General features: G+C 38.8%; 5 protein-coding genes across 8 annotated transcripts; 4 read left to right on the plus strand and 1 right to left on the minus strand.

Moving 5' to 3' along the window:
• The first annotated feature begins 13,502 nt into the window (after positions 1–13,502).
• On the plus strand, positions 13,503–40,252 carry LOC124261160 (testis-expressed protein 36-like). Of its 3 annotated transcripts, none has more exons than XM_046695489.1 (4): positions 13,503–13,688; positions 28,331–28,477; positions 36,404–36,484; positions 38,721–40,252. In XM_046695489.1, the coding sequence occupies exons 1-4, from the start codon at positions 13,638–13,640 to the stop codon at positions 39,186–39,188; spliced, it is 747 nt and encodes a 248-aa protein (XP_046551445.1). In that variant the 5' UTR covers positions 13,503–13,637; the 3' UTR covers positions 39,189–40,252. The 3 variants fall into 3 exon arrangements, with proteins under 3 accessions (XP_046551445.1, XP_046551446.1, XP_046551447.1); XM_046695490.1 differs by lacking the exon at positions 13,503–13,688 and adding an exon at positions 17,517–17,784; XM_046695491.1 differs by lacking the exon at positions 13,503–13,688 and adding an exon at positions 25,530–25,599.
• A 7,130-nt stretch (positions 40,253–47,382) lies between these two features.
• LOC124261153 (mediator of RNA polymerase II transcription subunit 9-like) lies at positions 47,383–48,881 on the plus strand. The gene is given in 3 exon segments (XM_046695477.1): positions 47,383–47,504; positions 48,648–48,694; positions 48,697–48,881. Coding segments are annotated over 3 exon segments (276 nt in total). The 5' UTR covers positions 47,383–47,439; the 3' UTR covers positions 48,861–48,881.
• A 105-nt stretch (positions 48,882–48,986) lies between these two features.
• On the plus strand, positions 48,987–49,995 carry LOC124261151 (gem-associated protein 6-like). Its single transcript, XM_046695476.1, has one exon. It carries the CDS (start codon positions 48,987–48,989, stop codon positions 49,506–49,508), a length of 522 nt encoding a protein of 173 aa, XP_046551432.1. The 3' UTR covers positions 49,509–49,995.
• Positions 49,996–55,101: 5,106 nt separating this feature from the next.
• On the minus strand, positions 55,102–66,581 carry LOC124261157 (E3 ubiquitin-protein transferase MAEA-like). The gene is made up of 9 exons (XM_046695486.1): positions 66,490–66,581; positions 65,309–65,494; positions 61,793–61,996; positions 61,238–61,360; positions 60,749–60,825; positions 59,407–59,515; positions 58,467–58,600; positions 57,114–57,309; positions 55,102–56,740 (listed from the first exon to the last, which is right to left on the minus strand). Exons 1-9 carry the CDS (start codon positions 66,526–66,528, stop codon positions 56,639–56,641), a joined length of 1,170 nt encoding a protein of 389 aa, XP_046551442.1. The 5' UTR covers positions 66,529–66,581; the 3' UTR covers positions 55,102–56,638.
• Positions 66,582–66,725: 144 nt separating this feature from the next.
• Positions 66,726–112,215, plus strand: LOC124261156 (C-terminal-binding protein-like). 2 transcript variants are annotated; one of them, XM_046695484.1, is made up of 11 exons: positions 66,726–66,996; positions 86,273–86,380; positions 92,283–92,445; positions 93,661–93,818; positions 97,033–97,177; positions 98,512–98,718; positions 99,943–100,041; positions 100,347–100,484; positions 102,682–102,810; positions 108,325–108,504; positions 109,701–112,215. In XM_046695484.1, exons 3-11 carry the CDS (start codon positions 92,388–92,390, stop codon positions 109,934–109,936), a joined length of 1,350 nt encoding a protein of 449 aa, XP_046551440.1. In that variant the 5' UTR covers positions 66,726–66,996; positions 86,273–86,380; positions 92,283–92,387; the 3' UTR covers positions 109,937–112,215. The 2 variants fall into 2 exon arrangements, with proteins under 2 accessions (XP_046551440.1, XP_046551441.1); XM_046695485.1 differs by having other exon boundaries at positions 66,727–66,996; positions 100,347–100,472.
• The last annotated feature ends 1,904 nt before the right edge of the window (positions 112,216–114,119 follow it).

Raw genomic sequence — 114,119 nt, forward strand, 5'->3', positions numbered from 1 at the left:
TACCTCACTTCCCTTGTCATAAAGACACCCACCCATCCATACTCACTCACTCACAGATACTCACTCACTCACCCTCCACCACTCACAGATACTCACTCACCCTCTCACTACGTCTTCCGATCTACGCCTTTAAAATTGTCGCGTTGATTCAGAATGTGTTCATGGTTTAAGAATATATATTTATGTCTTAAAATCATATAATAAATCAAATCAGAGCCTTTAGATTATAAATATATTTTGTTTATTTATGTAATAAAATTTTGAAGTCACGTTGTCTTTGGTTGTTATGTTGCACTGTCGTTATGTCACTGGATTGTCTGGCCCGGACACGATATTTTTTAAAGACCATTAGGGTTAGCCTAGTGGTTAAAGCGTTCGCGCGTCACGCCGATGACCTGGGTTCGATTCCCCACATTGGTGCAATGTGTGAAACCCATTTCTGGTGCCCCTCGCAGTGATATTGCTGGAATATTCCAAAAGCGGCGTAAAACTTCACTCACTCACTTGATGTTGACACGCCCTGGCACCTGAAATACTCTTGGCAACTGTGTCAACCTGCCCTCGCTTTAAATGCACTGAAAATCCGTTATGCCGGCTACCGTTTCAAGTACATATAACGTCATTCAACGGTAACCAAAAATCACTTCACATCTGTAAGAAATCTCTGCCAAAACTAGAGTTGATTGTACAATTCATTCAGAAGTATTGCAACTGTACGATGCGGGCTTTAAAAAGAAATCTAGTCTGGACCAGACAATCCAGTGACTGACAACACGAGATACGATGACAGAGCACATGTTTTGTGACACCAGGTGTTCGCGAAAAGGTGAGCGTATCCTGCTCCACCGGTGGGACCCGTCACAAACACATGCAAAGACTAGTCAACTGTTCGCCTGAATAATATCAGGAACATATAGTACAAGTCAAATGAGGGAATTGCATCGCATATTATTTGTGTTACTAATGCAAAAATATAAATGTCATCTACATGATTACTATAATTGTTGTAACCTTGATCGAACAACAAATCGTGATAAAAAGAGCATGCTCGGTTGTACCTCAAGTGAGTGAGTGAGTTTAGTTTTACGCCGAACCCAGCAATATTCCAGCTATATGGCGGCGGTCTGTAAATAATCGAGTCTAGACCAGGCAATCCAGTGATCAGAAACATGAGTATCGATCTGCGCAATTGGGAACCGGTGACATGTGTCAACTAAGTCAGTGAGCCTGACCACCCGATCCCGTTAGTCGCCTCTTACGATACGCATGGGTTAGTGAAGGTTCATTCTAACCCGGCCTTCACGGGTCAAGATCGCTTTGTACAACAGCATCCTGTACGATAAACATTGCACAATAAAACAAATCATGTTCACATTTGTTCGTCTACAGGCAACTCCGTTTATAACGAACTGACGTATATCTCGAACTGAGGTTTGTGTTCGTTATTATAACCGTGGTTTACTTTATTTCGACCATAAATGTTCAACAACTTTAAGGTCTAAACTGCCGGGTACATCAAACATCTTTCCCTAGTTTAATGACGTAGTTCACAGTCATGTCATTTTTATCAGTACCTTGTAAGTTTTTAAAATATTTCTAAGAATTAAAGAAATCCTTGGGTCGTTGCACAAAGCGACTATCATAAGCCAATGTTAAAGTATGGGAGCGATTGAGTGAGTATGGTTTTACGCCGCCTTTAGCAATATTCCAGCAATATCACGACGGGGACACCAGAAATGGGCTTCACACGTTGTACCCATGTGGGGAATCGAACCCGGGTCATCGGCATGCCGAGCGAACGCTTTAACCACTAGGCTACCGCACCGCATCTTCAATATGGGAGTTATGACCACCTAATAATAGGTAGCGCTAATGTGTCTCAATGCAATTTGGCCTGGATCATTAAAGATGCCATTATATACTACTCACACTTTGATAAGGATCACAAAAATTCACAGCTTTACTTAGACGTAGATTTATAAAATGAAATGGTATCCATTTAAAACTAGATAAATATTAATATGGTAACCCCTCTTTAGGTAGACAGTCACTTTAATCTAACTTTATGCGCTTGATACATGAGAAACCATAAAAATGGTTTTCATGTCACCAATCAACCATTTTGCAAATCACGGAACGAGTCATTGACAAGTACACAACAGCAGGTATGGGATCCACAAGAAGCAATGCCATTCTGAAACCTAGGAACCATGATTAAAATAAGCTTAGATATTTCAACCAAATTTGTCCCCACATCATAAACTGACGGGCGAAAGAAACGTCACTCGCTTTTTTTACAAACTAAATTTTGGAAATTTAACAATCATATTTTGAAAATTAATGGATCTGCAACATTCTGAATGATGAAAGTGTGAACTACAGATATGAATAATCACTTAGTGCACGATAAAAGATTAAAAAATCATTTTGGTGACGTTTTCTTTCTTGAGTTTAGTTTTTAACTGAATCCATGAATTGATCCTTAGCAAAGTGTGAATAGTACAGTTAACGTGTCATAGTGTTCTTCCGTTGTGTTCCATCATGTAGTAATATGCTAGAATATCTCTGGTCACTGCTTCGCGGGAACAATTGTCTCTGAAGGGAACACTGGTGGTAGTACACGAGAGACAGGCTTACCGGATATTAGCCTTGACTGTGAGGTAAACCGATTGGATGAATGTTTTTTTATCTCCTGAAAGTGAACTAGTTGAAATGAGGTTCAAAGTGGGGTTGAAACGTACTTCATCACTTCTCTGGGAACAGACATGTATACACGCACGCACGCATGCACGCACGCACACACATACACACACACACATATATATGAAAGATATATGTGTGTTTGCATGTTTCTAAATTCTGTCTACATATTCCATATCTCATCACTCGTGTCTCTTGTAATGTTTGTTGTTCTGCATCTGTCGTTACTGTGTGCCACGATGGTCCCGTAACAAACCAAAACATGAACCTCATGAACCAATTCAGACAATGACCTACTTTTCAGCCGATCCGAATTTTCTCGTGTGATAGTGAAAAGAGACACTACAAACACCTATGGTCACGCTAAATTTCATTCCTTGTTTCATAATAAAATGGTATTTACAAATGAATTTTAATTTTAAAGTTTTAAAAATTCGTATTTCTATATTTTATGGCGAGGTGTAGGCAGCATGACGTTAACTAAGACGTCACAGACTGCCTCTCTTTGATGAGGTTGTAAAATGATTCACAATTCATCTGGTTACTGGTTCTCACTAGTTACACCTGTTGTGTGTTATTTGCGCTTATTAAGTGTACTTTTTTAACGTACAATGTGGTTGATATAATATCAAGGTCGTACAAGACAGCCTAACCTTTCTCGTTTTGAGATTTCCACGATTTCCAGATTTCCGTTTGTCAGAGCAAGCTGTACGACAGAGCACGCTGCACGGCGTGTTTTAGACTAAGGCTTAGTCTCTGAATATATATAATTTTGATAGTAACAAACAAGCCCATTTATATTGAAAAGGAGCCCTAGGGAGACCAGAGATTCAGAACCTGAGGAAATCTAGACTTGCTTTATTTAGGGCTTGAGCACTGCAGAGAGGGCTTGGCAGTAGGGAAATTAATGTGGTTCAGGGACTGTGAGACAGACTAGGCGTGTTTGCAAGTACAGTGTATTAGAAGGAGCGTAGTGTTGCAATATACAAGTGATTAAAAGTGTAACATGTATTAATATTTATATATCCAATTGAATGAGAAGGTCTCAAAATTCTGGACTGGTTATTGTACTAAGTTGCGCAATAGGAAGGAACCCAGTAACTGGAAACGAGACTGTTGCGTAATCAAATGTTTTGCAATGCCAATTTACCCTGTGGGATTCAGAGAGCATCTCGAAGTCTCCACACAGTCCCATATTTATTTGAAAAACATGAAAACTTATTATCAAATCACAACTTTCCTTCTTTTTCCTTCCATTTTTTATATACTGTATATATATCATGCCGACATTTCGACAGTGATCCAATGAATATCAGAATGACAAATGCTTTATTCAGGGGTATCAATTACAATCGGTACCAAACGAACTTTCTCCACGTCTGTTGACATGACCCTACCATGACACCAGTTGCATGCTTTGTCTGTCACCTACAGCCGACATGGTATTTATCTCGACACCCCCTTTGCATAACAGACGCACGCCCCTTCCCCTCCCTTCGAGGGGTTACTTTCTCAGTAGGGTGGACTGTTAACACAGCGTGCAATCACATCCGGCACGCCGGTTTCACCTAAAAGCATGACCGGGTCACAACTGCGGACGGCTTTGATGCAAGCAGGCGCACCTGTTTCGACCACCCGCCATCCACCTCCACCGCATCTCGCGTGACCCGACGTTGCTCAAGACCGTCGCGACGACCTCACGATGAACTAGGGAATTGACTAACACTATTGTTTTGCTCAACATTGGCAGATGGCGCGTACCCATCCTCAATGGAATTATAGGAAGCCCATTTGCTCTGTGCGAGCACTGACTTCTGGAATTTATTGAGGAGATAGCATCAGCAGATTATCTGTCACCGTACACCCCTTCCCCCGCAATTCACCCCCGTGACCCTCTCCCACACCTCCCTACCTCTCACTCCACTACCCAACCATGCATGCTTCTGTAGGGACTCGCAATGTATTTACCAAATGGGTTATGGATAGTAATAGTATTGTAGCGTAGCGTAGTGTAGTATAGTATAGTGTGGAATAGTATAGTATAGTATAGCACAGTATCGTATCGTATAGTATAGTATAGTATAGCACAGTATCGTATTATATAGTATAGTATAGTATAGCACAGTATCGTATAGTATAGTATAGCACAGTATAGTATAGCATATAGTATGGTACAGTACAGTATATTATAGCACAGTATAGCACACTATTGTATGGTATAGTACAGTACAGCACAGCACAGCACAGCACAGCACAGCACAGCACAGCACAGCACAGCACAGCACAGCACATTACAGTATAGTATAGTATGTAGTATAGTATAGCACAGTATGTCAATATTCAAGGATGTCATAGTATAGTATAGTATAGAATAGTATCGTACAGTATAGCACAGTATGTAGTATAGTATAGCACAGTATGTCAATATTCAAGGATGTCATAGTATAGTATAGCATAGTATCGTACAGTATAGCACAGTATGTAGTATAGTATAGCACAGTATGTCAATATTCAAGGATGTCTTAGCATAGTATAGTATAGTATAGTATAGCATAGTATCGTACAGTAACGCACAGTATGTAGTATAGTATATCACAGTATGTCAATATTCAAGGATGTCATAGTATAGTATAGTATAGAATAGTATAGTATCGTACAGTATAGCACAGTATGTAGTATAGTATAGTACAGTATGTTAATATTCAAGGATGTCATTGTATAGTATAGTAAAGTATAGTGTAGTATAGCATAGTATCGTACAGTATAGCACAGTATGTAGTACAGTATAGCACAGTATGTCAATATTCAAGGATGTCATAGTATAGTATAGTATAGTATCGTACAGTATAGCACAGTATGTAGTATAGTATAGCACAGTATGTCAATATTCAAGGATGTCATAGTATAGTATAGTATAGTATAGTATAGTATAGTATAGTATAGTATAGTACAGTATAGCACAGTATGTAGTATAGTATAGCACAGTATGTCAATATTCAAGGATGTCATAGTATAGTATAGTATAGTATCGTACAGTATAGCACAGTATGTAGTATAGTATAGTACAGTATGTTAATATTCAAGGATGTCATTGTATTGTATAGTAAAGTATAGTATAGTATAGTATAGTGTCAATATTCAAAGATGTCATAGCATAGTATAGTATAGTATCGTACAGTATAGCACAGTATGTAGTATAGTAGGATGTCATAGCATAGTATAGTATAGTATAGTATAGTATCATATGTACAGTATAAAGGTATAGCACAGTATGTAGTATAGTATAGCACAGTATGTCAATATTCAAGGATGTCATAGTATAGTATAGTATAGTATAGTATCGTACAGTATAGCACAGTATGTAGTATAGTATAGCACAGTATGTCAATATTCAAGGATGTCATAGTATAGTATAGTATAGTATAGTATAGTATAGTATAGTATGATATCGTACAGTATAGCACAGTATGTAGTATAGTATAGCACAGTATGTAGTAAGGATAGTATAGTCACAGTATAGTATAGTATTCAAGTGTCATAGTATAGTATAGTATAGTATAGTATATAGCATAGTATCGTATAGCACAGTATGTCAATATTCACATTGTATGTAGTATAGTATAGCATATGTCAATATTCAAGGATGTCATATAGTATAGTATAGTATCAGTATATGTAGTATAGTATAGCACAGTATGTCAATATAAGGATGTCATAGTATAGTATATAGTATATAGTACAGTATAGTATAGCACAGTATGTCAATATAAGGATGTCAGTATGTCAATATTCAAGTATGTAATATGTCATAGTATAGTATAGTATAGTATAGTATCGTACAGTATAGCACAGTATGTAGTATAGTATAGCACAGTATGTCAATATTCAAGGATGTCGTTGTATAGTATAGTAAAGTATAGTATAGTATAGTATAGTATAGTATCGTACAGTATAGCACAGTATGTAGTATAGTATAGCACAGTATGTCAATATTCAAGGATGTCATAGTATAGTATAGTATAGTATCGTACAGTATAGCACAGTATGTAGTATAGTATAGCACAGTATGTCAATATTCAAGAATGTCATAGTATAGTATAGTATCGTATCGTACAGTATAGCACAGTATGTAGTATAGTATAGCACAGTATGTCAATATTCAAGGATGTCATAGTATAGTATAGTATAGTATAGTATAGTATAGTATAGTATAGTATAGTATAGTATATAGTATAGTATAGTATAGTATAGTATAGTCTCTGAGTACATAAACAAGTGGCCGTCGACCCCCGAGCTAAACTGCATCGGAACGATTTTAGACTAACGCTCTGAATATGTATTAAATTGTGATACTAACAAACAATTCCTTTTAAATTATGAAGGGACTCAGATCCCTGAGAAAATCTAGACTTGGTTTATGTAGGCGTTTACCATTACAGAAAGGGTTGGGCAGAAGGGAGTTCAGGAACTGTGAGGCAGACAAGGTTCTTTAGAGTGCGTGTTAGTCTTTCTCACAGGCCCTGAACCATATTATTCTAGTAACTGGTTCAGCTTCGACACAACAATGTTTGCATAATATGGTGTTTAAGCGTAATATTCTTTCAAACGCAGGGTTATATTGTTGTTAAACATTCTTAAACGTTACCAATCTTCAACACGAAGCGCCAGGACTGCAGTGATACCATTGCTGTGCAATACTTCTTGTGAAAATTAGTAAAGAATAAATTCTAAGTTTTGAGTGGAGTCATCCGTATTTCGGAACCCGCACTCTCAGAATAAGGCACCTAATCGCCTACGCACACAGTCAGCGACTGAACCCCAAAAGCCTCTTTCGTGTCCCTACATTTTTATTACCAAAGGCCAGTGAAGGCCTCTCTCATTGTACGTGATATGTCTCTCCACATCGCGATGTCGCTCTCATTTTCTCCTCCCCTCTCTCTCTAGCCCCTCCCCATACACCTATTTCTTTATAATCCTAATTCTACCATTATAATATGTAAAAGCCCATCTGAATGAATACTTTACAACTATCCAACAGTGTAATAGGCTTGTTTGATGTGGAGATATTAATTATTTTGTTTTAATTGCTTAGAGAAGTACTGGAAGATGTTCAAGTTTGGCACTCAAACCCAGCTCCAGCCATCTGCTGAAATTTCTACCCCGAGCCTTAAAAACTAAAATAGTTCATTTGCCAAATATTACATTATGAGTGACAGGTTTATCAAATGTCGGACGTATGTTTTATGAAAAATAAGTAAACATTTTACGAGTCAGGCTCCGAAAAAATTATTCTCACTTTCGATCCAAGGATAATAATCGAAATCAAGCCAATACATATTTACTTAAAGGAAAAGAGCATCAGTAATAATAATAGGCCATTTATATAGCGCCTTTCCCGTCACAGGGATATGCTCAAAGTGCTCCGGAATGATAAAAGCCTTTAAAGGAGTATTGTTCCACTGGACGAAGGCGATTTGTTGTTTGTCAGGAATATTTCAGCTATATGGCGGCGATCTGTAACTAATTGAGTCTGGAATGCCAGCCCAGTGATCAACAGCATGAGCATCGATCTACGCAATTGGGATATGATGACATGTGTCAGCCAGGCCTGACCACCCGACTCCGTTAGTGATATGTTGAAGATCTATTCCTATAGCCCCAATCACACTTTTGCGTGTATCAAATGAATATGAGTTCCTTAATTTAAAAAATCAATACGCATCCGTACGCTCAAAATTGCCATATTTTCTTTTACTATTGTTTATGTGTGATCCACATCTAGCGTATGAATAACGAATTCATCCATCTCTACAATCAAGAGAGTGACTCAGTGACAGCTGGTGTGTGAGGGGACGAGCTGAAGTGCAGAGTATGTCAGGCCGTGCATGAGTGTGTGCGTGCGTGTGTGTGCGTGCGTGTGTGTGTGTGTGTGTAAGTGTGAGCGTGCATGAGGGAGTTGGTGAGTGGGTGGGTGTGGTGAGGGGCGTGGGGTGGTTAAGTTTATCAGTTGGGATGTGTGTATGTGATTGTACTCTAGGGAAGAGTGTGGGGGAAGGGGGGGTTATTGATGATGTGAGGGTATGGAAGCGTGGTTGGGTTGGGTGTAAGAGCTTGTGTTTGGATGCTGTGTGGGGTGTGTAAGGAGCTGTTTGTATAATCAGGGGCGTAGGAACAGTGATGGGGGGGCTTAGCCCCCCAACTTTTTTCAAAACGAAACCATATCCACCTTACCATAACTACAATTTCATTTTGATTTTCAATACTTTCCATAAATTACCCCCACCCCACCCCACACCCCCTCTGAAAACCGTTTCTACGCCCCTGATAAGTATAAGTTGTATAAGTTTTATGGTGGTGCTCTTTTAAAAAAATGTTTGTAAATGTTTGTAATCTTACGCCTAGGTGTCTTTTCGGCCAGTCATGGCCTGCTGTGTTAAAAATGAATGTATATGTATTTTATCTTACTGTATACATGACACCATTATAAACTATTTTTTATGTATCCATTACCGGTGCAGATTCCATTCGTGAACATCAACCATTTGTCATCACGGGTCGCCCGAAACGTGGATCGATCAACGCTAAACCAAAATTATACCAAATCTCGTGTGTACCCTGGATTTTCGACAAGTACGCTATATGCGCGTTTGTCACAAGTTACAAATAAATACTAAGTACAAGGCGCTGCCTGATCGCAGACCAAATGGTACTGATTCGTGCAATACGTCGGCATTCGCTATGAGATCGTTCAGTGTACGTTGTATCTGCGCTGCAAGTACGCTATGTATGCCGGCGTACATAAAACTTGCACAAAACGAGTGAGATACATATGAGGTGCGTGCGTATTGTGCGTACGACAGCGTATGAAAGAAATGGCAATGCGCAACTCATAGGGAATAAGGAAAGGCAGAAGTGTGACAGCAACTGGCAAAATGTTTCTGATGTGCAGTTTGTCGGAATCACAACAAATATGATTGGTATTTGTAGAATGCAAACAGATTCTGCTTTTCGTCTTAAAAAAATGACTAGTCATTCATTGCAAGAAATCAAATGATACACGACAGTCCCACATCATGGAATGACCAGCAGGAAGGCCCGAGATATGTAGATTTTATGAGCGCTGCCTTGTGCTTTTGTGAGTTACTTTCAAGGTTCGTTTTGAGCAGAAACCAGATCCAAGATCGGCGGACGTCGGCTGCATTCGGGCATGCATTACATAACATACAGTTTTTACCGTGGTGTTTGATGTCAGGTGACACTGCGTCCGTACTCGGATAATCCGGACACGTGTGGTTTCAAACTGACGTTCCTTAAAGCAAGGCCCAGGTCGCGCGCGCGCGTGCGTGCGTGCGTGCGTGCGTGCGTGCGTGCGTGCGTGTGTGTGCGTGTGTGTGTGTGTGTGTGGGGGGGGGGGCGGGGGTAATGTTACATTCTATCAGCTATGTCATATAAATACAATAAGCATCTGAATATATAAGTATTTACACACAGAATGAATAACGCACACACACACACACATGCATACACACACGCACGCGCACACACACACACACATATACATACATACATACATACATACATACATACATACATACATACCCATATACATACCACATACATACATACATACATACATACATACATACATACATACATACATACATACATACATACATACATACATACATACATACATACATACATACATACATACATACATACATACATTACAATTTGTATATTGCTGAATTACGCCTGCATATTTCTCCGTGTCGTGGGGCGGCAGGTATTTTCTCTCTTGTTGAAAAGACAAGAGATACAGGAACCGAATCTCATGATTTTAAATAACGCGTTGATACCCGAGAAACTCTTGGCGTTATATGTGACATGTGATAAAAAATAGATTTGGTTCCAGTGAATGTTTTTGTTTGTTTGTTGTTTACCTGTAAATAATCGAGCCTGGACCAGACAATCCAATGATAAACTGCATGAACGTCGATCTACGCAATTGGGAACCGATGACATGTGTCAACCAAGTCAGCGAGCCTGAACATCCGATCCCGTTAGTCGCCTCTTACGACAAGCATTGGTTGCTGAAGATCAGTTCTAACCCGAATCTTCACGGGTAAATACAATAGATACTTCAGCAAATGGTCCATGCGGCATCTCAGTATGTACAACATCAGCCATTCAGTATCTGGGGCGCTGGGGTAGTGGTTAGAGCGTTCGCTCGTCACGCAGAAGACCCGGATTCGATTCTCCACATGGGTACAATGTGTGCAGTCCAATTCTGGTGTCCCCGGTCGTGATATTGCTGGAATATTGCTAAGAGCAATTCAGTATCTCATACAGACCAACGCGGTAGCCTTGAGGTTACATCGTTCGTTTGTCAGCGGGAAGCACGGGTTCGACTCCTCATAGGTACAATGTGTGGAGATGTAATGCCCAACCCACTCAGTATACACACCGTGAGACAATGTCAAGATAGCTTACACAAGAGTGTTCAGTCTCACGCTCCTTATATTTCTGATGCATGCTAAATCAAATGAATTAAATATCCGACCTGTTGTCAAGTTTTGTCTGAAACATATACACTAAAGATATGTTAGAAGATATTATTTTACAAGAAAGCTTAACAACACAGCTTTATGCAAATCACGAAACAAAATTCTCAAATGCATTCATCTTTAGGTGAAATGCATCTTTTTTCAGAAAAGTTAAATTGTCCTATAGTCGTCCATGCCGATATAAACCAATAACAGTGATTTTGATGTCCAAAAGAAAGGTTAAAATAAAATTCTGCTTTGGGACCATGATAAACCATTTAAGGTGCCTATTTTTCAACTAGAAACAACTGTTGTAGAGTGTGTAAAATTATATAATAATCATTCCTATGATTTCAGTCTTTCGAAACATTTTCTGCTGATGTACATTAGTGAAAACAAGTAAAGCGTATCTTTGATAGAGTGTTTAGGAACATCTAAACTTATCTTTGTTAACATTTTTGCTTGCAAAGTAACATTTTTCAACTTTCTGTTTACACATAGCAATATCAATCGCCAAAACGCAGCAATATTCAAGCAGCATTTGCATCCATTCCACATGTAGAATGCTTCTATAGGGTATGAAGAGAGCCTAGAATGCATGATCTGATACACAAGTACGAGAAATATGCCACGATTAATAGCAGAAGAGAGAGAGAGAGAGAGAGAGAGAGAGAGAGAGAGAGAGAGAGAGAGAGAGAGAGAGAGAGATTGAAATGGTGAAGATTGGGTCGACATACAATGCTGTTGCCAACGCCCTCGGATGCCACCGTATCACGGTTATAAGACTTATTCAGGGCTTCAGACAGACTGGGGTCACCGTAGACAGACCAAGAAGTGGACGTCCACGCATCACAACGCCAGCTGAAGATGGGTACCTCCGTCATTAAGGAAGGAGGATAACGTTTCTTTTGGCGTTTAGTGTATATCTACAAACGTAGAACGAGGGAAATAGTGTCTGTAATATATTCCCGTTATTAACACATTCCCGTGTGCTATGGTGCCGTACATTGGTTACATACTATAATTTATATGCATGATTATTTCAAGTATACATCCTGAACTTTGCTGAGGCCATCCATATTTCCATCCAATTTCAACCAGCAAACTTATTTAAACAAAAAGTCTTTTTCACTAATTGTCATTTATTTGTATGAAATTCAGGCCGGGCTGGAGATAGGAAACTCGAAAATAATGGGACAGTCTTAAGGGCAGCATTTTTACTTTCTGTGTTTCTCATCGACCGACAGACCCTTCTAATTAACATAATGCCTCGTCATATATTATATTCAGTTGCTGCCACAAGTCCAAAGAACGCGAGAAATTGTAAACAATAAATGAGAATCAAAAACATTATTCAGATAATTTTGTCTTTATTACTTTTTTATTTACTTTTTATTTATTTTTCCCCCGACCGACCCATGTTCATAATTTGGTGGCTACGTGAAACACATAAAGAATTGATGCCCTAAGTCTGACGTAATGCTTAATCGCCCAATGGGTTGGTTTGGTTGTTTTATAGTTTTAGGGCGACGTGGGCCAGTAAGAGGCCTATTTGCGCCCAACACATTGACTTGATTTAATAAACAATCATACGTAATTTCATTGCCAAAAGGAATCGTTTAGCTAAGATAAAAGAAACGACAACACTATTAATTTGGATAGATGTATACATATATGGAATAACCTCTGCTTCGTGTTACGGATTAAAAACCTTAAGTAATCACTTCCATTTCTGAAACATGAAATACTCATTCAATAAAAAGCAGTAGGTTCAGATGACAGAGTGTTAAAATGATTTAAAACCACAGAACTATATCTGTCTAAGCCATTCGAGAGCCTGTCTAGATTACATCATATTTGCCAGATGACGAGACAAAATCTAAAACTGCCCGTTGCACAGACCCATACATGATATTGGGGCCCAAACCTGTTTCTAATGAGAATACATCATCAACCTCAAGTACAGCACTTCTGAGATTTTGTCTTATGTTGTTATGCCCAGGGCATGTAATTAGATAATGTTCGATGTTTTCAGGCGTCTCCAAATTGTTAATCGCCCAATGGTTGGCGTATGAGTTGTCCCCTTTAATAACAACTGGGTTGGAACGCAACTTAAATTGCTAGCAACTATACAACTTCCTTCTCTTGAATTTAATCTTTCATGTCGAAAAAATATAACTCCCAACACTTAATCAGTGCAGTTGCTATGGAACTATTTATATTGTATCAGTGCGCAGAGTCCAACTCATTTGTCTGTGACGTCACAGGTCTGTTTGTTATCGCATTGCCAGCAGGCGATTAGTACGTGGTGTCGTTACGACCGACTGTATGCCAATGGAGTTCAACAACTTGACTCAGTTCACGGAATAATTTTTAATTCATTGGATAACGATGGCAAAAGGTAGAAAATATGCAAGGTGTACGAAAACAGACGGAATCTGGGTGAGTCAAACTATGCATTAATTAAAACAATGTTTGCAGTTAATTTCGTAATTATAAGACGTCAATATTGAAGAAATTAATTAACCTATTAAAACGACATAGCTTTAAGGTATATATGCTGTTAAGTATAAGGTACAAGTGAAAAAAACTATTGAGGTATTGAGTTGCAAATTTAGCATAACTATTAGAAATTGTATTAAAACATTATGAAAATGTCCCTTTATACAGTGTACGTGTTGTGTTCTATAGAGCACTGTGTAACATGGATCGTGGATTTAGCTACTGATTTCTGTCGATGAGATATAAATAACGGCTTGACATCAAAGTTATGAAGCTAAGCAAACATAATGAATCATGCAAGGAGATCGCAAACATTGCTGCATTGTCAGCCGTACATGCAAATAACAGCAGTATCATTGAACCGATATCGAACACTAACGATACACGGTAGCCTTTAGTTAGCTTCATTAGTTCTCTCTCCAGCGCGTTGCTATGATGGGTGCTTTCCGGTATTTGGGGAAAAAAGTTGGAATTCAAGCAAGATTAATGCATTTAATGTCGAACATCAAGGATCAGTATTCTGGTAATATCATCTAATGCCGATTATCCCCAACAAGCGTGAATGCTAAGATCATTTCGTTGTGAGTTGATTTCTAAAGCTTGTGCTGGCGTTTGAATTAATTGTAATTGATTCTCGAAGCTCTGGAAGCTTAGATGTGAGCTTCTGAATACTTTTGAGCTATACTTGAAAGCCTGTGAGAAATGTTTTTGAGGAAAACGTGAATACGCCGTCTAAGAGATTTTGAATTGTACCGAGTGAATTAATCTCGCTCAAAAGATTGCACGAAAGAGAGTGTGTGTGCGTGCGTTGGTTATAGAGAGGGAGTGGTGGTGGTGGTGTTTGTGCGTACGTGCGTGCGTGTGTCGAATCTGGACTAGGCAAACCAATGGCAATTTTTCGAGCTTCCACGGCGCAGACTGACCAACCGATCCACATGTGTTCCCTCCCTCTAACCACAGTGTCTAACGTTGCTGTACGTTTGAAAGCGATGATGAATACTAATGTCTACAGCGTGTTTTACACCGTTTCGCCATTCTTCGCTGTAATTTAAAACTAAGGGACAGTTATTAATTTATGGCCGGATGTGGGTGGGGGTGATGATGATTTCGGGGATGGGTCTTCACCAATTTTGTTCTGGGGAGGTAGGGGGTCAGCATTTGTGTACATAAAAATGTTAAAAATAAAATATTATGCTTAAAAAATATGGGAAGGGAGATACAACATATTTATTTTTTTCACCTTAGTCCAACAGCATGACGTAACCACGTGCTTAAACACTTCTTAGTTATCATCAATGGCGTTGATAAGCTTATCGCCTGATTACGATTCCCTGCTACTTAAAACACGCCAAAGCTTGAGATAAATTTTATGTTTTGCCCTTCACCGACTTAGCTATGCCCACCGGATTAACATAACCGGATCTTATACGGTCCAAGTTTCCTCTTAGCCGCTCTCTTCGGTGTAAGCATTTAAACAACCGACCTATCACGAAATGAACGGCCCATGTTTAGTTTTAATAGCGTATTTGTACATGAAACTGCTGTTTAAGAGTTCAGTCCGATATTTGACAAAACTCCTTAAACTGTTATCAAAGTTTGAGAATAGATATAAATATATATTTGATATTAACGTTTAGAGTTATCTTTATTGTTTCAGATAAGCTGTTTTTAGTCTTTAATCTGGCTTCATAGTTTATACTTTTAAACTTTCTTTTATATGTATAACATCTTTCACGTCAACGTTCCTATGTTAGTGGAACGTTCCTATGTTAGGTGGTATTAGAACGCGCCATTTATGGAATAGTCGATCAAACGATGTCTACATCCCACGCATAAAACCGTTTATGATTCAACGTACATGGACGCATTTGCTCAAATGTGAGAAAATTATTAAGTCGAAACTCAGACTTAAGTTTGTTTCAAGAAATCGGGGCCAGGTGGCTTTCGGATGACGAAAAGAGACATAGACAGACAGACAGATTGTTTATTATAGTCTCACCTCGTTACAGTCATTTTGATAAAAACGGACATACTTAATATATACATGATGAAAACTATACATAACCTAAGACAATATAAGCGTAAAAGTAACGAGCCACCCTGTACAGTTATGAGAGACTTATAACATATATGAAGACTGCGTTCTCTCATCGGACGAGTCCTGAGGGCAGGGACCATTGTTTACTGGAATATCTTACAATGCCGACTTCTCCTCAATGTAATACCAGCACTGTCTTAACTCTGGTATATATACTGAGGGGGAAAAAAAAGGGATCAAATGAAAGCACAACTGTTCCTTTAATTTTTTCCAGGTTTCTTCACAAGCTATAACATACAAAGCTTGTGAAGAAACCTTGGAAAAAAATAAAGGAACGCTTGTCCTTCATGTTATCCGTTATTTTTTCCCTCAGTATATGTTCTGTAAAACCGGATTAGCCCAAAGGCTATCCTTGCAAGAGACCAAGTGGTTGAGGCGATCGCCCGTAGCGCCAAAGGTCCGGGTTCGATTCCTCGTACGATACAATATGTTAAACCTGTTTCTGGTGTCACATGGCATGATGCTTCGGATAAAAAAAATAAAACAAAACTCACACCAACCAATGCACACATATAAGTGATAGCTCAGTTGCACCAAATGATGTGAAGACAGGTTGACGATATTGTTTTTTGAAGATGTTTACGAAAACATTTTAAAGTCTGTATTGAAATATATACACCACCATATCAAGATAGTTTCAATGATATAATACGCGTATCTGCATCCGTGTATCACTACATACTGGGTACCAGGGTGACCAGTTGCCTATGAAACAGAAAGTTTGTGCAGAGTTACTTCCCTTGGGTGTGTCATGATCCTAAGATTATGTGTTAGATTCTCCCTGATTATCATCCATGGTTTGCCGCTCTATACCAACGTAGAAGACTGGAACCACTTTAGGTATACCGCATACATATCACTATTAAACTGACAAGCCTTGATTTAAAAAATAAAATATAAAGCTAAAACACACATGCACATTCACACTAAACCCTTGACCTGGAGATCACAAAGCCCAAACTAAACACATGTCTTGTTTAATTAGTGTAAGAAGCGCTCGTACAATAAGCCATACATCCGCGGTGAATCATGTAGGCACTCAAACGTCTTGATTCTAAACCTGTACCACTGGTGGTGGGTGGTTGTAGATGAAGAAAAGAGGTAGTTGCAGCTGTCGCGATAGTCGTGTTGAAGTCACAATCATCCATAGGAATGAAAGGAATACATTTTGTAAAAACAACATTTATTAGGTAGCGTCTCCATGTTCTATTATTTAAACGAATCTAATTTTCCACTCCTTACAGAATTCAATCAATATTAAACTCGGGGGATATTGATTCGGGAGCTGATAACAAGAATTCCTTTATTATACAGTCCATTTTTTTTAAGCACTGCATATGTTTTATTCTGCTAACACAAGACGAGGCGAAATGCACCCAACGTTAACAGATTTACAAGATTACATTCTCCCGTGTTCCTGTAAGTCAAAGCTATCTTATTCACAAATCAGCTATTGAAAATCTTACGATCTAGCACCCTTATTTTTAAGAGACCGTGCGTTTAATTCACCACATTGTCACAAGTCCTATTGACGGTGACAACAACGGCTAGATATCAGAATACATATCTTTCGCGTCCCCAAATCCCGTCGATCACGTGACTGCATCGATCTATTGATATCCACCGAGGCCTGACGTCCCATTGATTTTTATCAAAGGAAATTTCGAGCATTGAGAAACACTACTGACACTTCGTTGGCGTGGGTATCGTGTAATGCTCCGAGGGTATTCGTCGTAAATGAAGTATTTAACTATCACAATGCTTGTATTTACCTCGACACTCTGACATACCTGTAATCAACCGACACATCTATACCGACGTTGTTTACCTGGGAGACGGGCAACGGGTGCCCGTGTTTCTGTTACTGATCTCTACTGAAGTCTTACAAATGTTGCACAAATCGACGCGGATTTCATAGATATCGGAAAACAAAAAATGGTGAGTTTATAAAACATTTTCCTATTGAATATTCTGATGTATCGATACATAATTAACTTGGAATATGACCTTCACTATTTCAAACAATAAATAGCAATTGCTAACAGACGTGTCAGCGGATTATATACAACAGAAAATGTTATTGGTAACGGAATAATACTTTCTTTCAAACACAAATATATTTAGGAAATATTTTGCTCATGTATATTTATTTTAAAATATGATAATTTACAGTTTGGTAAAACTTATCCAAACTGACAAACAGCTATTTCAAAGAGTTTTACAATATAATATTTAAAACTATTGTTAATAATGAAATTTATCTACATTTATTAATATTAAGTGTGATGTCATGTATATATCATTTTTTGCAAAACACCTATTGCGTGTATGTATACAAAGAAACATCTTAGGGCAGCGGAATCAGAAGACAGATAAGGAAGTAGACCGATAGTGAGGAAGTGGAATAAAGATTTGAAATGCTAGACGTAGGTACGGGTCTTCGTTGTGTTAACTTCATTATACGTTACGGCACCTCTGGATCCGTTATCAGATACTTTCCCTACCCAAATTTTACAAAAGTTAAATAACTAATATTATAAAATGGCAACAGATTACGTTATGCTGCCATGTATCCATTCAGCGAATTCAGGGACGGTGGGGTAGCCTAGTGGTTAAAGCGTACGCTCGTCACGCCGAAGACCCGGGTTCGATTCCCTACATGGGTACAACGCGTGAAGCCCATTTCTGGTGTCCCCAGGCGTGATATTGCTGAAATATTGCTAAAAGCGTCGTAAAACTAAACTCACTCACTCAGCGAATTCAAGTGAACCAACAGGTGATGTCAGACTCGTTCCACAAATGTCAAATTTGCAATAAACATCACCATTATTTATCGTTTAAATTGCATTTCCGGTTCTGCTGGAATTGTTATATCTGTAGAGATTATGATAATCAGTTCCAAGATACATAAACATATTCTCGAATATAACATAAAGTTAATGCTGGTTTCCATAGAAACAGAATGTCGTGACAAGAACAGCGTGCATTCCTGCATGTGTCAGTCAACAGTGACGTGACAAGGTGCATTTATAAACTACATATGCCTCAAGTTGCTATTGACACGACAGGAAGAAGAAGAAAGGTGTGGGTGTGTTACTGCAGGGTGAGAACACGTGCAGGTAACAAAGCGATATGTGTAAATGGGACGTTTGCGAAGCCCATAATCGTGATCGAATAGTTGAAAGCGTCATAAATGTGTCAACATCATTAAAACGAGATGTGCGTAAGTCTGTTTGTGTTTTAATGTTCAAATATCCATGTACCTGAAATTTGTCCCCGTGGCCAAGAAAAATCCTCGATACTTTTGTTCGACTCGCTCTCACATTTGAAGGAACGTGGGAGTGTGGTCACGAGAGTCACTATCTTTAGGATAATGCTTTTCTGATATATCCTTTACATGTTTCGGATAATTCATTTCTGATATATCCTTTATATCCGTAGGATAATACATTTCTGATATATCCTTTACATGTTTGGGATAATGCATTTTTGATATATCCCTTTTATCCGTAGGATACTGCGTTTCTGATATATCCTTTACATGTTTGGGATAATGCATTTCTGATATATCCCTTATATCCGTAGGATACTGCGTTTCTGATATATCCTTTACATGTTTCGGATAATGCATTTCTGATATATCCTTTATATCCGTAAGATAATACTATTTCTGATATATCCTTTACATGTTTGGGATAGTGCATTTCTGATATATCCTTTACATGTTTGGGATAGTGCATTTCTGATATATCCCTTATATCCATAGTATACTGCGTTTCTGATATATCCTTTACATGTTTGGGATACTGCGTTTCTGATATATCCCTTTTATCCGTAGGATACTGCGTTTCTGATATATCCTTTACATGTTTGGGATAATGCATTTCTGATATATCCCTTATATCCGTAGGATACTGCGTTTCTGATATATCCTTTACATGTTTGGGATAATGCATTTCTGATATATCCCTTACTCCGTATATACTGCGTTTCTGATATATCCTTTACATGTTTCATGATATATCCCTTATATCCGTTGGATACTGCGTTTCTGATATATCCTTTACATGTTTGGGATAGTGCATATATGCCCTTATTTTGATATATCCTTTATATCATTTCGTTGTAGGATACTGCGTTTCTGATATATCCTTTACATGTTTGGGATAATGCATTTCTGATATATCCCTTATATCCGTTGGATACTGCGTTTCTGATATATCCTTTACATGTTTGGGATAGTGCATTTTGATATATCCCTTATATCCGTAGGATACTGCGTTTCTGATATATCCCTTTACATGTTTGGATAGTGCATTTTGATATATCCCTTATATCCGTATGATACTGCATTTCTGATATATCCCTTATATCCGTTGGATACTGCGTTTCTGATATATCCTTTACATGTTTGGGATAATGCATTTTTGATATATCCCTTATATCCGTTGGATACTGCGTTTCTGATATATCCTTTACATGTTTGGGATAATGCATTTTTGATATATCCCTTATATCCGTTGGATACTGCGTTTCTGATATATCCTTTACATGTTTGGGATAGTGCATTTCTGACAGATCCTTTAAATGTTGGGATAGTGCATTTCTGATATATCCTTTATATGCTTGGGATAATTCTTTTCTGATATATCCTTTATATCCGTTGGATACTGCGTTTCTGATATATCCTTTACATGTTTGAGATAGTGCATTTCTGACAGATCCTTTACATGTTCGGATAGTGCATTTCTGATATATCCTTTATATGCTTGGGATAATTCTTTTCTGATATATCCTTTATATCCGTAGGATAATGCATTTCTGATATATCCTTTGCATGTTTGGGATAGTGAATTTCTTATATATCCTTTATATCCGTAGGATAATGCATTTCTGACATAACCTTTATATCCGTTGGATAATGCATTTCTGATAGATCCTTTGCATGTTTGGGATAGTGCATTTCTTATATATCCTTTATATCCGTAGGATAATGCATTTCTGACATAACCTTTATATCCGTTGGATAATGCATTTCTGATAGATCCTTTGCATGTTTGGATATAGTGCATTTCTGATATATCCTCTATATGTTTGGGATGCTCTCTCTGATATATCCTCTATATGTTTGGGATGCTCTCTCTCTCTCTCACACACACACACACACACACACACACGCCTACCTCTGGGTCCACCTTTAGGCATCCATTTTGTAATTTGTTGAGACAGAACCATATCATCGTGTGTTCGGATGCCAAATTACCGGATCACACTATTTTATGTTTCCATGTTTATCGGCGCAGTACCTAACCACCACTAAACATCATTTAAATATATAATACACCTCTCCCTCACTGAAATCCCTAATTTTTGCGTTCTCTGGCTAACACACACACACACACACACACACACACACACACACACAGTCCGTCACTGTACCCTTGCGTGTTTTCGCTGTACTACAACGCTGTACACGTCCCTGTGAAGAGTTGCCTCCCTTAGTCCTGCCAGTATCAGATGAACATAGGTTCGAATCCAAGAATCGCCCTCAGAAATACACCTATCCCGTCTCTGATGAAGGAAATGGGACTGTGGGGTAGCCCAATGGTTCAAGCGTTCGCTCACATGGTTACAATGTGTGAAGCAAATTTTCTGGTGTCCCCCGCCGTGATATTTCTGGAATATTGCTAAAAGCGGTGTAAAACTAAACTCACTCACTCACTGATGAATGAAATGATTTACGACATCTAAGGTCGTAACTGTGGCAGTCAACACAAAGCCTCAAGTATTCCGCTTGACCTACAGGTATAAACTTTACAGTGCTGGAAGACTAATTGTGTTTGTTGACGGTTTATGTGTTGTGTACAATAAACACTACAACGTGCATGTAATCGATCTGTGGCGGCCGATCTTTCCACAGCACTGCCAAAGGGGATTCAGGAAAAAGATATTTTTCATTGCACAGATTGCGACCTTTTCATTGTAAATAGGTTTCGGAGCTACACTGTGGCCCGTCATCACGTTGCAGCAAACCCACGAAGATCCGGGTTAGAATTGATCTTCAGCAACCATGCTTGTCGTAAGAGGCGACTAACGGGATCGGGTGGTCAGGCTCGCTGACTTGGTTGACACATGTCATCGGTTCCCATTTGCGTAGATCGATGCTCATGCTGTTGATCACTGGATTGTCTGGTCTAGACTCGATTATTTACAGACCGCCGCCATATAACTGGAATATTGCTAAGTGCGGCGTAAAACTAAAGTCACTCACTCACGTTGCAGCACCTTATGATTGGACAAGACGTGGCACTGTAACATAACGTTGTTTTCGAAATTGTTCACACTTAAAAAATATGAACAACGAAATGTAATACAACACAAAATGGCGGTCGATCAAACCTGACCTTTTCTTACAGCCAATGTCATATTCATTATTTTCTGATGGATTTTAAGCAGGTCTCGATCACGATCCATTTTAATTGTCTTTCTGTTTGGGTTTTAAGAAACACTACTTGAAACCGCTTTGAATATACATCACATTTGGGTTCTAAGTTCTAAGTTTGATGGGCGGTGGGGTAGTCTAGTGGTTAAAGCGTTCGCTCGTCACGCCGAAGACCCGGTTCGATTCCCCACATGGGTACAATGTGTGAAGCCCATTTCTGGTGTCCCCGCAGTGATATTGCTGTGGAATATTGCTAAAAGCGTCGTAAAACTAAACTCACTCACTCACTCGATATCAGTTTGATTCAACGACAGTTCTTCTCGGAAGGTCCGGGTTAGAATTGGTATTTAGCAATCCAATTGGGTTTGCTCAGGTTCGTTGAATTAGCTGATACATGTCATTCGATCCCATCCTTCCACCCTCGTATCTTCACAGACCCCGAAAATATTACTGACTTAAGACCACATTGAAGATTTTATTTTGCGTTGGCGGATCCAATGGGGGGGTGGGGGGTAGGGATGTGTGTGTGTGTGTGTGTGTGTGTGTGTGTTATTAGGTTTCGAAAATCCCTGGACCCCCCCACCCGAAAATGACTTAAGACCAAAAGATTTTATTTTGCTGGATCCGCCCCACCCCCTCAAAATTCCTGGATCCGTCCATGCATCGTATGGCATCGCAAAATCCAATACACAATCCTTATACGAAAATGGTTACATTTAATGTTGACAATCACTGACAGCATTCGGCCCAATATTTATTGGAAATGTCGAGTACAAATAGTACCTTATCGTTACGGCTGTCTAAAGAGTGATTTATGATCCTAACAGACAAACAGATTTTAGGATTGAGTTCGTTCAACAACCGCAGGTGTATTCCCTCAGGCGATTCAATTCCGACTCGAATAAATCACATAACGTATATTGATATGCGCGGTTTTATGACAACCAAAGGGGAGTAATTGCTTTGAGTTGAAATTTATACATTGAAGTTTGAAGGACTAACAGGTAAGAAAGTCTATCGCCTTCGTTTTAGTTTATGGCCGACCTTTGTTACAAATGGATTTATGTATCGGGTTACGTGTGAATAGAGAAGAAAGAGCATTTACGGCGATAACCTTTGTCAGCTTTGAGCAGTTTCAGAAGGACGGGAGAAAAGGGATATACATGTGTATGTGGCTCGGGAAATTTGCAATACAAAACGAGCACAGATTTGTTTAGAATTGTATGGCAAATAGCCGTTGTAAATATATGTACAATGCTACGGATTTGTTTACACGTGGACATGGTAAGCATCTGTTGTGACGATGGTGTGTATAGACAGGCTGTTTATAGATATTTTGAAATAAAACACTTATCAAAAGAACGGCTCTGTTGGAGCATTCCGGATCGCTCGGATATTTCCGTTACCGACATAATACCTGACAACGATAGAGTATCGGTGTCGTCTGAATTGTCTATAAACCCACACAAGCCGACAGTTCACATATATACTACTCAAATTAGTTAAGGAACACTCATTCCTTCATACCATGAGTGTAGCGATATGGAAGTGATCCTTAACTTCTTTTTGGTAGTGTGGCTCGTACGGCATGACGGCCACTTTGAGACTTTTCAAGCCTAAATTATGGATAAATATTATGGATATATATTTTTATATAAAATTAACATAACACAACGACTACTCAGGCACCGTGTTGTATTGCGTTCACCACGTGACCTAGTGAAACTAGTTAATGGTGATCATGCTGTTGATCACTGGATAGCTGGAATATTGCTGAGTGCGGCGTTAAACAACAAACAAATATAATGGTGAGTGACATAGTTTGGTTTTACGCTGCTTTGAGCAATATTCCAGCAATATCATCGGGAAACTAGCTAATAAAGCACCAATGAGACCTATAGGGTTCAGGTGAGACGAGTGTCTCCATTGGAGACGATCTCAAAGTCAAGTCGGTAAGAGTAAAGCATCTGATTGATTGATACTACGTTTATTAAACCGACTTATTGATCATGGGCGTAATATTGCCACGGTGAGTCTATTTTACCTTGACGTACTGATTATGATTACAGCAGCCATTAATCATTAGAACCGATAAGATGGTTCACTGTTATCAAAAGTAATTCTATGTGCAGAGTTGCTTCCCCTGGACGTGCCGGAAACCTGTGATAGTGGATTCGAATTCCTGTTTCGCTCTGATTATGTTTGTGTTTACTTTATCTATGAGTGTGCATATATATCGTGCTAAACGCTTACGATCTGCTTCAAGATTTCCTCAACAACATGCCACGTGTATGGTACTGACACGTTCAGGTGTATGCTACTGAGATGTGCAGGTGTATGGTACTGACATGTTCAGGTGTATGGTACTGACATGTTCAGGTGTATGGTACTGACATGTTCAGGTGTATGGTACTGACATGTTCAGGTGTATGGTACTGACATGTTCAGGTGTATGGTACTGACATGTTCAGGTGTATGGTACTGACATGTTCAGGTGTATGGTACTGACATGTTCAGGTGTATGGTACTGACATGTTCAGGTGTATGGTACTGACATGTTCAGGTGTATGGTCCTGACATTTCAGATGTATGGTCCTGACATGTTCAGGTGTATAGTACGGACACGTGCAAGTGTATGGTCTCATTCCTTAAAATCATATTGCTTGAACTTATTCTTTAGATTTTACTATGTGGCTTCCTATGAGGCCATTACATCCAGATGCATGTCCTCTATACTTATATGTCCCGTTGGGATTCAGAGGCAGAATGGTACTACATGTTTCCAGGTTGACTGCTGTCATCATTTCATGAAGGTCGTACCTGATGCCTCCAGTACTGACATGTGCGGATGCAGAATAATTTGTCTGAGCCCATCATTTCAAAGGTCGTACCTGATGCTCCATACCCCTGGCCCAGATTCAATTACTCACACCCCGCTGTGATAAACTTAGCGGCATTAAACAATATTCATTCAGTCCACTTCATGTCCTCGTTGCCACTTATCAATATATCTGTAATGCCACAACCTAATATGCAGCGATGTTTATTGATTAAATATCTAACTGCGCGGACCGGAGTTAAGCTATCTGACACGAATATCATCCCAATAAAACGGTGTATTTATCGAACAGTCTAAGCATACGATACCAGGATTACCGGACCGTGAGTCAAGTAACTGCTGAAATATTTATCGACCTACAAAAAAGGTGTAACCTGTACTTGCCTAGTTACAGAGTACGCAGTCATTGTCAGGATATTGATTAAACCCATTAGAGACTGACTGCGAGGGAGAAGCTGACGTTTGATGTTAGGTATGTATGTTTTCCTCAATGTTCTTTTCAATACACTTTTACATACGTTTAGACAACGAAGATATCGGACCGTTTTGAAATATCACGCATTTGTGAAATCGATGCCGCGTATCAATCGACGCTTTGTGATCAGGTATACATGTAAGTTATGCAAACAAGTTATTGATAATAAGAAATCCTCAGATCATGGTTTAGCAGTAACTAAGATCTGATTTCAGGAAGATTAGACAAACAAAGATCCATGTTAGTTTATACCATAATCTGCTATCTGAAATTTACTTATAGAAGTGTTTAATTTACGAGCAAAGTTCGTCTACAAACACCCTTTGCTCATTTCAGAGATTAAACATTAATTATATATTGAAGGTCGTTAAGTTTTAGGGTCGCTTTATTATTTGTAATAACAACCTTTCTTACAAAAATCAACAAAACAGATGTACTGACAGATGAACTGCAAACCATATTTGTAAACATCTCTGAAGTTAAACTGAGATTGGTTTTAAGCCGCTTTTAGCAATATTCCAGCAACATGAACTGGGCTTCACACATTGTACCATATGGGGATTCGAAAACATCTTCTGCCAAGCTTTAAACTACCCCACCGCCCCCTGAAGTTAAACAGTGAAAAATATGATGCACCTTCACTTTATGGAACGTGATCCGTTGGTTCGATAATGTTCGTGATCGACTGAATTGGAAAACGTGACAGCACATGGCTGCATTGGGGTACAGACAAATGTAGTTGAAAATACTACACTGACGTACAAAAGAAAGTTTACCTGTTTTCGGAGATCTTTTCCACAGACAACAAAAATAAAAAAGACAACGGAAATGTTAAACCGAAATGTTTTGTTTGTGAATTTACATTAAAAACCACTGTGTACGTGTTTCCCAAACACCCCAGATATCGTGAAAATAATCCCAAAGAACCAAGTGCGTACTTTCTTTTGTTTGTCGGTATATTTACATATTCCTGTAGCGATGGGGTCCGTGTACAGTTCCGCTAGGTTACAGCATGGAGTCGATAGCATGTGATATATGTTTGCTTTATGTAGCTAGACATACAAAAGAAGCACCGTGTACCAGGTTAGCACATTCTGTTAGTACTTGTGTACTGGTCTAACCCAAGCGAGGCTAAGGGTAGCTCATGCTGGTCTGGACAATGAGGCTTGCTGCAGTATCTGAAAATGAAAGAAAACTCTGGGCTCATTTTAAATCAATTTTTCTTAAAATTAATTTAGGAACTGTTTTGTTTCTCTCTTTCAAATGACCCGTGAAGATCCGGGTTAGAATAATGATCTTCAGTAACCAATGCTTGTCGTAGAAGGCGACTAACGGGATCGGGTGGTCAGGCTCTCTGACTTGGTTGACACATGTCATCGGTTCCCAAATACGCAGATCGATGCTCACTGGATTGTCTGGTCCAGGCTCGATTATTTACAGACCGCCGCCATATAGCTGGAATATTGCTGAGTGCGGCGTAAAACTAAACTCACTCTTTCAAATGCGTCAGTTTCTGAGAATAGATATTAGCCTAGGCGAAGGGTAACAACTTCCTGTTTTCGTTCCCGGACTAACTTTTGTATGTCCAATGTCACCCAATGCGAATGAATTTGGATAAAGCCATACATGAACAATACTAATTAACGAGGGGTATGATTACACAGCTGGTTCAGGATGGCTGACAGTCGGTGTACAATACAACGGGGATTATTGGGATAAGCGTATTATAAATAATGGCAATTACGTCATTCCTGACATGGCATTCCTACATGTTAAGTAGCCTTTGGACTTCAATGTCTATTCACACAACGATTGTCCCAAATCGGTCGCCATGACGAAAGTAGCCCTCTTACGCTGAGATAAGTACACGTGTGTTACACTCAGGAACATCGACAGGACAGATGTGTTGAGTTAGGACATGAGAAACAAATCCATTAACCAGCCTGGTTCCATGGGTTTGCTGCGCAGACGCATAGTGGCGTCAGCAGTGAAGCGCCAGCACAGCATACCCAGAGAACCAGTCTGACAAACAAACCGTAAAAAGCATTAGCTCGAAGCGCTCGTAAAATATTAAGAAACTAAGTATTGAAGAGAGCAGCAAATGGAATCAGCTTGTGGTTGGTATACGGGGTATCAACGAACCTTCAAATGCTCTTTCACTTTTATTTCTTGATACGGATGTAGAAATGATATTAGAGTGTACCCTCTTGGTATTCCGTGCATGATAAATACGTGTATGGTGTGAGAAATGGAAAATACATGTATGGTGTGAGAAATATGAAATACATGCTAGTTGTTTGAGAGGTCATGCACTTTGACTTAGTTGATACATATGTCATCGTATTCAAACTGTTTAGACCGATGATCATGTTGTTATTTACTGAATTATCTGGTCCAGATCCGATTATTTACAGATAGAAGCCCGTAAAATTGGTCCGCCCTAACCCATGATCGTCGACTAAAGGCATCGTTTGTCAGGCCCGCCGACTTGGTTCACATCTGTCATTGTATCCCAATTCCTCAATCAATGCTCATGCTGTCAATCACTGGATTGTCTGGTTACAGACCACCGTGATATACATGTAGTTGCTGAATGCAGCGTTAAACAAAAAAACAAATAGATCGCCTTCACACAGACACAAATAGATCATCTTAGATGGATCTGCCATACAAATAGGGGTGCACCTGACGTTAATGCCTCCCATCAAAGTTTCTTTGTCTGTTACAGTATCGCCATCGAGGCTTGGAGCCAGGTGTGGCGGATATGCAGAGAGCGGCGGCAACAAGTACAGGGGCCATGCTTGTCGGGCCGTTCATGGACGACAACGAATTCATACCACAACCCCCGCCTCCTCCATTCAACGTGAAGAAAGACGTGAGTTGTAAACTGGTTCTCTGTCTATGTGCGCTGACTTTTTCAACGCATTATTAGCGGTAAACGCAATATTTTAGTAAGAATCGGTGGGACCAGACGACTTCCGGTTATCCGGGGCAAATGTTATGCATTCAGTCCGGGATGACAAGAATTTTGAAAAAAATACCCACAAAGCAAATATGACAGTCCGCATTCCCGGGAACGAGAGTTAGCTAGCGATCAATCCAGGTCTAACCGGAAGTCATGCTCAAATTGATTTTACGCAACTGAATAATAAAAACTTTGTCAATATACAGTCAGTACCGCAGATGAAGATTTTTGGGTAAGGTACGAAATTATCAATGTTCTATTGACTCGATGCCTTGGAATTCCTGTCGTCTGTCTGCCAGTCAATAACCTCAGATTGTGAGACTGAAACAGAAAGTCTGGAAATAGAGACGAAGCATTAAGTGGAATATTCAGCAAAGATAATAACTTCCGGTCCTTACCGAGAACATATGATTCGGCTGGGGTCATCGGAAGAAAACATCGATAAACTGACACGGATAAGGAAGTTGTTAATACACGATCTGTGTTTGTCAACCCAGTTGTATACAGGTGAAGTGTGGTTATACACTGAGTCACTGAGTGAATGTTGTTAAATGCCGCAATCAGCAATATTCCAGCTACATCCTGTTAGTCAGTAATAGTCACCCCGTCTAGACCAAATATATAGCATGTCTTATTATGTTAACACGCATTTGGCCAATAATACCTCCACTCCAGCCCCTTAAGCCCATCAAGCATAACATTTTATGTTTAAACGTTCAATTGTTATGATGATTATTAATCAAAACTGGGGCGGTTGGGTAGCCTAGTGGTTAAGGCGTTCGCTCGTCATGCTGAAGACCCGGGTTCGATTTCCCACATGGGTACACACATTTCTGGTGTCCTTTTTGATACCTTTCCAACTGATGCCTTTTTGTTGGAAGATCTCCAAATGTCCCCATCACAGGTCATATCACACTAACCGAGAGAGATTGATGACGGCTTCATTTCCGTGAAATAAGCATGGGTTCTTGAGCCAAAGGGGCGGTGGAGTAACCTAATGGTTAAGGCGTTCGCTCGTCATGCTGAAGACCCGGGTTCGATTCCCCACGTGGGCTGGGCACAATGTGTGAATTTCATGTCTGGTGTCCCCCGCCGTGATATTGCTGGAATTTTGCTAAAAGCGTCGTAAAACTAAACTCACTCACTCACTAATCAAAATTGTCCGACAAAGGAAAGCATACGCATGAAAATTGGATTTGACTTTAAAAATTACAAAAGCTGTAAAAAAAATATATAAATACTGCAAACTCCAAGTCCCAGATTCAGTTATGATGAGGTCCAAATTACAGCTTCGATACCCGCATGAATAGCAGTAGTTATTTGCTTTATTTAAAGTCGCACGCACAACTAAGGTATTTCGGCGACGGGGTAGTACACGTATTAAGAAATGAGGGGGAACAAAAAATAGAAATTTTGAAAGAGTGGTGTTACTACCCAAAACAAACAAACAAACAAACCAACAACTGAATATTAAGGGTAATTTGAATGGGAGGCCGAATTAAAAAGGTAAAACATCTGAAATAGGTAAAGAGAATTACAGTTTGGAATTTAATATAGATGTACAGGCAACGTTATATACTTCTTTTGCCGGCAGTTTATTTTGTGGCTACCCTCACAAGACAAAGACAACATCTCATTGTTACACGGGGCCAGAGTTACAATATCTGGACCAAAGTTTACCAGACCGTGACGGCAATACGCCTCTAAGGGAGTTATTTAACCAGAACGCGTCTGTTCGCTGGAATTCTCCCTCCTTTCTCCCACACACAATGGCGCATCCAGCACCAGGAGTCGGGGCCGTTGTTACACGTGTCGAAGAGGTAGCTCGCGAACCCGGCGACTGCCTCAACTAATCCCCCGACAGAAGGACGGATTACTCGCAACATGGTCTTTTTTATCAATGTCATCTCAAACACGTTCATACAAATGTTAAGTTGAGAATCGTGACGCTTTGATCCAGTTTAAGCCCCACTTGTTATACACGTTAGGGGCCTCACTTCGGTGTATTATGGCCATGGTCAAGCACTGTATTATTGGCCTACATACGTATGAACAAAGCAAATAATTGGTGTTATGTAATACGATACAAGTACGATATTTTGTCTATACACTGAAACATACTGTCTTAGTTTGTGTGTGTGTGTTTGAGTGTGTGTTTGAGAGAGGGAGAGTATGTGTGTGTTTGAGAGAGCGTGTGTGTATTTGAGAGATAGAGTAGGCCTATTTGTGTGTTTGAGAGATAGAGTAGGCCTATTTGTGTGTTTGAGAGCATGTGTGTTTATTTGAGTGTGCGTGTTTTTAGAGAGGGAGAGTATGTGTGTTGAGAGTGTGTGTGCGTCTATGTATATGTCTGTGAAAGTTTGAGAGAGTATGTGTGCGAGAGAGATAGAGTGTTTGTGTGTTTGAAAGAGAGTGTGTGTGTTTGAGAGGGAGAGAGAAAGAGAGCGTGTGTTTGGAGAGGGAAGGAGAGAGAGTGTGTGTGTGGATGTTTTAGTGTGTGTGTGTGTGAGAGAGAGAGAGAGAGGGTGTGTGTTTGAGATAGATAGAGTATTTGTGTGTTTGAAAGAGAGAGTGTGTGTTTGAGAGGAGAGAGAAAGAGAGAGCGTTGAGAGGAGAGAGAGAGCGTGTGTTTGGAGAGTGTGTTTGAGAGGAGAGAGAGAGAGAGTGTGTGTGTGGATGTTTTAGTGTGTGTGTGTGTGAGAGAGAGAGAGGGTGTGTTTGAGAGAGAGTATGTTTGAGAAAGTGTGTTGTTGAATACTTTTAGACGAGCTAATGTGTGTTGTTATTATATTTATGTATTTTGTGACCCTCGTGGTCAAAAATCAACCAACACCAGCATAAAAATTATTTGGAACTTAGTTTAAAAAATGAATGCGAAAGAGTACCAGATATTGAGTCTTTCGAAGAAAAGGCAGTGGCGGGAGTAAATATTTTCGAATGAGAAAACATGGAAAATGGATGCCAGCCTACAAATTTGTTTTGTTAGCTATATACTTTCCATCAAAAGTTTAGACTCACTGGTGTAAATGTAGCCACTTACTTCAAGTCAACTTTTCTAAACTAGATTTTGCAAAATATTCCATGCTGTGTAAAGGTACTGTTTACACATGAACTGATGTCTTGTAAAACAAATTTGTTACATTGAAACCATTATTGTCATTAGTTCAATAAATAATGAAACTGTGAAAATTGGTGAATTCTTAAAGAACCACTAAACTTTGTTTTTTTGTTACTCTTTTAACCATTACATATGAAAGATTTGTGATTAGTCTTATGCGGAACACCAAATTTATTCTTTAAAAACTTGTGGTTAATTAATACCGAGCGATTAAAAGTGGCCAAAAAGTCGCCTGCCTCCCTCTCGCCCGCCAACAAAACCGCAGACAGGTTACGTAACTCTGTCGCCAGAGCACTGCAGTGACGTCATATGAGGAACGATTTTCAGTTAGTTGTATAGAAAATGTGTAGCACGCTCATCATTTTGATGATTTCTCGACATCAACGACGACATGCCGAATCGTTGCTTTGTCGTCAATTGCTCCTAGGGGTCGGGCGATGGTGTCCCCATGCACAGATTTCCACAGGACCCCGCAGTTCGTGCTAAATGGGTTATGTTTGTGAGTGCGAAGCGAGCGTTGTGGAAGCCTGAAACGATATCTTACTTGTGTTCAGATCGCTTCACGGAAGTTAAAGAATCAAAACTACTTACTAATTCTAGTAAAATATGCATATGATTGATGACCATACAAATTTTCTATGACACAACTTGTAACATAACGATTTCTTCCTCGGAAGTGAGTTTGTGGTCGAAGTAACAATAATATTGTAAGTAGTATTATATTCACACCCACCTCGCTGCCACGAGAGAAATTGTTATGTTATACGCTATGTCATGCAAAATCCTATTGGCCATCAATAAAATACATATTTTACTACGAGTAGAAAGTAGTTTTCATTTTGTAACTCGGTGAAAACAAACCTAAATACCATTTATCCTCAGTCTGGCGGATGTTCCCGACAGAATCGCCGCCATTTTAAAAATAAAAATCTGTTAGAATTAATGAGATTATAGTTTGTTTTCATCAAGTTAGAAAATCAAGACTACTTTCTACTCGTAGTTAAATATGTATTGGAATCATAACCAAACCGATTTTGCATGACACAACTTATAACATAACGATTTCTTCCACGGAAGCGAGGTGGGGGTCGAAGTCACAATACTGCGCGACAAATTCCTTCTACATTCCCATGGTTAATGTCCATCACCAGTATGTAGATACTAGTCAATGTGCGTCTGTATATTTGGTCTTATAATCCTAATTAGTTTATTATCATACTTGTATGCATTTTGAAACTAAATAAAAAGCAGACGATCTGCTGATACTTATAGTGAATTTATAACAGAACTGTAATATCTAGACATTTTATAGTTTGCCAATGTGAATCATAATTCGCACACACACCCTAGTGCATGTTGTCTGTCTCATTACACTTCAAGGCGAAAACAATGATTATGCTAAATGCTACGACAAATGAATAAAAACAAAATGCAAATATTAAAATTAAAACAGATTAAAGTTATAGGAACAATATCAGGCCATCACCTTGTTCGAGGAATGTATCCATCAATATCCACAAAACTGTTCCAAATGATGTGTCTTTGAACAGTTTAATATACAAAAAAGTGATAAATCTTTTCAGGTATTGGTGTATAGTCTCATTGGTCACCCAAGATAGCACACCTGGCAACTGATTGCATAATGTCCGCCATTCTTTGAAAACGGTAATTTAGTTAGCCAATAATGAGCAATCAGTCACTGTATTGGCGGTTAATCCTTTGAAAGAAGGACGTTGTTTTTACGCAGACACCGACACGACAGAGTGTATTCAGTATAGATTAGTAAATCTACATACATAAACACTACCTTTTGACAATTCCGCTGTGTAAGATAAAAGTAATTAATCAATCAGCGTGTTATCGGTTAATCCTTTGATCGATGTTTATAATGTTGAATATTTACTCCAGACACAAGAAATGCCAAATGGGAACCTTTGTCGGGTAATCTAAGTGTCTTACCACTAATTATACCTGTTATAAATTCATTAACTGACCATCAAGTGAATGATGACAAATAACATGTGTGAGGTTTATACCACCTAACACGGGTTACAACAAGGGAGTATTAATTGCTGTATTGCATGTGAAAACTTATGGGCCGACACTGTTTGAGAATACAAACAGATTTTTACATGACATGATTAATTATCGAGGTAAAAAAACACAGAAATGGGATCAATTTGGATCAGTCATTATACAAATAGGGCCTAACGACACCAATCGATTTTGACAGAATCGTCTATGAAAACAAGTTGTAACTCGGAAACTAGGCAAAGCAGGAGACAAAATTAAATGACAGTAGATTGTGAGAACATATAGCTTTAATTTTCCACAACAATTGTCACGATTTCAGGTTTATACAAGCCTGTAAACAAGATAATTTAACCCCTAAAATGTAGATGAATTCTGCATCGGCCCTCAAAGCTATTCCTCATATGACGTCACAGAGGCGCGCCGCTCTGATTGGTTGAAATTTCGTTCGCGGGTTAGAACTGTGCACTGTTGTCAAAAAGGTCGATTTAAGTCAATTAAAGGTCGAAATGAGTAGTTTTAATGACGGGGTTTCATTTATAACGATGCCAGTCAGTGATTTATGTATTTGTACCCCCTAGGGTTTATGTGACCTTTAACAAAATTTTACACCAAAACGCAGCTGTTGACATGTGAGATATTTGCACATGCTTTTCAGCAACTTGATGCATGATCCTCGTGCAATTCATCTGCATAAGGTTTGCAGTTAGTTCCCCCAAGTTAGTGGAGAAATTCATCTTCAATGTAACCATATGTATATATGTAACATATAGTGAGTGCTTTAAGTGAGTCTAAACTTTTGATGGGTAGTATATTTGATTTGATATCTGTACTATTTATTTTATCAAACACTGACGCTCTTTTGTAAATCCACTTTTTAGAATTTAGTTTTTTAATAAAACACACCGCTCCCTGTTGTTTTCACATAATGTACCATGATTCCGTGACAGGCTGTTAATACTAAACCCACTGTTGGCGACTCTGACGTTGTAAGCTGAAACGCTTTGTTTGTTCGACTCATTTGTTAGTTCGGGATATTAAAACCACCGTGACACCAATACTCTACATTTACCATGACATTTAAGATTAAAATATGTCCATTGTCCTTCAAGATAAACACGATTATAAACCGAGATTGGCACGAATTTCACTCTGTCGCTTAAATGTGTTTTTAAGAAAACATATTCAAAGCAAATGTAAAACACCATATTAACATTTTAAGATCTATATTTTAGTTAAAAACACAAAAATTGAGTCGGTTTCTATGGATACTGTTTTGCGTGAGAAATATGCATTATTTGAGGTACATTGTACAACAGGCAGCGAAGATTAAAATTCCTTTTAAACATGTTGATTGGCTTAAAGCTTTAGTAATAGAAGTCTTTAAGCTGGGTATCGGTTTTGAGGAAGTTGTTAGGGCAAGTGTTCTGCTAATGGCTTCTGCTGAAGCCTTTTGTTATTTAGGAAAGTGTGTTAAATAACACTGGGTCTCCGGGTGGAGTAATTATAGGAATTCAGGAAGTTCAAACCCATTTAGTTTCTTCGCTTGAATACATAGCTGGAGTGAATGCCCTTACATTATCATCACCATTAAATCATCATCATCGTCATCATCATCATCACCATTATGAGAACCCAGCTATGCGAGTTAAGGAAACAGAGTTGTAGTTGAAATAGACAATGAAGTAACGAGCACCTATAATCTAAATTCTGTGAAAAATTTAAAAACACGTTTTCCTTTCCTTTTCATTCACTATGGAAACTAAATAATGAACGAATTTAAACTGCATGAATAAATATCAAATCCGTGATGTATTGTTATTATACAATATTTTATCACCATGATATCTAAAACAATTATTTGCAGTGTTTGCGGTTACGTTTGATTTCGAACATATCGACTTCGTTTCGTTTTAGTCAATTCAGCTTTTCACTTCTACATCAGATCAATTTCACTGCCACGTTGTCAGTGAAACCTGGGTATTTTAAAACAAAAGTGGATCCCGTTTTACTGAAATAATGGTTCATTTGCTATGCATAATAGAAAAAACCCATCATGGCCCATCTTCTTCTAAAGAATATAATTGGTTTATTTGACTGAAAACTAAATTGAGCACCTCTTTGTCGGAACAAATAATTGAGCTCAAGCTTTGGAAAAGTAACCTTTAACGGTTTGTAAAATGTACATCATTAAGCACAAACAGTGATACTTAAGTTGAAAACCTTTAATTAAAAAATGAAACACAAATACACATGCAATACATCCGGCCATAATCTCTCGCTACAGATCAACACAAAGTATCGTTATATGAACTTGTATAGCCATAAACCTTATAATAAAATGTATGAACCTCAAGTGACAGAAGTATCAGACAAAGCAGGAGTGATTATTTTTACTTTCCTATTTTTACTCGTATCACTGGGCTGTGCTTATAACCACTGTTTGCTACCCCATATGGCAGTTAAGTGACTGAAACTCGTGGTTTACTATTTAAGGGGTCCAGAATAAGGAGGTTTTACTAGGAAGGGCGTCTGAAGTTACGCCAATTCTCTTTGTATGGTGCACGCATCAATTTAAAGTCATTCAGCTCGCGGCGTTGGCATCTGAGGTTCAATTGTCGATTGCTAACCGGTTCAGATACGGTTCGTTTGTTAAACTGACTCCATTGTGTTTTTTGTTTTGGCAGGTGAATTACAAGAAGTCTAACCGGTTCAGTAACCATGACAACAGAAACGCCTTTCAGGATCACGGAGTGTACCTCGGGAATGTAAGTTCGAATTTGTTCTGATATCAGTTCATTGTTCTACTGGATATTCTGGTATTCAGATAAGCATACTGCTTGTTTACAAATCCGGTTCCACTTTTGGAAATAAATGTTTAAAGCATACGACGTGGAGATGCTGGTTACACTTCCGTGTGAGCCACAGTATGCGAGATCAATGAAATTGTCACAAATTCAGTTATAAATGAAACGTTGAGTTCAATTTGTAATGAAGTTCATACAATCACATTTTTTAAATCGTTATTTTATAAAGTTGTTAATGTAATCGGTACTGAAACAAAACAAGCTTAGATTGTCAAAGACTAAATGGGATTTTCTTTGTTGAACAGCAGATATAGAAAATCTTTAACTTAGTCATTGTTTCTCATAGGGGGCAGAACAGATGACAGATGTTTGGCTATATATTTCCAATCTTGCCCTTCACTGTCAAAAGTCCTGGTCGTATATCACTAACAAATTACCTTTTATCACGTGACTCAACTAAACGGCCAATACTATTGTTTGGTTAGAAAGCGGACAAAGACGCTGATATGACGTCACAGGGATGAGTTCAAGGATCACAAACCTGTTTCCTGGTCGAGATAAAAAGCCGGATCAAATTGTTTGACCAAAACTGATTGTTATTTTAACGAGGTGAATTTGACCAAAACTCTAAACAAATATATCGAACCAAATGAAAACTAAGTAAATCACTGTGAAAATATTTGTTTACGTGAAACATCGACAATCATTAGTATAGTTAGGGACCGTTCATAATTTATGGCTGGGGTGTGTGTGTGTGTGTGTGTGTGTGTGTGTGTGTGTTTATGATTATGATTTTTATGGAGAAGCATGTACAATGTGAATGACCCCCCCTAAAATTTATGTACAAAATAAGTGACCCCTGCATGCCATGTACAAAATCAATGACCCCCCCCTTCCCATAATTTCTAAGCATAATTTTAAACATACTTTTATGTACAAAATTGCTGACCCCACCTAGTACGTGTGTACAAAATTGATGACCCCCCACCCCAGCTCCCCAGAACAAAATGAGTGACCCCCTCTTAAAATCATCACACCCCTTATTATTATGAATTATGAACGGTCCCTTATGCTACACATTTAGCTGTAGCTTGACCCCAGAACATAAATTAGAAATTGAACCTAAGTCCAATTTAGAACGAATTGGCATGTCTGAATTACATCAATTCCTAAATTATGCATTGTTGTGGCCTATTTGAATTTTATTTCTCAGATACTTATTTTCAAGTAAGATTATCATATTTACGTGACCACATCTCAGTCTGAATATGCTTAGTCTGTCTCACAGTCACTGCGCATTATGTTCCCTTCTGCCGAGCCCTTTCAGCAATGCTTAAGCCCTAAATGAAGCAAGTCTAGATTTCCTCAGAATCTCCCATCTCATTAGGGCTCCTTTTCGATTTAAAAGGGATTTTTGTTTCTATTAAAATTATATATATCCCGAGACTAAGTTTTAGTCTAGATTAAGCTGCTCATGTTCGGATATTCATTAAAATTTTGGTATCTCCGTTGACCAGCAGTTATACTTGTAACATAAATGGCAGTCACAATCCATATCCCTTTGTTTAATGAGTCTGTTAACGTCTAACTAGAAACCATTCACAGCAACGTGTTGTATACTCGTCCAGTGTCGAGCGGCACTATTCCTAGCGTCACACTATTTCAGCGTTGAAAAATTATAGCGTTGAAATGTTTTCGTTTTTCCATATCAGCATTGCGCATTATTTGCTTTGAAAATAAAATGACAAGAAAACTGAAAGTCACCTACGCAGCTTGTCGGATATCTTCGGACAATAAGGGTAATTAGTTGTGTCCCTAATTAAATTGGATCATGGACCTACAATTCCCAAGTCACCTCCCCGAGGTCAAGGCCATTGCACAACGTTCCTTCTCAATCGATAGTACTGCATAACTTAACTGAAAATTGCAGGTGTAACGTTTATACTGTGACGCCTCTGCCTTACTGCCCACTGATTACATCTTAAGCGTGATCTTTATAAACATATATCAATGTACCTTGTGTTCTTTTAGAAGTGGCGGTGGGATAGCCTTATGGTTAAAGCGTTTGCTCGTCACTCTGAAGACCCGGGTTCGATTCCCTACATGGGTACAACGTGTGAACCCCCGTGATATTGTTAAAAGCGGCGTAAAACCATACTCACTCTTATGTATTATTATTATATTTTTGGTTTTTAAGGGTCGCGAAACACGGCTTCTTGGACGACGTCTTCTCAACGTTGATCGTCGTCTCCATGAAACCAACAATAGCTTTCTCTCCCACCAAACGATGCACCCAATACAAGTGGATCAGAACAGCTTATACACAGCTTCGTTTCTCGGCAAACCGACCAACGAGCCACCAGTTCACCGGAGATTCCCGAAGGCCTACAAAGAACCCCAGGAAGGAAGTATTAAGCTCGAAACATCCACACCCTGCTGGTTCAAGGCACCGGAAGTTCCCTATAGAACAGCTCTTCATGATTTAGCTGTGACACAGGAACCCTTCCTAGAACACAACCCATGGAGATACTCAAATAATGCTCTGAAGCGAGTTTACCCACCTTATGATAGAAAGAGCGAACCTGTAGTGAACAATACCTTTAATCGGTTTGGAGCCGCCTTCACTGACCCCAGGCCTCCTAGCCATAGACGGTCTCAGATATAGTCCTTGTTTATTTGTGCGTGTAAATTTAATGGTTTTTTTAACGCGGATTTCGATGTCAATTTATTAATTATGCTTTCGTAATGAAACAATAAAACAACTCAGATGTCACAGAATCAAGTTACGTTTCGGAATAATTTCCTGTTCTGGGTTTTTCATGGAAATGCACATGCGCATGGGACTGATGAAAACAAGGATCGTTCTCAAAGTAAGACACGAACCCGTTAATCTCAGTCCTGCCTTAGTGTTTGAGATGTGCGGATTAATAATATGTTATGGTTAACTGAAACACAGTCTAAATGTACAGTTTCGAGTTTCGTTGTACAAACAGGAACTATTCTGATACTCCCTTGAAATGGTCATGTATTACTGTGCAGTTGATATAATGTGTTCGTGATATTTCGGTTTTCATAAGATCAGATTTCGTTTTATTTCCTTGAAATTCTAGTGGAATACACATGGCTGTGTTGGTCACGTGAGATATTTCAAGCTGATCTGTTTTCGACAAGGAACAGTTTTTGGAACAAACAAGTCTCCATCCTCTTTGGTATAATTTCTGTCCACTAATGTCTGTCACTTTGGAAAATGACATTTATAATTTTCTGGAAAGAACTCAGAATTTCTTTCATTTCGTGTAATTTCGATGAAGTTTATTTTTATTGTCAATGTCGTATTTTTTATCACACGGACTGAAGATACCACGGGGCACTCCAACTTAAACATTCAAGGTAGAACTTGAACATCATGAACTATTGATTGTTTGAGATCGTTTTTTTAGGGTGTGGGGGAGGGATCGGTTCGCATGTCAGTGAAGGTTCAATGTCTAATGATTCATATTTTGGACAGATTCTAGCAGATTGTGATGATTCATGTAATGTGTCTATGTCCGTGAAGGTCCAGTTTGTATTGGTTCACTTTATCGAATGCATATTCAAAGACAAATGGGGAAACGAAGTATTATAAAGCCAGTATTACTACGTTTATATTATTCACATTTTCTGTGATATATTGAAATGCACACATATGCATAAGATGTTGTTTATCTAATTAAATAATTTTCACAATTATTATTTGTTATCTTTTAGTATGTTTTAGTAACACACCAAAACGACCTACTGAAGATACGCAACACATGTTAAAAAGAAAATAGAATAATGATATTATACCGTTTACTAGTATGCTGTTTTTTGACGGACTGTGTTCATCATAGAATTTATTCTTTTGTGTGAAGCCGCCATCAACCGACAGTTTCAGCAGTATTGCTGTTGAATAAGAAAATGATTCTCAAGGCCAATCTCGTTTTTAACATTTATTTTTCGGATGTCTTACATGAAAAAATCCGTCAAGTGAACAAAATCAATTCAAAATATGTTTATAAAGTTCTTATCAACTAATGGTTTGCTGGTATGAAAAAGAGCTTTCTAGCGTATTTATACCAAAATCGTGTTTATATATGAATGGCATTGGTGAAGACGTTTTTGTCTTTGTGGCTCTGAATAATTATGAACTTATGCAAACGCCCGTCGTTTTACAATGACCAAAGCCCGACCACCCGATCCATTCCAACAAGCATAAGATTCTGGGGACCTATACTCTGGCCTGGGTTCATAACGGTTGTGTTTGTATGTATAACAGCCATGCATCTCGATGTGAGAGTGTTTAACATGCCTACCTTGGGGGGTTAGTTCAACAACATTGACGGATGGAAATGAAATAAGCTGCTCAAAGCGTTGGTATATCAAGCCTCTCACAGACCTTTGTCAATCTTCTTTAAATTCTTCAAGGATTCCAAGGACATATGGCTCACAATCACTCCACCACTAAAACGACACTGACGCCTGCGGGTATTAGGGAACAATAGGGACCTGATGGTTTCAGTATGGTGCTTTTGACATTTACATAACCACTTCTGAAGCTGCCTGGTTCCCTGCGTCTGTTGCGCCTGCGCTACGCTCCGACACTCAGTGTTGCAGGCGCAACAGACCCAGGGAACCAGGCTGCTTCAGAAGTTTCAGTCAGCTACTCGGGACGGTGGGGTAGCCTAGTGGTTAAAGCATTCGCTCATCACGCTGAAGACCAGGATTCGATTCCCCACATGGGTACAATGTGTGAAGCCCATTTCTGGTGTCCCCCGCCGTGATATTGCTGGAATATTGCTAAAAGCGGCGTAAAACTAACTCACTCGCTCGCTCAATCAGCTACAGCTACAGTAATGACTGATGCGTCCATTCGCAAGGTCCAAACTAAATTCATGGGCGGGGTAGCTTAAGGGAACAAAATTGTACTTTACGTGTTTTCTTACAACATAGTTGATGGCCAGTTGTCGGAATTTGCACGGATTCCATCAGTGTGGTCACTGCCACTCACTGGTGTCGCCAGAGTATATTCAGCGTTACCGGGAGTAGGTTCTGCGTTGACCCTTACACTGGACACCGTCGTGTCGTAACAGTGAGTGAGTTTAGTTTCACGCCGCTTTTTGGCAGTATTCCAGCAATATCACGGCGGGGGACACCGGAAATGGGCTCCACACATTGTTCCCATGTGGGAAATAGAACCAGGGTCTTCGGTATGACGAGCGAACGCTTTAACCACTAGGCTACCCCGCCGTAGTTAATGGTCAGTAGACAACTTTAGAGACAACACGTTTTACTTTAAAGACAAATAATAGTATTTACAGAAATAGATCAGCTCATCTTTTAATAATGTGTATGAAGAAGTATGTGACCTAACTCCGTGATTTGAAAATGCGATTATATGATAATTTCCTGAAACTTATTGCATTCAAACAGTTATCTTTCTTGCTTCGAGCTTTCATTTTAGAATTTGGTTAGTTTTTTATCATTTTTCAGTATGCACATAATGCATGGTCCCATTTACTGTTGAATCTCTGTGATGCCCTCAACGGTTCCACAGTCCGCAGTAGGCAGATTGGTCTATTTCTCTTGTTACCCGTGGAGGTGTAGTAGAGGGGTTTTCCACAAATTTACCAGCACAATGATCGATATGGATTACACACCATTTTGACTACAGTTAAAGGCACAATGTCATCCCAAATTTCTCTAAAAATGAATAATGCATTTCTCTCAATAATACTATCAGCCATCAGGGACGTTGCATTAAATCGACTCTCGCGCCCTCTACCGGCCGAACATTAGTTCAAGTAAACCGCACGAACCTCCAATAACCCAACTTGTGATTGAAACCAGTTCGGCAAACACCGACGACACCGCGGGCGACAGTTTTCGATGTACGAAGCAATTGTTTACATCCATATATGGCAAGTGTTCTGTTTGGAAGCTGTTCGCCTCGAAGTTTCAATTATCGATTTCAGGCAAGTCGAAAGGCATAGTCAGTATTTAGTACAACAATAGGAAGCTAAAGTGATTGCATATGCCCCCAATATATAAAATATAGGCCAAAATATTGTCGAAAATGGGTGGCATTGTGCCTTTAAGGAAAATACTGGTTTGCAAGTGTACATAATGTAGAGGGCATTCCATCAACAATAATTATGGGCGAAGCAGTCAACTAGAATCGAATATTTGTAAGAGAGTTTGGGTGCTGTTTGTACTTGGAACAAGTTTGTTGTTGATCTATATGTGAGATGAAATGGAAAATTGCAAATTTGAACATTACAAAGCCATGCAGTTATCTCGTCTGTTTTCTTTAAGCAAAGACCGCCTACGGCACTATCATTGGGCCTTACGCGGCATTGTTCGTGATGTATTGCTTTTTGCTTGACAGAAAATATGATTGAAATGTTTCAACGTAAGCAGTTACATGACAAGTTTGTCAGTTTAATTCCTTGCTATTAAACATTGTTGTCTTCCATTATTACTAGCGTGTCAATGCCCATACTTCGTGGTTCAGTGACTGCTAATTACAACAAACCAAACCCTGTCGCTGTGTGAATTTGGATCGAGTCCAAAAAAGAAAGAGAGGAAGTAGATTCCTTGTAGTGTTCATTATTCATTTATTCATGAATTCATCCCTTTCAAGTTATGAGTGTCATTCAATGTTTTATAACTCGTAAACCGACTTGTGGTGCTATATGAGCATACACAAACACATTCCATAAGACAAGCAAGAGGTTTGGCAGGACTGATGATTATGGTGCCATGGCAACATGGTACATCGAGCCTTTTAGAAGATTCTTTGAATTTTTCGCTTTCTGGGATAAAACATATTTTGTAATTTGTTCATTTTTCGTTGTTTTTCGGAAATTTCCTCATTTATGCAATTACCAAAATATGATAAAGCGTTTATTCATTTTGGAATACAGTGGTTCTTTTAAAAATTCACCCTAAAACATAAAATAAGGAGGAGTAACGAAGAGCAGCAGAGATTTTCATAAATTTTAATTTACTCTTATAATTGGGTTTCAGTAAGGTGTATAATTTCAAATCCCGTATGTTTATCGGGGCAAAACACCCATTACATATAAGAGACAGGTTTCGTGCGTTTTAAAACAAATATAATAAAGAAAATAAAACAAATAATACGTGCATATCCTGAGTACTAGTCGCGACTGAAGTACTTCTATCATCCTGGATAATCTCCAGGGTATACGTTCCGGATTACGTTCCGATAAATCTCCAGTGGAGTGGGATTTATCGGAACGTATACCCTGGAGATTACCGAGGATGTTCTGTCGGTAGGGTCATTTTACCTCCTTGTTAAGTATAGTGGGAATAGTCATAACGTGAGGGCACTGAGTAGCCTCTGAGGAGGTAACGATTATACTGTAAAGAAATGCATTCTGAGAGGATTTGAGGGCATGGTCAATGTGAAAAGTATGGTAAAAGAACAAAGGTTAAAACAAGGTCGAAGTTTAAAATTCGTAAGAAGAAAAAACTGGAAAATGTACGTTGAATCCTACTAGAAACTGCAAGTGTAATAGACTCCATGACATTTTGAAATATTCTTTTTCATTTTTGCTGCAATATTAGATTTGGTATTCGAACTATTTGAACAAATTGGGATATCAGCGTTAGTGAGTATTATGTAAAGTTCCAGCTTCACCGGTTTTCTGAGAAGATGCATACGACTGATGCCGGGCGCCGGACGCGGGATGCCGGACGCCGGACGACGAACAAACAGGTCCTGGCATATGTTCGCTAGACTGTTAGTCAGGTGGGTTTAAACAGGTTAAATTTTACATCAGGTAGCAACTGGTCTTCAGCAACCTTCATCATCATCATCATCATCATCATCATCATCATCATTATCATCATCATTTATCATCATCATTTATGGCCATGAGGCCAACAGTGCTGCATGTGTAAAACAAGTAGACAAAACATGTATATGCGCCACACTGAGAATATAGATCTTATTAATTCAATTAATATGCTTATGTGTTCATAGAGACTTTTTGTTTTGATCGAAGTACAAACATTTTTTTAAGAAAGATACAAAGTCTTAGGAGTCTATTCTTGTCCCTTGTTCTCATTAGTTTAAGAAACATTTAAACATTAGGGTAATTACGACAGTTTTCAGGTAAATATCTAACACGATACTCATTGTAAAGAGGACACAATAATGTAATGTGGAATTCATCTTCTAGTTCAGTCACACAGGAGGTACAAAACGCAGTTTCATAGTTTTGGGAGTATCTATACGAACTAACATTAAAATCATGTACATTGCAACGCGGTTTTGTCAAACATCTCCGTAAATCTCTTGAACTAATAGTTACAAGATATTTTCAAAGAAAATAGTCTGTCTTTATGGTTGAATAGAACGTCAAGGATTTGGATAAAGCTATATTTTGATACCATGCTTGTCGTAAGAGGCGACTAACGGGATCGGTGGTCAGGCTCGCTGACTTGGTTGACACGTGTCATCGTATTCCAATTACATAGATTGATACTTATGCTGTTAATCACTGGATGATTTGGTCCAGAATCGATTATTTTACAGACCGCCGCCATATAGCTGGAATATTGCTGAGTGTTGCGTTAAACAAAAAACAAAAACAAAATCTGATAACCAAACAATGGGTAAGGGCTCCTTCAGGCAAGAAGAAATAATCAAACCTTCAACTGTGTTCTAGTAATCTCAGCAAGTGACAAGATTAGTTAATTTGTTTAAGTTGAACTTCTGCATTTGCTCACCCAAGCAATCGACTCGGGCTCTCAAATGGAAAAGCAGCAGGCTTCTCCTGTCGCAGTATGTCACGATAACTTCACGTTGCGTGTAAATGAATAATATTTAAAGCTAATATAATATTCTCATTCCGAGGTGGACACGCCTGAAGCTCGAATTTCACTGAATAATAGATCCAGCACGGCCATTTTCACGGCGGATGTTGAGGATCGAAGAGATCGATCGACAGCTTGACACTCTGGGAGTGAGCGTTCGAAGACGCGGAACGTGATCCGCGGACAGTTTCAAGAATAAACACAAGAGTGAAGAAAACAAATGTTGTGTTTTCTATTCAATTAAACTTCAGCTGTGAAATGCCATGTCGAATTTAGTTTGAAAGGCAGATTTATTTTACTATCCATTTTATTGATATATCCGTTGGCCATGTGAGTTAAGTCATCATCATTTTGTGCTTGGCACCTGCACATTTACGTATGACGAAAATGAAATTGACTTATTTATTTTTCATTTCCATTGATAAATGTAAAATGTATGCAGGTGGCCCAGTCGTCGACGATATCGCGATTTGGATAGAACAGCGTCCATTCTACGTGCCAGAGAATGCGCTGACCCCTCCCCTCAAACTCATGATCAATATGGCTAAAATGCTACACAGACGGCCACAATACTGTTCTGCATACAACATCTTCAGATTTACGTCAAGGCATCGCGTTGCTCCCCAAATGCAGTGCTCATACAGATCACGACATTGTCTTGCACCTGTAAACCCGGTGCTCATCCAGATCAAGATGTCGTCTTGCATCCGAAATTCAATGCTTATTCAACTTCGCCATAAAGCTGGAAAATTGCTTGTACCCGAAATCCAATGTTCCACAATATCAAGATATCGCGTTGCACCCAAACACCAAGGGCTCACTCGGACAATGTATCGAAATCTATCATAACGGAATTTAATGCCACATTTCAGGTAAGTCAAAGGTTCCCCTGCACCTGGTTCTTTTGTTAGGCACGCATCAACTCAACTCGTTCTGTGGTGTAAATGCTGGTCCAGGGAAGATACCAGACGGCCTACAAAGCATCAACGATTCGGGCACAGACAGAAGCCGGGTAATAGTCCTTATTTCAAAAGTTGGGGCGGTGGGGTAGTATAGCCTGGTGGGTAAAGCGTTCGCTCCTCACGCCGAAGACCCGGGTTCGATTCCCCACATGGGTACAATGTGTGAAGCCCATTTCTGGTGTCCCCTGCTGCGTTATTGCTGGAATAGTGCTAAAAGCGGCGTACAACTATACTCACTCACCATTTCAAAAGTAAATTCTAAAATAAATGTGTAAGCTATAACGTAGTGCAAAACAATCAGGGGCAGAATTTGTCCTCATCGTTGACCAGTGTTTTTCAAACTAATACCTCTGGAAATATGATGAGCCTGTTTTATAAAACTGTTTATAAAACAACGCTTCAAATTGCTATATTTTGAAGAACCAGTATTCTACATTGATAGACAGGCATTTGTCTGTATCGTTATTGTAGAAACACATATTTTCCTGACGGGTTGGCAATCCATATCTAAAAATAAAAATCAGTGTTGATATTAAACTACTGAGATTTCAGAGCTAAGTGTAAACTAACATGTAGTCTTTGAAACGTAAATATTTTACAGAAACTAACAGATAAAAATATATCTGAATAAAGTATAGGGATAAAGCAGCCCCAAACCTCGATCGCTCCATTTTCAGAAAATAGGGTTATCTAGACTTGCCAGCTATTATAGATTTGATTGGGCTGTTTAGGACAAATTTGTTTCAAGGTCAGTGTGACAAATTGATTAATAAGCTTGGGAGCAAAGCTAACCTTTGGCCCAGCGCTTTTTGTTGATTGACAAGCGGAGGTCACTGCACATTAGTGTACTCTTTGTTTTGTCAGATCCAAAGGCTTGGGAACGTGTGGATATTTCATGCAGATAATGTATGTAAATCGATAAGATTTTTTAACGCATTTTAATAAATCATATCCAGTAAATAGCACTTGGTCCGGTTTTTGTAATTCTTGGAATTGTCCGGATGATAATCGACGGAAGTGATAAAGGGAGATAATACAACAAGTAGAGAATGGAGCACGCTGAACCTTTGTGAAACATTTTGTAAAGCAATGGCAGCAAGTTACGCTGAAAATGAACTGAATTTGCTTCCAGCTATCTATGATGTAATACGAAGGTAATATCAAATGTCTGAAGATGACAATGTTGTTTCGTAAATGCCAACTAGACATTGTATCAATATAGGATCATTTGGGTTTCGCAAACAAACGTATCACTTGCGTTAGGACACCACAACAGACTATAATGTGTGAATGCAGAGACCACATAATCTATTATATGGTCTCTGGTGAATGTTTACGTCATTAGTGCATTTGATAAAACCACGGACTTCTGTTATCTTATAATCTTTTCCCATAGGCGGTTCAAAAATTATATTTCTACTATAAGTGATTCATTAAAATGCCCATACTATTTTCTTTCGTTTATTTGTTTAAGCGCAACACGTGTAACTAGTAGTATTTTATATTAAACAAAAGTTAACGAACACGTAATGTTCAGTTGTGAGCTTCATCTGTGAGTTTGTTGGTATCGACGTATTAGTTATCAAATGTGCTACAGACTGTAGTACAGTGCAACACAATATAATTTATGTATTTATCACATTGAATGGGTTGTCGAAGAAATGTTTGTTCATTAGCTGTAATGGTAACAATTTGCAATGACCATTTATCAGATGTTCAAAAGGGAAAGAGTTCCTTCCGTTCCCCCAACCTAACTCTAAACCTAACCCTAACATAAATTTTGGACTTTTAGTCATGTTTGTGAGTTCTCTAGTAATTGTTGTAAAAGTTTTGTTAATAATTTTAGCATATATTAATTTATATCTATTATTTGGGAAGGGGGAACGGGAGGATCTCTTACTTTAAAGAGTAAAATCTTGAAAATCTAAATCACAGAATGGCATATGATGCATCAAACTATTTTATAACAGCTGATTCAACTTAAATAACCTGAAAGAGCTTCATGATTATTTTCGGATAGGAAGTGCTTTGCATTTCACATTAACAGGAGTGAGTGAGTGAGTTTAGCTTTACGCCACTTTTAGCAATATTCCAGCAATATCACGGCGGGAAACACCAGAAATGGGTTTCACACATTGTACCAAAGTGGGGAATCGAACCCGGGCCTTCGGCATGACGAGTGAATGCTGCATTTTAACACTTTATGATATTAGTATCAGCTTATCCAGTAATGGGGAGTAACACAAATCCCATAGGTATTGATGTTACACTAAAAATGTGTGTTTTCTCTTCTTCAGTATTGAGAAGGACTCCCATGATGTGAATCAAAAGATGACTGATCTTAAAACCAGCTGCAGAAAGCTCGAGAAAGTGTTGATAAACTTTCTGGCATCCAAACAAGCAAAGACGAACAATTGAAAAAGATTGCTGTGCTCCGTAAGCAGCTGACGTTGAAGACTGAGTTACTGCAGAAATACAAGAAACTGAACAATTTTGAATTAGGACATTGAGGCTGTTCTTGTTATAGATTCATCATCCTGTTGGTTTTACTGGAACCATTGAATATCACTTAAGTACAAGTTCTGGTTCTTCATACACCTCATCGCTGAAGACTTATTTGTGCAACTCTCTGATTAATGATGGAGGGTGATACCAGTGTTCACGCCATCTATAAAAAGGATCCTGAAGAGTGGATGCAGTTTGTGTATAAACAAGTCACAGTTCTGGATGAGGGTGGGGCAGAACATACAGGCTGGGTGTTTACTATAGACCCAGTTTCAGAAACCATTGTCCTGGCTCAGTTTGATCAAGATGGCAACGTTAGCGTTGACATCATTAAAGGCAGCACTGTGTCAAAGATTACTGTTATCAATAACAATACAGAACTGTATAGAGTTCAACTTGATCAGCTGTTCAGGCCAGCTTCAGCCTTGGCTTTGACCCCTGACGAAATGAAGAGAAGACAGCTCTTGCTAAAATCATGGCTGGAAAAGAATCGGATTCCAGTTACAGTTGATGGAGACATTTTGACAATTGCAGATGCTCTCTTTATTGAGCCACCATATGGGTTTGAAAACTGCCGCAGTACAAATGAAATTGTGCTGGGAAGAATTCAAGGCTTGATAAAAAATATGCCTGAAGATCATGACACATGGTGATAAATGTCGCATGTAGATTCCTACTTCATTTTCATACATCTGCAATTATTTTCGCCAAAGTTGTCATGAAATATATCAGCCTCTGGTCATATATATCAAAACATATTGTTGTCATATATTATAACGTTTTATTACGTCAATTTTTTTCAAAAGAGAACATGCTGTTCATCTGAGCCAGTGTTGAAAAGAACAGGGCATCTGGGTTCTGGTTCCCCTAAATGTGTCAGCTTCATACTTGTGCTTGTAGGTTTCATAAAAGTGGTAACTAAATACCTGAGTGAGTGAGTGAGTTTCTATTTAACGTCACATCGGCAATATCTCACTCAGTCATATCGTGACGAAAATACCTGAGAGTACTTATTATCCATAACCCGTGATGGTCCGGGATAGAATTGATCTTCAGTAACCCATGCTGGTCGTAAGAGGCGACTAACAGGATCGGGTGGTCAGGCTCGCTGACTTGGTTGACACGTCATCGGTTCCCAATTGCACAGATTGATGCTCATGCTGTTGATCACTGGATTGTCTGGTCCAGACTCCATTATTTACTGACCGCCGCCCTATAGCTGGAATATTGCTGAGTGCAGCGTAAAACTCACTCACTCACTTATTATCCATACTTCACAGTCTTGATGACACTGCATTCCGTCTTTAAGTGTGAATATACAAGACTGCTGTGTCTATTGAAAGAGGCTTCATACAACTCTAGGAGATGATAAAGAGCCCAATCAAAACATACAGATTGTGGGGATCATTAATTTGTTTAGCTGGAACACATGACCATGTAATTAATATTTTAAATCAACAATCTCGTAACCTTTAGCTTTATCTGCACGTTTTGTTGGTATAAAAATAAACTGCATACAACTCCTGAAGATGGAAAGAGCCATAACTCCATACACAGACATTGTAGGATCCCATCATTCCAGGATATTCTGGCATTGATAAATCCAGATGGATGAAGCACTTTGGCACATGTCATGTGAGGATCAATACTGTTTGTTATGTAACAACTTGTGCTCCCCTGTTACTCTGTCACTGGGCCAGGCCCTTGTGTAATTCATTGGTGAAAAGCAGCAGCACTGCAAACCAACCAAATGCATTCTCAGCGAGATCAATGGTGATGGAGGAACACTGTGTATACAAACCCTTGAAGTGTTGGTGATGGGTATTGCTGAACCCTCATTGTGGCAAAATGTGTATCTTAGGGACTGTTCATAATTTATGGCTTGGGGGATGATGATGATTTTTAATGGAGAAGCATGTGCAATGTGAATGCCCCCTCCCAACATTTATGTACAAAGTAAGTGACCCCACCTGCATGTCATGTACAAAATCAATGCCCCATAATTTGGGTAATATTTTTATGTACAAAATTGATGAACAACCCACCACCCTCTCCCTATTACATGTGTACAAAATTGATGACCCCCCTGCCTCCCCAGAACAAAATGTGCGACCCCCTTAAATGCATCATCACCCTCCTAGCCATAAATTATGTATGGTCCCTTAGCGTGTTCTCTGTCTTTAGTCATAAATTCATTAAGTTGTCTACTTGAATTGTAATTTAATTTAGTTTTAATTGATGAACTTTGCATCTGATGTATGCTTAACACCTGTATGTAAACCATGATATATGTACAATCCTTATTATGACATTTTGCTCTACCAAAATCAATTTCAAAGAAATGAAATGTGCCCAATATTCCACTCTCCAGTTTTTCTACTTATCATGTTTCTAGGAAATTGGTCAGGCTCAGTCTCTTTTTTTCAGAGGGAAAGTGTAAACCTTTTTTTTAATTTTTTCTTCTAAATTTGTAGATTGTCCTGCTTGATGAAGACTAGACTAACACTTAGTCTCTGAATAATTATACGTCTTTCGATAGATTCAGAACTTGAGGATATCTAGACTTGCTTCATTTAAAGTTTACCATTGCAGAAAGGGCTGGGCAGAGGGGAAAATAATGCAGTTCGGGGACTGTGACACGGGCAAAACCAAGAGTGAATGTTTACTGTTTACATTTTTATTCAGTTCCTGTTGTAGCACTGAGAACTGGTTTTGAAGATTAGCCGAGTAGTATTATACCCTTATTGAGCTGGGAGATTTTGAACTGTAACTTTGTATAAGTTCAGACACCTTTGTATCGTTTTCATTTTATGTCAAGATGTCAAATCATTATAATGAATGGTCATATTCATCAGTTTCAACATTGTTCAATGAGAAATAAATACTTTTACCGGTACTTCTTTGAATGTGTTTTGTAATGAGCAAGTTTTGAGAATTGCCCCTACTTTCCAGCACAATGTTTGTGTTGTCTTTTATTGTTTACTGATGCACACTGTATATTCAGGCTCTTTGATTCTGTCCTGTTAAAATAAGTCAAGACACAACCCAGTGGTTGATGTCATGAGCAACTGCCAATCTTTTGAGTAAGTCTGACCAACCAGAGTCTGTGTTGCTCACTGCAATCTCATTAATTTCAGATGTTTTACTCAGATAAGTTATGAAACCTAAATTAGGCCAGACCAATTTTATTTCTTGTTTTACGGATCCGCCTGTCGTATTTTATTAAGAATAAGAAGAAATTTTTTTCATTTTCCCCGCTCAAAAAATTAAATCCTTTGGTTTTTATTGGCCAAAACTGTAAACTCACAAGACAAATGTTTTTTGCTCTATATACACTTCATAAATTGCCAAAAGTAAAATACTTTGAGTATTTAGAATGAATATTACTTTGACTGGTGACAAAAATCCGTAAAACAAGAAATAAAATTGGCCTGGCCTTATATTGAAAAAAACCTCAACATGCTGACTTGGTTGATGCAGGTCTTCATACTCAAATTTCATAGATCGATGACCGTGATGCCAATCAGGCCCGGAATTAGATATCTGGAATTTTGCTGAGTGCAGCATCAATCAGCAATCAAAGACAGTAATTGTTGTACCCAGCCTGATGCTCAGTATAAAGGGAAATGAACAAGGACTAGTCCATTAGGAGCCAGTATACTGTGAGTGGAGCATCCAGCGGACTATACCCGTGACGATCCGGGTTAGAATTCGTCTTCAGCAACCAATGCTTGTTGTAAAAGCTGATGAACAGGATCGGGTGGTCAGGCTCACTCACTTGGTTGACACGTCTTCTTATCCCAATTGCGTAGATCAATGCTCATGCTGTTGATCACTGGATTGTCTGGTCCAGACTTGATTATTTACAGTATGCCGCCAAATAGCTGGAATATTGCTGAGTGCGGTGTTAAATAAAAGCAACCAACCAGTGGTCTAGCAGTACCAAATCTGCATTAGTCGAGACTTCTATAAGCAGACACACAAACACATTGCACGTTGCACAATATGTGCAATAATCTTTCACACAACATTAAAGCCAATTCCATGTCATCATGAGTCAACATACTGGAAACAAGACAACGATGGGTTTCATATACATTGTCTTGCTTTATTATACATGAGTATATATTATGGTACATGTTCATCTTTGCCAAGCACACATACAAACACATGCAAGCAAATCTGGCATGAAAGTTGGGAGGTGAAAATAGACAAGTTCATTTGGTGGCACTGATGATCTGAACAGACAAGGAACAAAAAACTTTAATACAGAATTAAAACATCTCTGTGAAAGACACATTCAAGAAGCCTGTCTAGAAATATTGAATCTTGCAATAAACACAAGCAGAACACATATTTGATCATCATCCATTGTTACAAATAGTGTCGAGTTGGTGTACATATTCACATTGTCTCGACATGGAATATAATCACAATTTGAATGCTTGCCACTCAAGCAATATCAAGATGGGACAGAAAAAGGCTTCATATTCTCTACCAATGTGGGATTCGAACCTGGACGATCGTCGAGATAAGCAAAACACATTAACCGCCTGAAACATACAGCATTAGAAATCTTGGCAAAATCTTCAATGGTCGTATGTCTGGAATTCACATCAGAACTAATGAAAGATTTTACCACCAAGGATGTCAAAACGCTCATACTTAGACCCACAGCATCAAGACTAAACACTGGTAAATATCTCTCTCTATTTCCCAAAATTTACTGACAAGAAATCCACACATGTTGCATTTAACTTGAAGTGAACACCCTTTCAGGATGCTGTCCAAACATGAAACTGCTACTTTTAATGCCATGCTTCACAAAAAGATTTACTAGTCTTCAAAGTTTAAGAATTGGTTTAATACCACTTAGAAAAGTCTCAGTTTTATCACTACTTGTCAGCTTGGTATGGGGGAAAAGTCTGACGTGAAACAATTCTCAGATGTTTATTTCTTTGGTGAAATTCTGGAATAATGTCATCAACAGAGACAGAATCAGGATGAACTGGGATTCGAACCTGTGATCACGGAGATTAGGCACACCAAAGGGGGGCAACTCTGCTCAGCGAATTGCAGTGTTTTACACAACTAAGGGACCGTTCATAATTTATGGCTGGGGGGAGGAGAGAAATGCCGATTTTGATGATTTTAAGGGGAAGGGGGGGATAATAAATTTTGTACACGTGTACTTTGGGGGTTGGGGGGTGACAGCAATTTGGTACATAAAATGAGGTCACTTACTACATAAAGTTTAGGGCTTTTCAATCACATTGGACATGCTTCTCCATAAAAATCATCATCACCCCCTAGCCATAAATTATGAACTGTCCCTAAGCCACCTGGAGCCTTAAATATCAGTTAGAAGACTCCACTTAAACTGAACGAAACTAACATTAACTGTAAATCAAATCATTTACTGAAGGGAAGATAGGTTGTACAAACAAGCCAGTGTCCTTCGACTGAATTAAAATGGTGATTACACATATTGCAGACAATCAATCGCACTTCTTTACCTACAAGACACAACCATTCTTGTCAGACACAAACGGATGCATTCCCTGTACATTACATACACTTTCTTTTGAGAGTTATATTTTCAATCGACAATAACTAAGATAGTCAAATCAAAATGTTGTAACTTACCATATATAATAGGTAGTGTTATCAGAACTTAGAAACACTCTGATAAACATGATAATCATGATCTGATCAATATGTCAAGGAATTACTTGTCGTAAGCTCTGATCATGGACGTGGGTATAATTCCTCTTAATATTTTGTGTAATGTTCCCGTAACGATTTGATCATTGTTTCCCAAAGTGTGAGTGCTTATGTAAACAGCACTGCTGCAAATCTCTGGAACTATGTCATGGGGAAGTGAGGTCTTATGTAAACAGCACTGCTTCAAATCTCTGGAACTATGTCATGGGGAAGTTCAATTATTGAATAAATGATAAACAGAAAAGGGTTTCGCACTTCTCTTTCATGATAAATGGTTGTTTACATGTGTTAGTGGTGAATCTTTCGATAGAGTAATATCACAGGACTTTGAACTGTTAACATAGTGGTGAAATCTTTAACTTTACACTGGTACACATTGTTACTTCATAATAGGTGTAACGTTCCTCCATAACCTATGAATATGCATGTAAATTTGACAGTGTAGAAGTACTTCTTGTACCTTTGGTGTCTTGAAATGAAATACCATGCATACCTCATATCGGTCATTTAGACCAACACTTTGCATGAACTTCTTGTAAATCCTACTAGTTTATTGACCACAACTTTCAGTGATTCCGCAACTGGTCTCACCCTTAGATGGTTAAGACAAGTAAGGTTGCTATGTTTACCAGAACAACATCAATCCAGTGTGCGAAATAGTTTGTAAATCTTGCTAGCCAGTCGGTCATAATCTTGCATGATTTAAAAGTGTATTATAAGTTAGCAAGTCAGAGAGAGTGATTTACAAAGTGACCCCATGAAAATTCACTAGCCAGTCGGGCCAGTGACTATGGAGATTTACTGGCCCGACTGGATTTTGCTAGCCACGGGCTAGCGGGCCAGTGGCTATTTCGCACAGTGCATCAATCCAATTAAAATCAGATCTTCAGTACAATATCTTTCTGTATGAAGATCCAAGGACATCTCACAAGAAACATCATGCATTGTCCAAAAAGCGCTGAGGTTGCAACATTCTTGGTCCAATGACTGAAGAATTCGTATTTCTGCATCTCAATACACTATCAACAAGTTCTCACTGTTAATCATAAAGGCTGCACTGTTACACTGAGACATATATTTTCTACACTGGTCATTTCCAAGTGACCTGGTATCCAGACCCAAAATGAATGGGGCACTTCTGAATGTAAACAAAAACACCCACCCATACCGGGTGTACTATCAAGGTTATATTGTCATATGCAGCCGTTTTCTTTCTCTCAGTACATACAAGGATTGTTTGTTCTCTGCGTGTTCTCTTTTGTTAAAATTTAAATTGAAAAATATGATGCAACCAAATACATCTGAATCATTTTAGATTCATTTGGCTCAAGACTGACTGACTGAGTATAGTTTTACGCCACTTTTAGCAATATTCCGGCAATATCACGACGGGGGACACCAGAAATGGGCTTCACAAATTGTACCCATGTGGGGAATCGAACCGGGTCTTCAGCATGATGAGCGAATGCCTTGACCATTAGGCTACCCCACTGCCCCTTTGGCTCAAGAATGCATGCTTACTTCACGGAAATGAAGCCGTCATCAATCTCTCTCGGTTAGTGTGATGTGACCTGTGATGGAGACATTTGGAGATCTTTCAACAAAAAGGTATCAGTTAAGAGTAAACTATCTGATTTTAATAAAATTGGGAACAATATCTGGAAAAAATTCACAAATATGTAAACATTTATCAAGACTGCAATTCTAAATGAATTAAGCCATACATCCCGGCATTCATAAGCAATTGTTAACCAAAGACAACATTGAACAGTTGATGTCACTTGACATGTAACTCACGATCAGAGTGAAGATTCACTGACCAATCAGCGCTCAGCTTTAAGATTGGAGTGTTTTCACAGAAAAGATGCAGCTTTACACGTACATAATCAGTCGTCATCTCACATGGAGTATCTACACCATTCTACTTGGTTCTATGTGTGATGGCAAGCTAAAATCAGTCAGAACCAGCCTCTTTCTTACATTCTGTAACACTATTTATCTATCTACATCACATGGTCGTCTTTCATGCAGTGCCTTTTTCTCTGTCATGGGACACTCATCACATGACAAACACCTTGTCGATATCATCTAGCTTGTAGATTTCTCTTGTTCGTGGGCAGACAACTCGACCGTCGTTATTAGAAGCCATTGTCGCAAGGGACTGAAACATTAACAGATATAGGAATCACACAGGATTGATATGGACAAAGAGAAATACTACTCATAATACCATGAAATTATTGAAAATATTTTTTTAAATCTTAATAGTGAGGTGAAGTTACAAAGTTTGGAACCCAGGTTAGAATTGGTCTCCTGGAACCCATGCTTGTCGTAAGACCCGACTAATACGATTGGGTGGTCAGGCTGGCTGATTTGGTTCATGCATGTTATCATATCCCAGTTGCATACATCGATGCTCATGCTGTTAATCACTGGATAGTGTGATGCTGTCTCGATTATTTAGATACCGCCAAAATATTGCTCTAATATTGCTGAGAGCGGTGATAAACAAACAAACAAACAAATCTACTCACATTGTAACCGTACACATGTCCATTTGGGAGCATCATTGGTGGGTTGTTCTCGTTGAGAGAGCCACCTGTGATTGTGCAGATAAGTTTGGAGTTGGCACAGTGAGCATACGGCAGCGGTCTTGCGAGCTCGTTCAGGTGCTTGGAACACACGGGGCAGTTCGGGTTCTTGTTCTCTGACGTAGACTTGTAACAGTGACTGGTGGCTGTTAAGGAATTCTCACCTACTGGAAGGCATTTGTAATATAGAACTGCCTAATGGTTTGACAAACACAGAATCAATCATAGCCCACAAAACTTCAAAGAATGTTTTTAGTCAGTGTCAAAGCTTTGGAGTCATCCCACCAGCCCCTGGTGATCAGGATTATGTAGATATTAGTGTTAATTTACTGTCCATTATTGTCTGAAGTTACTTGACCAAACAGAATTTATTTGACTCTGGCTTCAGTTTACCAGCTAAAGCTGCAGATGATAAAATACACCAAGTGGGTGATTAGAGAAATTATACTGTAAAACTTCTCAGGACATTTTCAGTAATAGTGAATGAGTGAGTTAAGATTTACGCTACTTAGCAATATTCCAGCTATATGGCGGCGGTCTGATAATAATCAAGTCTGGACCAGACAATCCAGTGATCAACAGCATGAGCATCGATCAGCTCAATTGAACCGATGACATGTGTCAACCAAGTCAGCGAGCCTGACCACCCGATCCCATTAGTCGCCTCTTACGACAAGGATGGGTTACTGAAGATCAATATTCTAACCCGGACCTTCATGGGTATTTTCAGTAATAACAGACTTCTGCTGTAATTCCACAGTGATGCTGGCTTCACACATTTACAATCATTGAGCACAGGTATGGTGTCGTGAAACCTTACAATATACTACAGGACAATTTGGGATTGAATCCATAATCATAGCTTTTGTTTTATTTAAGGTACAGGCATCATGAAGCAATGAATTTCTCTGCACCAACTCTTACCTAAATCGTTCTAATAATTAAATCACTTTTATACAAGCACTGGTATGCTTCTGAGTGAGTGAGTATGGTTTTACACCACTTCTAGCAATATTCCAGCAATATCACGGCAGGGGACACCAGAAATGGGCTTCACACATTGTACCCATGTGGAGAATCAAACCCAGGTTTTCAGCATGACGAGCAAAGGCTTTAACCACTAGGCTAAACTACCGCCCTGGTATGCTTCTGATAAACATGGAAACGTAATCCGTGTGAATCTTCAATACAATGCCATTATTAAAGGTTTCTGGATTGTCATTGGGGAGCACCTAAATATCCCAGGTAACTCTCTACTATATTCACACTGATGTAAGGAGTGTTGGTAAAGGATACGGCGTTTTGAGTGAAGACAGCCCCGCCTGGATGGCCGCGGTGAAGACAGACGTACAGTTGAGCTGGTGCAACTTAAAGTTCTCCTCCCGGAACTGCTGGACAAGCTCCTGCCAACGACTCACATCCAACAGCTCCTGAAACATCAGAACATTCACTAAATCACTCACTAGTCCTGAAACATCACAAGATACAGTAGCTCACTCACTTCACCTGTAAACATCATCACATACACTCACTTCACCTGAAACATCATCACATACACTCACTTCACCTGAAACATCATCACGTACACTCACTTCACCTGAAACATCATCACGTACACTCACTTCACCTGAAACATCATCACATACACTCACTTCACCTGAAACATCATCACGTACTCACTTCACCTGAAACATCACCGCGTACACTCACTTCACCTGAAACATCATCACGTACACTCACTTCACCTGAAACATCATCGCGCACTCACTTCACCTGTAACATCACCGCTTCACTTCACTGAAACATCATCACACCATTACACTCACTTCACCTGAAACATCATCACATACACTCACTTCACCTGAAACATCATCACTCACTTCACCTGAAACACTCACTTCACCTGAAACATCATCGCATACACTCACTTCACCTGAAACAAACATCACTTCACCTGAAACATCGCCACACTCACTTCACCTGAAACATCATCGCGTACACTCACTTCACCTGAAACATCATCGTGTACACTAACTCACTAATTCATCTGGAAACACCACATCTATACTAGCTCACTCACTAACCCTGAAACATCACCGCCTACACTCATTCACTTACATATCAGCATGCACTTTCTCTGAAACATCACAGCAAACACCTACTCAATAAATTGTACTATAAACATCTCATACAATCACTCACTGAAACCAGGGCATCATTCCCTTCAGCGCCATACCTTATAAGGAGCTATCTGTGTATCACTGGGGAAAGCCAGGAGCGCCATGACCTTCTGCACAGCTGGGATCTGGTCGTCCTCGACACCACTCAGGTATTTCCTGGCATGTCTGCAAACACAATACATTCAACCGTTCAGGACGAAGGATACATTTTACTTGACTGCTACTGAATTGATGTAAATTCTGGTTAAATCTGGTTGCTACCCTTCAGGTAGCATGCCAACTGTCTGTCGCCTCCCTGTGAACAGCAACTATTTGTTTGTTGTTTAACACAGCACTCAGCAATATTCCAGCTATATGATGGTGGTCTGTTCATAATTGAGTCATCCGGGTTAGAATATTGATCTTCCGTAACCCATGCTTGTGGTAAGAGGCGACAAACGGGATCGGGTGGTCAGGCTCGCTGACTTGGCTGACACATGTCTTCGGTTCCCAATTGCGTAGATCGATGCTCATGCTGTTGATCACTGGATTGCCTGGTCCAGACTCAATGTGAGTGAGTGAGTGAGTGAGTGAGTGAGTGAGTGAGTGAGTGAGTGAGTGAGTGAGTGAGTGAGTGAGTGAGTGAGTGAGTGAGTCTTTATGCCGCTTTGGAGCAATATTCCAGCAATATCACAGATGATGTCAGACCAGCAATGGGATTCACGCATTTTACCAATGTGGACACAAACCTGATGAACGAATGCTTTAACCACAAGTCTACCCCACTGCCTCTTGCAAATGGGAACACTTAACAGACATCAAGCAACACACTAATCAGATGGTAAAACCAAGCAGACAGACCCAGGTAAACTGATAGGTTTCTGGTGTAACAATAAAACTGATATGCCATCTTGCAGCATAAAGCCCAATAATGTCCACAAGTTAAAATTTGATAATGAGTGAGTGAGTGAGTGAGTGAGTGAGTGAGTGAGTGAGTGAGTGAGTGAGTGAGTGAGTGAGTGAGTGAGTGAGTGAGTGAGTGAGTGAGTGAGTGAGTGAGTGAGTGAGTGAGTGAGTGAGTGAGTGAGTGAGTGAGTGAGTGTATTTTACACCGCTTTTAGCAATATTCCAGCAATATTACATCAGGAAATACCAGAAATGGGCTTCACACATTGTACCCATGTGGTGATTCGAACCTGGGTCCTTGGTGTGAGGAGCAAGCGCATTAACCACTAGGCTACCCCACCTCCCTGTTCAAATTAAAGGTTCATAAATCAAATGATATAATCTATACACTACACTATGGACGCAATCCAATGACTAGTGAAACATTCTGTGCATCTAATAACTTATATTACCATTGCTCTGTACTGGTGCAAATGTGAATGAAAACCTTCACAATAATGGTGTCCGACTTACTTGACAGCCTCCAGTCGCTTATCACTGCGGACCAACTCAATGAACTCCTGTCTGCGAACTTTGAACTCTAGGGTACTCTGAAACCAAAGCATAATTGATGAAGATGCTGCTTCCACATTGGTTGAAGTTTCCTATTTTCATGTGATAAATCTGGAGTATAGCCTTACTGATACTGGGATATATTAAGGATGTAAAAGTAACCGACCCTGGCAAGCAAATAGGAAAGAATTGTTACTAGGTTCAAAACTGATATTTTTTATTAAAGTGTTTTTATTCAAGTTGAAGTTCAATATGATTTTATTGGAACATGTATATAATATTTTGATTTTATTTTGAAGTCAATTTACAAGACATCTTAATACAAAGAGACATCATTCAAAAGTAAGACTAAGAGACTGAATGTGTATAAGATCTGATCGATTTTGTACAGTCACTGCAATCTATGTCACCTTCTAACAAGAAACATGATAGAAAGGAAAAAGATATAACCTTCATCTTTCGTAGTTTGGACTTGTTGTCGTAGCACCAAGCTAGACAGGGCCCAGTCTCGTGTCTCATCAGCGATTCCTCCACTTCCTTTGAGGTGAGGAAGAGCTCTATGTTTGTCAAATCCTGCAAACAAATGCATCTTAACTTCATGAATATTGACACACGTTTTCAATATAGTGGGCTAATAAGACTGTTGTAACATATATGAATAAAAAGCTGTGCTAATGTCAACTAAACAAAATGGAATTATGTGTTAATTAATAATGTCACAATCCAGGAGTGATGGTACAAAATCTAAATTTTTGAATATTTTTTTTATTACGGAAGAAAGGAATTTAATCCAAAAATAAAATCCTTGCAAACTTTTGTTTGGTACATTTAGTTGATGCTAAAATAGTTGATACAGTAAAAATAAGATCTAAAATAAGTAAAAACAGCTAAGAAACAAGTTCATTGGCAAGAAAACTAAAGGCATTGTCCCAGACAAATGGCAACAAAACAAAAAGCCTGAATACCAAATTGCGAACATTAGCAAAGCAGCAAAAGATGGTGTACCTCTATTTCAGAATGCCGGGCCAACTTGAGAGCTGTGTTATAGTACCCGGCCCGTAGGAAGAACTCCACTAGCATGCGATCCAGACGCTTCTTCTGCCACAGCGGACGCGCCTCCTCGGGGAGATTCTCAGCCTCCTTCAGGTGCTCTACCCGGCGTTTGATGACCCGGGCAGCCTCTAGTTCATCCTGGATACTTTCATCGGCCTGCAATCATACATCATGTAGATAGGGTAGATGAGTAAGTGGTTGAGTTGGTGAGTGGGTTGATTGGTTTGTTGTTTAGCTCAGCACTCAGCAATATTCCAGCTGATAAGCTGTGGTCTGTAAATAATCAAATCTGGACCAGACAATCCAGTGATCAACAGCATGAGCATCGATCTATGCAATACGATGACATGTGTCAACCAAGTCAGCGAGTCTGACCACCTGATCCCCTTAGTCGCCTTTAACGACAAGCATGGGTTGCTGAAGACCAATTCTAACCCGGATCTTCACAGGTTTGTGTAAGTGGGTGTGCGTAGGGTGTATATAAGAAAACTGAATGAACACAATCCCATAACAACTTCAAAACAAGAGGACAACATCAAGGACATGGAATCAGTTTCTTTTAGAAACACCAAAACATAAATGGCTGCATGGGTTTGATAAATATGCAAAATATTCACTGTTTTTCAAGCTGTGCTTTGGAATTAAGTGACAAAATTGATGAACAGATGGAGGGATGGACGTAAGGAAGGAGGTAAGGATGGACGGCCAGCATCCATTCCCAAATCCTCCCTCCACTGTATGGCAGGGCATGAAATAACTTGAAGTATGGGCAGGGGTGGAAATAACCCATTGCCCGACGTCCGAGTCCAGTGTTTTTTCTGGTAGAGTAAGTGTGTGAGTGTGTGGTTGAGTGTGTGTGGTGATGGTGGTAGTTGTGGATCTTGTGTAAATAAGAGAACTGCGTTAACACAATCCCCGGCAACCAATAATTTGGACCAGCTTCCTGTAGGAGTGAATATACATGAGTGAGTGAGTTTAGTGTTACGCCGCACTCAGCAATATTCCAGCTATTTGACGACAGTCTGTAAATAATCGAGTCTGGACCAGACTATCCAGTGATCAACAGCATAAGCATCGATGAATATACTTGGAGAAAGGAAGGGTAACTCATCAAAAGTATTTTGGCTTATTTTTTCACAAAGTTTGAAAACTTGTAAAGGCTCTAATTGCAAGCACTAAATAATAAAACCCACTTCTAGGAAGTAGGCTAGTTTGGATAACATTTGTAAACTGTGTTCGTCTTTTTTTCCCAGTAGTTCACTATATATATTCTTAGAAGTTCCACTGTCAAGGGGTATACATCGCAAATACAAAACAAGAAGACAACATCACTGATATCCCCTGCAATGGAAAATACTTGCTGTAATTAAATCTATTTCTTTAAGAAACACCAAAACATAAAAAGGCTGCATGGGTTTGATGCATGGACGGAATGATGCATGGGAGGATGCATGGGAGGATGCATGGGAGGATGGATGGATGGATGGAAGGACAGGGAGGTGGATGGAAGGATGCATGGGAGGATGGATGGACAGGGAGGTGGACGGAAGGATGCATGGGAGGATGGATGGATGGAAGGATGCATGGGAGGATGGATGGATGGATGGAAGGATGCATGGATGGACGGAAGGGTGCATGGGAGGATGGATGGAAGGAAGGGTGCATGGGAGGATGGATGGAAGGAAGGATGGATGGATGGATGGCCAGCACCTGATCCCACATCCTCCCTCCACTTCAGGGCAGGGCATAATGACATGAAATATCAGCCAGCCAACAGAGATGTCATGAGAAATATCCACACTCCCAGTCCATAATAATGCTCTATCTGATGGCCATACATTGTAAATCTTAATCCTCCATTTTCAACTCAAACACTGACTGACTGAGTATGGTTTTACTACAGGTTTTTTAGCAATATTCCAGCAATATCACGGCAGGGGACACCAGAAATGGGCTTCACAAATTGTACCCATGTGGGGAATCGAACCCGGGCCGTCAGCGTTAACCACTAGGCTACCCCACCGCCCCAAAACTCTAACAAACAAGCATAGTAGTGGGGTTCAACTCTACGAGGGAATCAATGCAGATGGAGCACTGATGGGCAGTGATGTTGACTAGTGACTGTTTGTCTCTTGGTATTTTAAAGCTGTACTCACATATAATGAGTGAGTGAGTGAGAGTAGTTTTACGCCGCACTCAGCAATATTCCAGCTTTATGGCGGCGGTCTGTAAATAATCGAGTCTGGACCAGACAGTGCAGTGATCAACATCATGAGCATCGATCTGCGCAATTGGGAACCGATGACATGTGTCAACCAAGTCAGCAAGCCTGACCACCCGATCACGTTAGTTGCCTCTTACGACAAGCATGGGTTACTGAATGTTCATTCTAACCCGGACCTTCACAGGTTACTCACATGTAAGGAAATATATGCAATTCTAAGTGAACATGACAGGCAAACTGGGTAAAAATTATAATCTTGTTCAAAACTGGAGTTTTATTGTTTTCATATTCTTAAAATATAAAGGTATGTCTGGGGCTGCAAAGAATACACTATGTGGCTAATATGATACGTGTCATGAATATTGGGTAACGAACACAAATAATTATTCATGAATGCAATATTGTAGGTAAGTGATTGATGTACAATATGGAACGCCCATGTTGACAGTGTTAATTTGTCACAACAATAACCAGTGATCTCATGACACTCAAATTTTGGTATGTAATAGTTATCAGTTATAGTTGACAGCACCATGTGTGGCCTTGGCAAACTAACATAACTTGCACAGCTGCAAGGCTAGTACATATTCCATTCTTGCAAATCTCACTTTCAAAAAGTACAAAAGGGTTCAATAAAACATGCATAAAACATCCTCAATCTTTCAAATTGCACATTCAAGTTTGTCTATTTTCCAGATAATTTACTGTCACAACAAACTCAAGCTTTAGTGCTTGTTGGTTTGTTGTTTTTATGCACTCAGCAATATTCTAGCTATATGACGGTGGTCTGTAAATAATCAAGTTTGGTCCAGACAATCCAGAGATTGACATCATGAGCATCGATCCATGCAATTTGGATACAACGACATGCATCATACATGCATCTGACTACCCCAATCCTGTTATTCATCTCTAACGACAAGCATGGGTTGTTGGAGATCAATTCTAATCTGTATCTTTTCGGGTATCAAGCATTAGCAGATACACCACTATGATATCATGTAATATCTAAAAAGAAAGGGTTAAGCAATTCCTTCTATGTGAAGCTAAGACCTTTACAATCATTTCTTAATCGATAGGACAAAAGGAGAGATTCTTTTGCTAAAGCTGTACAGTAACACACTGACCATAGCATACATTGAAATCAAATACATAAAAAGTAACAGTCAGTATGTTTATCTTCTATTCCATCATTAGAACAAACTATTGCCTCATACAGACATATTGCCTGACAAAAGACCTACCTTCCTCTTGAGGAATGTTAACTTTTCCACCATGTTGTCAAGGACTCTTGAGACATCACCCACAGAGACACTACTTTCCTGCAGACATTTCTCAAGTTCGTTACCAGCGCCTTGTATGTGAGACACTTCACGATCAATATTTTTTTGTGCTGTTCGAAACTTTTTGTTCAGTACCTCATATGGAACCTGTATGACAAGAAAACATGACAAAAGTAGAGATGGTTTAATTTGAATTGAAGAACAACCCCAAATGATCATTACCATGACAAAAATAAATGACACCACCATATCGCTAAAACTGATTAAGTTCTGCAGCAGAACACTAGGTCACATATGTAACATGCCATACCTAAGCTGTAGTCAGCATGATTTTAGTGTTATAAACAGTGCCCCCCTTAGGTTATATTTGTATATACAGACACAGTTTGCTCAAGCAACCAATAATGTTTGACTGGGGTCAATTTACTATTAATATCTCCAAGGGACTGGGATAGAGATCTTTGACAATGGACCATTTTCATGATTATTTAGAATGGGCCACTGCCCTTGTGTCAAAAGTAAACTTAAAAAATTTAATGGGCCATTTTTTATTCTAATGTGCAAAATGGCCCTGCCTTTCCCAATCCCTGATCTCCGATCTAAGCTTGTTTGTGTACCCAAAAATGCTGTACCCTTATTACAGTTGCATGGTTCTGCATGTATGAACTTGCTTGTGAACGAATCTCTCTGAAAGTTTCCTAAACTAACTTTTAAGAGCATGGTATCCTTTCTAGAGAAGTGTATGAAAGGAAAAATTACATTTTTTGTGCCACTTAAATTTGGTGAATTTTGGAGCTATGTGAAAAGACAAATCATTTATTACGTCTATCTTACTTGTTTCCGAATAATTATGGTCCGTTGACACTTTTTGAACGTCGTTAATTGAATCCCTTTAGCCATTCCTTTTAAACTTTATAATTACATCTGAAGTTGACACTGTCGATGTGTCGTGCTGGTCTGGTTTCAGGTTTAGTTGGGTCATTTCAGTAATGAGCCGAGACGATTAGTTTTCGCCTTAAGATCTCACAAGAATGATGTTAGCATTAAACATGATTCAAAACAACATAAAGTTTGTATTCTGTAACGAGATTTGCGTTGAATTGAAAGAAACTATTGCAGATTACGTCTGAAAACCATCGTACCTTCAATGTTGGATGTTCCAAAGACTTCACGTCCGCCATGATTGTTTGACCCGGAAATGCATAAAACAAACGTATTTTGGGATTCCTTTTTCAAAGTTAAACTTTCAACATCATGCGATTTCTATTTGACGTGTAAATATTTGATCGTGTTAAAAAATATTCCCTATGGAAATTTCGTACATCACCGTATCTGTTCCGGAAAACTCCGAAGAGCCAGCTCTCGCGGCACACTGACTGATGATGCGAGATTTAGCGAGAGCACGCGCCATTTAGCGGCAGGACTACTGACCACTGAAAGTTTTTCAACACTCGAGAAGAAAGCCACTCAATTCTTGAAATTGTCGATAATAATTACGATTTTTCGAATAATTGAAGTCCTAACACCCTGAGCACCATCCCGGTTTACCCAGGAGGTGACTGTGGATATCGCACGGAGTGATTGAATCGTGTTCACAGGACGGACTAGGCCTGTGGCGGACATTGCGAGCCTTTGTCTTGATCCGAAAGGTGAGTTTAATCGAGTCGCGCTGACCCAATGGCGAACATTATGTCGCAGTTTGATGTGTAAATCAGATAATACGTGAATTAAATTAGTCAGCAGATCGATCAAGCATATTGCATTTGTGCTGTAATTTTACTCTTAACTTTTCAGTTGTGAAACAGCCAAGTTGGCACAAAATTAGGTCATTGCTTGTCGGGGAGCATGGACTAAATAAGTCCGCTTATGATTTGTACGCTTCAGTGCAATTTTTTTCTCTCGGCAATCGACAATTATTGATTCCTCAATGTTTGTTGAAGGAGGCAGTCGTGATTCCTCCATCTGCCGAGATGTGGCGCAAAGCTGACAGGCGCGTGTGTTCAAAATATCCCAGTTTTGACTATTTGCAGACTGCACCATGGGACATCCATGTCGGTGCATTTTATGCAAATGACCCCCAGCAGAGGGGTGTCGATTTCGCCGAGGCTTGATGACGGACCGTACTTCCTCCCTTTGTTTTGCCCCTTCCTAGTGTCAAATAGTTTCGTAGACAGGCAAATAAAGCCACATTTATGAATATTTGAACAATTTTGTACGAATTGTAAAGCGCATTTCAGGAATTTCCAAACATTGAACGAATCCTTCACATGGGTTATATCTCTGAAGTTGTCCAGGTGGTGTGTGTATTGACAACAATGATTGTGTTTATTAGCCTCTGTGTAAACGTCATAAATTATCACTTTGATGAATTGACACAGCTAACTCAGAGACTTGTAAATTGATTTGTGCCCTTCAATCTGATGAATAAAATTACGCTTTCTAGCGTGGTACGTTTTAGCTTCATTTGGATTAAGCAGAATGCAAACATTGGCCCAAATATTTATTGATTCTTGTAGGGTGAGATTGTGTGTCAGAGATGGATGGTGATTATGTTGAACTGGCAAATGAAATCAGTGTTGGAAATGATCTCTTTGGCATGACTAAATTTGTATTGTTTGCAATTTCAGATTTAACACACCTATTCTATTTTGTGATTACTTGCTAGTGACAGTGCTTGTTTAACTGAATATTTTAGCTGTGTGTTTTATGTTGACTATTTCACATGGCATGCTTTTACATGGTTGCTTTATTATTTTGCGTAGCATTGATTGATGTGTGGAATCTTTGCCAGCTCCATTTATAGTCAGTGTACTTCTAAATTCTGATAACTTAGGAATTTTTCATTTACCATTATGGTCATGTTATTTTCATTTGTCAAAAGTCAGTAGTTTAAGTTCTGCACAACATGTAAAATGATATGAACATTATGTGTATACTTCGGTACTTACCCAGTTACATCATTCTGGACTGAAAACTGCTATCAGTTTGTCACATTGTTTATGAAATCACATTATAACATAGTAAGGGACCTGTATTCACTATATAGTTTGTTGTGTAGTGTCACTCTGCAATAGGTAGATAATCCTTGGGGTTGGGTGGGGGAGATGCTCAGGCTGCCCTAGTAACATGCATAGAAGTCATCATGTAATTTGGAGAATTTTGGCATGTTTCTTTCAAGATTTATGTGTTTGTAATGATTTCCCATTTTGTTTGTTGATAAACACATTTGATATATCATCTTCCAAGGAAAGCCTTATTGAGGACAAGTAGTTTTTTTATATTTGATAGTTTACATTGTTTGCAAGGACAAACAAGCACTTATGCAGCTGTTTTACAGAAGATGCGTCTTGGGGTGTCACATCTGTCATTGCTAGGCATGCCATGATGCACCAAGGTCAGGGTGATCTGTGTATTGGGTTATCATGACACTGGTGAACATGCATTTCATATATATTCTAGGACTGTGCATGATATTACTGGTGTACCGAAGTATGTATCTCAAATAATTTGTATTGCAATATTTTTAGAATGAATATTTGGTTAAAAAAATATAACTAGTTTTGTCATTATCTTTATGGTGTACGTTAAACTATACACTTTCATTGACCCATAGCAATTAATTGATAAAATGACATAGGTTGAATAGTATAAAATCTATAAAAAAGAAACAATCACTAACTATCCAGCCTTTTTGTTTTTGCAATTGGTGATATCAGAACCGTATCATTTGTTTTTAGGGAATTAATATGTAGAAAATAAAATCTGTATGTACAAACATCAAAACCCATCGTCAAACACAAGCTCACAGTACATCACAGTATGTATCCTAGTCTGTCTCACAGTCCCTGAACCACATTAATTTCCCTATTGCCAAGCCCTCTCTGCAATGCTAAAGCCTTAAAGGTCACATGCAACGTAAAACACAACTTTGCAGATTCTGATACCTTTCGGTATGGACATAGCGAAACAAATCGTCAAAAATGCAAATTCAACTTATAAAGTTGAAAAATAACGCAATGAAAAAAGACGTGCGAAATCGGAGTTCAAACGTTTCGCTAATTTTCCCCAGACTTTTCTGGGGAATACGGGTTTCAACAGCTGGGCTGCGCTCATAGCACGTGCGCAAGTAAAGAGGTTCGCGCAGCTTGGAAGCGGGTTGTCGGGTGAATACTCGGTGAAGGCTTTGGTGTGAGCTATTTTTCTAATGTTTTGTTGATATCTCACGAGCGCGAGCTTTTATATGTTATGACAGTAAATAAACTGTTTATATAATTTCAATTGTCTATTTCACCACACGTTCTTCTTACCGCGTCACTTTCTCAGTTCGATGCTTAAAAGCAATGTCATTATTTAAGCGTTGACAGAATTTCTAACTGTGATATAGATATGTCGTTTGTCACAGACAAAACTCAATGTCTTGTTTTATTGACACCTGTGTGTCTGCCTGCCTGTCTGCTAATGACAATATTCAATACACAACTCGCGATCACTGACCACATGCAATTTGAACTTAACACCAATCAGGCTATACACCATAAACAAAAGCGCATTGATTTATGGCCCGAGTTCGGTCTCTGTTACATTATGTAATTACACAGACAGGCAGGTGTGATACTTGAACACATGACATGTTATGATGTCTGTTGATTGCAAAATGTTATACACAAAAAATGAGCATGTATTTACAAAACCCAACATCTCTACACACACACCATGAGCCAGCCGTGAAGGCGGCATCTGCTAATGAACCAGCCGTTACACTTGAGTGCACACCAACCCGCTCTGACTGGGTTCGGTATCCCGGCTGCTTTGTTTCGAGGGAGGTAAACCCAAGTACACAATATTGCACTTTTGATTTGCGATTATACGCTTATAATTTTGTTTATTTGTTTTTTCATAATCAGCAATGCATATTATATGTCATGAAGAAGTGATAATTGTGTTTTAATTATGTTTGATTTTTTGGTTGCATGTGACCTTTAAATAAAGTAAGTCTAGATTTCCTCAGTCTGAATCTCTGGTCTCCCTGGGGCTCCTTTTCAATATATATGGGCTTGTTTGTTACTATCAAAATTATATATATTCAGAGACTAAGCCTTAGTCTATATGTATCCCTGTATCCCAGTATATTGCAGTACAATTCATTTGCCAATACACAGTCCTAATATTTACACCTGGCTACATAATACAGGTGTTAATTGGCTACATAATACAGGGGTTAAATTTGATTCGTATTTGTGTTTGTTTTTGATGAAGTATATTTATTATGCTTTGTAGTAAGTCTCCATGATAGTTGCTGGGTTGTATTACCTTGTGACTCATTGCAATATAGATTACCATGTCTGCATAAAACCTGAGAACAGACCTAAATTAAACAATTTTGTTGTCGTTTCTGTAGCTGGCCACTGATGGAGAATGCCATCCTGATGTAGTGTGAATTGAGGACACAGTGTGTGGTTAGCGTGACATGACACCCAACTGTGCATCATACATATTTATTGATATTGTTACATTGTCGTCAGCTGTGTGAGTACAATTGGGTGAATATATGACTTCAACACTCTGTTTCAAAGTGCAGACTAAAAGTGCAGACAGAATTTGTTGTCACAATACGTTCAGTGCACTGACAGAAATGGCCACACATGTAAATATATGGTAGAAACTGATTTCTGTGCTTAGTTCTCAAACATAGTTGTAGTGTTTTAAAAAGAAATAAGCCTACAACCCTATTACAGTGAGGCCTATATGGTTTATTTCTGTCAAAGGGGCCACATGCCCATAGGACAGACCGCCTCTGTGGTGTAGTGGTTAGAGCGTTGGGCCGGACTGCGAAAGGTCACGGGTTCAATCCCCGACCGCGTCATACCAAAAGACGTTAAAATATGGTACTTGTTGGTCCCTGCCTGGCGCTCGGCATTAATGGGTACAACAAGGACTGGTCGGCTCGGAGTCAGTATAATGTGTCTGAGTGGGGTATTCATGCTTCACTGCAGCATGGTATCTCAGTGGACTAGTACTATAAAACCAGCTTCAGTCTGGGCTAGTACAAGCAGCCGCACATACACATACACACGCATGCACGTCATATGGGCGAAATATTCTCAAACACGACGTTAAACCCAATTCCACCACCACCACCACCCATAGGACAATACAATTGTAAAATACACAAACATAAAATTTTAAAGAGGTGTAATTGGAACCACAACATTTTTTTTATTTGGCCTTAGATATTTGGACTGCTGTGATTTCTTTGTGAAACAGAGCATTGTTATCTGTATCGTATCATTGTACTCCTCGCTGCCATGTGGGTGGAAGCAGTTAATCGTCGAAGTCCTTCCTGGAGCTTGTAACTTAATGTGCTAATCGCGTCAGCATCTGTCATTTTTAAGTTCACATTTCATAACAGATGTAATTTCACAATTCAAATGCTATCAATGTTTGTGTAGTATCACGTGACACACATATTCACGGCAGCGTTTAAGGTTCATTTCAAAATTCTGTCCAAGCTTGAAAATATCAATTTACATTCATTATATTTGACGTTTCCTTTATTTCTATACCTGCACAATCATGATTTCTAAAGTGTAGTATTTCACACTTTTATACCATTTTTATTAGAACTGTATACTTTACCCAGTCTGCAATCTTGCTCTGGTTACTGGACTGAAATGTACTTTTGTTTCTGTTGTGTCTCACAGTATCATGTTGGTGTTCACTCTCCAAAGTGGGCCAGTACAAGAATATTTTTGACAAAAATCATTTTTCAAAAAAATTGTTTTCGGGTGTATTTTATGACTAAAATTTGATTTGTGAATGTCTCTAAGGCACTGAGATCATATTTGAAACTTGTTAACAGTTTGACTCCATATTAATTTGGCTTTCATTATTAATTTGAGAATGCTGTTGGCACCTTATCACAGGAGACAAGATCAGAAGTCCATTAATTGTTCATTTGGGAAAAAAACCCAGCGTCCTTATCTTGATAATCAATTTGATTGAGTCTCTCAGTTGCTAGCTTTTTCTTTAAAAAATACCAACACCTTTTAACTTCATTTTTGACAAAACAATCACTCATCTCCTTAACTTTCAAATATATCCCTTTACAAATGTAAAATGAAAAATATATGCCTTGACAATATGCTTCATGTAAAGTGGTGATGTTTTATAAGGCTGCAATGAAGATTGTTGTATGTCAACATGGATAGTTTCAAAATGCAGCTGGCTGGCCGTAATGAATTTTGACTAGCCTGAGGCTAACAGAATAGTGTAGGTTCACTTACCGGATCATAATTTCGGGATGGGTCATGTCCCGTCATGATGAATTTGCCCTGAAACCTCTCAGGGAACAGATTGAGTCTGTGCGTGTACCTCAGTATAATCAATTTATAATTCTGATGTGACGATTTTCTTCATCTAATTGCAATATTTGTGGTTCATTGGACCATCCTTTGCTTAATGTGTGCCATCAGGGCTCCAGATAATTTTTCATGATCAGGAGTATGTACTCCTTATTTTTCTAATATAGGAATACTGGAAAACCTTACAAGTACATTTAGAGTACTGAATGGAATTTAATGGAGTATCAGTGATCTTGTGTTTAGTTTCATATATGCACCACAACATTGCTACTCTTGTGTAAATGGAGCAATAAACAATAAAATAATACGTTTCAGATAAATACATCTGTAAATGATTCTAAGACCATACACCATTGCTGTGGTGCATATCTGCTACGTTTTCTGAATTATTTCCTACAGTATCGTGCATATTTTACATTCTTAGATATGCCAATACGGCCCTTATCTGGAGCCCTGCACAATCATTTAGGTCAGTGTTACATTTTCTGTGCCAAGTAATTGGTTATACAAATTCAAGTTCATCTTTTTGCACTGTTTTGTGAGAATTAGCATGATGAGCTATTGTAGTGTTGGTGGTCAAGGCATTGTCATTTTATGAGCAGTTCATAGCTGAACTAACTGGACCGGAAGACATTTAATTCTGTTCATTACATGGTGTTGTATGAATGAATAGTGTTGGCGGAATATATTTTTCTGTTAGGTACCATTAACACAGTTAAACATGTTCGTTGTGGCTAAATGTCACATAAAGATAATATTTGTTTCTGAGAGAATAGCTTGCGACAGTGTTTAAATAGTGATTTGGGCTCAGGTAAAGTTGTCATTTCATCTTTCAAGTTTTGACGAGACATTTCAGTAGGCTGAAGACTAGGTAATTATAATCAAAGTATTTGGCTTAAACAGCATTTTACTTTATCGCTACCCAATGAACAAATATTTATGCCATTTTAGAAGACAATCGGTTATTGAAAGAAAATGAACAAATTTGAAATGTTCCTTGAAGACAGGGTCAGTGTTTCTGGTGTTATGTTTATATGCTCTAGTAAATTACAATACGTTTCATGTCTAAAATCTACTATCCTATCATCAATGATGATAGATCTAAGTCTTGTACTATCCTATCATCATGATGATAGATCAGTTGAAAATTCTCTTGGACAACAGGGCTGCCTTGAATCAATCTCAGAGCCAAAGTCCATATCCCATGTTAAGAACACAGAGCTACTCATGTGGGTACTGTCATAAGTTCTTTCATTTTTTCGGACATGAGGGCTGCCAACCCTTGGATTTAACAATCTCAGAGCCATCCCACTTGTCCATATCCGGCATATACCAGTGTATACCTGTGAATGGAATCATTGATGAATTTACTTTTGACAAAGTAAACAGAACAGATGTAGAACAATTAGGATGTGAATACACTTGATGCATAAATGCCTGCCAACTCTCACATGTGGCTTGCGCCTCACGCTTTTATTACTCAGGCCTAAAAAAACATGTTGTGGTTCTGATTACCCGTCCGGCCCTTGAATTCTGGTGCCGACCCTGGTTTTTTTAAGCGGTATATATTAAATATGCATTCAGATATCATTGTTTTTTCCCTGGCACATCGGTCATTCTGGTAGAGAATGTCAACATGATGGCGGCAATCTTGAATAAATAAACAATTGATAATGTGTTATTAGTTTCTCCTTTACTTCTAAAATAAAATGTAAAAAAAATATATTCCTACCCACCTACCCTAAATTTTAAAGAGCTGTAATCGGAACCACAACATTGTTCTTATTTGGCCTTATGTCACGCCTCATGACAAAACTGATAAATCTCACACTAAACTGAATTACACCAAAAATCACACAAATAAGTTTGAAAACATAATTTTCGGTGACTTTAGAGAATTTGCATGTATGCGTCGATTATTTCAGGGGGTCCTCAGCACAGGGACTTACCTTGATTCCTGTATTTGAGGGTCCCTGGGACTCATACTCTTAATTTTCAGGGGTCCAGGACAACAAAATGGGTGTCCCAGACACTTAAATATTATTATTAATGCTATGTTGTAATATTGTTGTAATTCAGTTATTGTTATTGTATTGTGTATCATGATCATCACAGTGTTACAGTAATTAAATTGCAAATAATACCATAACCCAGCTGGTAGCAAACTCAGTGATAACTTCTTGTCACTTGATTGGAATTTTTGCAAAAGTATTTAGACTTCTTCTGAGTCCCTGTGGACGCGCTAATAAATTTTGTTGCTTCCATTGTCAATTTTTGTAAGTATAGGATGCAGCAATTCGTGCCCTGTAAATCCCTGCTTCAGCACCTCAAGGTTTTTTTTCTCTTGAATAATGTCATTCACAAATAAAATTTAAGAAATTGAATGTAAACATTCCATATTACAACTGCTTATTAATTTGCTTATATTAAAGCGATATTCGCTGTTAGGCCTGTTTGTTGGCATGAAGTTATTATTCATATTTGATGCTTGTTTTTATTGGAATTTTATGTAGTTATACTGCCTTGGGTCTGTTCTGTTGGCTGTTATGCATCAATAAATTATCATTTTAAATCAATGGACACAAAATGACATTTCAGATGTGTTATTATCATTTGTTTGTGTGCTCCATGAAGTATGTGACAATGAACTATTTCTGAATACATCTAATTAACAACAGGCAACATGAGGCTGTCAGTCAAATAGGAAATATAGATGTTCATGTACGCAGTTGAAATGGATACATTGGACAGTTGCGCAGTTTGTAAGCCATGTGTTTTTTAAGTGTTTCTTCATATTTAAGAAGGCAGTTCAAAATAATTTGGTTATGATGACATTTTTTACAGCTCTGGGTAACCAAATCTCTTAGTCTATAGTCCGGGATCGGGTGGTCAGGCTCGCTGGCTTGGTTGACACATGTCATCGGTTCCCAATTGCGCAGGTTGATGTTTCGAATTTTGATAACCATCGTCACTATTTCAATTCAATATTTGAATACCTATTTAGATTATTACCACACAGCCAGAACGTAATTTTGACTCAAACTTGAGCAGTTTCGAGCGCTGAAATAAGGCGAAATGTGATTGGTTTACGTGGGGCTAATTATCCAATAAGAATTGTTGTTAGTAGACAATGCCAAGTTGACGATGAATTTCACGCTGAAAAGCAGATGTTTTTACTTGTATGAAGAATCGAATAAAACAGGGATTTACAGGACGCGAATTCCTGCGTCCTATACACATAAAAATTGACAATGGACGCAACAAAATTAATTAGCGCGTCCACAGGGACTCAGAAAAAAAGTCCCAATACTTTTTGTAAAAATTCCAATTGAGTGACAATAAGTTATCACTGAGTTTGCTACTAGCTGGGTTATGGTATCATTTGCAATTTAATTACTGTAACAATGTGGTGATCATGATACACAATACAGTAACAGTATTAATGATAATATTTAAAGTGTCTGGAACCCCCATTTTGTTGTCCAGGATCCCAGAAAATTAAGCTCAAATACAGGACTCTATAGGTAAATCCCTGCATAAAAAATTATTGAATCGAGGGTCCAATATCGAAAATCGTATCAAATCGAATCATGGTGTGAGTGAATTGTTGCAGTCCTACATTTCTATAAGTGTGTCGAATACATTTTCTAAGCAAATTGGCTTGGCCTCTTCCTATCGGTTTGCAGTGAGCTGGTCATTGGCTTCCTGCATAGAATTATGTAATTTGATTAGCTCATGGGAAGAAATAAGACAATTACAATTGATTTGAAACCTCCAGATATTAGATATTGACTTAAAAAAATGATAGGGTGATTCAGTGCAAAGGCTGTGGCAACTTGACTATCAGTGTCCAAATGGGAAATCTTCGAACAGTAATGATACAGAGAGTGTACGAGTGTTTCCTTGATTTGGAAATCATTTGTAATTGACACAGTTTGAGTTGTAAACTCATACCACAATTGGATGTCACAGATGTATTTTCTTCAGCAATATTAATGTTTAGATGTTTCTTTTTCAGTTTGTTAGGTTGTGTATTATTATCCCCCGCCGCGCGTTTAGCGAAAAGCGGGGGATATAGTATTAGGCCCCCGTCCGTACGTACGTACATACAAATTGGAATATCTTAAGAACCGTTCACTAGATTCTTTTCATATTTGGTACCTAGGTTCATCACACTATAAGAAAGGTCCAAGTCAGGTTTGGTGACCTTGACCTTCATTTCAAGGTCACAAGGGGACTTTCATGTTTTACCTGCATGTTAAGCTATCTCAAGAACCGTTCACTGGATTTTCTTTATATGCAATTCCAAGCTTTATCTAGGGAAGGTGCAGGGCCCAGTCTATTTTGGTGACCTTCACATAATTTTCAAGGTCATGGCGACACTTTGAAGATTTCAGCATGTTAAGCTATCTCAAGAACCGTTTCTGAACCGTTTCCTGGATTTTCTTCATATTCAACCCCAAGCTTTATCTAGGGAAGGTGCAGGGCCCAGTCGATTTTGGTGACCTTCATTTAATTTTCAAGGTCACAGAGACACTTTCACGATTTCAGCATGTTAACCTGAATTGTCATCAAGATATTTTAACAACGGTTCACTGGATTTTCTTCATAGACTTTCAAGACCTCCCTTGAATGTTTTTCAAAAAGCAGTTTCTTTAGTACTAGTTTTGCATATTTCATGCTCTGTGACATTCATGTCAAGGTCAATGTCAGTCTTGAAATTATGTGTGTGTTTGAACAACTAAAGAGCAAGATAATGGTTTTTTTTGACATTTAATTTCATCTTAAACTTTCATTACTTTATAAGTTTGATTTGATAATTTGTGGGGGGATTATGTCACCTTAGTGACAATGCTTGTTGATGTCTCCCTAGACAAATCTGCTTGCTTAAATGTCATGTGTTAACCAAAGTAAGTTTGAATGCTCTTTTTGCCTTGTACCTCTAAGTGAGAACTTACTGTATTAGTGAAAAAAAAATTTTTGGTCAATATGAAAAGGCAAGAAACATATGCACTTTTATGCCACATCTATTTAATACATCTGGCAATTAGTTTGAAGTTTGACAGATATTGATATATCTTTTTCAACTACTGACCCCAGCTGTTGGTAAAAGTCAGCCTGTTTGCGAAATGATTCAAGTCACAGCCCTTTGTAGGTACAGTAGCAGGGCTCCAGATAATTTTTCAACATCAGGAGTACGTACTCCCTATTTTTTCAATATAGGAATACTGAAAAACTTAAGAGTAGATTTTGAGTACTGAATGGAATTTAATGGCTTATCAGTAATCTTGTGTTTCTTTTCATATCTGCACCACAACATTGCTACTCTTGTGTAAACATGCGTACACCATTGCTGTGGTGCGTATCTGCTATGTTTTCTAAATTATTTCCTACCATATCATGCATATTTTATATCCGTACATAGCCGATACGGCCCTTATCTGGAGCCCTGAGTGGTCAAGCTGGTGCAGTGTTGGTCACCAAACTGTTGTGTTGGTAGTCTATCTTTTGTACATACATCTTTTGTTCTCATATTAATGATCAAATATAAATAACAAACACGTAAACCAACATTTAAACGTCATTATATTTTTGCAATTAATGGAAAATGGAAAAATACCCAATTGAGTTTGAGTGAGGTGGGTACAGTTTATTTGGTTACACAAAGGAAAATTAGGATGCCCAATTGAGATGAACACCAGGAGAGTACATAACTCAGTGACCCAAAAAGTTATCTGTAGCTCTGATCTCAGTTTCAGCAACATTAATTGGTGCTGTGTCCAAATCCTCTTCACCAGCCTCCGTAACTTCACTAAAAGAGTACTAAGAGAACCAGTTCAGATGCTCTGAGCATCAGTCGGAGAGATCAAGGTTATGTCATCCCTTCCACCTGCTATGAACTGATGAAGCAATAACCACACCATATCTGAACACTATATCCTGTTTCACTGGCTTCCCAATCGCTTTGTTGCAATATTATCTTCCCACGATAGTTAACCTACCAACGTTGATCTCCCTCGTGTGCACTTGTTTAATTTGCTGTTACTGTCAGCCTTCCACAAACCATATTTATTCTGTACCTTGTTTACGATTCAATCTTGCATGACGACAGTGTCTGGATCCATTTTGAAACAGCGCTGTTACAGTAAACGTGTAAAGTTGTTATCCGTAAATTGTCTCCTTACAGTCAAACTAATACCCTTAAAATGTCTTGAGGCAGTCTTTACTGGATTTGACTGTTCATATGGACAGTCATAAGCTGAGGAGTGACAGAAATGTTCTCGAGGTTGACTCAGGAGCAGACGTCGCAAAACAGCTGTGTCTTCAGTTTAATGTCCCCAAAACTGCCTGAAGCTATTGAGAGAGAAAATATCTTATCCAAAGCATATTTTTACATAGAACAGATTACTAAAAGTTATGGGTAAAACTGCTCTGGTTATGAAAATGATATTTAATAGTTATTCTTATCACTGGTCCCTGAATAGTCATTTGGGTTATCGGACTCTGAAGGTCAGGGAATCCCTGTGTATCTTCAATGCAGCCCGCTAAGATACTCAGTTTCAAATAAATACACAATTACAGCATTGTCAGACAATGATTCATGTTCAAGCAGTATGGTGTCATAAGATACATGATAAACCCTTTTAAAAAAAGAGAGGTAAATTTAAGAGGTACAGCTTCGGTTTTTTTCAATTTTGAGTTTTGTGTTGTCCCAAACAAACAAAATCCAGGTCAGCCATGTTACATAGCAATTGATTGCAAATATGCAACGCCATACGTGGCAATATCGTGTCTATGTTGAGCAAAACATGCCGTCACACGTGACTGAACCATTCAGGAAATGTGATTATTTTATAGACAGTGATGTCGTTATGTCAACAGCTGCGGACGCGAGCAGTGGCTCGGGGCTATAGATACGAGACATCCACTGTAGTGCTTGCTTATGAGTAGACTGCCCTTTATCTGGCCTTGTTAGGTCAGATTCTCACAGGCCACAATCTATTGTGAAGGAGGAAGGACTTCCACATACTGTCTAGGTTATTCCATCCGTGTTTACTGTTTCAGGAAAATTGTTGATGTTAATCTTGTTGCTGATAGGTAGGATTGTGTCATACATAAATGAGGGCTGGTCAATTAATTTCAGATCAGTGTTCAGTCTTCTGACCACTTTTTAAAGGTGTAGAGTAGGTTAGTGGTTTTACAGAGCTACAGATAACTTTTTGGGTCATTGAGTTATGTAGTACATGTATATGTACTCGCTCGTGTTCATCTCAGTTGGGTATTCTAATTTTCCTTTGAATAACCAAATAAATTGTACTCACCTCACTCAAACTCAATTGGGTATTTTGCCATTTTCCATTAATTTTAAACACATAAAGTTTAAATGCTAGTGTTTTTTATTCATATTTGATCTATAATATGAGAAACGGTAAGAAAGATTGCAAGTTCATGTCCTGAAATAGAACCTCTCAATGTACCTCAGTTATTTTACGCAAGCTTTGATTTTACATTTTTGTTTGTACGCATGTAAGATCACATTTATTGAGTATTTACAAGAATTCAAGGGTACATGTATGCAACAGACTTAATAGAAATTGAGTTTTCACATAAATATTTGAGTAATTTATGTAGATATTCAGCTTGTCTGTATCTCTGTTCGAGTTTTGATTTCTCTCACCTAAGACCTGAGTTTGATCCCAAATTTAATGAATAAAAATTCAAGGCTTGCAGTGATATTATAATGGACTTGCAGTGCTTGCAGTGATATTATAATGGACATCTTTATGCAAGAGATGGAATTTTTAAATTTGTTATCCGAGAAAATTAATTGATATGAAACCTTGGGCATGTGTGTTTTATTGTCATTTTGCTAAGTATCTATGGTTACTGCAAACAAACAGGATTTCGAGCACTATTTCTTGATAAGCTGACCTATATTTTTGCATGTAATATTTTAGCAGACTATATTTCAGAGTTAGAAAATCATTTTATTTTTACTTTCATTAAAATGTCTGCAACATAGATGCCATCTACCAAATGGTAAAATTTGCAGTTAACACACAAATGTTTGACTCCTGAAGATTAGAAGTGTTTGACAACTTCATGTTTTTATCTAAAACCCCGTGTTTCTTTCATCTTTAATTTGAGTCTAGAAAGCTTCAAATTTGAAACTGTAATTGACTTCATGGAATGCTCGAGATAGTGATCATTGTAAGTAGTGTGTGGCGAAGTGATGAAAACTGCTAATGTGTTAATGACACGGAGAAAACATGGGAATATTGATCCGGCTGGATTGGCCGTCCTTACATAACAAATATTACCATGAGTTACACTAGCAGTATGTCATGTCTGATATACTGTGGGAGCGTCTGGTATCCCATTGGAGCCTAATATCCCATTGGAGCTCATATAGGGCTCCGCCGAAGACCCGGGTTCGAATCCCCACATGGGTACAATGTGTGAAGCCCATTTCTGGTGTCCCCCGCCATGATGTTGCTGGAATATTGCTAAAAGCGGCGTAAAACCAAACTCAGTCAGTCAGTCATATAGGGCTCGATTTAAAGAACTGAAACCTCCTAGCACCTGGTGCAACCTCAGGTAATAACTTGGTTGCACCAGACAAAAATAGGTTGCACCTGCTGCTCAATATGAAAAGCATATTTATATGCTTGAGTTTTGGTGTTGAGAACATTATTATGGCAAAATTATTCTGGGTCTGATAAGTTCATTGTCCAGGGTTTTACCCACTCACAAACATGGGGTGCCATTAATTTTAGGGGTCCTAGCAGGCAATATGAGGGTCCTGTGAAGTAACGGTGTAGAGAACTGTACGGTTTGATAATTTCTTTAGAGCCTGGGATGACTCAATGATCATCTGGACTGAGGGTTGAAATAATGCAAGTAACTGTTCTGAAAGAAACATCCAAACAGCAAAGTCAAAGATGTGATGTCGGTACAGTGAATAATATTGTGCGTCCTTCAGGATGCAGTGAATTCTTTGTCGTGTCCATTATCTATATTTGTGCATCACGTGAAACCCTGATTGTCTTATAATTTCATGACATGAGCAGACAGTCATGCAATCACAGATTGTGTAGTCAATACAGTCACTGCTCCAAGCCAGTTCCTCATTCTGTTTTTCGACCCATGAAGGTCCAGGTTAGAATGAAATTTCTGTAACCCATGCTTGTCGTCAGAGGCGACTAACGGGACTTAGTTGCCACATGTCATCTGTTCCCAATTGTTGATTACTGGATTGTCTGGTCCAGACTCAATTATTTACAGACCGCCGCCATATAGCTGGAATATTGCTGAGTGAGGCGTAAAATTAAACTCACTCACTCACTACTGCTAGCCTGCCAGCCCGCCAGCCCAAGGCGAGTACAGATTTCCCCATTGTTTTAACTTGACACAGGGCAATTTGTCTCTACCTGGGCCAGCTAATGCATTTAGTTCTAACCCTGTACTTTTTATTGCATACCTTGCTTGTCAAAATGTAGATGCGGGTCGCTGGTGGATCAGATCCTTGGGCTCTGTGATTTTACAGAGTTGCGTCCCTTGGGCATGCCAGAAACTGTGACTGTGGGTTTTACCAAAATGGTTGATGTTCACTACATCACTATCACTTTCATGCGTAATTTTAAATTAAAGTTTAATTCAAGTTTAATTTTAACCTAGTTTGGAATTGGAGACTGTCTGGACACTTTATTGAAGCCATCAACAAGTGTCCAGTTTCAATACCCCCTAGTATAGTCATCCGTCGCAATAACGCCTTCTGTGATACCACGGTTTCAGTTAAACCGCGGGGTAATCTGTGGCTCCCATCAAAAAAAGTTGCCAAGCGATCACGCATCTTCACATCATCAGAAATAGCATATCAACAAATCCGCTGTTGTGCTTCGGTTAATTAAGGTGGTAACCTAGGGAAATATGTTAATGTTATCTGGGGGATGTGTCTCTGTTGTTTCTTTTGAGACGATAAGATCCATTCTTGTGCATCAAGCACTGGGGAAGCCCTAAGACTTGGGTTCTTTTCCCAACATGGCAACATGTGAAACCCTTCCTGAAGAAGCTCCTGGAGTGGCAGAAGACCATACTTTTGCATGATATTTTGGAATGGCAATATGTATCACATCGTGATGTGTATCGATACATGAGGTAAATGTATCTCGACGGCTCTGATACCTCATCTTTGATGGAATGTTAGCCCTAGCTGTCATTTGGCTACATCAATAATAAATAAAAAACTTAAGTTTTCAAATCCACCGAGATGAACCTGCTTCTAAGCTCGAGCCCATTAAGATCTTCTTTTTCCAGTTCTCCTACCAGTTGCAAGTGATATTCTATACTTTATAATTTTCTCATGAATTATTGATTAGAATCTTCACCTGATCAATACAGCACACACACAAGTGTGATCTGCACAATCCATGCAGCTACAGGTTTTTACCCCACTGCCTGACCAATCTAAGTTGACTGTTGACGTAATTGTGCAATTTTGTTCAATATTTTTGCTGTACTTCACATGTTCATCAAGCTATTGATCTGACTCTGACCTTTTGCGATTTGGAGCTATAATTTTTAAATACAGTAACAATGGTTGTGTGTGTTCCTTGTTGAAGGTTCAAAAGAAAAGGCAGTTCAGTGCTTGAGAACCGTCTCCGTGGTGTAGTGGTTAAAGCGTCAGCCCGGAGTGGGGTATTCATGCTTCACTGCGGCATGGTATCTCAGTGGGCTAGCACTATAAAACCAGCTTAAGTCTGGGCTAGTACAAGCAGCCGCTTATACCCATACACACATACACACGCATGCACGTCGTCATATGAGCCAAATATTCTCAAGCACGACCTTAAACCCAATTCCACCTCACCTCACCTCACCTCACCTCACTTCACCTCAGTGCTTGAGATGTGTCCTTTGTGATGTAGTTTAAAAATAGTCTGGAATTGCATTAGGAATTGTTTTCAAATTTGATAATTGATTTCGAGTTGGGTAATTAAATATTTATGCAAAGCATGTATGTAATAATGAATTCACCTGAACTGCAACTAGTAATGCAGACATTGATGAAATGTATTGTCAATATCAGCTCAGTATACTAGAACACTTTTTCGATCATGCACAGGTGGTCAAGTTGTGTAGGTGGAGCTGTAATTAATTGTGCACCATTGCAACTCGTAGCTTTGAGTTCAGAATTCTTTAGGGGCGATGGGGTAGCCTTGTGGTGAAAGCGTTCTCTCATCAAGCCAAATACTCAGGTTCAATTCCCCACATGGGTACAATGTGTGAAGTCCATTTCTGGTGTCCCCCACTGGGATATTGCTTGAATATTGCTAAATGCGGCGAAAAACTAAACCCACACTCAGAATTCTTTAATCGTGTTTACGGATACAAAGTTTGATTTGATGAGTTTACTGTAGTGATAGGAAATATTTACAAAATGTAGAAACATCCAGAAATATATTTGAAAAAATCTAAAAATGTAAAAATCTCTTGGACGATTTATCAGTAGCCTTTCTTCCCACGTCAAGCTGACATGCTCTGATGAACTGTTTAAATTCCACCATATTTAATCAATGCAAGGTTCAATATTTTGAAGAAATTGATTTTGCTCAAATGATTAATTCTTTGTTTCCATGCAGTCTGTTTAAGTTTCAATTAACTGCCACACATCTGTAGCTTGGTGATATGACAAATAATGTCCAAAAGCATTTGATCCAGTTATTTAGGTGTGGCAAGGAGACTGATATCATTCATTATTAAAGCCAGATGCTTCACAGAGTGTGTTTGTCATACTGATCTGTGGCGCGGTGGGGTAGCGTAGTGGTTAAAGCGTTCGCTCGTCACACCAAAGACTCAGGTTTGATTCCCAGCATGGGTTCAATGTGTGATGGGGCGGTGGGGTAGCCTAGTGGTCAAAGCGTTGGCTCGTCACGGCGAAGACCCGGGTTGGAATCCCCACATAGGTACAATGTGAGAAGCCCATTTCTGGTGTCTCCCCGCCATGATAGTGCTGGAATATTGATAAAAGGGATGTAAAACCATGCTCTCATACTGATCAGGTTGTTGATGCTTGCTTTATTTATCAACATGATGCTGTTGTGCATGTAATATGTCTACATAACCTGCTGGACCGCCTCCGTGGTGTAGTGGTTAGAGCGTCTGCCCGGAGAGCGGAAGGTCGTGGGTTCGATCCCAGACCGTGTCATACCAAAAGATGTTAAAATATGGTACTTGTTGGTCCCTGCCTGGCACTCGGCATTAATGGGTACAACAAGGACTGGTCGGCTCGGAGTCAGTATAATGTGTCTGAGTGGGGTATTCATGCTTCACTGCGGCATGGTATCTCAGTGGGCTAGCACTATAAAACCAGCATAAGTCTGGGCTAGTACAAGTAGCCGCACCTACACATACACACGCATGCACGTCGTCATATGAGCGAAATATTCTACAGGGCGACGTTAAACCCAATTTCACCTCACCTCACATAACTTGCTGGCCCAAGTTTCTCCATCCTGATTGTTTGGAAGTAGGAAGTATATACACCTATGTACTTTGTACTTTACATTCTCAGCAATGTCATTGTCTAATCTGACCAAGTTCACTTCCCTATCTGCTAGCCACCAGGATTTACTGAAACAAAATTTCTGCAAAAAATAATTCCTCGTTTGTGTAATTTGTGGAATTAATTCCCTGTAGGATGATTGACCGATTATTACATCATTCAATGAAATCCTGGATGTTGGTTATCTGTAGAAAATCGTTACATCACAGAAGTCTTCTTTACTTAGCTATGCACAATCAGTTGTGCAGACAATAGTGTCAGGCTGCCTATGACCTTGTTACATGGAAGACAGGAAACCACAATTCCTTCCTGTGTGTGTTGTGTTGAGTCAACATCAGAATTTTTTTGATAGCACACTTAGGTAGCTGTCGAAATGTAGGGGATTCATATCTTCAGTTGAACTTTGCTGGATATTTTGTATCTTATTTTTACTGATTATTCTGGGTTAGGTTTCAGTATTTGAAATTCATTTCTTCTGTTTCCTGTGCTGAAGTGCAATAACATGAACAGCTTCTGTTGATCATGTTGATGTCCTAGGATTTCGTGATTTTGTCCAGTTTGCCTAGACAGAAATATGGAAGCCCAGATTCCACTGATTATTCCTTTTAATTGTATATTATTGTTCCATAGATATAGATGTTTTGACCTGTGAAAAATGTACTGGTTTATCTGATGATAGAAATGAATTTTAACATTGTGTATACTGACCTGTGAAGATCTGGGTTAGAATTGGTCTTCAGCAACCCATGATTGTCGTAAAAGGCAACTAATGGGATCGGGTTGGTCATACTCGCTGACATGTTGACACATCTCATCGTATGCCAGTTGCGTACATTGATGCCGATGTTGATTTCTGAATTATATGGTCTATATATACTGCCATCATATATTTGGAATATTGCTGTGTGCTGCGTTAAACAACAAAACAAATTGTGTGAACCCTTTTCACTTTCTCGCTTGCTTCATAGAAATGTACTAATGTCTCTTATTTGTTTTCAGGTATTCAGGATGTTGTCGTTCCATATGAGAAAATTTGACTTGGTGATCGGGACACTACTGTCCTGACGCCGTTGTTGAATAACCGCTAGAGTTGTCTCCCCTGACGAGGTGAGTTGTTTAACGAAATGTTTGATCAGTGGCAGGGAATCGTGAATGACCTGCTTAGATACTGCAGAACACAAAATGTATCAGGTGATCAGACTCAGAGACTTGGCTGATTGAAAGTCATCGTACCCTGAAGTTGAACCCGTAGGTTACAACTGGTCTTCAGCAACCTATGCTTGACTAACAGGATTGGGTGATCAGGCTCGCTGACTTGGTGGACACATGTCATCGTATCCCAGTTTCGTATATCAATGCTCATGCTGTTCATCACTGGATTGTCTGGAGACTTGATTATTTGCAGACTGCTGCCATATAGCTGAAATATTGCTGAGTGCCTTGTCAAAACAACAACGCCGGACACCCGGGTTCGATTCCCTACATGGGTACAATGTGTGAAGCCCATTTCTGGTGTACCCCGTCGTGATATAGCTGGAATATTGCTAAAAGCGGCGTAAAACTACACTCAGTCAGTCAGTCAAAACAACAAACAAAACAATGCCCAGAAGTTGTTTTGGGCTTACGAGGCTCAGAAGGTTGATTGCCGTCTTTACAGGTCTCCTACCTCGTGTTGGTTGTAATGAATTGTCGGGGATTTTGATGATACAGATGGAGGGACAAAATGTTAGAAATGGCGTCTCATGTCCATCACTTGATCATCTTGTACAATCAATTACGTACAGACCACTGTTGTATGGCTGGATTATTAAGCTGTTTGTTTTATTCTCTCTTACTCACTCACTGTGAAGAGTTACCTCCCTTTTGTCATTGTTACCTCATCAATGCTAACATTGTTACCTTCCTTCTGTCATTGTTCTCATCCCTCACACCAGTGAAGATTCGGGTTAGAATATTGATCTTCAGCAACCCATGCTTGTCACAGAAGGCGACTAACCTTCTAACGGGATCGGGTGGTCAGGCTCGCTGACTTGGTTGACACATGTCATCGGTTCCCAATTGCGCAGATCGATGTTCATCATGGTGATCACTGGATTGTCTGGTCCAGACTCGATTATTTACAGACCGCTGCCATATAGCTGGAATATTACTGAGTGCAGCGTAAAACTAAACTCACTCACTCACTCTCATCCCTCACACACAATTTTAAATAATGCTTCATTTGGAGTTATTTTGTGTAACATCGCTGGTGAAGTGCTTTAAGATAACTGAAGAGAAACCTCCTATTATAGATGCCTATTTCAATCATGGACTCTCGCTTTGTCATAATCTTTGGCTTTATAGTTTATTGTGTTTTATTCTTAGTTTAGTTTTTGTTTAAATGCAATTGAAAGTATCCATGGTAACAATTATAAAACAGTAATGAGAACTTTGGTTAATGCATGGAAAGGTTGATGTGTGAAACTGGATCCTTTGAATTATTGAATCATACTTCATATTTGGTCTGACTTGTATTCATAAAAGATGGTTTATTCAATTAAGTGCTGGTATTTACTTTTCGTTTAAATCGTCGTTTTAACCCCTTGCAACAAAGAGAAAAACATCAAAATGACTAGAATTGTAGTAGGATGGAATATGTTATGAACATAGAATGTGACCTGTCAATCTTGTGGCATGTAAGAAAATAGCAATAGCAAATTCAGTGACGTTCAGGAGAGATTTGACCTTGGGAAAGCTGATTCAAGGTTGTAATAATCCATAACAACCCCAGATTTCCTTGAAGTTCAGTGCTTTACATTTGAATAAAGGGCCCTTATCATTATGAAACTTGTAAGGGTTATTACAAGTACCCCTTTAATTATGTTTTTAAATGTTGATGAAGCCCATTTCTGGTGTCCCCCGCCGTGATATTGCTAGAATGTTGCTAGAAGTTGCGTAAAACCAAACTCACTGTGTTCATGGAAAGGCCGAATTCCTCAATGGCCGACTCTGATGTATTCCTTGGCGTCACAATGCAAATGCACTGACGTTTAGTGTATTTTCGTGTTTATGTACGGATAACTTATTAAGGCTGATTTTCTATATAGATCATTGATCAGTAATTGTTAGCTAAATATTGATAAATTATTAATTTTGCAAAGTAGCTTAAGATCCAAAAAAAAAGTGGACTAAATCAATATATTTCATGTCACTGCTTCGGGGTGACATGTTTATGTATCGATTTATAAACAAACAGCATGTCAGAACATAATTTAGAAGCAGCCTATGATATTTCTGATTATTGATCATTTTAGTAAGCCCTACAATTAGTAGTTGATCTCACAAGACAAACGAAAAACTTTTAAGCTGAGGTTGAATTTACAGGCTTCTGATGAAATTTGACCAACGTGTAGCGAGTGGATTTAATTTTACGCTGCTTTCAGCAATATTCCAGCTATATGGTGGCGGTCTGAAAGTAATCAAGTCAGGACCAGACAATTCCGTGATCAACCGTATGACTCTATGAGCATCGACCTATGCAATTGGGATACAATGTCAACCGAGTCAGTGAGCCTGACCACCCGATCCCGTTGGTCGCCTCTTCTTACGACAAGCATAGGTTACTGAAGATCAATTCTAACCCTGATCTTCATGGGTCGGTGCATGCACAGTGCCACATGAATGCAATAATCTTGAACATCAAAGTTGAACTGCATATCACATCATCGCAGGTGTCTGTTGACGTGGAATGATGATGTGTGTTGATGTTACTGTCCCCGTTGGGATTCTGGGTCCAATAGTCCTTTGCAACCAATATTAAGGGATCAGGCAGTCAGGCTTGGTGACTGTTCATGTAGAGTCTGTCCTTCAGCGGAGTGGATCATTCCTTAAATATGTCACTGTTTTGTCTGGCCCAGACTAAATTATTATCCCACCGGCATATAATGCGGTGGGATATAGTCATCGCCTCGTCCGTCTGTCCGTCCGTCCGTCCGTAATCATTTTGTTTCCGGACCATAACTCAAAGACCGTTTGATATTTTTTTAACCAAAATTGGTAGATATGTCAAACATAACCTAAGGTGGTGCCTTTTGCTATTTACAGATAATTGTCATTTTTATTTTTCTCGGTTTCCATGGAAACGTTTTGGACTTAGTCTTAAAGAAGGGTGGGCTTCGTTTCCGGAGCATAACTCAAGAACCATTCAATATTTTTCAACAAAACTTGGTAGATATATCAAACAGATCCTAAAGTTGTGCCTTTTGCTATTTGCAGATTTTTGGCATTTTTATTTTTCCCCCGGTTTCCATGGAAACGATTCGGACTTAATCCCAAAAGTGAGGGGTGGGCTTCGTTTCCGGAGCACAACTCAAAAACCTCTCTATATCTTTCAGCAAAACTTGGCAGATATGTGAGGCAGATCTTGAAGTGGTGCCTTTTGCTATTTGCAGATATTTGTGATTTATTATTTTCTCGGTTTCCATGGAAATGATTCGGACTTAGTCTCAAAAAGGAAGGGATGGGTTTCGTTTCCAGAGCACAACTGGAAAACTTCTTAATATCTTTCAGCAAAACTTGGCAGATATGTGAGGCAGATGCCAAAGTGGTGCCTTTTGCTATTTGCAGATATTTGTGATTTATTATTTTCTCAGTTTCCATGGAAACAATTTGGACTTAGTCTCAAAAGGGAGGGGTAGGTTTTGTTTCGAACTGCTTGAAAACTTCTTAATATCTTTCAGCAAAACTTGGCAGATATGTGAGGCAGATCCCAAAGTGGTGCCTTTTGCTATTTGCAGATTTTTGTCATGTATTTTTTTCATGATTTCCATGGAAACGATTTGCACTTAGTCTAAAATCAAGCTGGACTTTAAGTAACTGTCAGATGATTTGTTCTTTCAAAGATATGGGGGCCGGGGGGATATGTCATCTTCTGATGACTCTTGTTTACAGGATGCCATAGTACGGATGGAATGTTGTGGGGGTCTGGGTCTTATAAAACGGACAAAATGGGGAAAAGTTAAAGGTATGAACAGTCGGAACATGATACTTGACCAATGTATAAGTGATGGTTGAACCATGCACAGTTCTCTTATACATGTATTTTACAGCATTTTGCTCATCGCTCAGCAACACACTGCTCGTAATATAAAGAAATTCAAAGAAGGGCCAGTAAGTTTATGTTGACTGACAAACCAGTTTAGTTTCATCATGAACTGATGAGACTATCTATGTTTACACTACTGGCTTGCAAACATTTAGTCACATCTTTATTTATTTAGTTTGATTTCCTTATAAAAGAAAAATGTTATCTGAATTTGAAAAGACTATTGTTGTTTGATTATGTTCATGACCACACTGGGTATGTAAATATAACTTATGAAAAAATATTTGACTAATTCATGAGGAAACAAAACTCCAATGATGATGCCCGTTTAGAACTGTCATAGTTTATCTATCTTTCATTTCTTGCTCCCAAAATACCTTTCTATCCAAATTTAGCTATTCTTTGAAAACTGCATTGAATGCATGTATGTCTTGAAATCGTTAAAACTTCGTGTTATTGATAAGCGGGTCCAGATCCAACTAGGAAATACTGGTTTATGTCAGCAGACGTCAAATTGATAAAAGTATTTCTAATCAAATTAATGAATAAAATATTTTAATGTGATACCAACCTGTGAAGATCCGGGTTAGAATTGGTCTCCCATGCTTGTTGTAAGAAGATCAGGTGGTCAGGTTTGCTGACTTCGTTGACACGTCATCGTATCCCAATTGCGTAGATCGATGCTAATGATATTGATCACTGGATTGTTTAGTCAGTTATATACAGACTCTGTCATATAGCTGGAAAACTTCTCAGTGTGGCGTTATGGAAACACACAAAGATCAAACAAGCCCAAAAATACCAAATATTATGTAAATATTCGTGTCTGGACCAGCCAATCCAGTAATCAACAGCGTGAGCATCGATGAGATGTGATGACATTAGGGGGTGCAACGAATACACTACGTGGCAAATATGATACATATCATGAATATTGGGTAACGAATACGAATAATTATTCACGAATACAATATTGTAGCTAAATGATTGATGTACAATATGGAATGCCCATATTGACAGTTTTGATTTGTCACAGCCATAACCAGTGATCTCATGACACTCAAATTTGGTATGTAATAGTTATAGTTGACAGTACCATGTGCGGCCCTGGCAAACTAACATGACTTACGCTACTGCAAGGCTAGTACATTTTCCATTTTTGCATATCTCTCTTTCCAAAAGTACACAAGGGTTCAAGTAAAACGTGCTCCCTTAAAAAAATATTTGTTAATATTCGGTTCTGGTGACCACGATTAACGAATTGAATTAATGAAGGGCTACGGTTCGATTAATCGAATATGCAAGTGAATCGTTACAGCCTTAGATGACATGTCAACTAAGTCAGCAAGTCTGACCACCCGATTTGTCACCTCTTACGACAAGCATGGGTTGTTACCGACCAATTCTTCATGGGTAGCTCAGAAGCAAGACTGTGTATGAAATTTGCACAAAGTAATTGATGAGGCACGTAACATTTACATTCAGAACTGATCCACATGAACAACAAGATTTATTAAGTTTCCACAGCGATGTAATAGAGCAGCTTTTTTGCATATACTTATATCTGTATTGTGAGAATCACGTAAACAGATCTGAAGGTTTTGCTCCCTTGAAAGGAGAATTGAGAAAGCTAACTGCTGATTGGTTGATCAGAAAGGTCATGTGATTGAGGGATTGTCAGGTTTCATAACTGAGTTTATCATCTTGTTATAATGAAAATGTCACTAGCTGCAAACTATATTGAGTTTAAAAGTTCATTTTAGATTGTTGCTAATATGAACTGATTGTAAATACAAATATATTTTGCCATATCCCTTTTTGTTTATCAAAATATGTTTTCCAGAAACAGTGTTTCCCTTGATTCTCATTGTCGTAAGATTGATTTGGTAGAATTACTTGGAATATATTTCTCTGTTTTCTTTTCAGATTGAGACAAATATTTTCCCACTCGGTATCAGCCCACCTTGCAGGATTCGCGGTCAGGAGTCATCGTGGGATATACACTTTAATCAAGGTGTCCCTATCCAGCTCATGGAAAAAAGGCGGCCTGTACAGCCGATCAAGAAGCCACGAATAGACACTCCCACCAGTGAGTACTTCTCTGTTGGAAATAGTCCATTTCAGGGTTTAGAGATTTGGTTCCCGGATTTAGGGATTTGGTTCAGGGTTTTGAAATTCCGTTCGAGGGTTTAGAGATTTGGTTCCAAGGTTTAGAGATTTGGTTCCAGGGTTTTGAAATTTGATTCAGGGTTTTGAAATTCCATTCAGGGGTTTAGAGATTTTGTTCCTGGGTTTAGAGATTCTGTCAAGGCCCAGGTTAGAAATCAGCCTATATTTTCACTAGTTTGTAAACAGTAACTGCTAGTTCCATTTACCTGAAAATGGTGCCTGTGGTTCACAAGGAAATGTCTCTAGTCCTTCCTGAATGTCTCCGACCAACGGACGAAAGATAGTTTGTTATCTGAGAACAGCTTGATAAAAGCTGTGGTATATGGGAATATAGATTTAAGTTTTGACATTCAATTTCACCCTTTCATCTGTCTTGACCTTTGCTCTGTCAGCTTATTAAACACTTCCGAAATGTGGTTTTACAGCCTTCTAGGGTGCCATTGAGCGTTATGGAAAGGTCTGTAGTCAAAGAACACCTCAAATCAGGTAGTGCAGCCAAGTTATGGAATCATAGTATTTTAGCATTTCTGGATCTGTTTTCAAAGAGAACCTGATGAATGAGGTATTAAGTATTTTAGCATCATGGGAGGTGTTGGACAACTGCAACACTTCAGTGACACAGCCATATCATTCAGATTACCTTAAAGACCTGTCTGTAAAACCAATCCAAGGACCCTTACCCAGGGCTCCAGATAACTTTTGGGGGTGCGAGTGTACTTACACATCATATTGCAAGTGGAGGTGTACTAAGAATTTTGAAGGAGTGCTGACATGTTTTTGAGTGAGCGAGTTGGTGATGTGGTTTGTCTGGATGATTCATCGATCACTATTTCCAACCATGCATTTGTATTTGAAGACGTGTGAGAAATAACTGAGCGACCGTGTGATGCGCGAAATGTCAGGTCCGACTGGATATAAATAGGAACAGTGTAGTTTTTAGCCAATCGAAAAATAGTGACGCATATCGTTGCATGGCAACGCAAGGGATTCCTACTGTCGGGGTTTCCTCTTATAAGTGGCATAAAACCATACTCACTCACTAACTTATTTTATCTCGGTTTTGGGGATCACCTGCTATGATTATAAATGAAATACCAAACCGTCTTATCCCTAACCCACATTTGCGTTGTTCCAGTGTCGATCCGTGGACCAATCCCTAACGGGCCGATGCACCCCCGTCCCTTGGTAGCACTCCTGGACGGTAGAGACTGTTCCATCGAGATGCCCATCCTCAAAGACGTCGCAACAGTCGCCTTTTGTGATGCACAGTCTACTACAGAAATACATGAAAAGGTTGGTGACGTCATATTGCTCTCCCTGAATTGCTCAGTCATCATGTCATATGTTTTATATTATATACCCTGAACACATTTGCAACAGAAGCTGTTGTGTCTCTCGGGACAACTTCTTTCAATGTAACCTTGAAATTGACAGCCAATCAAAATGCTTCTTCTGAACAAAGTTGGGTGTTGGCCAACATTTGAAAGATTGCTCTGTCCAAGCTTGCTATTATTATGTTGTTGACTAGGACTGGGCTACAAAGTTCTCATCATACAAGACTTTCCAGCTGAATTGTGGCAACAACTGAAGTCAAGTTGTCTAAAAAAAAAAAACCTGTTTCTGTTACTAAGAAATGGAGAATTTGATCAGGGCTCGATTTAAGAGATGGCAACCAACTTTTAGATGCAACCTAAGATAAAACTCTAAAAGATGCTTTTATTGCAATATGTAATGAAAGTTTTGAAGGAAAATGAGCTGACATAATTATGCTTATAATGTTAGATTTGTTTTTGTTTTATTTATCAAAAATTGACTTGCACCTTGTGCAATTTAGACTAATAACTAGGTTGTAGTAACTTTGTAGTTTTTGGATGAAACAGTGCAAGTAACAAAGCACTAAATCGAGCCCTGTTGATTACTATAATTTGTCCATTTTTTGCATAAATATCTATTGCACCAGGCTCAAAACAAAGGTAGAAGTACAAATCGGTCCAGCGTATTAGATCAGAGAGGTGATAATAGATGATCGAGAATGGTGTAATGTCATTGGAAATGTTCTTACAATTTTCTTTGAACAGAAGTGTTAGGTTAAACCTAAATAGCTATAAATGACAGAACTTGTGGCTCTGAAGGTGATTGTGGATTGGGTCAGTCTGTGTTAAGATGGGACGGTGGGATAGCCTAGTGGTTAAGGCGTTAGCTGGTCATACTGAAGACCTGGGTTCGATTCCCCACATGGGCACAATGTGTGAGGCCCGTGCTATGGCTAGAATATTACTGAATGTGGCGTAAAACTGAAGTCACTCACTCACTGTGTTAAGGGATTTATCGAGAATTTATTACTAACTGTAGGCATGTTGTTCTTTTACTTAAAATTTACTACTTTCTTATGTTCAGAAGTAACAATGCTATTGGGAATGTATTATACATGAAACTAAGCATTAAAACGTAGTATTCATTGGTTTCCATTTATTGTTGAAATATAGGGTATGGCTTGTTAGTGAGGTGAGGTGAAATTGGGTTTAACGTCGTGCTTGAGAATATTTCGCTGATATGACAACGTGCATGCGTGTGTATATGTATGTGCGGCTGCTTGTACTAGCCCAGACTTAAGCTGGTTTTATAGTGCTAGCCCACTGAGATACCATGCCGCAGTGAAGACCCCACTCAGACACATTATACTGACTCCGAGCCGACCAGTCCTTGTTGTACCCATTAATGCCGAGCGCCAGGCAGGGCCAAACAAGTACCAACGTCTTTTGGTATGACGCGGTCGGGGATCGAACCCGCGACATATAATTCCAATTCATGGATATTTGACATTTGTTGCAGTCAAGAAAAATCCTCATTTCAAGGTGTCAGAGTGTAATGTAGTTATTCATATTCATATAAATGCTGATCTATATTTTTGGTATTGCTATGTCAAACAAAAATTTCACAAATGTAAATTCATAATTTCAAAAGAGCATTAAGCTTAAACAAATTTTTGCATAGAAAAAAAAAAACAAAACGGATTGATATGGGAAGGGAGGTAACTCTTGCATTGAAAGAAACCCAAAGCTCCAAGTTGGTTTAGATTTTTTGCTCCTAACTATTCTTTCTCCACCTAACTAGATATCATTAAGATGTATAGTTTTGTTATTTTGACCACTTACCTTTTATTTTTGAAATAAAAGTGTCTTAATGGCAAGTAATAAAAAATGTTTATGTTCAGTTTTTATCAAATATTAATTTGCAGGTAAATAAGAACGGCAGTTTTTGCTGTGAATTTGGAATTTCTTAATAAGTCCTTATTTTCTGAAGGTCTGTGGTATTTTGATATTTCATTCAATGCAAAAAAAATGGATAACTAAAAGTCTCCTTTTTAAGTCATTGAAATGAAAATCTCTACAAAGCAATAACAACAGTTATTACTTTAATGCTATGACTTGGCAAGTCTTTTGTCCAATCTTGGAATTTTATGGACATTTGCTGCGGGGCTACAATTATGTAAATTGTCCTGTCAACAATTCAAATTGCTGCTGCATCAGAAGTTTTGAAAACTTCTTTCTCTGTAACCATGGAAACCTTTGGATGTGTTTTTTTTTTAAAATTCATACTGTTTATGAGAGGTTGTCTTTCAATCTAGTAGTTATAAAGTGTTGAAAATTTCAAAATGGCCACCATGGTAACACTTGTTTGAAAGGAATATTTTTGAAGCTCCATGGTTTATTCAGTGAGCTGGTGAGATTTAGGTGAAATATAAAGACTTTTTTAATGTGTGTTAATACAATTCCACACTCATTATGTGGAATATACAACAGATTCTCCTCAATGTTCTAGCCGCGTGTAATATGTCATTTTCTTGATACACTTATGTGTAAATTAATCTGAAATGTAAATGTTTCTGTTACATGTGTATTTATCTCTGAAATATGATGCCAACTAAATTTGTTGGCATTATAGTTTAATTAGTCATTAAGAGTCTGTGTAGAGAAATCCATTGCTTCATGTTGTCCAGAAATTAAAAACTAACTTAAATCAAGGCATTGTGTCCCAGGTCATTCCTGGAAATGTTATTGATTGGTTGATGTATTTATTTATTTTTTTTTTGCTGCTCTTCCTATGCTCTTGAGTTCACCGAATTGAGAAACATCTGATACCTGCCTTACTTCAGCTTTTTGGGGGCAGTGGGGTAGCCTAGTGGTTAAAAATTTGCTCGTTATGCCGAAGACCCGGGATCAATTCCCAACATGAGTACAGTGTGTGAAGCCCATTTCTGGTGTCCCCTGCCATGATGTTGCTGGAATATTGCTAATTATGTTCCGGATGCTGTTTTGCTTTTGGATGAATATGTCAGTATTGCAAAACATGATGATTTCTTTCAGTTGTTTGGTCATTTTTGCCCAAAGTTACTTCTTCCATATTTATTGACAACTGATCGATATTCAGCTACTGATTATCGTTCGTCATGATCTATATCGATAATCAACCCTGGTTGTTATTCTTATTTATGTGCACATTGCAGGTACTAAACGAAGCGGTTGGAGCTCTGATGTGGCATACCATCACGCTTACTAAAGAGGATCTTGAAAAATTCAAAAGTTTACGTGTGATAGTGCGAATCGGTAGTGGTTATGATAATATAGACGTCAAAGCTGCTGGAGAAATGGGTGAGCAGAATTGATTTTTCTTTTCATCACGTTTAAGTACTAAAATATTTATTTTATTGCATTCTTTATCAATTTTACTGGATTCATTTTCTGTGATAGTAAATCATTATGCTTGTGTATTTCTTCTTGTTCCCATTGTGTGAGTTTAATGCGAATTTCGATAAGCTTTTGTTCGAGGTTTCAACTTTGGCTCTTTGAGAAATCAATAGTTTGTGATATTGACGGTAATCTGTGCTAACTTCCATGCCTGCTGTATCGTGTGGCTTTGTACTTGATAGCAAAATCTGACATTTCTTCAGCCCTCTTACAACCAGAATATTCAACAGAATTAAAAAAACATCAACTTCAATCTTTATGAGTTTGAAATTTTCCATGGATAATATGACTGTGATAATAAGGAGCTTGTGGCCCATTAATAGAACAACAAAAAGAACTTTGTTCAAGATATCAGGATAAGCAGGTTAAATTCATTTTAAAAATTGATTTTCATGCCATAAAAATCTGTTAAGAAAAAAACCAGATTTTATGGCTAGGAAAACTGTGCTTCCTGGACAAAATGATTAAAGATTTTCAGACCACACAAACTGACATCAAAGCCATGAATATATTTTTATTTTATTGACAGTTTGTGCATGTTTTTATGAGGAAAAAAAAGAGACTTTGATGTTTTTGTGAAATATCCCAAAATATAATTCAGTGGAAAAAGGTAAATAATGTTAGCAAAGTTCACATTAGGATGGATATTGTGTAAGCCTTGAGGTAACGAAAATGCTTTTTTGCAGTATTATAATCTCTTCATTTTGTAAAAGTCACAGCTCCGTCGTCGGCTGAATTGTGTATCAAAGTATGGGAGTTCCCATCTTCTCAGGTTACAGAATAGGCCCTGCATACTAGTCATGTTACGAGTTTGGTGAATCAAACCGCATCCCTTCATGAAATCAATTAATATTCATGGCCACTTGAATAGAAAAATTAATGAATAGTTCTAAGAGTGTGTTTACTTGGAGTTGGCTGTTTATCTAAGTGAGATATGCAAAATAGAACATATCCAAGACTCGCAGTAGCGTAACGTGTGTCATTTTGCAGTAGCCCCTCACAGCGTTGTCACTAGGTGTAAGCGACATTAATGATTTTCAGCTTTTGAATGTTTCACTGTAAGCAATTACATGACATGTTTTATTTTAATTTCCAGATATTAAACATAAGACATTCATGAAAATATATTCGTATAGGTTACTGTGTAATCATAAAACATCATATTTGCCTTGTGTATGTATTCAGTGCAGCCCTACTGCTATGCATACCTTTTACACCTTAACGATCTTGTGCTGCAGGTATTGCTGTGTGCAACGTACCAGGCTATGGTGTGGAAGAGGTAGCAGATTCTACTATGTGTTTAATACTGAACTTATACAGACGGACTTACTGGCTCGCTAATATGGTCAAAGAGGGCAAGAAAATAAATGGCCCTGAACAGTTACGTGATGCAGCCCAGGGGTCAGCTCGTATCCGTGGTGACACACTAGGAATTGTGGGTCTAGGTAAGAAATTTAATTGTTGGATAGTTTTAGTGACCTGACATTGATGACACTTCATGTAAATGTAGTCATCACATATGACTGAGTGTTGAGATAAATGTGAAATATTTTTTCAGAGGTACAGATAAGCTGCGTATCTGCGTAAATTACGCAAATATTTATGGGAAAACTCAATTCCTGTTAAGTCTTGCGTGCAAGTACGCTTGAACTTTGTAAATACTCAATGCATTTGGTCTTACATGTGTAAACACAAAAATGTGATAGAGATTACCAACCACAGATCAAATTACTGATGTATATTGAGAGATTCTATTTCCGCACATGAACTTGGCAACTTGCAGTTTTCTTACTGTTTCTCATATTACAGATCAAATACAAATAACAAACACGTAAACCAACATTTAAACTTTATTATATTTTTACAATTAATGGAAAATGGCAAAATACCCATTTGAGTTGATCAGTTTGAGTGAGGTGGTTACAATTTATTTGGTTACTCAAAGGAAAATTAGGATACCCAATTGAGATGAACACAAGTGAGTACATAACTCAGTGACCCAAAAAGTTATCTGTAGCTCTGTTTTTATATGTATTTGATTTGGTATCCAAGGGCATTGAATCATGGCAAAGTGCATCATTCCTGTCCACCTACTCAGTCAGAGGTTATTATTTATTAAACAAAAAGTCTGTAAACTTACATGATGAATAATCTGGCCAAGTATTTCATGCTGAGGATTATCATGTACTGATATTCAAAGGATGTGTATGAAACCCAGCTCTGGCAGATGATGTCATTATTTGACTTCATGTTAATGTCTACACTCATACGTAGAATGACCATTAAATGGGCAGTACTTGTTGCATCCTTCTTCTTTTCTCCTCAACTGGAGATGGGGTAGCCTAGTGGTCAAAGTGTTAAATCTTGACACCAAAGACCCGGGTTTGATTCCCCACATGGGTACAATGTGTGAAGCCCATTTCTGATGTCCCCAGCCGTGATATAGTGGGAATATTGCTAAAAGCGGCTTAAAACCTCACTCACTCACTCACTCACTCACGCACTCACTCCTCCCTCCATCATCATCATCATCATCATCTGCATATGCAAATTAAAGAATATAGGTGTTATTAGTGCAAGTATTGCAGAGATGAATAAGTTGTGTTGAAAATGTCTGACAAAAAGTGTTTCCGTCTCTAGCCTGTTGACAACTTTTTATTATGTTTCAGGTCGGGTTGGAACTGCGGTCGCAATACGAGCCAAAGTGTTTGGGTTTAATGTTATTTTCTATGACCCCTACCTCGCAGATGGTATAGAAAAATCCCTGGGTAAGAAACCTAAAAAGGAAACACATAACATTAACTTGAATATGAGGTAGCATAGTGGTGAAGGTGTTTGCTTGTCACAGACAGGGTTTGATTGTCTGCATGGCTGGTATGTGACACTATATGTATTTTAGGACGCTTTTAAGTGACAGTGTAATATGTATTGCCTAGACCTGCCCCCACTGGTTGTTGGGCCAGCCAAATTCATTCACTGTCATTTTCACAGAGAAGAAAAACTGAAAAATTCAAGAAATGAAACAAATGTTCTTTTTCTGTGAAGTAACAAAGGTCCTTTTATTTTCTTGCAGGCATTACGCGTGTATACACATTGCAGGAACTACTTTTCCAAAGTGACTGCGTATCACTACACTGCAACCTCAATGAACACAACCATCACCTGATAAATGACTATACCATAAAGCAAATGAGGCCTGGTAAGTATGAAGGTATCTAAACCCGTTATTACAACATAAAACTCAGGGATCTAGGCCACTTCAAACTATTCTCTTGTTTCACACAACCATGCTTATAAATGGCCTTTCCTTATAGTTTAGGTATAGTTTTGTAACTCTGCTGTTGTTTTTGTACCAGAGTCCAAACTTTTTTGTCAACGAGTTATATTAGTTTCAGTTTTGGAACCGATTCCATCTTTTTTGCAAACCCATTTAATTCAAAGTGTCGTTTTCTATCTACGGAGCATGGCCTTTGGGGTGACATCTTACACGGCTCTGGTTTACTTAAGATATAATGGGACGGCGGGGTAGCCTAATGGTTAAGGCGTCGGCTCGTCACGCTGAAGATACAGGTTCGATTCCCCACATGGGTACAATGTGTGAAGCCATTTCTGGTGTACCCTGCCGTGATATTGCTGGAATATTGTTACAAGCAGTGTAAAACTAAACTCATTCTACCGCTAAAGATACACCTTTACTAAACATAAAAAATAGAATTTAACTCAAAAAGAAAAGCCCAACCTCCACTCAAATCCAGTTTTAAAAATGGTCACGTAAAACAAGAATATGTTTGAACTGGCCTTAAGGATTATGCCACCACTGGCTAGGATCGACAACTTACTTGTCTTGGGAGAAAAGATCCAAATGTGGCACTGGGCTTTTCATCTTGGACCGATAAGTTGTAACTCAAAGCCAGTAGGGGTGTATCTGTAGAACTACCCATTGTCATTTTTGTTCGGAAATTGTGTCAAAATATCAAGTTTGCTGAACAAGATTGAAAAATAAGACATTTGGTTATCAGGCAACTTGGTGAAATCTGAGCTGTGTTCCGCTTTCTTAGTAAAAGAGTTCTTCAAGATCATGGTTTTAAAAACAAAATGGATTCGGAAATGAATAATTAAATGACTATGTTGTGATGCTTTGCTGAAGTGTTGCCTGAGAACTGTATTAGATTATTTCTCTTATTTAAATTTTGAAATTAAATTTTGATATATTTCTGACACTTTAAACTCAAAATAGTCACAATTGAAATTGAGTGAGTCATTGCACTTTTCTGGCAAAGGATTGATTTCATTAGAATATATTGAAGATGACAATCTGGGTTAAATATTGAATTTTTTCTTCTGCTTTTGTGAAATATGCCGTATAACTAGTCATTGTTGGTTGTATGGCAGCCATATTTTGACCTTCAGTGCCAGAGAATGCTGGCATTGTTGGGAAAGCAATGAAGACACTTCGGAATACCATGATGCCGGAAACAATTGAATGACATAATGTTCCGGAAGAGACAAAACTGCTGGATTCAGAAATACTGAAAAATTATGCTGAGAAGCTGCATGATTATGTAAAATTTACCAAAAATATACATACATCTCCAGTACCAAAATAGATTAAAGGGGCTTGAGCAGATATACCAGAAACCTATGGTCATGGGGTTTGAATCTTGGTTTGTTTGGCTGTTAGTTGGAACAGTGTGTGAAGCCCATTCTGGTGTCCCTTTCCTAGATATTGCAGGGATATTGCCCAAACAGTACAGTCAAATCCCGATGAGTCGAATGCCGGTGTCTCGAATATTATGCATAACTCGAAGTCCCTGTCAGTCCCGACCGTTCCCTGTAATAGTTGTCATCATTTGAATACCGGTTACACGAATTCGTCTCATAAATACACACGATGACTCGAAAAGGAAATTTGGTCCCATGAGATTCAAACAACAGCAATCTTGTATACATAAGCCGAAGTCAGTCAATGAGAAGTTGATTGGTGTAGCAAACTGATCCAATTAACAAACAAGCGCGGCTCACACCTTTCCGCCATTTTACGGAAATCACTGTCTGTGCTAATCAGACTGGAACTGATAAGGTGCCCCTATTAGTGATATGGAAATCATTAGATAAACAAATGCTTAGGCCGAGGAATTAGGACTGGATCATCTTTTTTTCTACCCTGATAGACATACCTATGTCTCGAATACATGGATAAGTCGAATTTATTACTTGGTTCCCAGCGATTCGACTCATCGGGATTTGACTGTATTTATAAAAACCATGCTCACTCACTCTCTCTGAGGCCTTTCCTCCTAGTTTCAGGTGACTCACCATATAAATATAATTCTGTTTAAAGCATATGTATGATGTACCTGATGGGGTATGTAGCAGGTGATATATTTTGTGACTTTGGTATGTTGCAGGTGCATTTCTAATCAACACAGCTCGCGGAGGCCTTGTTGATGAGCACGCTCTAGCCTCGGCCTTGAAGGATGGGAGGATACGTGCATGTGCGCTTGACGTCCACGAAAATGAACCGCTGAATTCCCTAAGTGAGTCAGCAACTATTAGTATATTTAAGTGAAATGTATTGTTCAAATTATTATCCCACCGGCATGTAATGCGGTGGGATATAGTCGTCGCCTCGTCCGTCTGTCCGTCCGTCCGTCCGTAATCATTTTGTTTCCGGACCATAACTCAAAGACCGTTCGATATTTTTTAACCAAAATTGGTAGATATGTCAAACATAACCTAAGGTGGTGCCTTTTGCTATTTACAGATAATTGTCATTTTTATTTTTCTTGTTTTCCATGGAAACGTTTTGGACTTAGTCTTAAAGAAGGGTGGGCTTCGTTTCCGGAGCATAACTCAAGAACCATTCAATATTTTTCAACAAAACTTGGTAGATATATCAAACAGATCCTAAAGTGGTGCCTTTTGCTATTTACAGATTTTTGGCATTTTTATTTTTCCCGGTTTCCATGGAAACAATTCGGACTTAGTCCCAAAAGTGAGGGGTGGGCTTCGTTTCCGGAGCATAACTCAAAGACCGTTCGATATTTTTCAACCAAAATTGGTAGATATGTCAAAATAACCTAAGGTGGTGCCTTTTGCTATTTGCAGATAATTGTCATTTTATTTTTCTCGGTTTCCATAAGGATTGGAAACATTTTGGACTTAGTCTATTTTTTCAAAAAAACTTGTAATATATCAAACAGATTGCTTTTGCTATTTGCAGATTTCCGGTTTCCATGGAAACGATTCGGACTTAATCCCAAAAGTGAGGGTTGGGCTTCGCTTTCCGAGCAACTCAGAACTTCAAGAACCTTGGTAGATTATGAAACAATATTTTTTGCTATTTGCAATTTTGGCAAAAACTTGGTAGATATATCAACAAAACTTGGTAAATATCAAACAGATCCTAATCATGGTTTTAAAAACAAAATGGATTCGAAATGAATAATTAAATGACTATGTTGTGATGCTTTGCTGAAGTGTTGCCTGAGAACTGTATTAGATTATTTCTCTTATTTAAATTTTGAAATTAAATTTTGATGTATTTCTGACACTTTAAACTCAAAATAGTCACAATTGAAATTGAGTAAGTCATTGCACTTTTCTGGCAAAGGATTGATTTCATTAGTTTTGAGAATATATTGAAGATGACAATCTGGGTTAAATATTGAATTTTTTCTTCTGCTTTTGTGAAATATGCCGTATAACTAGTCATTGTTGGTTGTATGGCAGCCATATTTTGACCTTCAGTGCCAGAGAATGCTGGCATTGTTGGGAAAGCAATGAAGACACTTCGGAATACCATGATGCCAGAAACAATTGAATGACATAATGTTCTGAAAGAGACCAAACTGCTGGGTTTCAGAAATACTGAAAAATTCTCCTGAGAAGCTTCATGTTTATCTAAAATTTACCCAAAATATACATACATCTCCAGTACCAAAATAGATTAAAGGGGCTTGAGCAGATATACCAGAAACTTATGGTCATGGGGTTTGAATCTCGGTTTGTTTGGCTGTTAGTTGGAACAGTGTGTGAAGCCCATTCTGGTGTCCCCTTCCTAGATATTGCAGGGATAGATATTGCCCAAACAGTACTTATAAAAACCATGCTCACTCACTCACTCTGAGGCCTTTCCTCCTAGTTTCAGGTGACTCACCATATAAATATAATTCTGTTTAAAGCATGTGTATGATGTACCTGATGAGGTATGTAGCAGGTGATATATTTTGTGACTTTGGTATGTTGCAGGTGCATTTCTAATCAACACAGCTCGCGGAGGCCTTGTTGATGAGCACGCTCTAGCCTCGGCCTTGAAGGATGGGAGGATACGTGCATGTGCGCTTGACGTCCACGAAAATGAACCGCTGAATTCCCTAAGTGAGTCAGCGACTATTGGTATATTAAGTGAAATGTATTGTTCAAATTATTATTTTGGGTTGTTTTTTTGTTTTGTTTTTGTTTTTGTTTTGTTTGTCTTTTTTGTATTAAGGCACTGTGAAAGTGGCATCTAATAAGAAACTACATGCACTGACATCAGTGTTTTACCTTGACCTACAAATGTGGGAATCCAGGGGACCCTGTCAATACAATTTTACGGGTCCTTGTCAATAACATAAGGGTCCTGTATGGTATTGACATGGTGTAGTGTAGTGTACTGTACATTCAGATCAAAAAATATTTTTTTTTTAAATTCAATGTTTTTGTTGTCTGAAAGTCCCTGTTACATGATTGAGGATCATGGGTAAGGGTGACTCTCATTTGAAAGGTATGAATTCTTACTGGTAGACAGTCTGACATTTTCTAAGGAAAAAGGAATCTCATTAACACTCACATTCATACTCATACTGTTGCGAGTTTAAAATAAACTGCCAGCTTTTACTATGTGCCTGCTTTTCACTTGGACCTCTAGCCTAACTGAACATTGGATGATAGTATGCCCACTTTGTGTAAAATTATCCCCGCAAAGCGTTTTGCGGGGGGTATTAAAATGGACTCCGTCCGTGCGTCCGTCAGTCCGTGCACATTTGTCTTTTCCGGAGCATAACTCTAGAACCCTTCAATGTTTCTTTACCAAACTTGGCACATAGATAGATCTGGTGGTGTACTGGTGCCTTTTGGTAGTTTTGGAATTCTGAATAAAATATTTTTGGCGTTTCCATGGCAACAAGTTCGACTTAGACTGAAATTGGTGGTAGTGCTCTTTTCCAGAGCAGAACTCTAAAACGGTTCAATATTTCTTCACCAAACTTGGCACATAGATAGATCTGGTGGTGTACTGGTGCCTTTTGGTACATTGGAATATTGAATAAAATACTTTTGGCATTTCCATGGCAACAAGTTTGACTTAGCCTGAAATTGTGGTAGTGCTCTTTTCCTGAGCAGAACTCTAAAACTGGTCGCTATTTCTTCACCAAACTTGGCACATAGATAGATCTGGTAGTGTACTGGTGCCTTTTGGTAGTTTTTGAATTCTGAATAAAATATTTTTGGCATTTCCATGGCAACAAGTTTGACTTAGCCTGAAATTGTGGTAGTGCTCTTTTCCGGAGCTGAACTCTAAAACGGTTCACTATTTCTTCACCAAACTTGGCACATAGATAGATCTGGTAGTGTACTTGTGCCTTTTGGTAGTTTTGGAATTCTAAATAAAATATTTTTGGGGTTTCCATGGCAACAAGTTTGACTTAGCCTGAAATTGGTGATAGTGCTCCTTTCTGGAGCAGAACTTTAAAAACCTTTCAATACTCTCCTTCCACTTTTCTATATACACACCTAAATATTTGACATAATCATAACTCTTAGACATAATCATGAAGAGTATTTTGCCATTGCGGGGGATATTGATGAATTTGTCTTCTTGTTGATTTTATTTCTGATTGAGAAACTAATTTTTCTCCATAGAACACACTTTCTTAAAACCATCAATGTGTGGTATATACAAAGAATTTAGCCATTGATAGTAAGAGTTCAAAAACAGTATCTGTGACAGTATTAGAGTCACACCCAAATATAACATGAATCAGTGGCCATGACGTGAAATAACGCACAGATCTACTCTCGTTGCTCTGTATGTACGCTCTCGGTATTTTCGTGTCTCCTGGGATAAAGTATTTTGGGGTTTCTGCGTCCATTCTAAACTGATGCGTACTGGATGCACATTTGTGGGTTGTGTAAAACCCTGTGAGCATTTTATGCCCCGCTATATATGGCAGGGGCATATAGGGTTACCCTCAGTGTCCGTCCGTCCGTACGAAACAGGGAATGTATTCTATCCACTTCTCCACCATAACCGCTCTGTGGAATTCAATGAACTTATACATGGGCTTTCTTGGGACTCTAATGGTGTGCATCTCATATTTTGTTTTTTTATTTTATTGTTTTTTGTTGTAAGTTTAGAGACATTTGAACTTAGGTACATTTTGCTGAATTTCTCTATGATGATAGTGTAATAGGGGATGAAGTCTATCCACTTCTCCACAAAAACTGCTCAACAGAATTGATTGAACTTCTACATGTCTTTTGTAGGGACTCTAAAGGTGTGGATTTCATAATTTTTTATGCAATTTCTTAATTTTGTCACTTTTACAGATGTTTGAACTTAGTTGAATCTCGTTCTATTCAGCCAGTGTTCGTTCCATCCAACAGGGGGTGTGCGTTATCCACTTCTCCTCAAAAACTACTTTATGGAATTCATTTAGATTACACATGTGCTTTATAGGGAGTCTAAAGGTGTGCATCTCATATTTTGATTTTGTATTTTATTTATTTTTCCAATTTTAATGCCGTTTGAACTTAGATAAATTTTGTTGAATTTCTCTCTGAATATAGTGTTGTAGGGGGTGAAGTCTATCCACTTCTCCACAAAAGCTGCTCAACAGAATTGATTGAGCTTCTACGTGTGTTTCATTGGAACTCTAAAGGTGTGCATCTCATACCTTGTTCATCCAATTTCTTAATTTTGTCACTTTTACAGATGTGTGAACTTAGTTGAATTTTGTTCTATTCAGTCTGTTCGTTCCATCCAACAGGGGGTGTACGTTATCCACTTCTCCTCAAAAACTACTTTATGGAATTCATTTAGATTACACATGTGCTTTATAGGGACTCTAAAGGTGTGCATCTCATATTTTGATTTTGTATTTTATTTATTTTTCCAATTTTAATGCCGTTTAAACTTGCATAAATTTTGTTGAATTTCTCTCTGAATATAGTGTTGTAGGGGATGAAGTCTATTAACTTCTCCACAAAAGCTGCTCAACAGAATTGGCCTTGTATGTGTCTTTCATTGGGACTTTTCATTGGGACTTTCATTGTTCATCCAATTTCTTAATTTTGTCACTTCTACAGATGTTTGAACTTGAATTGGCTCTATTCATCCAGTTCGTCCCATACAACAGGGGGTGTACTTTATCCACTTCTCCTCAAAAACCACTGCACAAAACTCATTTAGCTTACATATGTCTTTTATAGAGACTCTAAAGGTGTGCATCTCATATTTTGTTTTCGTATTTTATAATTTTTGGTATGTTTAGAGAATTTTGAACTTAGATAAATTTTCCTGAATTTGTCTCTGATGATAGTGAAATAGGGGATTAAGTCTATCCACTTCTCCACAAAAACTGCTCACCAGAATTGATTAAGCTTATCCATGTGTTTCATTGAGACTCGAAAGATGTGCATGTCATAGATGCATAGATGTTTATTGAACTTGTTCGTTAATTTTGTTCAATTATTGATCTTTATATGTCTTATGAATGTCAGCGGGGGCATCCGAGTCCCTGGACACAATTTTTTCTTGTTAAAAGTCAAGTGTATGTCTGTACTGTAGACTGCCATGACCACGTCTTCTTTCATATATTTTTGGGTAGTCTAGTGGTTAAAGCATTCACTCGCCACACCTAAATCATGGGTTCAATTCCCTCATGGGAACCGTGTGTGATGGAGACAAACAAAGGTTTTGTTGTTATTAAATCTGAGGAATTGCTGCATTCATTTCTTTCCCATGCCAGCATGTTAAATCTTACTGAGTTATCTCCCTTTGTTCCCAGGTGGCCCTCTCAAGGACGCCCCCAACCTCATCTGCACCCCCCATGCTTCCTTCTACAGCGAACAAAGTGTGACTGAGCTCAGGGAGATGGCGGCTGGCGAGATCAGGAGAGCTATCCTAGGCCGAATACCTGATAGCTTAAGGAACTGTGTTAACAAGGAGTATTTCACCCCCACACCCAGTGAGTGTTCGCCTCCCTGAACCTGAGTGAGTGAGTGAGTTTAGTTTTACGCCGCACTTAGCAATATTCCAGCTATATGCCGGCGGTCTGTAAATAATCAAGTCTGGACCAGACAATCCAGTGATCAACAGCATGAGCATCGACCCACGCAATGGGGAACCTATGACATGTGTCAACCAAATTAGTGAGCCTGACCACACGATCCCGTTAGTTGCCTCTTACGACAAGCATGAGTTACTGAAGATCAATTCTAACCCAGATCTTCACGAGTAGCCTGATCCTGAAACAAGTATGTAACTAGTGAAATGAAAGTCCCAGTTTGGAGATTCCACTGCATGATATGTACCTGATGTTTGTCGAGTCAATTGAATGAGGATCATATAATTGTGTGAATGAGGATCATCTGATCACGTGTGACCCTGAATGAGGATCACATGACAGTGTGTGACACTGAGGATCACATGACAGTGTGACACTAAATGAGGATCACATGATCATGTGACACTGAAATGAGGATCACATGATCATGTGACACTGAATGAGGATCACATGACAGTGTGTGACACTAAATGAGGATCACATGACATGTGACACTGAATGAGGATCACATGACAGTGTGTGACATAAAATGAGGATCACATGATCATGTGTGACACTGAATGAGGATCACATGATCATGTGTGATGCTGAATGAGGATCACATGATCGTGTGACACTGATTCAAGGTCACATGGTCAGTGATGTATTCATACTTAATGGACTGATCAAGCCATCAACCACTGGTTTTCTTTGCCAAATGATTTGTGAAGTATTTGTGCAGCCTTGAGAAGCAAAATATTGAGGAAAGAAAAACTGTCAAGAAAAGTGAAATTCATAGCTTTGCACCTTTTTCATTAATTGGCGGAAGGTTACGGGTTTGATCCCCCGACCGCATCATACCAAAACACCTCACCTCACCTCACCTCACCTCACCTCATTAATTGACATCATGATCTACTATTGATCAATCTGATAATTGAGCCTTACCAACCAAGTCAGGGCGGTGTGGAAGCCTAGTGGTTAAAGCATTCCCTTGTCACGCCCTAGGACCCGGTTCGATACCCCAATGTGTCACTCACTCACTCGCCAGCCGAGTTTGTTACTTCTTACAACATTTTCAGTAAACCCTGTACTAAAGTTATTTTGCTTGCTTCCAGATCCTGGTAGTGTGCGCTACCCCTTCCCGCCAACTGGTTACCCCGACAGTATGAACGGTGCTGGCTACCCTGCATTTAACCCTGCCGCCGCCGCAGCAGCAGCCATGGGTGTCCACTCGACAACCGACACCCACTCCGTCGTCCCACTAAGTACCGCCCACACGACCGCTCACAGCACTCTTGCTGAAGCTGGCAATCACATGGCCAAAGCAGAAAGCTCTGAGGTCGTCCATTAACCCTATTTTTACAAACCGTGCTGTAAAACTAAACAAAAGTGCTTGACCGCACCGGAAAGGGTTCATTTGTGGAACAACCGAGCTGGATTTTCAGAAGTTGAGCTCAAAAGGAAATAGATTATGCTGTTACTTTATTCTTGGATCAGGCCCTGACGAACAAGGGCATTTGAGATGAGAGAAGCAGCTGAGATCATTACTGCATCTTGAGAGTGCTGATGAAACAGGGACTGAAATTGAACAATTCAGAGGAACGAAGAATGGTAGCCAATGTGTTACCATAGCAACAGACGCAATCTCAGCCAAGTGCAAAACCAGACTCCAAGACTTGCTGAGAGCAATTGTCTTTTCTACCCAAAACTTTAGAATGTAGAGATTTGTGTCTGTTTAAACAAAGGGCAATTTGACAACTTAACTGATTTTAAAATCTAATTGATAAAATCATGTAGGATTTGTGTGTAGTCGCTTCACAGGTTTGGAAATGACCTGTCTAGAAGACCCGAGTGTGAAGCTTCGTATTGTCACAAATCACGTCCGAAAAATTGTGTTGAGTGTATTGAACATTGAACCTTTTCATGATTATGGCCTCTAAGGTTTCAAGGCGGTTGGCTTCCGGTAGGTGTCATTTCATGTGCAGAGCAGCCTGGGTCAGAGATTATACATAAGTAATATCTACAACAAGCACCTTTCTTCGAGAAGGGGTCATTTTGTATTTTAAGATATTACAGTGAGGTGTAGCATGATCACTACTTACTTATGTATCTTGTCTGCGTGAGGTGGACGCCAAGATGGAGGGTAGGTGTTCAGGATTTCATTGTCATGAAGTTTTACTCGCATTTTGTCAAAGAAAGTTTTTAAGCCAAAGATAGCAACTTTGCACTTCTGTATGTTCACCCAGATTTCAACGTACCTGAACGTGTGTAGCGTCGATGCAGGTGTAGTCGTAACTTTGCATATATCAAAGGTCATTTCCTCTTTGTGGAGGTCGGATCAAAGATGGTTTCAGATGAACGTCTGCAAATGAACTTGTTCACTTGAATACAATTATTTTTTGATATATGGTCATTGCCAAGCTTTCTTACAGATTTGAAACAGAGGAAGGCAGTATTTTTGACAGACGGATTTCATGTATTGCATTTCTTCACATCATAACAGGAGAGATTTTAGCATCGGTGAGAAAGAAACATTATTACTGCATTTTGTAATGTACTTTCATTAATCAATCATAATTACGTTCATCCATTAGCACTGGCAATTTCCCACATGGCTTTTAATCCAAAAGGCTTTCTGACAATCAGCATTGACTGCTTTGTGGCAACACTTCCCACTCGAAGGACCTTCATTCGCTCGATGTACTTAGATCATTCTGCTCTAAGAGATGTGATTAGGTTTGTGTCAGGATGTGTTGCCGTTTGATGGAGTTTGGGAGAACAACGTGGAAACGCTCAGGCAATGGTGCATCCGTATTCATCCTCATTCTTATTGACCAATTACTTTGTGTGCAGTTCTACTGGACGTCTACGTGGATAGACACTGTTTTTCTCTCTCGTCATCTGTAATACAACCGACGTGCATGTTTCTTTTATACAACTTTCAAAACAGCATCTGCAGTCGGTGCTTGATATGTTTTGTTGAAATTGAAATGTTTGATAATGTTTTGTAAGTATTCATGGAAGGTGAGGACTATGCATAGAGGGCGCTGTTCCTAGCAGCCATCCCTCGTAGCGGCTGTTTGTGCTTGTCTTACTTTAAGCTTGGGACACATTTTCTTGAAGAATTAATTCCATTGGCATATTTTTAGTTCATTGTAGTCTTTTTGGAAACCCAAACATTTAACCGTTTACATTTTTCCGATCAACACGTGCTTGTGTCCCTGCATTTTGTCTACTTGAGAAAAATTAAAATTTAAGTACAAGAATTTTTTTACAAAGTGTTATTATTTTTTTATTGCAATTAATAAATTTTGAAACGCGTCAAAATGGGGGAAATATTTTTTGAAATTTGTATGCATTTTGTTGGTAGAATTTGGTTAGTCCAGTTACTACCAGCAAATGCAAATAACTGAGGAAAATAAAGCTGTGTGTTTTTTTCTCGAGAGTTTGTTGTCCCATGGCAGTATAATGCTTCATTGCATTGTCTACGATTCATTAAGCTTATAGACCTATCTCAGTAGCTGTAGACTAGAAACAAATGTAGATAAAATTCGGAAAATGCCAGTATATCTGATCTGATCTTCCAATATAATTTTATGAATAAAGACAATAAAATTTTCTACAAATTGGTCTATTTCTTTGTTGATCTCTGAGTGACTAGGAAGGATGTCATCGTCTATCAAGAAATATCACTCACGAATTAAAGTAACTGTGAGCAGTGTGTTGAGGATGAGTCACCAGCATGGTATTCAGGAGTTTGTAATTTAAGGCAGTGTGTTTCGATTGGAATTACTGTTCAAATATTTCTGATATGACAGAAATACTGTTAATACAGCTCTAATAATAATTATTATTCTTTATGTCTTTGGATTTTCTGTCCCTTTTGACAGCAACGTGATTGGCAAGATTCAGGAAAAGCATGCTAAATATGTGGACCTCGCCGCTTTGAAATGTCTCACTTGCATCCCAAGTACACTGTCCTGACGTCAGGCTCCCCTTGTTCTTGGTGTCAAGATATGGCTGAAATATTGCCAAATTTTAAGTCACTAACTTGGTGCCCTTGGTTTGGTACCTCCTGATCTCTTGGCTGAACAAGCAGCGCACATACACATACACATGCATGCGCGTCGTCATATGAGCGAAATATTCCAATTTCACCACCTCACCTGTGAAGGTCTGGGTTAGAATGAACCTTCAGTAACCCATGCTTGCTGACTTGGTTGACACATATCATCGGTTCCCAATTGCGCAGATCGATGCTCATGCTGTTAATCACTGGTTTGTCTGGTCCAGACTGGATTATTTACACACCGCCACCATATAGCTGGAATATTGCTGAGTGTGGCATAAAACTAAACTCACTCACTTCTGATCCAGCTACCCGTGAAGATCTGGCTTAGAATTGGTCTTCAGCAACCCATGCTTGTCTCCCCTGAGAAGAGCCGGCTTAGAATTGATTTTCAGGAACCAATGCTAGTCAAAAGAGGCGACTAAGGGGATTAGATGGTCCGACTCACTGAACTGACTGATACATGTCATCGTATCCCAAATGTGTAGATCGATGCTCATGCTGTTGATCACTGGTTTGTCTGGTCCAGATTCGATTATTTACAGACCACCGCTATGTAGTTGGGACATGCCTGTGTGTGGCGTGAAACAACAAACTAACCCAATCCAGCAGTTACCAGATCTTCATGTTGAGCTGAGGCGGTGGGATAGCCTAGTGGTAAAAGCGTTGGCTCGTCACGCCGAAGACCCGGGTTTGAATCCCCACATGGGTACAATATGTGAAGCCCATTTCTGGTGTCCCCTGCTGGGGACATTGCTGGAATATTGCTAAAAGCGGCGTAAAACCTAACTCAGTCAGTCAGTCATTTTGAGCCAACCAATGACATAACTCTAAGAGAGAAAAGTTAGTGATGAGACTGAGATGCTGAAGTTACTTTAGAAGTATGGCAACTGGATGAATCAATGGTATTTATTATTATAGAAAAAGAGATAAAACACCCTTGATAACAGAGGATGGGTCACACTGTGACCTGTTGTTTAAATGTCTATGATACATATTCAACTCCAAGCTGTCTCTCGATCGAGGCATGAATCATCAGCTCTTGACAGCGCTGCCTGGGCCCCGTTCCTCAAAGCAATCGTAGCGCTACGACAGTCGTAAGTCTATGTTAAAGTATGGGAGTTACGATCACCTTAACGCTACGATTGCTTTGAGGAACGGGGCCCTGGACCTGTGGCTACCTGTCCACCACACTTCCAAGTGTGTGATGCTGTTTTCATACTTGGACTGATGAATCGCTCTTTACGATGTTTTATTACAGTGAAATATATATACAGATTAAAAATAATCTCTCATTGCACAAATACTGAAGCATCTGATACCCATAAACATTATTCCAAATGTTGTACTTCACTCAGCAATAATATTACTTTAAAAGGTATATATGTATCTTCTGAAAGATTTATTATTTTTTCTATTTCCTGTTCCAAATGCAGCTGACAAGTTGAAATGTGATATCTTGAAT

The sequence above is a fragment of the Haliotis rubra genome, unplaced genomic scaffold, assembly GCF_003918875.1.
Source record: "Haliotis rubra isolate DU_JTF1 unplaced genomic scaffold, ASM391887v1 Scf79, whole genome shotgun sequence".
Classification (NCBI taxonomy): domain Eukaryota; kingdom Metazoa; phylum Mollusca; class Gastropoda; order Lepetellida; family Haliotidae; genus Haliotis; species Haliotis rubra.

What these genes read in the sequence shown, in the direction of transcription:
- LOC124261160 (XM_046695489.1), top strand. Translation starts at nt 13,638, where the DNA reads ATGGCAAAAGGTAGAAAATATGCAAGGTGTACGAAAACAGACGGAATC. An exon ending in CATTCAACGTGAAGAAAGAC is followed by an intron (nt 28,478 to 36,403) that starts GTGAGTTGTAAA and finishes TTGTTTTGGCAG; the next exon opens with GTGAATTACAAGAAGTCTAA. An exon ending in ACGGAGTGTACCTCGGGAAT is followed by an intron (nt 36,485 to 38,720) that starts GTAAGTTCGAAT and finishes TTGGTTTTTAAG; the next exon opens with GGTCGCGAAACACGGCTTCT.
- LOC124261151 (XM_046695476.1), top strand. Translation starts at nt 48,987, where the DNA reads ATGATGGAGGGTGATACCAGTGTTCACGCCATCTATAAAAAGGATCCT.
- LOC124261157 (XM_046695486.1), bottom strand. Translation starts at nt 66,528, where the DNA reads ATGGCGGACGTGAAGTCTTTGGAACATCCAACATTGAAG. An exon ending in TGGAACATCCAACATTGAAG is followed by an intron (nt 65,495 to 66,489) that starts GTACGATGGTTT and finishes CTTGTCATACAG; the next exon opens with GTTCCATATGAGGTACTGAA. An exon ending in GACATGTGTACGGTTACAAT is followed by an intron (nt 56,741 to 57,113) that starts GTGAGTAGATTT and finishes TTAATGTTTCAG; the next exon opens with TCCCTTGCGACAATGGCTTC.
- LOC124261156 (XM_046695484.1), top strand. Translation starts at nt 92,388, where the DNA reads ATGGAAAAAAGGCGGCCTGTACAGCCGATCAAGAAGCCACGAATAGAC. An exon ending in ACGAATAGACACTCCCACCA is followed by an intron (nt 92,446 to 93,660) that starts GTGAGTACTTCT and finishes GCGTTGTTCCAG; the next exon opens with TGTCGATCCGTGGACCAATC. An exon ending in GTATTTCACCCCCACACCCA is followed by an intron (nt 108,505 to 109,700) that starts GTGAGTGTTCGC and finishes GCTTGCTTCCAG; the next exon opens with ATCCTGGTAGTGTGCGCTAC.